The 133465-nt window shown below is 42.3% G+C and overlaps 11 protein-coding genes across 21 annotated transcripts in view; 7 read left to right on the top strand and 4 right to left on the bottom strand.

The window, feature by feature from the left end:
• Positions 1-12384: 12384 nt before the first annotated feature.
• Positions 12385-14066, top strand: gpr25 (G protein-coupled receptor 25). Its single transcript, XM_030092813.1, has one exon. The coding sequence runs from the start codon at positions 12458-12460 to the stop codon at positions 13562-13564; it is 1107 nt and encodes a 368-aa protein (XP_029948673.1). The 5' UTR covers positions 12385-12457; the 3' UTR covers positions 13565-14066.
• A 7130-nt stretch (positions 14067-21196) lies between these two features.
• Positions 21197-39528, top strand: inavab (innate immunity activator b). Of its 3 annotated transcripts, none has more exons than XM_030091371.1 (10): positions 21197-21441; positions 26540-26658; positions 28883-29016; positions 30371-30493; positions 30627-30858; positions 30971-31024; positions 31227-31536; positions 36716-36871; positions 37036-37738; positions 37940-39528. In XM_030091371.1, the coding sequence occupies exons 2-10, from the start codon at positions 26604-26606 to the stop codon at positions 38030-38032; spliced, it is 1860 nt and encodes a 619-aa protein (XP_029947231.1). In that variant the 5' UTR covers positions 21197-21441; positions 26540-26603; the 3' UTR covers positions 38033-39528. The 3 variants fall into 3 exon arrangements, with proteins under 3 accessions (XP_029947231.1, XP_029947232.1, XP_029947230.1); XM_030091372.1 differs by lacking the exon at positions 21197-21441 and adding an exon at positions 24690-24786 and having other exon boundaries at positions 36719-36871; XM_030091370.1 differs by lacking the exon at positions 21197-21441 and adding an exon at positions 24692-24786.
• An 855-nt stretch (positions 39529-40383) lies between these two features.
• On the top strand, positions 40384-47418 carry adipor1a (adiponectin receptor 1a). 3 transcript variants are annotated; one of them, XR_003931468.1, is made up of 9 exons: positions 40384-40465; positions 42856-43071; positions 43279-43392; positions 44593-44764; positions 44938-45124; positions 45283-45470; positions 45603-45796; positions 45895-46077; positions 46112-47418. XR_003931468.1 is itself a non-coding variant. In XM_030091373.1 (8 exons), exons 2-8 carry the CDS (start codon positions 42925-42927, stop codon positions 46021-46023), a joined length of 1131 nt encoding a protein of 376 aa, XP_029947233.1. In that variant the 5' UTR covers positions 40384-40465; positions 42856-42924; the 3' UTR covers positions 46024-47418. The 3 variants fall into 3 exon arrangements, 2 of the variants coding, with proteins under 2 accessions (XP_029947233.1, XP_029947234.1); XM_030091373.1 differs by having other exon boundaries at positions 45895-47418; XM_030091374.1 differs by lacking the exon at positions 40384-40465 and adding an exon at positions 40500-40627 and having other exon boundaries at positions 45895-47418.
• An 841-nt stretch (positions 47419-48259) lies between these two features.
• On the top strand, positions 48260-50308 carry rabif (RAB interacting factor). Of its 5 annotated transcripts, none has more exons than XM_030091983.1 (3): positions 48260-48292; positions 49006-49160; positions 49850-50308. In XM_030091983.1, the coding sequence occupies exons 2-3, from the start codon at positions 49029-49031 to the stop codon at positions 50096-50098; spliced, it is 381 nt and encodes a 126-aa protein (XP_029947843.1). In that variant the 5' UTR covers positions 48260-48292; positions 49006-49028; the 3' UTR covers positions 50099-50308. The 5 variants fall into 5 exon arrangements, with proteins under 5 accessions (XP_029947843.1, XP_029947847.1, XP_029947845.1 ...); XM_030091987.1 differs by having other exon boundaries at positions 48266-48288; positions 49022-49160; XM_030091985.1 differs by lacking the exon at positions 48260-48292 and adding an exon at positions 48440-48571.
• A 2441-nt stretch (positions 50309-52749) lies between these two features.
• Positions 52750-69450, top strand: kdm5ba (lysine demethylase 5Ba). Its single transcript, XM_030091184.1, has 27 exons — positions 52750-52902; positions 56903-56980; positions 57770-57892; positions 58064-58234; positions 58439-58564; positions 58778-58874; positions 58968-59074; positions 59167-59325; positions 59454-59573; positions 61259-61417; positions 61535-61716; positions 61845-62007; positions 62273-62392; positions 63309-63503; positions 63784-63965; positions 64156-64280; positions 64397-64547; positions 64717-64837; positions 64969-65324; positions 65728-65866; positions 65966-66145; positions 66227-66385; positions 66735-67154; positions 67282-67369; positions 67471-67691; positions 67980-68243; positions 68349-69450. Exons 1-27 carry the CDS (start codon positions 52750-52752, stop codon positions 68481-68483), a joined length of 4494 nt encoding a protein of 1497 aa, XP_029947044.1. The 3' UTR covers positions 68484-69450.
• Positions 69451-72063: 2613 nt separating this feature from the next.
• Positions 72064-78083, top strand: nelfcd (negative elongation factor complex member C/D). The gene is made up of 15 exons (XM_030091185.1): positions 72064-72233; positions 74074-74186; positions 74328-74437; positions 74545-74654; positions 74753-74860; positions 75071-75223; positions 75438-75568; positions 75781-75946; positions 76032-76166; positions 76479-76618; positions 76800-76914; positions 76998-77093; positions 77188-77328; positions 77520-77649; positions 77763-78083. Exons 1-15 carry the CDS (start codon positions 72177-72179, stop codon positions 77795-77797), a joined length of 1740 nt encoding a protein of 579 aa, XP_029947045.1. The 5' UTR covers positions 72064-72176; the 3' UTR covers positions 77798-78083.
• Positions 78084-78325: 242 nt separating this feature from the next.
• LOC115388974 (cathepsin Z-like) lies at positions 78326-82622 on the bottom strand. Its single transcript, XM_030092311.1, has 6 exons — positions 82352-82622; positions 80406-80569; positions 80089-80268; positions 79863-80013; positions 79573-79735; positions 78326-78981 (listed from the first exon to the last, which is right to left on the bottom strand). The coding sequence occupies exons 1-6, from the start codon at positions 82477-82479 to the stop codon at positions 78856-78858; spliced, it is 912 nt and encodes a 303-aa protein (XP_029948171.1). The 5' UTR covers positions 82480-82622; the 3' UTR covers positions 78326-78855.
• Positions 82623-91919: 9297 nt separating this feature from the next.
• On the bottom strand, positions 91920-101418 carry LOC115388975 (cathepsin Z-like). Its single transcript, XM_030092312.1, has 6 exons — positions 101242-101418; positions 96081-96244; positions 95757-95936; positions 95531-95681; positions 95234-95396; positions 91920-92235 (listed from the first exon to the last, which is right to left on the bottom strand). Exons 1-6 carry the CDS (start codon positions 101367-101369, stop codon positions 92083-92085), a joined length of 939 nt encoding a protein of 312 aa, XP_029948172.1. The 5' UTR covers positions 101370-101418; the 3' UTR covers positions 91920-92082.
• Positions 101419-109764: 8346 nt separating this feature from the next.
• On the bottom strand, positions 109765-116556 carry npepl1 (aminopeptidase like 1). The gene is made up of 12 exons (XM_030092464.1): positions 116341-116556; positions 115024-115209; positions 114662-114832; positions 114497-114586; positions 114218-114299; positions 113749-113891; positions 113152-113229; positions 112693-112793; positions 112368-112491; positions 112105-112281; positions 111664-111774; positions 109765-110571 (listed from the first exon to the last, which is right to left on the bottom strand). Exons 1-12 carry the CDS (start codon positions 116488-116490, stop codon positions 110413-110415), a joined length of 1572 nt encoding a protein of 523 aa, XP_029948324.1. The 5' UTR covers positions 116491-116556; the 3' UTR covers positions 109765-110412.
• A 1076-nt stretch (positions 116557-117632) lies between these two features.
• Positions 117633-128867, bottom strand: ankrd52b (ankyrin repeat domain 52b). Its single transcript, XM_030090743.1, has 28 exons — positions 128719-128867; positions 127995-128078; positions 127675-127753; positions 126972-127042; positions 126682-126882; positions 126412-126499; positions 125953-126095; positions 125610-125822; positions 125300-125378; positions 125077-125191; positions 124863-124945; positions 124650-124767; positions 124275-124343; positions 124058-124198; positions 123898-123954; positions 123466-123577; positions 123306-123377; positions 123005-123206; positions 122807-122894; positions 122020-122137; positions 121715-121934; positions 121467-121554; positions 121277-121360; positions 121026-121171; positions 120779-120861; positions 120332-120414; positions 120117-120208; positions 117633-120042 (listed from the first exon to the last, which is right to left on the bottom strand). The coding sequence occupies exons 1-28, from the start codon at positions 128743-128745 to the stop codon at positions 119852-119854; spliced, it is 3147 nt and encodes a 1048-aa protein (XP_029946603.1). The 5' UTR covers positions 128746-128867; the 3' UTR covers positions 117633-119851.
• Positions 128868-129713: 846 nt separating this feature from the next.
• Positions 129714-133465, top strand: part of slc11a2 (solute carrier family 11 member 2) — a 14897-nt gene continuing 11145 nt past the window's right edge. For 2 of the 3 annotated variants that reach the window (XM_030090747.1, XM_030090744.1), the window contains exon 1: positions 129724-129871. The gene's annotated coding sequence lies outside the window, so the exon portion shown is untranslated. Of the gene's footprint in view, positions 129872-133465 lie in introns of all 3 variants that reach the window. The other variant, XM_030090745.1, reaches the window with a different exon arrangement.

Below are 133465 nucleotides of genomic sequence, written 5' to 3'. Positions count from 1 at the left end.
GGTGATAATAAAGACCCTGTAGACAAACAAATAAACACATAACGTAACGCAGGTAATAAAACTAAATGAATTCAAAGAATCTGCATGTACATAATTGAAACGGTGGCAAAAAATGTTCTCTTCATTGAATTGTTTCAGATAAAAATGGATTGTGAGTATATAATAAAATCAGGAAGGTTATACGAGGACACAGCTGCAGTCCCTCTCTGATGTGGTAAGGCAGAACACACTGAAATATTCTAGGTCAATGATCAAACCTCCAAAAACACACCCCCTGATCAGTTTGGACTTCACTCTGCTTTTGCACACGATCACTGTTCATGTGCAAGAAGACAGTAGAAGGAAAACAGATGAAATTCATCAAAATCCTTCAACCAGATTTCATGCCAGATCTTGCAAATTTACAAATTTCAGAACTGAAACCCCCAATTACTGATAATATTTAATATATAAAGGTGTCTCAAAAGCTTTTCTGTTTAAATTGAGCCTGGAGTTAATCAGTGTCTTATTTATTTGATGCCATTTGCCTAATTTCACTCTCATTACATATTTTCATTTAAACCATTAATGTGTGTACTGCACAGCAACAAAAAAAAAAGTGTTAATTTTCACTTATGCATGGTGCTGCATTAACAGAGTGGCCTCTCCACAGTGATGGCAGTGGTCAGCAGAGCTTAAAACTATATTTACACCCACATAATGAGGATGACATAAGAATCAGCTAAAGAAAAGAAGGCTCGGCTGTTCGTTTGCAACTCCTGCCAAGTGTAAACCGTGCCCTGTAGATTTAGGGCTTAATGAATCGCGGTGCCATACCAAGAAGCCAAAATATAGGAGTGGGTTTTGAGATGCCATTGGTTACAGTGCTGGCCAATAAAAAAGGGGTTGTGGATTTCTTTTCGGCTTGGGCAGTCAGTGAAAGGCACTGTGGGGTCTCCATAGTTCACATGGCAAACTCTCAAACACCCACGGGTGTGTGTGTGTGTGTGTGTGTGTGTGTGTGTGTGTGTGTGTGTGTGTGTGTGTGTGTGTGTGTGTGTGTGTGTGTGTGTGTGTGTGGGCGTGGGTGCGCACACACACTCGCACACATGCGCCCGTGGTAGGCGGGGGGTGTGCTCCCTCCCTCCCTCCCACCGCTCTCCCTCCCCTGTCATGCCTTAACTGAGGCTAGTGTTGACACAGTGCTGGCCAATCTAATTTTGATTGTCAGGAGCAAGGAATGGTGATCCTCCCCCCGCCCCCTTGAGATCATCAAGTTCATTTCTCTGGTTGCATGGAGATTTTTTTTTTTTTTCCTTCCCTATCCCCCCCCCACCACCACCGCCCCCTCCGCTCCACCCCTGCTCCCCATCTCCCCACCACTAGAACAATATTCAGCCGTTCCTGGGCCTCTCAGAGTGAGCTCACTGGAGTTAATCTCTCAGGCCTCTCTCCTCTCTATTGCTGCCTCGCTCTCCCTTGCACTCTCTCGCTCTCTTTCTATTCAAAAAGCCATTCGAGAACAGCTTGAATTAGTGACAGTTATTATTCAGACTAATGAGTAAAATCTCAAAGGCAACAAAAGTGGGACTGTGACATCAGCTACATCAGCATTCATAAATCATTCATTCTTGGCAACGGGGATTTATTAATAAGCGGGTGACAAATATAATTGTTCTGCACTCTTGTGCGCGGGAGAAAAATATGATTTCTGTGCACGCCGCAGGGGTGACAAGAGCCGCAGATATCTGTCATGACGGTGTGAAACGTTTAGAGGCAAATCTGTGAGATGTCACGAATCCTTCATTGTTTTCCCAGATCTGCAGCATCAGAGAAGACAGATGGCCCTCTGCACATTTGTTTGAGTGTGTGTGTGTGTGTGTGTGTGTGTGTGTGTGTGTGTGTGTGTGTGTGTGTGTGTGTGTGTGTGCGTGTGCGAGCGTGCATGCGTTTTCTCATGTCTCAGGGACTGACAATTGAATTGAAAAAAACAAAACATCAGGTTTTTGCATAATATTACTTTTAAACCGAGTGCTTTAAATATATATATACATATATATATATATATATATATATATATATATATATATATATATATATATATATATATATATATATATATATATATATATATATTCAAAATTATTTAAAAAGGAACACAGGGAAATAAAGTCACAATTTATTTTTCTGCACTGGATGATAAATGACCACATATCAGTAAATTATAACTCATTCATTATTTATGCATTCAATGATACACCAATTTGGTTCCATGCTTTCCATCATTCAGGATTTAGGTATGCATGATGAGTTAATGCAAAAAAGACTTACTTAATGTCTTTTGTGTTTGGGGGGGAGCAGAGGGGGAAGTTGTGCAGTGACAAGCTATGACATTTGGTGGACGCCTCTGAGCTGGTGTAATCAAATTCAGGCAGGTGGAGACATTAAGACAGACGTTCATTTTCTCAATAAATTCTCTGCCAATGAGATGCGGCGACAGTCCTGTGCCATGTGTCTTTGTGTCGTAATTAAAACGGAAATCCAAACGCCATAATGATATTAGGGGAGGGAAATTTGAGTGAGTGGATCAGTCAAGCCGCTTAAATAAAAAAAGCTGAAGGACAATGGGGGCGACTGGTCTCAGCACTGCACAGCACTTCCTTTGAGCTCATCAAAATGCTGACTTTTTTTAAATAAATTCCCCTGTTAAACAACAATGAATGACATGAACAAGCAAGGTAAGCTTTGCTAACCAATATCCACCTTTTCTCTGTGGTTTGACAGTTGTTTCACTAATAGGCAGAGATCAGTTTAGCTGCAGAAACTGCAGATGCACAGCATTCCCATGCAGTTCAATAGCTTGGCCAGATGGGGGCAATACAACTAAGGGTCAAAGTTGAAGTCTTTACATTTCCTTAATCCCACAATCACTCTGCCATCTGTGCCAGTGGTTCATTTTTGACATGGCAGCAGGTGATATTTATGTGCTACATATAGACTAAATAAAAAAAGCTAAAAGTCAAGACTATAGATCGATGTGGTTCCTATTTTATGAGCTTTTATAAGGTACAAAAAAACTGAAGCAAATAGAGGGGAAAATTGCAAAACAGATATAATTAAGTTACAACCAGAAAATAGTTTTATACAACATAAAAACATCCAAGATAATAAAATAGTAGGACATATTTAGAGACTTCCACATTAAAACTATTAAGAGTGAGCAGCTTTGGCTACACAGATTAAAAAAATTATAAATGGAGGGGAAGAGGGGAAGGGGAAGAGCTACTGACGCACACTCTGCTTCTAAACTATGAATTGTTTGTCTGCAAAATTAGCGAAGACCAGTTTGCACTTCAGCTGTGGGAACACAACTGCCGCTTGTCACAAGCCGCCTTCGCGTCACGGAAAAAACAATTTCAGATTGAAAGATCAAAGGTGAAAGGTCAGAATTATTCGGTCAGCGCTGGCGGTCGGTTCACTGAGGGGGAAAACTGACCAAAAACAAAAAACCCCAACCTCAAAAACAAAAGGCAAACTAGACTCACAGACAGCCGAGCTGCTCAGAAATGGCACGTCTTGATTGTGATTTTTCTAAAAAAATGCATGTTTAAAACTCTGGGGGTGAAAATTAAAAAAGGGGGGAAGGGCGGCGCGTCGTAGGTGCGTGATTTGCAAGCTGTCAGATGACGGCCGTGCGGATGAAGAGCAGTACACCCTATTCTCAGTCCGGTGCTAGGTGTTCCCCACCCCCTCGCTCAAGCGCCTCTCCAGACCCCATGGGAGGAGGTCTGTTGCGCTGCGGCCACACTAAATCAACATCGTCCTAATGAGGTGTCACACTTGACCCCCAGCAGCCTCAGCGCCTCACACGGGTGTCAGAGGCACAATGAGCGGCCCTCCATCTCCAGCGCCTGGCTGACACATTTTGATTCATGAGAGAGCCTGGGCCCTGTCAGGTCCAAATTACCCCTATCAAAATGCCACCATCAACACATTCATCAACCCAACCTCTGAATCCACCTTTTGTCTTTCTCTTCAAACAATAATTCTTCTCCAAAATCAACAATACCTCCATGCTCGGACCAGCCCTCCATCTCCACTAAAGCATAAACTTTTCATATACTTCTATCTCCAGACGCTTTCCATGTTCCCACTGATCACCATCCATTAGAAACTGAAGTGATCATGGTCGGGGTCCAGCCTCCTGCTTCATAATGGCTCCCTGAGTGATGAACTCTGTGTCCCCCAGGTGTTGGCGAGCCTGTCCTCTGACCTACTGACCCAAAACACTCCTAATATGAACAGGTCTGCACAACTAATAACAAAACTGAGACTGATGTCTGCATGACCTGGCACACTGACACAAAACAGAGCCGGAGACGCGTCGCTCGAGGTGACAGAAAGTGCCTTCGGTTTAATCAGATCATTATGTGGGAGGAAAAACTGATCATACTGATTGCAAAAAGTACAGAGAAACCTGAAACTCAGGTGATGACTGTCTTTAGAGGAAATCTGTCTGTTCTTCCGCTCAAGACATGCTCCATCATCGTGAACGCAGCTGAGACTTTCTGGGACGAGATCATCTCCCACCTAATCAGCAAGACTCGGCAGCAGATGCTCTCCTTGAGCCAAATGCAAAGGATCAATGTCAACAGCCAATCTTTGCCTGCTCTTTAGAAAAGCGATCAAAAAGCATTGTCACCTCCTTTGTTACAGTTTGGTACAACCTTGTTCCTCACTTTGCAAGGACAAGCTGCAGCGTGTTGGCCCCTCGCTGAGAAGATCATTTACTGTTAGTTGACACTCATCTCAGGCCGCTGATGCAACCATCTGCTCCAAAAACTTTCCCCTGGGAGACGCAGGCGGTCCAGTAAAACCACCACTCCTGTCATACCCGCTGGTGTAGTCTTCAGCAGCTACAAATGTTCCTAATTTCATCCCCGTTACGATTCAAAACGATGAAGAAACCACCACCACCTCGTTCGTCTGTCAGTTACAGTCGTGCGGTTCAGCCTCACAGTTTAGTCTGAAATAGACACAATTAAGGTGAACAGGCTCACACACTATTTCAATGAACCTCAGTCATGACAAATGAGCCAAAAACTGCAGTTCATGAAAAGTATTGAAAATGCAAGTTATAGTTATCATGTAGCAAATTTCACGAAATGTAATTTCAGCTCAAATTTAAATAAGTGATGACAATGACATAGTGCCTAAATCAAGCTTCTAACAAGTATTACATTACTTTTTGGGGTGTCACTGCATGTATCAGTGACTGTCGGTGGTGGGTTTGCGTGGTTGTTTTCAGGTCTGAATCAGTTTCATGTTTTATCTATGCAGCAGGAAAATATACAATAGTAAAGGGTATATTTGTATTTTCATTTGCCTTTTCCAACACTCTGATTTGTTTATTGCTGCCACCTATGAGCTGTTTAACCTGTTGGTTCTTCTTCATCTTCATTGTGTTTGCCACATCAGATCATTTGCCTCCACCTCACTCCATCCTGAACTGATTGTTAGACCAACCATCTCGATTTCATCTTTCACTCCCAATAGTTTCTCAGACATCTTCCTCTCCCTGCCACACAGCTCTGTCTCCAAAATCCTTATAGTCATTATTTCTCTTCAGGACATGTACAAAGCTTTTCGGTTTGGCCTCTTTAGCTCCACACTGCTCAAACTCTGATATCTTCATTTCAAATTCAAATTTTGTCCATCTTGCTCACTCTCAATGAATATGTACATGTAATGTGTTTGAATTCTCTGTCATAGAAAACAAAATTAATGAACAAAATAAAAGCAGTAATGATATTTTCATGTTTTGTGAATTCGTGCCCTAAAAATTCAAGGCAACAGAACTTGATACCTGAAAGAAAAGAGTGCTAAATTGCAATAAAAACACAGAAGTTATGTGATTGCCTAAGGCAGTAGGCCTACTGATGTGGTCCAGAACCAAGCCTGGAGTGACCCAGCCTGTGGCCCAGCCTGAGGGAAAGTCAATTCACAAAATTTCAGTTACCAACCTAAAACACGAGCATATTATTTGTAATGAGTGCATGGCAGTGGAAAAGGATGACTAAAAGATTGCTAAAAGATGTTTGGAACCACTGCATCAAGAAACACAAATATTGAAACAAACTTCCCAGACAGATCTCAGGAGAGAGTTGCAGAGGTGAAGTTTTATTGCGTCTAATAACCACAGTAAGATGTTGCAGACATGCACAGCTCAAGAGAGACACAGCTGCTTTATTCCATGTTTAATGGTTTTGGTGAAGAAGAAAAGAACAAATACTGACTGTGAAACTTTCAAAGGTTGCATGTTGGTCATTGTGAATGAACAGATAAGCCCTGGTCAGACACATCGAACATACACAGGATGAAATTCTACCTGATGTATCTGAAAGGCAGTTCAGTGAACTGAAGAAAACCAGTGAGCCAGACAGAAATCATAGGACACAATTGTGCTTATTTGTCCATTTTTTTTGATGGCAAACACCTCCACGAGGAACTGCTCAACTTCCTGTTATTTGAAGGACCCACAACAGGTGGGGTCATCTCTGAGAAGATTTCAAGAGATTTCAAATACAAAGGTCTGGATATGGGGTGTGTGTGCATGCTTGTGGCAGATGGGACTTGATGACCTTGGAGAAGGCATTCTGGGTAAAAGGACATTTTTGGTGGAACCCAGTCCGAAACATGCTCCAGGTGGCTTGTGAGACAGCAAGGAGGGCTTTCAAGCTCCTGGTTGAGCCTCTCAGTTGTTAAATTGAAAGTGATAACCAAAAAATAAACTGACAAAGGCTCAGAGAAGGGAACAGAGGGCGCTCTAAAAGCCGCCACCTCTGGTTCTGCAATGGTTTCTTCCTTTTAAAATGGCAGTTTTTCCTTTCCATTGTCGCTTATGCTTGCTCATTTTGAACTGTTGGTTTTTCACTGTAAAAGTGTCTAGAAATGACTATGTTGTAATTGGTGCCATATAAATAAACCTGAACTGAACTCTCAAGAAAAGTCAGGTGAACTGAAAACGTCAGACGTCTCATTTTTGGGGAAAACATTAAGTTGGAAAACATGGAGGTTATCCTTGGGAAACTGTGAGCACACCTTCTGAGGTGAATGAAGAATGATAGATCGAGGATAAAAGGAAGAGTGGCAAAAGGCTCAAGCAGTCTGTGCAGGACCAAAGCATCTGGACAAAGAAGAATCCAGCCCTAGCAAGAGGTGATGATGGCTCTTGAAGAGGAATTGAAGTAGTTCTCCATGGCCTTGGTCTCAGGGGCAGAGAGAGGGTAAAGTCTACCCATTGGAAGCATAGTTCCTAGGAGAAGGTCAATGGGACAGTTGAAAGATCTGCGTAGGGGAAAAGAGGAGACCCAGGCTTTGTTAAAAACTTCTTCAACGTTGTAATGGCAGGGGGCAGACTCCAAGGGTCAAAAAAATCAATCAGAGATTGGGCTCGTCAAGCAAAAGCTTGTGTCAGAGAATTCCGGGATCCACCCCACAATACTCGCCTACTCCCAGTCTCCATGTGGGTCACATCAGCCTCGCCACGTCTAGACTGAAATGACAGGCTGGTTGTGAAAAGAGACAAGGTTAAAGACCAAGCTCTCAAGGGTGACTAGCGTACTGGTCTCCTGTGAAAGCTCACTGTCGTGCTTTAAGCAGGTTTGTTCTAGCGAGATGTAGTCGGGTCCGCTCCCCTGAAAGGTCCAAGTGCTGTTTTCAGGACACAGACCCCAGGGGGAGTGGAGGGACCGGCGGATCACCGTGACAAGTCTTTGTTTACCCCCACAGGGATTCTGAAAAACATTTATTAAGGTAAAAAGTTGCATAGTTCTGCTTTAATGGCAGGAAGCCAGGGGATGTGGTAGATGCATAAGTACCTCTTCTCCAGGTTTCAAAGCTGACGGTCCTCAGCCAACAGCTTGTCCTTGGGATCGTCCTTGGCCACACCTACTGCTGCAGGATGGCTCAAAACTGGTGACATCTGATGACCAGTAAAATTGCTCATTCGCTGAGAGTATGGGACAATCATAAACTTTTCTGGTGAGGCAAGACATGGGCCTGGTGACAGAGCAGCAGCTTGGGGAGACAAGGGAAGTAGTGTAGTAGATGTAGGTGATGAAGCAGGCGAGGGTGCCTGAGTTGCAAGGGGCTCATTGAACCGTTTGACTATAGAGGGCACTTGGCCGGTGAGCAACTGCCAGAAGGCATCCTGATACTCAGCGAGGCCATGTGGTCCAGATCAATGTTTCTGAGCTACTCTTCATACTGCGATTGTGGATCTGCATGTTTGCATGAGGCTTATAAGCAGGCTGGGTTGTGTGCTCAAGCTGAGTAAAAATGCTATATAGGTGACGTGAAGTCCATTTACCATTTAAACAAAATATAAAATAACTCACAGAGCTATGGATCAAAGACACTAAGCAATCTAGAGCAGGTGAGAAACATTTTGACTCAAGCTTTCAGTCTACATGATGTCTGGCTTAGTTGTGGTCTTGGTTTAAAAGGCTTAAAGGTGCCACAAGAAGGACATTTACAGTAAAAACAGTTAAAAATGTTCCCATTTGTCACCTGGAAGACTGTCCTCTCCATCTACAATGTCTTGGTCAAGTTTATCTTCTTCCACACTGAGAGGTGCGGAGGGGAGCAGCCTCGGTGAGTGATGGCAGCCCATCAATACTTCCTGATACCTTTCTTCACAACAACCAAAAGAAAATGATCCCTGCTGGTCACGGTTTGTCTGTCTGTTGAAAAAACTGCAGAAGGAAACAGTCATTATGTTCAGATTATCAGTACAGAACAACCTCAAACTATTTTAAGTATTTAACTATTTTAACCTTAGCAACCACTGAGCAACTTTTCCATGCTAACCAATATTTCACATCAGGTGGCACTAACCAAAAAACAGAGTCACTCTTTTCTTCTTCTTATGTTTTTTTTTTTTTTTTAATTATTAATTTTGAAAAGAAAATAAACTCTTAGATCGGGGACTCAAAAAATGGGATTCTTTGAGACTCCTTCTCAAAAAAAAAACAAACAAAAAAAAAAAAGGCTGGGAAAAGGCATTCCCTTGAACCCCAATTTATGTGCTGCTGCTCCCCTCTAAAGCTCTCTGGTGCCCCACAGAGGAGGCCGGTCCCACAATGACTCTCTTGTCCTTATCAGCGCCTGTCATGCACGTTAACTGTGATGAAGGACAGTCAAACAACTGGCAGCTGTTGTTCCTGACAGCCAGAAAGTACGGTTTATCAAAGTTCGGCAGTTATAGGCTTGAATTGGCATCCTTAACTGTGACTATGATCAATTTATCGTCGTTGTTTAACTCCCCACAACCCTGATTATCTGTAACTGTGCAGTATGTGTTACTCTGATTTATTGTCTCATGTGATTTGTATGTAAATGACACTGAAATCAAGCATCTAGCATGAGGAAAACGGGTTGGAACGGTGAAGTATTTTCAACAAAAGGGCACAGATAAAAGCCCCCAACCACTTAAAATGAAAGATAATGGAGAACTTAGGCCGTGCAACCCTTTGTGTCACAGGAACTTTTGATTCAGCTGAGCTGCTAAAACAAGAACCTTTCACACCCAAACAATGCACTCCCTTTTTGAAACTTCACATTTGACAAGTGGGGAGCAAATTGTACGCTTGTGTGTGTGTGTGTGTGTGTGTGTGTGTGTGTGCAGCACCGTGCATGTGTATGAGTGCGCACGTGTGTGCCTGTGACCCCCCCAATGTCCAACAATCACCCTGACGCATACCACCCTTTCTCTCCTCAAATAAAAACAGGGTAAAAGGAAAAGAGAAATCATCCACTGTTGAAGTACTTTTACGAGATCCTCCTCTCAACAGAAAAAGGACTAAGTATCCATGGGAATCTTAGCACGTTAGGGAGGCCTTTCTCCCTTCCTCTCATCCGCTCTCCCCCGCTGCACCCATGGACCAATGCAATTGTTTATTTTCTCCTATTGAGGTTGCTCCATTCACTGGCTCTCACATTTACTCTGCTCAATTGGAGTGAGACAGCACTTATTCGGGGAGAGGAATGTAGCGTTCCACTGACAGAGCAGCAAGAATGCAGGAGAAATAATTAAAACTCCCCCCCCCCCCCCCCCCTCGAGGCAAAGGTACAGCTGAGCGCGAGGGGGAGAACGACGTCAAACGGCACAATGAGCACTGACAGGATTTTCTGCCGTGATGAGTATATCCACACATCACCTTGACACTACAAAGTAGAGGAGTGTTTGAATAAGGCACAATGCTGGAAAGTGGAGCAGGGATCCCATAAGGAGGTCATTCATTCGCCGTGCTTTCTTAACTGAAACTCCCCGCAGAACAATGGCGCGTTCTCCGGCCTCTTGTAAGACGTGCCCCGTTCCACCAACCTCACTTTTCCCCGGCCCCAGCACAATAGCTGCGAGCTGAACCGCAGAGTTCATTTCTCCCGTCTTGAGGAGGTTGTCATAATGACAGCTTCCTCCTCCGCAACAATGTCCGAGGCCGTCAAAGCCCCCTCTGTCCTCGCGGTCCGCTATCGTTGGCTATGTGAGACACTGCTCATAATCTGATAAATACCCCAGCTTAAAAAGTGATGACTCACACTGGCAAAGGTATTTGTAAAAAAAAAAAAAAAAAAGTTGCAGTGTTGCAGATGCCCTGTTTGTTTGACATGTGCTTGTGTGTGTGTGTGTGTGTGTTTTCCCAGCTACTCAAAAAGAGAAACAGATTGTTCCAAGCAGCTCTTTATCACTGAATTTGCTGCCACATTTGAGCCTCAGGGTTCATGTGACATCCGTTGATGTTTTCATGGGGGTATGGTTTAATAGCATGGCTTCACAGCAAACAACTTCTGCATCTTTACAGGTTCAGTTCAGAAAAAAAAAAATCTCAAAAGTATGGGTGAAAAAAAGAGAAGTGTCTGTGGAAACATTACACTCTTTGACCAGAGCAGGCAGGGCTTAAGTTACATTTTGAGGAAACAAAATGGCAAAACACTGAGGGTACCTCTACTTCCTTTAATAGTGATCCACCGCAGATTCAAAGGTGATACTAACCTCAAGGTCAACACCACAAACACCTACATGCAGGTGAAAGAGCCTGTGGAGGAAACAGCATAGAGCCTGTGCTAGGTCAGCTGTTCTGCTGCAGCTTTCACAGGATGTGAACACTTCACAAAATGACATCTGGCCCATATTCTGTGTATTCCAGAGTTCACATGATAAGTTAAAGTAGTTTTTGGTGTTTGATTTGCCTGATTACCTTTTGTAGTTACTGTGCATATGCATTAATCGAAACTATTGACACTGCAAGTAATTGCTCTTTTAAGGATGGACTCCAAAACACTGTTTTTAGATATTGTTCAAAAGTTCTTAAGTTTTTCAAAATGGTGTTCAAAAGGGAGAAGTTGTTTTAAAGATAACAAAAGATCCCACCAAATAACAAATTGAGTTCTAGAGTAATAAACACACTTTTATTGTTGAAAATCACTCTTACTATGCAGATTTTTTTCAAGCTTTTCTAATTTTATCTCTGTGGAGAATATACAGAACACACAGCATGTCTGTCCCCAACTCTAATCTAAAAAAAACTAAAAAGCAAAGTATTATATAGGAAACTCCTTTGAAGTGTGTTCAAGGTGTGTGTGAAGCGGCATTTTACATTTTTCATATAAAGAGAATCAAACAAACAAAAAAATGTTATCCTCTGTTATCATTGTTTTCCATTTTTATTCCTAAATTTGCAACCTGAAAGACGCTGAAGCTCTTTGATCTCATGTGTAACACGGTTTTGATTTTGTTTTTCAGTTGTATGTGTTTATGAATTGTTCCGAACTCCTGGTGAATGTGTGAGAGATGGGGGTTTGGCTCGTGCTGCAGTGGATCCTGATGCTGTTAAGCTGCTTGTCAGCTCTGCAGACAGGAGGCCGCATAGGTAAAAACAACAACATTTAAATCTTACCTGCCCTCTACTGGTCAGAAACTAGTAATACACAGAAAAACATTGTTCTCTGAAAAAACAGCTCAAGGCACGAGTCTGCCTTTTTGATTTTATTGGAATTTTAAAAATTACTGGGAGTAAAGGTATAAACATTTTGCAGTTTAATATAATTGAACACCTTTGTACTGAGGAAGCTATATAAAATCCTTTGTAAATTCATTTTAGTCACTACATGAAAACTGGCTCTAGATTAGTGCAATATTAGTTGATCATATATTTTATCATACCTTTTGAAAAAAAATGAACAGATGACAAATGTTTTTGACTTATCTATATCATACTTTCAAAACAACAGCAGTAAATCTTCTAAGACAAGCAGAGTGCTGTCAGGTGAGAGGAAGAGCGCTAAAAGAAGATCTCTATTTTTCTCTGTGGTTTTCACTTGTAATCTCAACCCAGACACATCTTCACATCATTAGATCGACCACATTACCTCGGCACGGCAGCTGCGCTGAACAGCTCCTCCGCAGCCTGAGAGGATGGACGACTATGACGCCTACACTGATTATGGTTACTACTACACTGAAAACTTCACCATTGGACCGCTGAATTTCAGTCTTGACTGCCAGAGCACGTCCCTTCACGGCGCCCATGTCTTCCTGCCCCTCTTGTATTGCCTCATATTTTTCACTGGATTTTTGGGAAATCTTTTCGTCATCTCGGTCGTGGGCAGCAAAGGCGGTCGGGGTGGCCGCCTGGTGGACACCTTCGTGGTGAACTTGGCCCTGGCCGACCTGGTCTTCGTCCTCACCCTGCCTCTCTGGGCCGTCTCGGCCAGCCAGAACGGGAACTGGAACTTCGGGCCGGTCGGAGACCTGCTCTGCAAGCTGAGCAGCTACGTCATCGCGGTGAACCGCTTCTCCAACATCTTCTTCCTCACCTGCATGAGCGTGGACCGCTACCTGGCCATCGTCCGGCTGATGGACTCCAAGTACCTGAGGAGCAGCAGGTGCGTCCGTGCCACGTGCGCGGCGGTCTGGGCCGTCTCCCTGGTGCTCGGCATCCCGTCTCTGGTGTACCGGAGCGTGGAGCCCTCTGGGGACGAGCAGTCCTGCGTGGAGGACAACGGCTCTGATTTCTTCCTGGGCATGAGCCTGACCATGGCGCTGCTCACCTTCGTCTTCCCGGTGCTGGTCATCGTCCTCTGCTACGGCACCGTCATCAAGCACCTGGAGAAGCACTGCGCCGCGGCCGGGAATCCGCGGGCGGACGCCCGTCGCCGACACTCCCTCAAGATGGTCCTGTGCATCATCGCGGCCTTCGTGGCGTCCTGGCTGCCCTTCAACGTCTTCAAAGCCATCGTCATCGTCTCGCACCTCTCGGGCGCCGACCTGGGGTGCGCGGCGTGGCTGAGAAACGGGCTGGAGCTCTCATGCTGTCTGGCGTTCCTCAACAGCTGCGTGAATCCCTTCATCTACTTTTTCCTGGACCGCCACTTCCGGAGGCGAGCAGCTCTCCTGTACCGTTCCTGCGGTGGGAAGACAAAGCTGCACCAGAGCCACAACTCCTCGGCCTCCTTCACCAACGGCGCCACGTCGGAGAGCTTCGCAGCGAGCGCAGAGCGGTCTTGGCTTCAGTCGATGTAGGGCACAGAGGGAAAACCTGTCAAAGCTGGTACAGTCATTATTTCACAACGCCACACTTTCTGTTTTTGACTTGAGATTAGTTTTCACAGTCAATGTTAGGCAAAAAAAAAACAATCAAGGAAAGAGTTTGTTAATTTCTTTCATGTACATTTTGTATCAGTCAATACATTTATTCTTAATTTCCATAAGGAAAAGTCTGTTTGTATATTTGTAGTGCTTATACAAACAAACTATAATAACTGAAATATACATGAGTATTCACTGAAATTTTGTCTTTATGAAGTTTATGTTTTAAGCATTAGTACTGTAAAAATTTACCGGTTTATTGTTGTGATTTCTTTATTTTAAATGTTGCTCTGTGGTGAGATTTGTTTATTGTTTTTTGTTGAAAAATTCTCCTTGTATAAAAAATACTGACTGACATGTATCTTTTGTTGAAATGAAAAACAGGCTGTTCTTGCATGTCGTTTTGGTGCATTAAACTTTTTCATTATAAGTGTCACTGAAGTAAATTCCTCATCTACTATCGCATTACAATTTTATCATCAATTAGCTGGATCAATCACAGGCAAACTGACGGCCAAAAAAGATGAAAACACATCCATTAATTCATTTATAAGATCATATGAATATTTAAGAATTTTCATACATACAATCAATCATTAATACAGTTCATTTACTGCATTAATTCTTAATTTGATTGCATGCATGTATGAACATTTTAGTACAAATGCAAATCCCCTGAACTGCGTATCTTCTGCAGTAGAAGGTTTGATATTGAGTTTTTGCACAGAGTGAATCCAGACTGGAACATTAAGGTTCACAACTAGAATTAACCTCAAGAAAAATTGTCAAAAAAGGAGGAATAAAATAAAATTCCCATTAGTTAGACTCACTTACAGTAGTCTGTTACTTCGATTCTACCAATTCAATAGATTTTAAATATTGAAGCGTGGATTAAATTTATTTCAAATTGACTTTCAATAATTTATTAAAATAATTCTAAGATTAAAACGACATTTTGCGAAGATATCAGAAATGCAATTTACGTGCCAACAGAACAAATTATTTGCACAGAAAAATAAACACTAACAAAATAAATGTTTTATATATATATATAATGATTATTTATCTACCCAAATCAGGTCATATGATTTATTAGAATTATTCTGATTGTAAATGAAAATTGCGACAGATTTCTAAATATTTCATGAAACATACAGGATGACAATTCTATAAAACATGTGTAAAATAACACTTTAAATAAACTAAGATAAAAATTAAACTGATAAACAATAAACTGTACTCTCCTGAAGAGGAAAATCTGTGAAGACACTGAGAAACGCAGTCACACACACTCACATTCACACCTCGGGGCAATTTCCGACTCGAAATTTAAGATCAAATACAGCTTATGTGTTGTGACAAGAGAGAAGTGTGAGAGTCCACAGACATGGAGAACATGCAAACTCAGCACAGAAAGGCTCTGAGTCCAGACTCGAACAGGGAATCGTTGACGATTATTTGATGATAACTGAGTTCACAAAGAGTGATGTTAGAACAAACAACATCAAAACCGAGAGTAAAAGGTGAAAACCAGAAACAGGAGACAGTAAACTGGCAACCTAATACCACTGTCACAGACCAACGCAACAGGAAACCTTTTTCTGTCATCATGGAGGAGGACAGAAATTCTCGTGTGAAAATTCAATGTGTGAGGCAGTGACGAAAAAGAAAAAAACAAAGCAAATACAGCAGCGTGACAGGAACGTCGACGATAAGCGACAATCTTCCTCCAACAGCAAAAACAAAAGATGTGCGATCTGGAGAGGAAGTGTGTTTGTGCCTACCTCCCGATGTGTCGGGGAGAAGTTGTTTACCGATGGTGGAGTGTGATCAGTGGGGAGACAGACTCCCCTCTGCGCACAATGTAACTTCTCAGAACTCAACGGTTTGCACGGCTCACATGTCGGTCTTGAAAGTTCAGAGGTTCACCCGTGCCCACTTGTTTTTCAGTTGTCTGTGCGTTCTGAATCAGGTCGTCTCAAAACTGAGTATATGTGGTTAGATGCCAGGCTGTGGGCGCAAGGGATCAGGAAACTCCCCTCTTCTCTATCAAAAGGGAACTTATTGTGTCTTACGGCGACAAGAGTCTGGCCTTTAGCGCTTCTTAGGAGGAGAAAACTGTAGATTTAGATCAATGTTCAACTCAATAAAGATCTGCATCACAGCTGTGTTTCTTCACACACAGTCTTCTAAGATTCTATCATCTCAATAACACTAAACACTAAACAGTGTTAATTATTGAGCTTCCATTTAAGCTCATAATGCAAGTTTAATATTGGGTCACACGGTTAAAGTAGAGGTATGTTCACACACTCACAGCGAGAGGTTCGTTCCAGGGTCGGGACTTTTCTGTGTGAAATTTGCATGTTCTGCATGAGCAGGTATAACTCTGACCTGCTCCAGCCTCTTCCTATGTTAGAAAGACATCTGGATTATGAAAACAGCTGGCTGCGGCTGTCATGGTGGGAACCGGGTGGCTCCAGAACTTTGAGCAATGGATGGATGGATGGATCACTGTTGTCATGATTGCACCTTGCAGCCTAAGCTATTAAATTAAGAAAATAAAACTCTCAATCTAAATAATGTTGATTTTAAACATTTGTTGGAAACTAAGAACAGTGAACCTTCTGCAGTGTCTCTCACATCATTGCAAAAAAAAAAAATAAATAAAAATCAGAAACTGATTACCGGTAAATGATTTTCAGAGACGACAGATGCAGTCATTGTTAATTCTAAGTTGTTACCAAAAGATTACAAGCTTTCAATTTTACATTGTGAAATAGTTTCTTTTTTTCCACCGTATATATTAAAAATAAGTTTTTAAATAAATTTTGAGATCAATACAGCCTGGAAAGATTTAGTCTCACACAAACTAAAGGTCAGACGTCGGCACACTGACTTGAGCTTTCCGACAAGTTGCGGTGTTTTCTGTTACAGTTCACAATTAAATTATGAAGCAGAAAAGTTCTCAGAAGACGACTGTGGCACTGTCTCATGTGGCAGCCGGTTTCATATTGCGACATCTGCTGAACTCTGTCTGGCTTTTTGAGATGTGTGAACTGAACTTGCAAAATGAGTGGAGACTGCTGTTTTTAGTAAAGCAGCCAATGTTTCAATGAGAATAAGACGTTCCCGCAACACTGGTGTCTGTCGACGTTTGCCCTGAGGTCAAGTAAAAGGTTTTCTTTCATTATTAATATATTCCTGGTTTACAAATAGAAAAAAAAGAGGGCAGTTACTTGTAGCTTTATTATCTTTTTTTGATTAAGTACAATTAGCAATATGCTGTCAGTAACATTATAAATTAAGAATAGTCACAATTTAAAATAATATCTAAATCTTTTGATCTGCAGTCTTACAGCTAGTAAGTTAAGGAAAGAGAGGTTTAAAAGTTTCACCGAAGTTTAACCATAATGTCATTTTTTTAATATAAATTTTGAGAAATGTGCATCAATGGTAGATAGGATTTAATCATCCTGCAAACAAAGCTAAAACAGTGGTAATGATTGACAATACTTTGCACTTTTATGTGAGAATTTTTTGAAAAAAACAAACATTAATTCTACTTTCTGCATATTATTCAAGTAACATAACAGACGCTGTGCTGAAGTATACATATTCAGTCCTCTCAGCTCTGCTCAGATCAAATGGTTAAAAAAACAGCACAAACCGAATCAATCCAGTCCCACACACCTCAAACCCCACACGATTTAAACATGCAACTTTTATTACAATAAACTCTTAATTTTCAGAAGAAGTAGCCTGTTCTGTTTTTTTGTTCTTGTTTTGAGCCGTGAAACTACAAAGATCAGCAGCATCGCACTCAGATCATGCCAGCATTGCATCTCATAAATGAAATGACATGGCTGAGGTTTCTGTGTTCCTTCGAACTTCTGCTTCGCTCTGCCAACACAACTCTTAATCTACGTAAAGTCAGCAGATTCAGAAGATTTTTTTTTCCATCTGCTTTTTTCTAAGCAGCAATTTGTCTTTTAGTGGAGACACATACAAAAACATCAACAAATAAAACAAGTCAGACTGATAAGATTAGGTATCGTTTTAAAGGACATTTTCAATCATTTTAAAAAATGACATACAGTCATCCTCCTTCAAATAGAGAGTAATTTCTATATTCCAAATGTGAATTATCATCATCATCATCATCATCATTTTGAAAATAGAGAGTTTTAATAAGTCAGCCCACTGCATTTTGTTTTACTAGAGTAGGAAAATGAAAAGGACCTGACTGTTTCTCAGGTACACAAAACTAGCTGAAAAACGTTTGGTTTTCAAATTCTTTTCATATCTTCATGTTTGATCATCAAGTAAATCCTCATCAACCACTGTGAATTTCATAATTCCTCATAAACGCATTAGACAGAAGAAGTAAATCATATATGGTGAAGCAACTGTCCTGATATTTTGAGATCACAATACTTGAATGAAAGACTTTAAACAGACACATCTGGATTCTGTGGTGCCTCCAGGTGTTCACATAAAGCAACCAATACATCCTTATTTACACTGAGGTAAAAAAAAAAAATCAGCTATAACTACAAATACCACTGTTTAGGATCATCACAAGCACAACAAACACAAATAAAAGAATTGTACTTCCTTCACAAAGTGACACCAGGGATAATAGTCAAAGTATCTCCATGCTCATGCTGAAAGAGGAAGTTATCTCACGTGCCAATATGACATTTTACTCTTAACATTACAGTTTCAGTCTTGAAACCCTTCATGGAATTTGGGTGAAAGAATTTCCAAAATACATAAAGCTTTAAATTTGTTAGTAAACCTATATAGTAAACACTGGGTTTAGGTATAGGTTTGAATGTGGGAATGTTTGGACTGCAGACATGTTCAGCGTGAGCCTTCCTCTATCAGCTGGAGTTGGCTCCAGAAGGCAAAGTGCCTTGAAAAAGAGTGGGTTATTATCAAAAATCAAGTTTTAGAGAAAAAGAAAGAAAGAGAAAGAGGTAATCCCCCAGCAATTTGCAGTTCTTGTAAACTTTTGGTGTTTTTGCTATGCATAAAGTATTTGGACCTATTTTTATATTAATAATAAAGTGTGGCTCACACAGTCTTTACAATGCATACAGTAGCATGAACATCTTAGCTGAATCTGATGAGTCATTAAGTGCTGTCAGCTCCACGTGTCACAACAACACAATGACAGGCACTGTTAAGACGTGCTAAATAAAAGACGCATTTAAAGTTGTAAGAGTGAGCGTTTTCTTCGTTTTTGATTGAGATATCGTGGAATTAATTGACGCACTTACCTTTAGTAATGTGTTCAATACCGGCTGAAGCTGGCATGGCGTGTGTGCACGCTAACAGGGAGAGTGAGACTTTACTGACCTCTCGTGGATACAAAGGGGTGGCAAAGAAAATGTTGACCTGTTCTCATGCATGCTGTTTCGCAGATCAGATAATTCAAAAGCTGCGGTACGCACGAAACACGCATCTTCTCATCTCTGTTTTGTTTTCAGAGCCACCCTTAGACGGTGAGAAAACTTGTGGGGCGTTCACTACCACAATACAGTGTCGTAACTTTCATTTTCTTTAGTGGTAACGCTAACGGAGAGCCTATAAATGTTGCAATAATAACAGTAATGGACAAATAAGTGAGCGAAGACCTCTCTTAGGGTTGTTGTTTTTCATGTGTTTTAGCATTCAATAAACCAATAAAGTCGAAATGCAAATTGACGATAGTGCAGAATGCAAAGTGACACACAAAACGAACGAAAGAAAATTAATTTAAGTGTAGTTGTACATAATTGTGCCTGTAAAACGTGTTTCTCATTTGATATTCAAATTGCATTATCAAGTTTAAACTGCATTCGCATTCAGCGTATTAGAAACTTGGTTGCAATAGTAAATCGTCTTTTTTTTTGGCCCCTCTCTTTTTTCCGACAGCCTCTGAAGGCGGCACTGATTTGCTTTACTTTACTAACAGAAGTAAAAGAATTGTATTTCCTTCACAAAGTGACACCAGGGATAATAGTCAATAGTTCATGCTCATGATGAAAGAGAAAGTTATGTCACGTGCCATTTATGACTTTTCACTCTTAACATTACAGTTTCAGTTACTGAAACCCTTCAAGAAATTTGCATGAAAGAATAGCCTTGAATTTGTTAGTAGACATATATAATAAACACAGGTTTAAACTGAACGTAGGTTTGAATTTTGGAATGTGTGACAGACTGTCTCTGTATGATGGACTGGATACATCTTCAAGGTGACCCTTCCTTTATCAGCTGGAGTTGGCTCCAGAAGGCAAAGTGCTTTAAAAGAGTGGGTTATTATCAAAAATAAAGTTTAAAAGAAAGAAAGAAAGAAAGAAAGAAAAAGAAGTAATCACCCAGCAGTTTGCAGTTCTTGTAAGCTTTTGGCATTTATACTATGCAGAAAGTATTTGGATTTATTTTTATATTAATAAAGTGTGGCTCGCACAGTCGTTATGCATACAGTAACATGAACATCTTAAACATGCAGAGTGGCTGTGGACTCATCGTGTTGAGCTGTGGTTTGCAAAGGAAATGTTCCTGCTCCTAATTTGAGGATTATTAATCGACAGTTTTTGCAAATTTGACAGATTAACAGATAATCTCAATTCAAAAGGGTGCCTCAACAAAGTAGCAGGCTGATACTGTTGGAGTGAATGAAACCACAACAGGTTCACTGGATGCATTAATATAGAAATGAATCATCCATTAGTAAATTTACTTTCACAACCAAGATATTTGTGGATTCTTATCATCACTCTCAAGCATACGGCCTCAGGTATCAGTTGTCCTGTACTCATGTGGTTGGTTTTATGGCTCTGCAGACGATGTGGACACAATATCAAGAGACATGAAATGACCTGATGCACTTACCTTTAGTAATGTGTTCAATACCGGCTGAAGCTGGCATGGCGTATGTGCACGTTAACAGAGAGAGTGAGACTTTACTGACCTCTAGTGGACACAAAGGGGTGGCAAAGAAAATGTTGATCTGTTCTCATGCATGCTATGTTTAGCAGATCAGATAAATTCAACAGTTGTGGTACGCACGATAACGCGCATCTTCTCATCTCTATGTTTTTTTTCCGAGCCACCCTTAAACTACCCGTAAGATAAGAAAAGTTATGGGGCGTTCACACGCCGTACCAGTGTCGTAACTTTCATTGTCTTTAGTGGTAACGCTAACGAGGAGCCTCTAAATGTTGCAATAATAACAGTTAAGGACAAATAAGTGAGCGAAGACTTCTTTTAGAGTTGCTGTTATTCATGTTTTTAATTTTTTAACATTAAATAAACTTGAAATGCAAATTAACGACAGTGAATAATGCAAAGTGCCGAACAAAATAAACTAAAGGGAATTAATTTAAGTGTGACTGTGCATAATTGTGACTGTGAAACGTGTTTCAAATATTTGTATTCAAGTTGTATCTTTATCTTTAAACTGCATTCGCATTCAGCATATTATGACTTGGTTGCCATGGTAAATAGTCTTTGTTTTTGGCCCTTCACTTTTTTCCGACAGCCCCTGAAGGCAGCACTGATTTGCTTTACTTTACTAATCTCTCGAAGGCGCTACTCCAGCAAAGATCGCATTTCGGGGATTACAACTTTAGTGGATTGTTTGTGGTCCAGTTTACTGTTACAAGAAAGCCACAGTGGAGGGACTGTGCGACGTGTTGTGCCACTCTGGCGTCAGTGTGAGTGGAAATAAACTTCCAGCTGAAAATCTGGGAGGCTGCGAGCCGATGGATGGTGGATGTCAATGAGACACGATGCTAGCAAGCTAGCAAGTTGCTAAGGTAAGATCTAAAAGCAAGTGGCTCTATAGCTTTACCAGCTTTATGTGTTCTTTGTTCATATTGCGTTCTTGAATTTAATTTTGGATTCCGGTACTTGCAAGTTAAAGGGTGGCTACCATGTGTAGTGAAGGTCTGAAGTGAGCCAGTGAAAGTTAGTAAACTTCGGGGAACTCCTGGAAACTGAGGCCCTGCAGCTTTCTGCAGCTCACTGAGCGGCTGGATGGCACGTTTCTCCACGGTTTTCCTCTCATAAAGTTTAAATTTTACCAGCCACCCTGAACAGCAAGAGAGCTATCATTTTCCACACTGTGTTTAAAGCTGTTTGCTCTGGCATTGCTGCAGGATTTACTTTTTATTTTAGCAGGTGTGTTTTTAGTCGACAGGATCCCCCTATAATCCTATTATAAAGCTAAATCAATAAAACACATATTAGGAAGTGATACAATTAACTTTTGGAAATACTGTTTGCGCGGTGTCTGGTGAGTTTCTATCTTCTATTCAGTTTTCAGAGAATGAACACTGCACGTGTTTTCAAATTTTATTGATGTCAGTTCAGTTTTAATTGAAGGAGAAGTTTGACTTGAAAATAAAAAAACTGTAAATATATACAAACACACAGAGAAGTTGAGAGTGCAACATCCTCATCAGACAGAAATGCACTGCATGCATGTACAGTCACTGCTGTTGTTTGGTTGGGGTTGTGTGCTAGGAGGTAAAATATTACTTTACTGTTCTCCAAATACCTCAATGTCATTTGTGTTTTCCCTTTTCTGGTTTTAAAGGCTATGTTTAAATTATTATTGGGAGCTGGAGGGTTTAGCTCCACTAATCACACCAATTAGACTGGTTAGTTTGTAGTTTCTCTGTGTTGAAATATTTCCACCGTCTACACATTCCTGAATGCTGACCTGAGGGCAAAAGGACAGAAGTGGCTTAACCTCATCCCACCTCGTGCTGACCTGCCAGGGCAGCAATTAATACAAGTCCCTGCTGTGTGTCCTGGTTCTCAGCCACAAGGCCCATCTAAGCTGCAGTGGAGACGTCTCTGTTTTAACAGACACTGATGCTGCTCAGTTTAGCTTTTAGTGTAACATTCAGAAAATACAATGCTGTGTAAATGCTGAAGGCATTTGTGAGGGAAAAAAACCCTTCAGTGTGTGAATTTGATATTACAAAGAAATAAGGCACAGCATTATGTTAGATCATATTTACATGCCAGCTTTTCGGTATATCAAACTATAAAATAAAGACAAAATGTGCAAATAATTAATCACCTTCCACTTTATTACGACCATGGTTCAAACAATGTGAAACTTTATGTTTTCAGAGGATTTACTGCAGATCCAAGAGAATCTCTGTTTACCTTCTGAAATGTGTTTGTAGTGATTAACTGAAACCCCGTGTCACTCCATTACAGCAGAGCCTTTTTGTTTCTGCTGGAGGCTGTCTTGTCAGGAAGCACTGGGGGCAAACGCGTGATCCCCTGCCAGTTGATGGCTCGACGTCGGCAGCGGCAGTCTGGCCGCGCAGACTTATAAAGAGACGCAAGAATATGTGAAGAATTTGTTTAGCCAGCTGCCATGTTGCCTACACAAAGCCTGCTCTCTGTATCCCCGCGGCTCCTGGTTTATATATTCTCACCGTGACATCCACCAACTGGCTGCTGCCACACAGGAGCCATGTCTGCGCTGCAGGGCAGTGGGAAGTGATTCAACTCGTCTTCAAATGAAGTGTGACGGAACTTAAGTAAATACTTCCTGTGTTTTGTTTTATTGACGGAGAGCCACAATACAACTGATGTCCTTCCTGTTCCAAAGTGTCACACTGTACATTTCTGTTTGTATAGTTTCACTTCGCTGTCGTGTTGTTGAGAGAAAAAGCATTGCGATTGGAAAAGGACTCAAAGACGTTCTTAGTTAGATGCTTGTATTGATCAGAAATCACATTGTTATTGCATTAGAACACTGTGGGATAGACATGGTCAGCTGATGTTGCAGCCCTAGTCTCCATGTAGCTCCAACAACAGAGGGTTCAATGTGCGACGCCCCTCATTAGTAACCTCAATAACTTCATTGTGTGGGTGTTGTTGTACCATCCTGCCTGAAACACTTATTAGAACACAGCAGAGACGTCTCTGTGTGTCTTTATGTATGTTTGATGTTCGTAAAGATGGGAAACCAACCAGTAAGACCTTCGTGTCTGTAGCTGGTAAGTGTGAAATGTTTTTCTCAGTCTAAATGTGGAAGCTAAATGAACCAAAACCTTCCAGCTTTTGTCTGTGAAGCTGCTGCTCGCTGGGGGCCTCGTCATTTGAGAGCCCATCCTTGAGCGTCTGGGAATTGCTGGACATTTTTTTTTGCCAGAGCGTCTGAGCACTGACATTCTTGGAAAGCCTAAACGAATATTGAGATTCAGAATGAATGTGAGACATGCGGATACTGAGCAGGTGCTGCCTCCACACCTCTGTAAATCATGGGTACTACCCCGCCACATGTTTCCCTCCTTCTGAAGGGGAGAGGCCACCGAATGCCTTCAGCGCTGGGGACGGTCGGGGGCTGAATGAATCTAGACGAGGAATTTTTAAATTCCACACGAAAATCTGAGCTAATAAACAGATATGTTCATAGTTGCTGATCAATTTTTTTTCTCTTTTTAAACATTCAGGAGGTGGCACTAAGCACTGCAGGCAGAGTGGAAGTCCTACAGTAGTTTACCATTATTTATTATGGCTGCTGTCAGAAAGCAGTAGTCCAAAGAGGCATTAACGGCCATTTATGAAGCCATAAAGTCATTTGAACCTTGGGATGAAAGCAGGATGTTTGGCCTCATTAATCTGAGCTACTCTGGCCCTCAAAGAAGTTACACAGTGAACCGGACTCTTAAACTGCTACACGTTGTTGGTTGAGAGACTTTATTGGGTCCTGTTTAAATCGAATACCAATTCAGTGTAAAATGTGTGGATAGCTTTAACACGAAATTCAAAAATATAGAAATTTTTTTTTTTCACTCGCATTTCTCCCGTTCGGTCCGGTTTCTATCGTCCAGCTCGTACCAGGAGCCGTCGGATAAGGGGATGAAGGGACTCAAAGTGCGGTCATTGTTGTTGACACAGTTTGCGACAGGAGAGCCGAGTTATCCGACACTGCCTCATGAGCCGGGCCCTCTCTGCGGGACGCCACTCCTCCTCTGCAGGCAGCGCTTTTCTCAGTGGGCGAGTCCCTCAGTCCTGTTCAGACGCCTCACAGCTCGGATTCACCGAGTTCTTTTCAAGTCACGGATTCTGAGGCAAACTTTGTCTCCTGGGATTGTTTTTTTTTTTTGTTTTTCCTGTAGGTTTTCTATCAAGTAAGTACCTTTTTCACATTCCTCCCAATTAGCCAAGTGTTATATACTCAATGTAATAGTTTTTGTGAGTTTTTGATTTTCTTTTACTTGTAATTTACTGTTTTCTGATGTAATTTAAATACAAAAACAAAATCACAAAAAAGACAACTCTGATTAAACTTTTCCCCTTCAGATTACAGAAAGTCTCAAACAGCAGAATGTTTGTTTCAACAGCATTGAAACGTAAAGTTTCTATTACACTGAGCAGAACCGATTCAGCACAGATAAAACGCGTCTCACATCAGGCCGTGCAGGTCAACTTGTTTTGATGATAAGATAAAGAATATCTTCAAAGCATCGAACTTCTTGAATAGTTTCCATTCCCTCCCTTCGTCCATGCGTGGAGGAGTGATGGGGGCAGCTTTTTCAGGGAATCTGCGACTTTGACTGATGAGTGGGAAACCCTGAAACTGGATGAAGGAAATGTGAAAGTTGTAGATTTTTTTTTTTTTTCCCACGCCGTGTGTGGCTGAAGAAAATTATTCTCTGATCAATCAATAGTTAATGATTAGTGTAATGCAGTGATACATGCAATTAATAATTTACCGACCAGTGTGTATATAATAACGGAGTGACGAAGTGAAAAATTACTTCTTGATCATCAGTAATTGACATTTATCTCAACAGTAAGTTTATCAAAGTATCTGTTTGATGTTTGCTTTTCATCATTTGACCACCAGTGTGTTTTAAACCGCCGTGTGAAGGTTGATGGTGTGTATATAATGCGATAAGCATGAGGCTGTACAGCTGCGGAGTTTCTCCCGCTGTCGCTGTCAAGCGCGGACGCAGCTCGTGGTTACGTTTAGTTCCCGTAACGCCGTCGGTTTGCGCGCTGAATGATGTTATTGTTGTAGCGTGCTGCGCATCAGCTGGTTGGCCTTAATGCTGCCCGTGAATAGGAGGTGCGAAGATTCTAGCTGAAGTCATATGAGCCTGATGGAGGATGTGTGACATGTTCATGTCGCGTTCGGGACCATGCATTTCACAAATACCTGCCTGGCCTCTGCAGCTGTTGTCGGGCTAAATGCTGCATTCAGTGAAGCTCTGATATGTTTCAGCTAAAGGCTTCATCTCACGCCGTTTGTTCCTCAAACCTGTCACTGCTGGGAACCTTTTTTTTTTTTTTTTTAATTGAGTTAAATTGAAACTCCTCCCGTGTGCGCTGGAATGCAACCACCAACACATTCCTGCGCTCGGTTGGTTAATAATCAAACCACCAAGCCTCCCGGTCTTGGTTTTTCACACCCAGTCGATACACGGCTCACACATCGGGAGCCTCTTATCAGCGGGAATGCGATCGTGTCCCGTGTGTCATCACAGATGTAGCAAACAGGCGGTCACAGGAAGCACCCGAGACTTGGCAACGAGCGTGTGTACTCACACTGAGAGAGACTATGACTACACCTGTCTGTGAGGTCAAGGAGCCAAGTCACACCTGAATCACTGAGGCGACCTGATTATGTATGAGTGTGTTTCTGTTGGCGCTGTCCGCCTGTACATTTAAACCAACAGCATTAACTCATGTTGCTTCCTTGTTTTCCCCTATTATTTCATCAACTTTCATCCAATGTTTGTTAAAACTTTACAGGTTATAACAGGTCATTAAATATTACTGAGAATAATTGTGCAAACATAATATACTCTTTTTTTTTTTAATTTTCCCTGAAATTCAATTTGAAATATGATTGAAATGATGTAAAATCGTGTTTTGCAGGACATGGTGTGACGCAATCATCTGCTTTTACTGAACAACAGCAACAGGAAGTCGACCTGCCGACATGGAAGTCAACGGAGAGATCAGCGACACGGACAGCGGCATCATCCTTCACTCCGGTAACACACTTTTCATCAACCATAGTGAGCGTTTTGGGATGTTTAAGAGGAACTGCAGTTTCTGCACACTTTATTCAAATGACAATACAAATGAAATGACTACCTTTGATAACTCGGGTAATATTTTAAAAGCGTTCCTCCTTCCTTCTTTGTGCCGTTGCAGAAGTTCGTGCAGGATCATGCACGCACTAGACAGGTGCGCTGAAAATGTGACGTTCGGTGTGACTCGCTGCCTGATCTGTGCTGTACACAATGTACAGTCATCATAATAAAAAATAAAGACTCGTCTGATTTAGGATTGCGCAACAACCCACGTTGTCGTTCTTATCATCAACTGTTTGAAACAAGGTCATAATCGGTGCTGAAGAGCAACCTCCACCACGTGTTTTTTTTCTTTTCTTTTCACACTTGATTCTTCGTTGTCAAAACCCGTCACAGCGGTGTGTGGTCTGCAGAAATCTCTTTTAAAACCACACCACCTTTTTTTTTTTTTTTTTTTTTTTTTACTTTTCAGCTTTGACTATGACGGCTGTCTTACACCCACGAACCCAGTTTAATGTTATGAAACTGGTTAAGTCCGGACTTGATCGAGGAAAAACTGTACCTTTTCTTTCAGATTTTTTTTTTAAACAATTGAAAGACAGAAAGAGTTCTCTGGTTTTCTATCCAGCCGTCTTTACAATCAGTTTGTCAACCTACAAATGTCAATTAATCATTTTAAGTGTCAACTTTGTTCTTTCTTGAACTTTTTTTCAGCACGTTGTTTCCAACGTTGCCTCGGCCTGCTCCAGAGGTCATGAAGTGTGTTTGTCCAGGCCTGGTGGTATTTTCCTCCGCTCGCCGGTGTTTGCCGATTTGCTCCGGCCTCGCTGACATTCCTTGCGCCTTAATTGAGCCACGTGACTCGTCTGCGCCATACAATGAGAAAGTGTCGGCCCGCGGAGAATGGGGGGGATTGTGACTGCAGGAAGAGGGATTCCTGCTCCATTGTAGCACTGTCACACTTCTTTGCTGTCGCCTAAGATGTTTGTCAGCACCTGCAGGGACTCTGTTAATAATCTCTGAAGGTATGTGGCGCTCAATGCCTCCTGCCTGAAGCCACGCCCACAGGTCCGAGACTAATCTTAATGTTATTAGTCACCCTGGCGACAGACTGAGCCAGTCAAACACGGAAATTTGTTCACAGAAACCAAGATCCCGATTCTGATTTAGTTGTTTTGGCTTCACTAAAGAAAACAGATTTAAAAACAAAAGGTCTTTTTTTTTTTTTCTTTTCTTGACTTCTAGAGATAATCTTTAAAATTAATATGAACCTGAACCGAGTTTTGTGTGGCGAATATTTGTGATGTCGGGTCAGATAGTTTGCAAAAAGTGATAAAAACCATTTTTAAAGAACATATATAGAAGTAGAATCATTAAAGTTTCAACATCGGTTTTAATCCCACAGATGACGCATCGAAATGTCGACACAACATTCAACTCCTGTTTATCCTCCCATGTGCACGATGGGTTTTGTTGTTGTGTTGGATCCGATTTCAAATGATATAATTACCTGTACACAATCATTATGCATAGCTGCACATAGATTTGTCTCCCGGGTATAATTGAGCGCCATTTAGAGGCACCAAAAATAGCCGAAGAGCCGAAGCAACGCCTCTCGCTCACATCAGCACAAACCGAACACGTCAGGCTTCACAAAGGCCAGGATTTAGCTTTTTGTTTGAACATTTAAGGTGCAGCCAGCAAACCAGTTGATGAGTTATGTTGAAATTCAACTCAAAATGTGGAAATATTTTTGAGGCCCAGTGTTTCAGTTGTGATTTCCCGCCAATTTATTTCCTTATTTTATAAATAATGACATTGAAATTTGGATTTCCATGAGCTGTGCTCTAAAGCCAGTTGTAGACACTTTGTCAGCAATAATACACTCTGTTGTCTAAAATAAAATTGGGAGGATGTGCAGAATTTCAGCATAAACTGCAGCGATTTGCATAAAACCATCACAGAACCTCTTTGGTAAATCTTCTAATCAATGTATCAAACTACTGTTATTGATTTCGATGTTTCCTGTTCTGTCACTGAATGATCTGTTTTCCCGTCAGTTTTGGTTTGACTCATGTTTCCTCATAGACTTTCGTTCTGACTGCTCAACAGTTACATTTGAGTCATACTATCTGAAATTGGTTTGTGTTTTTCTTAATCCTTCCTCTGTGGTCTGCCGTAGGCTCCGACAGCCCGATGACCAACACGAAGGACGTGACCACACACACGCGCGCCATGAAGCTCAAGCACCAGGAGCTCCAGGCCAAGCTGGATCGCTGCTTACTGGAACTGAAGAAACTCTGCATCCGAGAAGCCGTAAGACATGAAAATCTGTTGATAAGATTAACTGGCATCGGGGAAGGTGTGGTTTCAGCTGACAAGCAAGCAAAGCATTAAAAAAAAAAAAAAAAATCTATAGCGCCTGAAAATGCTGTCAAAAATTCACAGACTCAGTTCAGGTTGTTAATTCTGGTCTAGAGTAGAAACGTGGGGTTAATGTTTGTGAATCTTTATCAAAATATAAAGAAGTGATTGTATAGCAAAGAGAAACTACCGTTTATTTACGCGATCCGTTTGTATTCAAGTGAATCCTGTTTGTCGCTTTACGTCTGAAACTTCACAACAAAGAAAACATAAACTGCACATTAAAGTCTGAGCAGACCTTGATGCAGTTAAAGCAGGCAATTGTGGTTGAATTAAGCAAACGGTTACAAACTGTACTCTCCCTATTACAGATGATTCAGCCTCTTATTTTGTGAAGGTTCATTTGCTCTGTGATAAGGCTGGAGCCGCCTGCACAGCACATTTGTTGCGTTTTTAGTTTCGTCTCTGTCTGCAAGGCTTTAACGTCATTCAGAAATCGCCGAAGAGGAAAGAAAGTCGCTCTTAACCCTACCAGCAGTCTTCATTTAACCCCTTTCTACCACCTCCTTTTTTGGTTTATGATGTTCTAGTGTTTCTATAGGTATAGATTCAGCCATTAAGAGTCTTTTCTGACCCTCCTGAGTGACTCAGAGGCTGAAAACCTTCCACCTGGAGTGGTTTCCAAACTGGACACGCTCTCAGATGTGGGTGTGTTGCTGCCGTGCGTCAGCGCTTCAGGGTGAAAATCCCAGGACTGATCATTCTTTCCTGTTGACAATTGGGATGGGCACTCCTGTCGGGACATGCTTAGGTGAACCAGCGCGAGTCATGATACCTTCCCCTTCTCTCTGGGACAAAAGAATCCGTCAGCTCACCGGTTTTACGTCCATGAAGGTGACTGGACCTCAGCGAGTCAAAGGAACAGTCTTACTGGACTTGTCCTCTAATTAAATCGACAGCAGTGTGTTGTTGTGATCGGGATCAGTGTGGTCGTAGATGCATGATACGTCGAGAAAGAGTAGCCCCAAAGAATGTGTGGTGAAAGGAAATCTGTGTGCAAATCTCAACATTATGCAACCATTTCTTTGAACCTGTGTGTCTGAACTTGCAAGCAGAGCAAGAAAACGCTCGTCAGATCAAATCTGAGCGGCTCGGGTAAAGTTTATTTGAAAAAAGCAAACTGAGCACATTCATGAGTGTTGATTCAAGTTCCATTTTCACCAAGCCTGCCTGCCCACAGTAAAATAAATGTTCTTTTCACCTGTTCTGTTAGATTTTAATGGGTTTTCTTGACGCTGTTGTTCAGGAGCTGACGGGCCGTTTGTCAGAAGATTACCCTCTGCTGCCCGGAGAGAAACGTCCACAGATCCGTCAACGTGTTGGAGCTGCGTTTAAACTGGAAGAGCAAAACATACCTCAAGGAGCAGAGGTACGGGCGCCGCCTGCAAGCTGAATAACGGAATCATTTTCTGTCTCGCACAATGCATAAAATGAAAGGCCGTGCATTCTCTCACAAGTCACACCGTTGCCTCTTTCTGCCTCCCCTAACAAAACCTCCACAGGACTCAGAGCTGAGTTTAGTCGACGCTGACCTGGCGCTCCAGATGAAGATCTACGAAGCTGCGAGGAAGCTCTGCGAAGAGCCCCACCTGAGCAAAGCCGTGAGGAAGAGCCGGCAGCGGCAGCGCAAACAAGAGGAGAAGAAACTGAAGCAGCTGCAGGAGATGGCCTTCCAGCTGCGGCTGGAGCACGGCCGATCGTCACCACTACCCGCCTTCAACATGGCTCAGCAAGGTGAGAAGCACCAGGAGTCTTTGCTTTTCTTTTTATAAAGTCAGAGCTCTTTATTGAGCTGTTATTTTGCTTCATCTCACATACCGAACGTCTTTCTGCTTCATTCTTTCAGATCTTGGCACATCTGATGACAGCTCTCTATCTGATTCTGTTGTGCAAGACGAAGGTACGACTGAACTTGTCTCAGTTTGTTCAAGTCAAGGCAGTCTGTCAGTGAGATTTAGCGCCAAGGCCAGCTTTTTCTACCGATAGACCAGTAATGTTCAGCTTTGATATCGAAGGTAGATATAATCTGATGAGCAATGTGTTTTGACTCAGGAATATGTTATCAAACACACACACAGCGTGCTCTCTCTTATATTCCTCAGAAGTCACCAGCCAGTCTTCACAGCCGTCCTCAGGACCTCTTTATCCAGCCGAGAGGGATCCTGTCCAGTCCTCCTGTGCGTCCTCTCACTCCTGCGTGGACGGCTCCTCCTTCTCCTCTCCCCCCGTGACCCCGCAGTCGCTGCCCTTCACCCCGACCCACTCTCCCCACCCGAGCCTGGAGCTGAAGCTGAGCTTAAACTCCAGCCCCGCTCACGACCCGCCGCCCATCCAGCACTCTCCCTGGAGCGAGTCGAGCCTCGACCAGCCGTACCAGAGGAGCAAGAAGACGCGCTCCTCCAGCAAGACCAGGTAAAGCAAAAACCATCCATCACGACTCCTGTTGGTCAACTGTGTGGCGAAAGCGAGCTGGGTGGTGAACTCTTCTAGCATAACATTGTCCACCCTTAAATTACCTTGTGTGACTACAGTCTGGTCCAATAATATTTGGACATTGATGCAAGTACACCATTCTAGTGGAGCTGAAATTAACCTTTATACATGTCCAAACTATGCAGATTTTCTGCTTTAATTTCAGGTAATTTATGTCTAGTTCAGTTGCACGTGTCGTCAAACATTTCAAAAGCCAAAAGTTATTTAGACAAACTTTGAAAAAAGAAAGAAAAAAAAAAACACTCATGTTAATATTAAGTTGCAAATCCTCTGCATTTGTGAGAAATCTGTAGATATAACTGAATGCTAGGTTCCATCCCTGGTGATGCTTTGGCAGTAATTCCTATACAGTGCACCAGATTTTCTTCTAAGTGTCCTGAAATGAAAGCAGAACAGCTGTACTGTTTGGACATCTTTAGTGTTTAATGTAAGAAAATAATGTTTTTGTATAGAGCGCAAAAAAAAAGTTAACTAGACCTATCTCCTAATATTAATGGACTTCATTGTTGTTTTAGGCCAAAATTTCCGTTCAGTTTATCAAATCCATCTCCTTCACCGCTCTCTTCCTCGTCAGAGCCAGTAGGGCCAGGGTTTCCCAGGAGGTGTCGGTGATGTTCAGCGATGAGCAACACCGCCACCTGCCTCCACAGCCGCGCTCCGGCACTCGGCTTCGGAGCCAACTCAGATTTACAGTCTGACATTCCTAATGAGAGGCTGACACAGAGGAGTAATTCAGGATTTACTGCACCGTCGGCTCCTGCTCCCCGGCACGCCCGTGGTCATATATTTTATGTGTCATAGATTCACGTTGTGCATGTTTACACAATTCACCAGTGATGACAGCCACAGTCTGTCAGATTAGATCATCTTTATTTAACAGTGTACATTGTTTGTCATGGTCAGATGTTTATCTGTTTTATTTAGTTTGTCGCGGTGTCTGAAGTTTTTTTTTTTTTAGAACTTTCTCTGGTTATTACGGTGGCCCTGAGGTGCAAAACACAACGGCAAATCAGAAAACACAACACAAAAAGAGAAAACACAACAGCAAAAGAGAAAACAAAACGCAAAAAGAGAAAACACAACGCAAAAAGAGAAAACACAACGCCAAATCAGAAAACACAACGCCAAATCAGAAAACACAACACAAAAAGAGAAAACACAACAGCAAAAGAGAAAACAAAACGCAAAAAGAGAAAACACAACGCCAAATCAGAAAACACAACACAAAAAGAGAAAACACAACGCAAAAAGAGAAAACACAACGCCAAATCAGAAAACACAACGCCAAATCAGAAAACACAACACAAAAAGAGAAAACACAACAGCAAAAGAGAAAACAAAACGCAAAAAGAGAAAACACAACACACAAAGAGAAAACACAACGCCAAAAGAGAAAACACAACGCCAAATCAGAAAACACAACACAAAAAGAGAAAACACAACAGCAAAAGAGAAAACACAACACAAAAAGAGAAAACACAACGGCAAATCAGAAAACGGAAATCGGGTGCATCAGTCTTCTTCTTCTAATGATTTCCGGCAGGCTGGTCGCTTGTTTAGCGCAATGCTGCCCCTTCAGGTTAAGTAGTGGGTGACATCAGTCGTCGCTGATTGGACGAAAGAACTGGTCTGTCCTTTGAACCGGAAAGAGTCACAGTTCGCCACTAATCCAATGCTTCTGATCCTTAAGATGCAGTAAAAAACGCCTGTTTTTTTAATAAAATGCCGTAAAAAACGTGCGTTTTAAACCAGCAAGACGCGCGATTTTTACGGCGTTTTATAAGATGTTAATAAGCTCTGCCCTCTGAAAAACACAGCCAATAAGTTTAATTTTTCTGAAGCCAATCAGCAGAGAGCACAGCGACGCCAAAACAATGGATCCAAGACACTTGCCAGCTCCTCTGCTCGAGGAAATGACTGAAATTCAGAGGATTAGAATATCGATTTGCACGAATTATAATCACCGTGGCTGAAAACGCTGTGCTGAAAACGTGTGGGTAGTATAAAAAAGCAAAAACAAAACAAAACAAACACACCCTTGATCATCCATATCTGTACATGTTTATATATATTATAGCTCCAGTTATATTTTAATAGTATTAGTGTTATATTGTAGATCTGTTGTATATCCAGTTCAATGTTTTCTTTTTGATTTCGATTACTTATTCTTTATTTGCCAATGTCCTCATTTATTTGCACCCGTAGATAAATAGTCTATTCTGTTCTATATGAGGCACAGATCTGCTCATAACTGGGTAAAATTCAGATTTTTTTTTTCTGACAGACAAAACAGTTTGCTGTTGAAGGTTTCGTTTCAGACTGGTCTTAGGAATTGTGCAGAGACTACATGCTTGTCAACATGAGGCCAGCTCAGAAGAGTTGGTTGATGACAGGAGAATTGTTTTATAAGGCTGTATTTAGTGACAGTTGTGTTTAAAACTGCAACAGGGTCAGATTAAATCAGTACTGGCTTCTCCCTACATGTAGATGATACCGGCTCCACCTTACCTTTGGCTCTTCAACTGCAGTCAGACTGAAGTGTGTTTCCATAAAGGACCCTCTTAATGTACTGTGTCACAGTGCAGAATTGTCTGGATTGAAGTTCATGATAATCACCATGTAAAATGTTCAAAATACCACCACGTACAACCTTTACATCTCCATTACCACTACTTAAAAAGGAATGCCAAATGCAAAAACACTGCTGTGCTTGTGTTGAGCAAGAACCAGTGAATTCAGACAAATGGGTGTGAAAACTGTTTTTATTGGAAAGGACATCAACACCACTAGTTGTTGAGTTACTCCTGTGTAGCGCTGGGTTCTCAGGGTCTGGACCAGCAGAGAGACCCGCTGCAGGAACGTCTGAAGCCCTGGCTCTGCTGTGCTGCTGAGAGGCCAATTCAGCCTCATTCAGCCTGCTTCATCTTCAAGGAACTGCAGGTTCAGACGCCGCTCCTCCTGATGGACATGCCGTTCATCACGATGCAGCTCCCAGCTCACCTGAAGCCTGGATTTCTCTCAGGGGCTCCGTCAGGTCTGGTTGGTGCTCCAGCCTCCTCCTGGTTTAAAAGCAAAGGGGGAAAAAGAGCAGTTCAGCAAGGCACTGCCACCCACACCCACACCCTGCATCCACCCATCAGACCCTGTGGTGGCAGCTGGTGGAGACGATTTTGGACAGTAACATTGCTGGAGATAATTCCCAGGGTGTAAATGCAGAGTGTGGCTGATCAGATGATGGCTCTGCACTTCTGTAATGGATTAAATATTATCTATTGTCCTTTGTCCAGCAGTTTTTGCTACTTCACTAGTTTGTGTTCACTGTAACACTGGATGAGAGACAGCTGTTCAGCATAAACATCCACAGTTCACAGAGCAAACTGGAGCTGCAGAAACAGCAGCAGAGATTTATTTCAGTGCTCTGCATCAACAGTACTGCACACTGGGCCCTGGATCCAGCTGGAGCAGCAGTGGTGAACGTATCTATGTGATACTTGACAGAATTCTGCTTGATAGAATACCAGTATAGATGCTGAATTGTTTCCTGAATTATCTACAGTATGAACAAAGCTGCTGCTCACCTCCCAGCTGCTGGAGCTTCATAACACAGGAGAGTCCGGCTGGAGGTGGATGCTCCATCCTGACGACGCTACATCTCTCTCCTCCACCCCTGGGCCCAGAGGAGGACGACTCCTGTCCTCCTGCAGAAACGTTACACAAACCACATGCAACAATGCTACATGGCTGGGTGCAAAGCTATCTAGCCTAGCCGCGTGCTAATGCTAACCAGCTAGCGCGCTGCGTGGATACACTTTTAAGACAAAAACCTCAGATTTCAGTGGTGGATAACGGCATGGTAACACTGGTGGTTGTACAGTTCAGAGTATTAAAACTTACCATCACCTCCATCTCCGCCTCAGTCCACACAGCCTCTCCTCAGTTTCTTGCATTTTGTGCGGTGCTGACCGGGTCTGGAGCCGATAGAGAGCAGTCACTCCGAGACGACGGTGGTTTTGTTTTTCCTTTTTTTCCCATTTGCGGTGATTTTTTCCCCCACTTTTATCCATTTCTAACGGCACCGTTCGGTTCCGTTGAACCTCCTCTGCAGTGATGGAAAGCAGCCGCTGCTCCTCCGGTGAAGACCGGTGTTCAGTAGACTTTTTGGAAAGGTTTGCGTTGCTGTCGCGGTGAGACCGGTGGAACAGATCGTCACAGATGGCTCGCTGCTTCGCAGGCTAGAACGCCGCATATCCGATCCGAACTGACCAGACCTGAACCGTACCGAAACTGTGGAAACGAGGCTTTACTGGCGAATTGTGACTCTTTCCGGTTCAAAGGACAGACCAGTTCTTTCGTCCAATCAGCGACGACTGATGTCACCCAGTACTTAACCTGAAGGGGCAGCATTGCGCTAAACAAGCGTACAGCCTGCCGGAAATCATTAGAAGAAGAAGACTGATGTCACCCGATTTCCGTTTTCTCTTTTGCCGTTGTGTTTTCTCTTTTTGTGTTGTGTTTTCTGATTTGGCGTTGTGTTTTCTCTTTTTGCGTTTTGTTTTCTCTTTTGCTGTTGTGTTTTGTCTTTTTGCGTTGTGTTTTCTCTTTTTGTGTTGTGTTTTCTGATTTGGCGTTGTGTTTTCTCTTTTTGCGTTTTGTTTTCTCTTTTGCTGTTGTGTTTTGTCTTTTTGCGTTGTGTTTTCTCTTTTTGTGTTGTGTTTTCTGATTTGGCGTTGTGTTTTCTCTTTGTGTGTTGTGTTTTCTGATTTGGCGTTGTGTTTTCTCTTTTTGCGTTTTGTTTTCTCTTTTGCTGTTGTGTTTTCTCTTTTTGTGTTGTGTTTTCTGATTTGGCGTTGTGTTTTCTGATTTGGCGTTGTGTTTTCTCTTTTTGCGTTTTGTTTTCTCTTTTGCTGTTGTGTTTTCTCTTTTTGTGTTGTGTTTTCTGATTTGCCGTTGTGTTTTGCACCTCAGGGCCACCGTAGGTTATAGCTGTTTGTTGGGAAAATAGCAAGCTTGCCCCACATACGCATTGTATTGCTGATGTTTATAAAAAAAACAAACACTATGCCCGTATTTGACATGCTTTTTGGTTGTGTGTTTTCAGCAGTCCGGCCAAAACTGAGCTGTTGCCACCGTTGGAGGTTTGCTTGGCACAATCTGCTCTGCCAGTCCAACTGTCTCATCTGAAGCTGAGTCGCTCCCAGTCCAACAGCACGCCCTCCACACCAGAGATGCGTGTCCACAGACAGCTCTCTCTCAGGTAGACACACACACACACACACACACACACACACACAGTATTATGAGAAACTGCTTGTGTGGTGCATAAAGTTATCAGCAAATCGTTTATTAGTTCAACAGTGTTCATTTGCAGTGGAGTCTTGTTCTCATGTTTACCTTCTGTATGTGATGTTGTCTGCACAGGCTGTCCAATCCTGACTCTCCCTTCGAAAGGGACCGAGGTCGCAGCAGAGGTCCCAGGAGGCGGCTCACTGATTTTGCTGTAGCTTACCCAGAGACGCTCTCTCCCACTGTGAACTATGGAAACCCTGCTAATTCTGAGGACAGCAACTCGGAACACTCGTTTTCGTCATACAACAGCTCGCCATGTCAGGAACTGCCCTGTGATTCACCCAGACAGTACCAGCCTGCGGTCCCTGTCGCCAGCCCGGCTGGCAGCGTCGGACCTCAGGCCTTCTCGCCGACTGGCTTTTACCATCATCCTAGGCACCGCTCCAGCCCCAGGATCCAGAACGCCTATTACCATGAGGAAATGGTCTACCCACCTGACATGGACATGGGACGCTGCTATGCACCCCAGCTGGCCCCTTGCTCCGCTAACAGATATGAGTACTGGTATAAAGAGAGCGCTGTCGCCCACCAGAGAGCGCCGAGGCCTTTGCCCCCCGACGTCAGACTCACCCCTCCGGCAAAGTGGGACCATCCACACTACCGCTCCGGCGGTCTCCCGCGGCAAGTCGTGAACGAACAGCTGAAGTCGTGGCACCGGCGCAGTCAGCTCAAAGCGCCCAGGACTCGCTCTCTTGACAGGCAGGGAGCGGTCAGGATGAAAAGCATGGGGGTCCGGGAGTCACCCTGCTACCAGCAGCAGCGGTACCATGACCAGGTAGGCTGAGAAAACCACCTGGAAATCTTCATTCTGTATATAATGGGAAGGAAAACCACAAAACTTGCATTATGCAAACTTATTTACAACATTCTTTCTCCGACTCTTTCTTTTTTTATGTGACAAAGGGAGCAGTTGTGTGCCCTTTCCACTGAATCAGCTGATTTTAACACCGTTTCTTTCTCTCTTGCTGACTTTCAGGTTATTCAAAGAGGGGTTGTCCGCAGAGCTGTAGACGACACTCAGACATGCTGGGTTATAGAAGACGGCTCTCACTTTGCAAGTCAGTTGTAACGACAGAGAAACCCGGACGCTGCGACTTTCCAATCGATCCAAACCGAAGCAGTGAGAACAGTGAGTTTCATTAACCGTTGATGATCATAAGAGTTTTTTTTTTTACTACGATCGTTTTGAGCACACAGAGCAGGGTTGAAAAGAAGAAAAACTGGAATGTCTTACTGTTTAAATCAGTGTAATAAAACTCAAACTGAGGCCTCAATCAGACTCGGCAACGCTGACTGCAGTGCAGTTGAAGGGCGACTGTAAAGTGAACCTGTTGTTCTGTCATCTGTATATAATTGTATACACATCAAGCATTTCACTGGATGCTTGTGGAAAAAGTAGAAAAGTAGTAATTTTAATACATAAATGCTGCCAGCTCAGTAGAAATTAGTCTCATCACAGGGATGTTTATCATAAACTACTTCAGTATTTTCTTGTGATGCACAAATACATTGATAGTTTGCAGAATGTTTAAAGAGCTCCTAGCAGGAAATGTACACTAATTTGTTTGTTGTAGTTAAAAAATGGAAAAAAATGTGAATGTTTTACAGAGTAACTTTTCTTTTGAGACATTGTTAAAATTAGATGAATAAATTGCTTTTTGTCAAAACAAATGTGGTCGCCTGTAGTTGAAAACTCACTGCCAGAAAAAAAAAGAACAAGTTGTTGTGGGGGTGAACCTGAACTTTTTGCATTTTTTTAGGTGTAAAATCAAACATTTCCACTATGAAGGAAATAAATTACTGTATAATGATGTAAATCAGTCAGACAAGGTACCAATGATGTTGGCGTCACTGAACCATTACGTTGATGAACTGCTTGGATTCTTGAGCTAAAGTGTGTCCTCAGTAATGTCTGAACCATTTGGGGGGGGGGTCAACTTTTCTTGTTTTTGTACTTTTAATGTCTGTGGCTTTGCCAGTGAAACTTGAATGACTAACAGACTTATCCAGCAAGTCGAAACCAGACGTGAACATGCTCGCATGGCGAGCAGACTGAGATCAGCGCAGAGTCACCTGGTGCGTGGCAGCTAATTAGCAAAGTGAAATGTAAATGTCCTGAGCTTTACCTACATCTTCGTCTGGGTTGACATCAGACCACAGAGGATGAGAGTCTCGCCTCTCTCAAACAACATAGAATCATGTGGAAGAGAGGGTCAATCACTGCAAATTCAGTTACATGTGCACACTGTCTGGTTGCTCATCGGGATCTATTTATGTGTTTATTTATTGCCTTTTGCGTCATTGGACCCATGAAAAGTCAGACTTTGACTAAAAACTGACTTGGACCAGAGTTTGCAAAGTAAATCCAAAGTTTCTTTTTATATACGAAAGGAACAGACTGCAATCATGTTACCCATTGTGCCTCCTATATTACTGTTCTGTTACTGTATTGATATTTATCATCTACAGTAGTTTACATGGATGTATTTTATTATATTGCTGTTTTCTTTTTTATCTGTGAAAATGTTCTTTCCCTGTGGAAGCAAATAAAGAATATTGTTTGGATGTTGAATTTTATTTACTTGTTTCCTATACTGCACCACTGTGTAAGCTTTATTGATTTCTTCTTTCTGGGCATTATTTTAGTACCACTGCAATCATAAAGAATGCTGCTTTGCTTTCATCGGTTACTGTGGCACATCTTTTAAAGATTCATCCATGTTTCTGATATTCTTGGAGCGTTTGGGATGTCCTTCATGACACAGCCTGAGCAGCTGAGGCTAAGTCACCGCAGTGATTAAACAACAACCTCCTTGTTACAAGCTTGCTTGTGTGCTAACTTCTCAACCACCACTGTCCCCTAGTAACTTGGTCTTTGTAGATTTTAATAAAAGCCTACTTGATGAAAGCAGCTGCTTTATTTTAACTACAGAGAAAACGGGAAACGGCCATGTCCTCATATGCAACAAAGCAATCCGTTATTTAATTCAAGTTATGAGAGACATTGAAAACTAAAGCGAGTGGTGCTGGCTCTGTATTGCCCAACAGTAGTTAACAACATTCTGCTTTATCCAGCTCAGGGTCATAAAGTGATGAAATTAATCCCGGCTGAGTAACAGTGAATTAAAAGAGGTGACCAATTAATCAGAGGACAAACAGATTGAATTTCCAAGTGACAAGTAAACCTCAAATACGTGGTTTGGACCAGAGAAAAGACGTCCTTGGAGAGAACACAAAAGAAACTCCATGCGTGCCCAAACTCCAACCATTACACCATTGTTCTGAATATCGGAGTCATTGTTCACGTTGAGGATTCTTTATGTGAAGGATCCATATGAACAAAGGAGGATTTCGCTTTGTTTTCAAATTTTGAGCTTTTGTTTTGAAAGAAAAAAACAGCTCCACGTTCACTTCCGGTAAAGAGTGCTGGACTTCCGGACAGAGTTGTCTTTCGCACATTGATAAATAATTCACCTTCCTGGTTCGGACGACATCTCGCCAGGTAACTTTTGTCTGTTTCACGGAGCTGTCGTCGCGGGGGTTGTCTGGGCTTCTCATGTTTGCCACGTTGTTGTTGTGAAGACTTTGGCGTCGCTGTCAGCAAGTTAAGAGACTAACTGCCTCCCGGTTCAGCGGCAGCTTTAGCAGCGCTACTAGCTACAAGGTAACGCTAGCAACCTGATTAATGGGAGCCACCCGACAGCGGCTGGTCACTCAGCTCCAGCGCTGATCCAGGTGTTTGGGTTCACGTCTGCTTCCTGGGAAGTGTTCGGAGCCCGGCTGCCGTGCTGGATCGAGCGTTGTATCGGATGCGCTTGTTTACCTTTTGTACTCCGTGTTCCGTCTGACGCGGAGCGGCTAACCCCGCCGTCAACATCCGTCTGACTGCAACTTGTTTTAAAGGATTCATTCTCGCTGTCAGCCTCAGATCTGCATCATAAATCTTTATTCCGCCTCAAAGCTCCTGTTTTACGCAATCGCGAGTGCTGATTGATCATTTTATCCCCGCGATACAGATGTGTGTAAGTTTTTCTTTTGTTCTCTTGCTGTCAGTGTTTGATCCAGGAAACGGAGATTTCAAAGGATTAATCTCCTGCCATTTTATAGCGACAGACAGATAAATGTTCAGCTCCAGTAACAAACAATTACACCATAAATTCCCATTATTAAATTGTACTACCCTGCTTTGCTCATTGCCATCACTGCATGGCCCTCTGTGCATTATAGTCTTTGTCTGTAATAACAGTCTGTGAGGGCAATTTTACAGCATTACTCAATCTTGATAATAATCATTTCTAATTTTTGTGTTTCACTGTAAAGGATTTCTATACAATCTATTTTATAGGAGAAGGGAAAAGCAGCATTTAAAGATTTCAGAATATCCATTAATTAGAAATAAATAACACATGTGACAGCCTCTGCCCATTCATATTTTTTTAGCAATGCATAATGTTGGATTTGTGGATACTTTTCCTGTTTTGTTGGATAATTGTCATCATAGATATTGATTGGATCATAAGTTATTTCAATGCCACTGCAAACATTGTGGTGGAATAAATCTGTTTTTTTTTTATTTGCATAGTGTTTACATGATACATATTAGGTTTCAGACTTGAAATGCACTGATTTACAATGCAAACAGGCCAGTCGAGGCCTTGTTAAACCAGTAAAGCATCCAGCACCTAACTAACATATCTTCACAAATGTTAATTTAATTTTGAAGCTAATTTACATCACATTCTGATGATAGTAGTTCATTTATACATCATATGATGCAAACTGCTGTCTTTTAAGCACTTAAAACACAACATTAAAAGCATTAAATAGGTATATATCACCTTTCCAAGTGAGTTTGCTTAACAGATTATACATTGTCGTTCTTCACTTCTTTCAATGCGGTAGCTGATGTGTTATTGTATTCATCAATGCCTGTGCCTAAAACCCCGTCTGTTTATAGAGCAACCTACTGCCAGCGATGCACCACAGGGTTAGAGTTGCAAATGAGGGCAATCAAAGCATTGATACATGTGTTTCCCCTGGAGAGCCAAGCTATGCTGGAGAGCCTATAAGGTGCTGTGATTACAGAACAGATCTAACAAATATTAAATCCTCACAGAAAACATTTTTAATGCAACTTTTTATTAGTGAACACCTGAAATTTTTTTTATCAAATGATACTGCAAATGTGATAAAGTAAGAATTATTGACACTTAGCAATAGAATATTCACAGCTATGAAACAAGGGTATTCCAGATAATGGTTCACACTATATAGTACATGTGTAAGTTCGTGCACTATACAACACCAGAAACTGTAGGATGAGGATGGGCAACTCTGGACTTTGAGCCAGAAGGCCAGATTGTGAGCGAGCACATCAAGTACAGTGAGGTGTGAGAATTATGACGGCTAATTTGATGGAAAGGACTAACTGTGTCTAATTTTAATTGATATGCATGAATTACATTTTTTTGTTTGCCTTGATGTACACAAAGTATTTTAGTTCTGTTTTCTTTGTTTTGTGTTTTTGCAGTAATTTCATTGATGTCTGATTTAGATGTATTCAAAATGACCATCTCGACGCCATTATCTCTGAAACCACAGATTTGAATTATTTTTGGAAATTCGCTTATGTGTGACAAACAATATGGCCTTCATGTGGCCCGTGGGCCACCCGTTGAGATACCTAGTCCTAAGCCTTTCAATTACTTATGATGGCTCCTGTTTCAGTACCAGGTTTCGGGTGACACCCTGCTCTGCAGCAGCAGTTGTAGTAAACCTCAACCTGGCTGGACACATTCAGCGCCTTTTTAAATATCTCTGCAAATAAGACACTTTTGTGAAAATGCATCAGTATGCTCTGTAGAAAATCTGATTGTTATTCTGTTTCCTCAGGAGAAAGTTGAAGTGTACCATCTGAAGCAGCACACAGAGACAGTGAGTGGGTCATCAGGTAGTCTCCCTATGTCAGGCCGAAACGGGTCTGCCAGTGATGCAGACTGCCGGATCTCTGAGGACTGCCATGTCCCAGATGTTGAGCTGATGGAACTTGGGCCGCTGCTGGAGGAGGGAGGGGCGCGGCAGGCGGCGTCCAAAGGCCTCCATTCAGAGGTAGCGCTGTTTCCCCACACAGACACTACAAGCCCATGGTAGTTTCTGCATTCAGTGCCTGGATTTTGAAGGGTTTCTTTTTTCTTTTTTTTTTACACTGAAGGGAGATCTGACCTCTCTGTTCTGCAGCACAGAGATATATTTTGCTCACAAAAGAAGGTGGTTGTGTCTCAGTAAATTCACTTTCCTCTCATGCTCGATTTAAAGGGAGCCGCGATGCTGGCCGACGAGGAGGAGGAGGACGATGAGGTGGGAGAGGTGTTGACCTTACCTCTTCAGGCTCACCATGCAATGGAGAAGATGGAAGAGTTTGTACACAAGGTAGGTTTTTTCAGTGCAGTAAACAATAATTCTGGATTTTGTGTGTTTTGTTCTTGTATAGATAGTACCATTGATACTTTAAATCACCATAAATCCAGACTCAACTGTCCTGTGTTTATTTTAGTGTTCTGATCTGGAATGATACGTGAGACCAGAGTAAGAAGCCCGTTCTTTAGCATCATGATCAATTTAAGAATGATTTAATCACAAATTCAGTTTGAGAAGAGATAACAGCTGTAAATTATCCTCTAATCATTCTTATAAAACCAAGTATTGTTGTTAAAAAGTTAGTTTATTTAACGTTGACAATGTGAGAAACCAGAAAAGCCTTTCAGTGACAGAGCGCCGGTTTCTCCTAATCATTGTGATTAAATTCAATAAGTCTTTTTGCATCAATTAAAAAGGAACAGTGTTGAACTGATGCACGTCTAGGGTTAATTTTCTGGGACTGAACATCAGATTTAAGTGTAGTTTAAGTCACTCAAATGTCACTGAGCAACAGTGACTGACGTGTAAATTGTTAGCAAGCTCACAATACAAATATTGTTCTAGATTAAAAGACAGCATGTCTCTATACGTTTTTATAATACAAAACAGATGTGGCATATTTGCTATACAGTAAAACCTAAGAGAATATATGGAATTTTGACAGCTCCAAATGTAGTTTCAAACAAGTAAAACAATGTCATTGTGGATGAAACTGTAATCATTTATTATTTTTCCTCCTCAGTACTTAAGTTTGTATTTTTCATATCTTGTCCTTTAGTTATTTTATATTATTTAATTGTCTTGTTAAAGATTTTTATTCCTCCATCTTCCTCTCAGTTTGAATAATTACAGTCTACCTTTTTAATGCCTTGAGTTCCGTTCATATATTTGGTTTCTCTTTTGTCTTGTGACAAATCTTTTGTCAGTCCACCTGTGAAGCACTATAGATTGTACCAACTTGAATTCAAAGTGCTGTTTGAATAAAGTTTGATTGACAGTGGTAAGATATTGTCGGAGATGTGCAAAGCTGTAGAGTTTATGAATATGAAGTGTACATCTGAAATGAAAACAGTTATGAAGTTTAAGAAAATTGATGTTTTATCATTTTTGTTACGTCTTTCCAGCAGTGTTTAGCAGTGATAGAGATGGCCTGATCTCACCCATTTTCAGTTACTGAGCCGAGTTTAAGTGAAAGTTATTCTTGCTCTTCAGGTCTGGGAGGGCCGCTGGAGAGTCATCCCCTTCCACGTCCTGCCAGAGTGGCTCAAGGACAACGATTACCTCCTGCATGGCCACCGGCCCCCGATGCCCTCGTTCCGCGCCTGTTTTGGAAGCATCTTCAGAATTCACACCGAGACAGGAAACATCTGGACCCACCTCTTAGGTGACCATGAAGACTTTCCTAGGCATCACTTGGTTTAATAACCGAGTGGCAAATTGTTTTACAGAGTTATTGCGGAGACTTCTGGTGTCTGTCCTATTTTTTTTTTCCCTGTCGAAACCACAGCTGTGGACTGGGAAAATAAACAGAGTTGTTGTTTTCTTCCCCCCCCTCAGGGTTAATCTTGTTCCTCTGTCTGGGCACGTTAACCATGCTGAGGCCCAACATGTACTTTATGGCCCCGCTGCAAGAGAAAGTTGTGTTCGGGATGTTCTTCCTGGGAGCTGTGCTGTGCCTCAGCTTCTCCTGGCTGTTTCATACCGTCTACTGCCACTCCGAGAAAGTCTCTCGGACGTTCTCCAAGTAAGAGTCTCCTCCTGTCAGGCCGCATTCAGCGCATACTTCCTCTGCGCGTCGTAAAGCAATCACCTGCGGCTTTCACAAATCTTTAAAGTTTACTCACGCACAGAAAAATGTCTTTCTGTATCAACCTAGTGTTTCTGTGCCTCCTCTCTCCTCAGGCTTGACTACTCGGGCATTGCCCTCCTAATCATGGGCTCCTTCGTGCCCTGGCTGTACTACTCCTTCTACTGTTCCCCTCAGCCTCGACTTATCTACCTCACCATAGTTTGTGTCCTCGGCATCGCAGCAATCATAGTGGCTCAGTGGGATCGCTTTTCCACGCCGCGACACCGCCCTACGAGAGCAGGTATGCACCAGCTGAAGACCACTTGTTGGGTTTTTTTGTCACTACTTTTGCTGTGGGGATAATTTCCCTACTGCGTGGCAAACACTGATAGCGTTCCGAGTATAACTCATGTTTGTTTGTGTTTTTTTGTAGGTGTCTTCATGGGTCTTGGACTCAGTGGCATTGTCCCCACCATGCACTTCACCATCGAGGAGGGCTTCGTTAAGGCCACCACGGTGGGACAGATGGGCTGGTTCTACCTGATGGGTGCCATGTACATCACCGGCGCCGGTCTGTACGCAGCCAGAATCCCCGAGCGCTATTTCCCTGGCAAGTGTGACATCTGGGTAAGGACTCCATGAATATTACCAGCCTAAACAGTTTGAGTGGATGTAAGCACACCATTAAAACTGTGATAACTCATACATTATTTTCTTTTCTTTAGTTCCATTCTCATCAGATTTTTCACGTTCTGGTCGTGGCCGCAGCGTTCATCCATTTCTACGGAGTTTCCAACCTCCAGGAGTTTCGATACGGCCTAGAGGGAGGATGCACAGATGACTCTCTACTCTGAGAAGCTTGACTGTGACTTATACTTTTTTACAGCCCATTAAACACACACATGCACACACACACACACACACACACACACACACACATATACACACAAAATGCTGCTGGAACTCAAATTTAGTCACTTCTCGCTACTTCTGTACTTCTGATTTGCTAACTTCTTGTTTGGGTTTTATTGTCTTTCTGCTTTGGCTTTTATTGCTCCAGTAAAGTAGCATCAACTAGCCATAGTGCAGTGGAGGGAACAGACACTACTTCTTACTACGATCATATTACAGCTAAGGAAGAAAGGGGATTCTGACCAAACATTTGCGTTCCTGAAACCATAGTATCCTCTTTTGAGTTCTGTTACAGTTACCGTTTTGCACAAAGAGTGAGAAGAGTATTTGTCGGGCCGTAGCAGAGAGCACACACTGTAAAGCGTTCTCATTCCCACCTCCCAGTTTCCACACAGGTCAGAGGATGAATGTACCGTCTGCCATGAATTTGATAAAGAGAGATCCCAGGGTCATTCAGGTGCTCGACAACTCGTAGTAGACGCACAGATGACGGTGCCCATATTATATAGAAACAAATGTGTTTTGTGGACAGAAGTCACCTCCTTTTTTTTCTCCCCTCCATCAATCTGTGTCGTCAGTCCTCGTTCATCTCTCAGCTAATTTACAGCGGACTGTCATAACACCACAAATACCTACTCAGCAATAAACTATAAGTTGCACTTTGAAGAACAATTCGAATACCGCAATCTAAAGTTACATTTGATGGAGGTGACTTTTTGAGATCTGTTCAGGGATTACAGATGAAGAACAGACTATTGGCTTGTGTATTGATCCGTGCTGTCCCTATTAAATATAACGATAAAATAAATGAATTCATGTTAGTACTCTGTAGGTCACATACAGGTGTGTCTGGAAAACACAATCATTATTTCATTTGTTGGTTTGCTGGGAATTTGTTTGCTTTTTCTTTCTTTCTTTCTTTTTTTTTCCTGAAATCTATAGAAGTTTCTTTACATTTGGCACATTACTTCAGGTCCCAAACAGATTACTGACTGGCACATAAAAACTGTGGGTGCTCACGGAAAAATATGTCGGTTTGATCCAGGTTAGACTGAGATGTTAAAAATGTGGAATAAGAACTACCCAGCCATTATTTATCAATCAGAACATCTAGAATTAGTTTCTGCAGTGATAGTTCTCAACCTCCGCACAATGTACAGATCTGCATTGGAGAAAATTCTTTGAGTTTATTTTTATTTTATTGTATTTTAGTTAGATTTTTTTTTTCCCTTTAGTGCTAGACTTAAGATGAAATGAGAGGTGTAAATATCCGATGCACCTTAGCAAATACTATTAAAGAAATTAAGTACTTTAAATTACTGTCAGAGGTTTAAAAATTGTATGATTCATATAAACTTTTAGTATTCCTGTGCCTTAGGCCAATGGAAATGTTTTTAAATACTATGGCCTATCTTAACAGTCAAGGAAGCGTAAAGATTTTCCAGATGTTGACTTTTCTTGTTTTCCTTGCGGTATATGAAAAAAATAATAAAATTATATATATATATATATATATATATATATATATATACATATATATATATATATATATATATATATATATATATATATATATATATATATATAAATAAATTGAATCTGCAAAGTTCCATTGATAGGTTGTATGATCTGCTGTTTAAGACTCCTTTTTCTAGATGAACTTATTCAAGCTTTATTACGAAAACTAAAATGATGTGTGTATTCTTGACTTTGTGTTATGTCCTGTGCAGAAAGTGATAAATCATACATTTCGCTGAAATGTAAATCTAAATATTTATTAATGGTAATCTTGGAAAATTATTGTAATAAATTTTTTTCCACATGTACAAATGCCTCGTCTATGTTTCGTCCAGCGCAGCGGCACTGACTTAGCACATTCAGCGGCTTTCTCAACAAATGACATTTCAGCAGCCACATCTGCAGCTAGTATCTTTAAAGAAAACCCATATTTTCCTCTGACTGATTGTGAAAAGTAAATCTACATGTATGAAGTACTCTGAAAGTCTGCTGTGAATTTGGTTTTGATAAAACACAATGTACCAACACCAGGAGATGATATATCAGTTCCCAAAACGCTTCACACTGGGCTTCAAGCAGCTTAGATTCTGGATCTTGCGCTTTATTCTGTCACTGGGACCTTGGGGAAAAATGAGTAGCAGGCGCAAACTCGGTAAGGTCCTCAAACCGGGTATAAATCTCACTGTGAGGTAAAACGACGAACCACTACAACTCACGGCCTGTTTATTGTCCCTGTGAGGTGTTTTTAAGGAACAAAATAAAACCACCGGGTACCGCAGTTTCAAGTATTATATTTGAAATTATATGGTTTCCAAAGGCGGAACTATCATCACTGCGGTCTGTTGAAGAACGGAGGCGTTTTAAGGTAACACAATCCAGCTACAGTCAAGCTACAATGCTAGTCTAGCTACACAAAGTGACAGTGTAACGATTTTGCTGCAGTATTTATTGCTCTCTTCATTTCAACTCAAAGGTACGTGTTATTTTTGCTGTGATATTTGTTTGTAAGCGATGCTTCTGGCCATGTCACCCAATTAAGTGTGTTTTTGCAATAAAACGACTTTAGAGTTAGTATTAGCATCACTGGAGGAGGTGGGGCGTAAACTCAGATAAATACATTGTCATCATTCTTTCATCTGTATTAGTATTATTTGACATGACGATTCTTTAATAAAGTCCGAGTGTATTCTATGCAGGGTGTAAAATGTGTACGTTTACTTGTCGCAGACTTCCGCACTACAAAACTCCTGGAGACTTGGTTACACCATTTCCCTTTATGCATGTCTGTTTTCTTCTCGGTTTTTTTGTGTGAACATGGTTTCGGTAATTTAGAACCAGTCGCTGAGGACTGTATCCCCGATCGGCCCAGAGAAACAGCCCCTGTTTGTCATTCGCTGACACACTGCACTGGCTGTTTGTCAGGTTCGTGATGGACGGCAGTCAAGGCGCGGAACGGTCCCACCTAGTTTCAGAGGACGGGAAAAACAGCAAGACGGTCCTGTGTCAACGCTGCGGGTCCAAGGTGCTGTGTCCCGGCATGGCTGTGTTTGCAGAGAAGGAGGTATGAAAACGTCCTTCCATTCATATTCGTAGTAAAACACAGTTTCATAAGAGCAGGATGCACCAAAGAAGGATTCACAAACAAGACAGTCTGGCTGTTGTGTTGTTCAGAGGTAATCACATATTTCTGTTAATGCTGTCCACTGTTGCTATGCTGCAAGTCCAAAGGGAAAACTACTTTTCCAGCTGGACTTGACAAATATAATCATATAAAAGAAAAGGTAAACTTGATCAAACCTAACAAACATGTGAATAAAACAGTCAGTGAAACGAACACTACACTAAACAGGATGCAAACTGTCTCACAAGAGATGACCAAACAAGAGGGGCATCAGTGGAAACAAACTAAAAATTACAGATATCTTTTGAATCAGTGGGAGAAAATGAGTGCTTCAGTGATGAAATGGAAGTAGCTGGCTTCGTTACTCGGTTTTAAAACTTTTAGGCTGATGTTAAATGGTTGTAGATAGCAAAGTGTTCTACACATTTGTGTTATTCTTGAACAAGTCACCACTTATTGTAAGCACCGAGTACAGATGTTAAATAGAAACATGTGAATTTAAGTTTCTTACTCTGGTGAAATAAAAAAAAGATAATGTGTAAACCATTTGTTAATTTGTCAGAGGGTTATAGTGTTATTTGACATCAATTTTGTGTCATGCTAACTTTTTCTGTCTCACCTGTCTCCAGCTGTTCCTGCCATCTATGCGGAAAAAGAACAGCCTCAGCAGCACAGAGGGCTCAGTGGACGGCGACACCCTGACAGCCCACTGGTTAGTGGACGACATGTTCATCTTCGAAAATGTGGGCTTCACCAACGATGTGGGAAGGATCAAGTACCTTATTTGTGCAGATTGTGAGATCGGACCAATCGGTTGGCACTGTTTGGATGACAAGACCAGTTATTACATTGCCTTGGAGAGGGTGACTCATGAATAGTGTGCCCACAAGAACTTTTAAAAACAATGTGTTGGCAGCCTATGCATTGATTTAATCGATTTACTACCAGAGTTGACCTCAATTCCATCCGTCACATACACACACTTTTACATATACTGTTATGTGTACTTTGTTTATTGACAGGATCGTGTTACTTTATTCCTATCAAGAATACAAATATCCTGTTCAAATAAAAAAATGAAAATTGTCTTGATGTCTCCATGCTGTTTCGTATTATTTTGATATTGCTCTCCTTTCATCCAGTAACTACAGATGTTTTACATGCTTTACTCGTGACATAGTTGAGCAATGAAAACAATGACTTTTTTAATGCAATGACTAAGGTAAGGAAAGCTCAAGTCAATAATGGGAAATTAATGGAAATGTGAAGTGCTCTTGGGCAATATAAATGGTCAACTGATTGTACAGGGCAAATAATGAATCTGTTATTTGTGCAAAGATCCACTGACTGTGCTGCACATTTTATCGGCACAAATTAACAAGCAATGGTGGCAATATATTAATCGCGCAGGTTTATACTTAAAGCACTACTCTAATCGGTGATCCTGTAATGCATTTTTGTCTTTGGTTTTAACTATAAATTGTGTTTGTGATGCACATGAAGTAGTAAAAGTACAGTTGAAAAATACAGTATCATCTCTTCACTGGGATTATGTCTCTGTGACTGACTTTAATCAGTCTCACTGTCACTTTTCCATCTTGGCTATTTATATTCTCAGTCAGTGATACATGTGAGTTTGAATGAAAGGATGATGAAATATATTTGATGGTGCAGATATTTCTATCACCACTAGATGTCCGTGTTTCATCTGCTCAGTCGGTGATTTTTTTTATGTGATGTAGGCATTGTTCCTGTTTGTGCAGTGTAACCTGTCTACTGTTGGCTCTGCCCACACCCAGTCCCATGAACGCCACATCACTAGAACTGAGTTTGATACACTTTGTGATTATAGAAAACCAAATGGAGTCTCTTTTTACGTTGAGGTTTTTGTTTTTCTCTGTTGTGAACGTCGATATTTGCTACAGTAAAAAAGAGACAATGCAATATAGTAATATGAAAAAGTACTTATAATAATCATGGGCACTTATTGTATATAATAGGTACTCATTGTACAGCTGCAGATGGCGGCATGTTGGTACGGTGCGACTTCATGCACAACCAACCATTCACTAAAATATAATAATCATGCAACCAGTAAATGAGACATCAGAGCAAAAAATAACACATGTCGGAGACTACCATGTGTATTTCGATGAGTGTAGTAGTAGTAGTAGACAAAGTGAAGTGTTGAAATCAACTGTGAGCATATCCTGAAACAGAAAAAGACACCTGCCATGTTTCCTCATAGTTTACATGCAAGAAACAGGAAGTTCTTTCGAAACCGAGAAAAGCAACATCCAATCGACGTCTCTCACACAGTAACACACATTTTAGAAGCACGAATGAAAGAGATGGATGAAACGGTAATTTAAAAAAAAAAACAGGGAGAATTTTTTTTTTTTTTTTATGAATTACCTTGGTTCAAAATATACGGAAGTCACAAATGTAAGCTTCAACAATGTTTGAAGAATATTAAACACATTGTTTCTCAGAAATAACTAACAACATCAACAGATTGTTGAATAATACTACCAACCACACATCTAAATTTTAACACAATCCACAACTGCAAAAAACGGAAATACAGTTGAATTTAATACATGGTTGACGTCGTACATATTTTCTGTTTAACTGGACAACAAGTATATAAGAATGTTTTATTAAAAAAAAAAGTGTTCATGGATTACGGTGGAAAAAAATGTTTATTGTGACAACATAAACAGCTGAACCACACACGTGACTGCCGTCCGCCAATCAGCAAGCTCCTCTAGACCATTTAAAAACGAAGTGCCGGCCAGCGCGCAAAGATCTGGGGGTGTGTTTGAATAGAAAACGTTGACCACTGTCTGATACGTCTATTCTTTCAGTACGGCCGGGCGGGGCCAGCAGCTGTCATCCCGACTCATCCAACTCGTTTATAAACCGACCGAACCGAGCGCGCCGTCGTGCCAGAGGGTGAAATAATCCAACTCATCCAAAGGGGGAGGCAGGGATATGTGTGAAAACCAGAGAACCAATAAACCATATAATGCCACTCTTCGTGTTCTTAGCTTGTTAACTGTGCAAATAAACTCGACCCCGCAGTTGTTTTAATAGCAGAGTGGGCGACAAATGTGTTAAAACCTTTTCCTCTTCCTGGACACAGTCCTCCAGTCATTTCACCCATTTTCATATATTCACGCCAAAAAAAAAAATAAAAAAATAATTCATTGGTGGGGTAACAATTACCAAACAGTGCTAACAATTAAATTACGATTATAATTTGTGGGTATTTAGGTCAGCAATTGTTGGAACTGCATTTAAATTGAGCGAAGCCTACATAATTTGGGTGTCTACTTTTTGAGGCGGACGCGCATCGTGTGTGGCTGTCATCAGCTCGTCTCCAACTAGATAATTCGTCTTTGAGTTCAATGAGTGGAGAGTGGACATGAACTGAAAGACACAAATCCATTGCGAGCGTTCTCGGCGTGAAGACCCCCGTTTTTTCTTAAAAATATATTTCACTTAGAGTCATTACGAAGATGCAACTATGACTCAGCCGCAGCTGAATGAGTTCATTCCTCCTCCGGAGTGCCCCGTTTTTGAGCCCAGCTGGGAGGAATTTGCCGACCCTTTTGCGTACATCAACAAAATACGACCGATTGCAGAGAAAACTGGCATCTGCAAGATTCGACCTCCTCCGGTGGGTACCCTCCTTTTGTTTCGGGCGGAAATCGCCAAAGCTACCCGCATGTTTTTGTGTGTTCCGTCCCCGGCCGCTGTGGATAATTTAGCAGTCAAAGTTGTGTTTTTAGACAGGTTTCAACATGGCGGATTGCGGCTCCGACCAGAGCAGCGAGCAGGACTGTGTTCAGTTTGCTACAGCGATGGGAACCTCTCAGGGGCAATTTCAGGGGAAATCTGCCTGGTTTGAACGAGTTTTACCCCTACAGAGTCAGATATGCAATTTCCCCGAGAGTCATTAATAATTGTGTCATTTTTTTGGCGAATAATTGAAATGCTAAAGTTTGTGTGCGCAGTGTTAAATGTTTACGTTAGCGGCTGGCGAAGTGCTTCCTGGAGTCTGCTCTCAGAGACCAGATCACCGAGATTTCAACTTGTTTTATTCGCCTCGGCTCTTTGTTAGTTGGTGAAATATGAAGCACAACTATCTCTTCGGGATTTGACGGGCTTTATCCAGAGCGAGGTAACCTCGCCGGGGTTAATCAGGCCCGTGTAAAGCTGCAGTTGTGTGACTATCGCTCGCTAACCTACGTGCCCGGTGACCAACAGTTTATGGAGAGAAGGGTCGCTCAGACACGGCGCTTCATGGACACAATATTGCTCCTTTTCATTTTTTTACTATTTTTATTTCGTTTTCTCTCACAATCTACAGTTACTAGCGACTCTCAGCTTCGTTTGATTTTTAATCAACTATTAAACAGGGATTGTATTGTTAACATGATCTGAGCGGATGATTTTTTGTTGTATTTACTGGATGAATAATATTCAGACATAAGTAACACCCACCCAAACATCTCGGAGATCCAACAAAGAAAAAAATATATAAGGCTTTGATGGAGTGAAATTAAAAGATAAACTTGCCTGTTGTGCGTTGTTTTACATAAATGACATAATCTGAATGAATTTTACATGACCTTCTTTGGTGGGGGTAGAGAGATGTCTTGTTGTAGGGTGTGCCCACTAATTAAGTAACGCAAATTGCTTAAAAGGCGAATTTTAGCTTCTCTGAAACGTATTATTACTATGATTGGCATTTGCGTTGTCGGTTTTTAATCATCAGTGATTGAAATGTCTTTGTTGGGCCTGTGTCTCCATATAAAATATTGCTCTTGCCTTTTTTTTTTCTTTTTTTTCCAGTTCTTAGGAGAGGGCTAGAAACCTGGCATTTGGCACGGTTTGACCCAAAGGGTAGGGGTACAAGGGAGTGGATTGTTATCAAAATCGGTGGGTGGGGTGAGTGCTTTTAGTGTTTGCTGGGCCAAGAGCTGCAAATGCACAGCTCATGTAAACAAAAGAAGGCAATGGGAAGAGGTCTGAGAGAAGATTAGCTGCTGATAGGCTCCTTTTTACCTTAAAATGTGGTAATATAATCAGGGACAGGGGACCAATCCATTTTATAATCAACCTTTGATATTGTTATTTATTTTTTCTTTTTTTTTTTGCTGTGCTTAAAGGTTTTGTTGTGTACCTCACAGGTCATCATTGCTTGCTCACTGAATGTCTACTGATGCATATAAATGTATCATTTACAAGTTTGAATCCATCATTTGCTTTCCACACTGTGTGCACAATTATCTGCACCAGCAGTTTTATCTGAACAACACTGGGACCACATTTTGGCTGCAGGGTTGCATGCAGACCAAATAAACTAATAAATAACCATAAATCCTTCAGCAGATGGAATTCGAGCTTTAGTGAGGGGCTTTCTAGAAAGGGATTTTTTTTGTTACTGACTGTCTGATTCCTGCATTTGTTTGGTTTGTTTGTGCAAAGAGCGATATCCTGTATGCCTGCCTGACAAAGGTGCATACCATTTGCACACAAGATCTCGTGTTTGCAGATAGGAAGGGCCTGATTTCTCCTGCTCTTCTGTGCTTCTTATCTCTTTTTTTTAACAATATCACACCAAAAGATGAAATTATTGCACAACAGTGCCTTTTTCACCAGTGAATTCTGTGCATAGTCTGCAGAATTTCCTCCCTGGTTTTATACTGGTGAATGTGACTATAGGTACTTTGGCAGATGTTTGCATGTGATCCAGCTGTGATTACTTTGCCACTCCCGTTTTTCTGTTTTAACCCTGAATGAGGGTGATAGCAACTCACCAAAATCACACACACCATCTTGACAGAGACCAATAAAACCTACTTCAGTTTCAAGTGTGCCAAAATGATTGTTTTTCTTTTGAACAAGTATTTGTTGGTATCATCCAACTTCACATGCAGATAAAAAAAAAAAAAGTGTTGTTAATGCAGCTGTTGTTATCCCACCACTGATCAGCAATGAGAACACAAAACTAAGAAGCCAGAAAAATCTTGTCCAGACTCAGTGATACCGAAATTGACTGCTCTCAAAGTTGAACTACGAATTTCTGTACACATGATGAATTAAGTGTGAATGAAATTAAGCGCTGTGGGCTGAGCTGAGTCGGGTCACATAATTAGTTTACATATCTTGAACGGTAATGTAGCTTGTTCCCCTTTTTCCTATTAGCGCTGGGTTGCTGGGAGTCTGACCCAGTTCAGCATCAACTGGGACTATTGAAGCTATGTTATCTCACTAATGGAGGACTTGGGTTTGTTGTAAATCAAACATTTGAATGAAAAAAAAAAAAAACTACAATCAATTCAATATCCCTGTGAAATCTGTTGCTTCTTTCACTGTTTAATGCTGCACTTTTCAACATCCACCTTTTCAAATACTCGCTCCACAGTATGCCTTCTTAAAATTTGTTTTAATTTGTTGTCCACCATTGTGAGTACTGATCTAGCCCGTCTTCACTGCTGCGATACAACATGCAGCGTCGCCGCCTGTCGTTTGGTTTTGCATTTCAGTGCTGTGTTCTGCTCCTCCACCCAGAGGGCTAATTCTAAACTGAGGTTACTGAAATGGTACTGAAGCGTTGAGTTAGTAAGGGGTTAATATTTACCTCTTTCAAAGGTCGTCCTGTGGCCTGGATTAAACCCTCCAGTGGTTTTCTGTGACCCACAGGCCTTATGTTTGAGACCACTGGTGTAAATGCATCATTGCAGCCACCCAGAAGTGATTAGATTTGTTCTCAAATCATTCAATAAAAATTTAAGTTTAAAAAAAAAAAAAAAAAAAAAAAAGCTCTGTCTTATGTTACGTTGAGGGAAATATCTTGAGTTTTGACTTTAGAGAAGACAAAACAATGAGACGAGACAAAGACTTGACCTTGTATAGTGAGAGAGCTGTGTGGCTCCTTGACTTCTTCATAGACTGAATAACTAAGGAAATAACTGGCAGATTAATCAATGTAAATAAATGATCTGTGTGGAAGAAACTGTCTAATGTATAAACAAATATTCACACATTCACTAATGTTTACACATGGCTTTTTATGCATTTTAAACACTGAAGTTAATGCAGTTGGAGTTTGTCCCACAATGGTTATGGGATTCTGAGTGAAGGACAAATATTTCTCTTCAACGTGAGTCTTTCAGAAACTTTTTGATTGTTTTAACTCCACATACCAGATCTTTGAAAAACAAATAAACAGAAGCCTATCTACAACAGTGTTTACATTATCAGTCTTGTGTGGGTGAGAAGAATTGTAGCACTAAGCATGATATAAATGTGCTTGTCAAGTTTTGGCTAATTTGTTTAAATTTTCAGTCATTTAAAGAGGTGGTATCATGGGTCAGAAGCCTTCACTCAAACCCTGCTCTCCAGTTTTGCTGGAGCACATGTACGTTTGCTTTGAAATAGTCTGCAAGGTCATTTTTGCGCTTATTAGTGGCACAAGAGGTGTTTTATTAAGATTATTACAGTTTTGGAATTATTCAGATCACTGATGACCCCCTCAGAGCCTCGCTGCAGCCGTCACGACCTTTTATAAGTTCGGGTAAAATCCGCAAACAAAGCATCATTTTTCAGTGCGTCCGTGAGAGATTTGAAACATATTGCTTAAACTGTTTTTGTTGTTTCTTTCCTCCCAGGAGTGGCAGCCACCGTTCGCCTGCGATGTCGACAGACTGAAATTCACCCCCCGAATACAACGGCTGAATGAGCTGGAGGTACATTCATTTAAACAAGGCCGGGGTTCTCAAAATATACTTGCAGCCCCTCCCCCCAGGGGGCGCTAGAGAGACAGCACAAAAAAAGTGTTTTGTTTTTTTTTTGTTTTTTTTAAGTGAGGCGTTGATCTGTTGTTTTTTTTTAATCAAGTCATACTTTTTTTTGTTACTGAATATATTCTCAGGCTTACAGAGACAATTTGAAATGATAGCTTTCAAAGCTTTGCATTTGGGTTGAAGCAGGTTCTACCTGGACTTAGCAGATATTTAAAATCAAAGCATCGGAGTGGAGCAGTGATTGAGGTTTTTTTTTTTTTTTAATGCCTTAATTTTATTGGATTCATGCTAGTGGGGGGGTTTGGCGTTATGGATCGACCTCTGTGAAACGGACTCATCCTTTTGCACTTTGGAAAATCCACTGAAATCCCATCGAGGACCCCTTTTTTTTCTTCTTTTTTTTTCTCTCATACAGCTCCCTGGGTTGTTGTAGTAGTTGCTGTTTAAACTCTCTTTCACTTCATATTTAGTTTCAGACTGTCTGATCAATATTTTGTCACTCTGTCACATTCATTAAAACAAACAACAAAAAAAAACCTACAATAGTCACTGGAAATAATGTTGGACTAAAAAAGGGTTTCTTTTAATCTTTGGCACAATTGATGTTATTTATACAAGTGTAATTTTTACTCAGAATAATGTGATTTCACATTTTCACTCTAGCTCTCATCTTTTTAGGAAATTATCCTTTTATTTGTTCACCGACTGAACTTTGTTTCCTTCTGTTTTCAGGCTCAGACCAGAGTGAAACTCAATTTCTTGGATCAGATAGCAAAATTCTGGGAGCTACAGGGATGCACTCTGAAAATCCCTCACGTGGAACGCAAGATCTTGGACCTGTACCAACTCAACAAGGTAAAAAATAAATAAATAAAGAGAAAAAAGTATAACCTTCTGAGAGGGATATTGAGTAATTTAAGATTGAATTATATTTCAAAACTCCATTTGCATAGCAATGAATAACGTTTTCATGCAGATGTGAAAACTCGGCCTTTTGCATCAAGCGCTTCTTTGTTCGTTTCTCAGTTGGTAAACGAAGAGGGAGGCTTCGACGCGGTCTGCAGAGAGCGGCGCTGGACAAAGATATCGGTGAAGATGGGCTTTGCTCCAGGCAAAGCCATTGGCTCTCATCTGCGAGCGCATTACGAGCGGATCCTCTTCCCTTACAACCTTTTCCAGACTGGAGCCAATCTGCCCGTACGTCATTACAGTTCCTCCTCAAACTGTCCTTATGAAGGGAAGAGTCATGAAAAGACCGCTTCAAGTATTCAGAGATGGTTACACCAAATATTTTTTATTCCCCTTGTTTTTGTTTTTTTGTGACGTGTGTGCCATTTCATTTCAAACCTGAATTATTCACTATTTGTCCTCTTCATTTTATTTATGTGCTTCTCTCTGCAGAAGGCCACCTTGACCAATGACACTAAAGATAAGGAGTACACCCCTCATGACCTTCCACAGCGCCAGTCAGTCCAGCCCCAGGAGACCTGCAGCATCGCTCGCCGTGCTAAACGAATGAGATCTGAGGTCAGTCTGTGGTCTTTATACTGTTTAAATAATACTTATTCGTTCTTTATGAATGCAGGTAAAATGTGAGCATCTTTTTATTTGGTCAACTCATTTGTGTGTGCATCAGACGGTAGCAGCTGAGTGTTCATAAATGTAGACAGTGTCCTTTCTAGTTTTGTACCCTTTTGAAAGTGCATCTCATTGTCTTTCCGCTCTTCCTTCTGACTCCAGAGAGGTTGTTTTAAAGTTGAACCTGGAGAAGACGATTGTGAAAATCGTCCCAACCTGAGAAGGAGAATGGGAACGTACGGTGCCAAACGTCATCCAAGTAAGAGACAAAATGGACGACTAGTAGAGCAGGAATGTTTCTGCATAGAAATATGTTGTCCAAGCCTCCAGTAACTCTCTCCTTGTCTTCCAGTGAGAATGTCGGTCACAGAGGTGAAGAAGGAACCCATTGAGTATAAAGATCCAGCAGTTTATGAAGAAACTGTTTTGAATGAGTTAAACAAACCTCCAACTAACAAGGTAAATCTTTGTCCTCTTCAGAAGGTTTTTTTTTTTATTTTTAAGTAAATAGTCTGTAAATTTGAATATTTTGAACGCCTCTCTCCATTCAGGTGGACCACTATATGTGCCTGGTATGCGGCAATGGAACTGCTGAGGACCGCCTGCTGTTGTGTGACGGCTGTGACGACAGCTACCACATCTTCTGTCTGATCCCGCCCCTCCACGACGTCCCCAAAGGCGACTGGCGATGTCCCAGATGTCTGGCTCAGGTCAGCTGCTGCACCTCTGCTTTCAAAGGAGCTGGAGTCAGCTTAAATCTTCTTATCTGATAAATTCAATCTTGACAAAATCCCAAGTGGTTGTTTTTAACTTGTTTCATTTTTTTTGCCTCTTGCAGGAATGTGGCAAACCTCCTGTAGCGTTTGGTTTTGAGCAGGCCAGCAGGAGCTACACTCTGCAAGCCTTTGGAGACATGGCCGACTCTTTTAAGTCGGATTATTTCAACATGCCTGTTCATGTGAGTTTGCATAATTTGTTTACTGAGTTGCTTCTGTTTTGTTAAACTGAGTGGGTTTTTTTTTTTCCCCCTCTTTGCACGGAGCAGTGTCTGTAGGCGGGACACATTTGGCTGATGCATTTAGCGTGAAGCAGTTGACGGACAAGAAGAGAACAAGGATTAGAGTTCACTCCCAAATTGATGCTCAAACTAGTCATCATTTTGTTTTTCTAAAGTGCAGACTTTCTCCCCAGAGCGAAGCATCCATCTCTCACATTTTCACTGTTGGCATTTTCCATCAGTTTGCTTTCGACTAATTGATCAGCCCGTGTTGGCTGTGTCATAGAAGTGCTTAACCTCGAAATACAGCAAATCATTCAGTCGACACTAAACTATAGTATCAAGAGCACATGAAACATTTATGATATCCAATTCCTTAAATCAAGCAAAGGATTAGGTTAAAAAAAAAACACATTCGGTACACATGACAATGTGACAAATTTGCCTTGTGCGTAGTGGACCAGGGCAGCTATAGTGTTCATACAATGGGCAAGACGAAATCGATTTTAATTAAACAGTAATTAGATACATGCATTTCCATTACCTCATGATAGGTGTCATTTGTATAGTTGAAATGTTGCCAACATCAGTTATAATTGTTGTTGACTCTGTAACAATGTGAGAGCAGCCACAACAAAATATTTCCCCGTTCTCCTCACAGGCAGGTTTCCTGGACTTGGGGCATTTTCTTGCAGACCCTTTAGGAAAACAGTCCTGGTCTTTCTGCCCCTCCGTTTTATGGCTTTGGTCTGGAACAAAGGAATGCTTTGATAACACATGCAGAAAGAGTCACTTGCTCCCTTTACACTGCGTGCACTGTTTTGTCGTTATCCGCCTCGCTGCTCAGTTTAAAGCTCGGTTAGGATGACTGGTCTCTGTCGATCACCAGCGGAGGTCACAGACGATTTTTTTTTTGTTAAATGATTAGCTAGCAGTGGGGTCAGAGTGCTGGAGTAGGCCTGTTCTCATGGCTCTGGGTGAGTCTACAAACCAGCCCTGCTTTTTCAGTCGTCTAAACTCTACAATCCAGCACACCACAGCAATATTAAGCTCACTTGTATTACGTAAAGGTAAAAACTATAGATTTTTTTTTTGGGACATGATGGTTCACACTCGAATGCCCTGTGTGATTTCCTCAACACGTGGAAAGACAAGTGAAGCTTGGTAGTCAGCGGGGTGTGGTTAATGGCAGGATCTACCCCCCCTCAGTCTGCTCTATGCGTCCTCTCCTTCTGCTTAATTATTTACTGTTTTAAACACTAAAAGCTACTTCACTGCCATTCTGGCCAAAGTAGTCATGCTGGCTACACACCAAGTAATATTATTTTGGTTCAATTCTGGATCTTGTTTTCTTTTTGTCCTGCAGTTCATATTGTCAACATTGCATTTTTTTTTCTTCCAAGTGTTTTGTTAAACCATTAACTTGGTTTGCATGTTGTTACTTGATGGGATTTCCATTTATTTTGAATCCCCATTCGTTAATCAAAACCACTTCCCGAGCTTTGATCTTACATCAGAAATCACAGTGAAAAGGTTTGGTCTGGCAGGATGTACACAACCTCAGATTTAAGACGGCACCTCTCGTCTCACTCACGGTCTGTTTCTGCGTCAGTCTTGTGTCACATGCTGTGTCCGTTGTGTTGTAGATGGTTCCTACTGAGCTGGTGGAGAAGGAGTTCTGGCGTCTTGTCAGCACAATCGAGGAGGACGTCACCGTGGAGTACGGAGCAGACATTGCCTCCAAGGAGTTCGGGAGTGGTTTCCCCGTGAAGAATGGCCATTTTGAAATTACTCCAGAAGATGAGGTAAACGTTCGCTGACAAATACATTTTGCTATATTCATCAGAAACGGTTCTCTTTTCAGTGATTCTCTCATCAGTGAGAGGTTAAGTGAAGTGCTGTGACCTCTCTCCGACCTGCAGCATTACCTGAGCAGCGGCTGGAACCTGAACAACATGCCGGTGCTCGACGGCTCAGTGCTGACTCACATTACAGCCGACATCTGTGGGATGAAGTTGCCCTGGCTCTACGTGGGCATGTGCTTCTCCTCCTTCTGCTGGCATATCGAGGACCACTGGAGCTACTCCATCAACTATCTGCACTGGTACGTTGAGCTATATTCAGCATCATAATGATAATTTGTTAAACTTTGTGGTTTTGCGGATGTTATCAATCTGATTCAGATTGCAAAATGTACTGATACAAAAATAACGGAGGTTTGACCACCTGCAGGGGGGAGCCGAAGACTTGGTACGGGGCTCCTGGTTACGCTGCGGAGCACCTCGAGTCAGTCATGAAGAAATTGGCTCCCGAGCTGTTCGAGTCGCAGCCGGACCTCCTGCACCAGCTGGTGACCATCATGAATCCCAACACGCTGATGAACAACGGCATCCCGGTAGCCTCACTGTTTACACTTATTTAACAAGTATAGTGACAAATGTCTACACGTGACAGCTTCACAATAACATAGCACCGACATTATAGTGGAAAAAATATTCTTTTGTGTTAAATGTACACAATTGTACTTCAATCCTGATCGAGTATCAAATATTCAACAGTTTATTATAAGAGGAGTTTTGCAGAAGTTACCCTCAGGAAATGGAGACACCCCTGCACTCAAACCCCCAGTGACTTTTATCTCTTTTGTTCTCCGACTGCAGATTTTTCGCACCAACCAATGTGCCGGCGAGTTTGTCATTACTTTCCCCAGAGCTTACCACAGCGGATTCAACCAGGGATTCAACTTTGCTGAAGCAGTGAACTTCTGCACCATGGACTGGGTATGAAAAGACCACGTTCTCACATTCGATGCAGCTTGGATTATCTTTATAACCAATCCAGTAAAATCGGGTTCATGTAGTTTCAGTCAAAGCTTTGAATTCCGCTCCTGTAACTCTCTAGGTGTTTAAATTTTAATTAGAATTTATTTTTATTTCACCAACAGCAACATAGTTTGACATCAGACAGCAAGCTAATCCTCTCATGAGGGCCAGAGGCTCAGATCACAAACCTTCAGTTCCACTGTCCAGAGAGAACTGAAGAGGAAAGACAGAGTAATGGTGACATTTGGATGTGTGGAGAGTGAGAAAAGAAAGATGTTACACTCGGTAACCCTAACCCAGCCAAACATATAGAAACTTGAGTAGAAAATGGTTCAGGCTGGCTTTAGCCAGTCTTAACTGCAGGCTTTATCAGAGCTGGTTCCACATGAAAGGAGCCTCCTAATCTACTTTTAGAAAACCTCGGACCCTCGAGTGAACAACCAACACTCTGAGAATGAGTGTTCTGCTAACAGCTCTTTCAGATAAGAAGGGGCCTTGTTGTTAAGAGCTTTATAAGTTAAAGGATACATTTTAAATTCTTTTCTAGATTTTCCAGGAAGACAGTGAAGAGAAGCTAATATTGGAGTGATGTGATTTTTCTTCTTGGTTCCTATTAATCTGACTGCAGCATTTTGAATCAATTGAAGAGTTTTTTCAGCAGTTGTTTAGACACCCTGATTATAGGGAATTAAGAAGTAAGTAATCTTGGATTAATTTTTCAGTGTCTGAGTTTGAATATGGATCAAACCTACACACTAACGGTTCACATTAGACACCTTCTCAAAGAATAATTATAATGGAGAAAATTCAGGTTGGGTGGAAAAAAGCCTGTTTTCAGTTGTTGATACATATTCATCTGGGCCTTTCTTGGCAGATGCCCATTGGCCGAAGCTGCGTGGATCATTACCGGGAGCTGAGCAGATACTGCGTCTTCTCCCACGATGAGATGGTTTGTAACATGGCGTGTAAAGCCGAGCTGATAGATGTGGACCTGGCGTCCGTGGTGCAGAAAGAAATGACCGTCATGGTCCAAGAAGAAAAGAAACTTCGAGACAAGATTAGCAAAATGGTGAGTAACTCTGTATTCGGAGTATATTTTATCACGTGAAACAATCCTGCATGTTCAAATAATTGCAAAAACCCTTAGTTTTTAATGCATGTATGATAAACATTGTGTACCAGTATAAGAGTTTGGTATTTGAGCTCTGCTTGATTTGTTTTTTGAAGATGTTTATCACAACAAATAAATTGGGTGATCTGGGAGACATTTTTTCTTTGTCTGCACAGATGCCACCCACCCCCCTCTGTCTCCCCCCGACCCCTCTAATGAGAGCCTTTCTGTCCCCCAGGGTGTGCTGCAGTCTCGGCAAGTTGATTACGAGGTGCTCCCAGACGAGGAGCGGCAGTGCTGCAAGTGTCGGACCACCTGTTACCTGTCTGGCATCACCTGTGTCTGCAGTCCTGGCAAGATGGTTTGCTTGCACCACCCCCAGGACCTGTGCTCCTGTCCTCATGGCAACCTGACACTCCAGTGAGTCTCTGATCCCCTCAACACACTCCGAGCTCAGCTTGGATTTATTTGTCTCTGCCAAAAAGGGATATGTATCAAGAAATATTTCAGTTTTTGTGTACGTGTGTTTTGTTTTCAATTCGTTCCTAATCTGTCCATCTTTGACTTCCTATTTTTAATTCAAGTTTCCATTTGCCTTGTTTTCCTGCAGCTACAAGTTTACACTGGATGAGTTGTACCCTATGATGGCAGCAGTGATTCTGCGTGCCGAGTCGTACAAGAACTGGCTCTCTAACGTCGAGGACATTGTGGAGAACAAAGGAAACAAGAAAAGAGGTGTGATCCATGCTTTACAGTTTTAACTTGTATTTTACCGTTTGAGTGGCAGACAGCGTATCCAAAGATTTTAATCTGAAGTTTCAGTCTAACAGACGGTTCTGGTTTTTGAGCAGGATTGGAGGAGCTTCACAGCCTGGTGGAACAAGCAGAAACCAAGGCGTTTCCTCAGGCCAGCCTCCTCGATCAGCTGCGCAAAATCACCTCTGAGGCCGATAAGGTGGCCGTGATGGCACAGCAGCTTCTCAACGGGAAGAGGCAGACGAGGTACTGCAGCAGGTTGAGCTGGTTTCATGTTGCGTGGGTTATTCTAATAGACACGGTTGATACAATGAAAACTTCAGACATAAAAAAAAATACTCTGACTGAAATGTAGCATCAGTTACATTTCATTAGATACAGAACAGCTTTGAGCCTGCAGCCTGTTGTGTTTCAGGTATCGATCTGGAGGAGGAAAGTCTCAGAGCCAGAACGAACTGACCGTGGAGGAGCTGCGATCTTTTGTTCAGCAGTTAGACAAGCTGCCGTGTAACATCCGACAGGCTCCTTTACTGAAGGTTTGTAACATTCATTTTGTGATTATTCACTTTTTTTTTAAATTAATTTTCAAAATCGGATTAAGGACTTTCACATGTGGAGAACCATGAAGTACGTTTGCATAACTGAAATATGTGCCGGTGATCTGCAGGACCTGTTGAACCGGGTGGATGACTTCCAGCAGCACAGCGAGCGTCTCCTCTCCGACGAGTCTCCCAGCCCGCTGGAGCTGCAGGACCTGCTGGACGTGAGTCTGGGCCTGGACGTGGAGCTGCCGCAGCTGCCCCTGCTAAGGGAGCGGCTGGAGCAGGCCCGCTGGCTGGAGGCGGTGCAGCAGGCCAGCGGCCGGCCCGAGACTCTGTGCCTGGACACCATGAGGAGGCTGATCGACCAGGGCGTCGGCCTGGCTCCGCATAGCTCTGTGGAGAGGGCCATGGCTCGGCTGCAGGAGCTGCTGACGGTGTCGGAGCAGTGGGAGGAGCGCGTGCTCGCCCTCATCGAGGCCAGGTGGGGACAGCGAGATTCCCTGAACTGCACCCTCTCGCTGTGCAGACATACGTATGATATTCATCACATGAGTAGCGACACCTGGTGCTGGTACACCTTCCATTAGAGGAGAATAACACCCCAGTACATGTAACTGATCAGAACAAGTAATTTTTGTTCACAGTGAAAATGTGAAATCGGCTTACAGTTCAGACAGCTGGCAGTGAAAGTGCTACGTCTGCAGAGCTGGATTGTGTTGGATAAAGAGGATCATGGTGTTGTGACAGCGTTTAACCCACTAATGGCTCGTCTGAGATCACACTACGCTCAGTCTCATATCTGTTTCTTCCTCGTGGTTCTCAAAGAGCTTCATTTTCTATGCAGTTGATGAATTGTGTGTTTACGAAGCCTTGTTTGTTCACAGGCCTTATCACAGCATAGAAACGCTTGACAACGCTCTTCAGGAAGTAGGAACCATCCCTGCTTATCTGCCCAACTGTCTGCAGCTAAAGGATGTGGTCACTAAGGCCAAGAAATGGCTCCACGAGGCCGAAGCACTGCAGGTGAAATACATTTCATCAGAAGCCATCATGCGTATATTCAGCACAGTTGTTGGAGCTTGTTGAGTTTAAATTCTGAATGTTGATTTTTCTTTTTTTTAGCTTGGGGGGAGGATCCCTGTGCTGGACAGCCTATCGGAGCTGGTTCTCAGAGCAGAGGGTCTCCCAGTGTGGCTGGAGCCGCTGAGTCGACTGGAGGCCCTCGTCTCTGACGTTCAGAGCTGGAAGGAGAGCGCAGCAAAAACATTCCTACTGAAGAACTCATCCTTCTCTCTCTTGGAGGTAAAACAGGTGTTGTGGTGTGTCAGGTGTTCATGTTGTTTTTCATATGTGAAAGCTATAAATAAGTGGTGGTGTTTTCAGGTCCTCTGCCCTCGATGTGATGTTGGGTCGGGGCATCAAAAGGCAAAGTCTAAGAAAGTGAAAGAACCTGCTCAAATTAGCAAAAAGACTTCAACAAAACTGGACTCTGTGTGTGACGTGGAGAGAGCTCTCTCTGAGAGCAAGGATTCTGCCTCAGCTGTGCGTACGACTTCTCTTTATTCCCATATTTACATTTCCCTATATGTAGGACTGAAATTAACCATTGCTTCCAACTGTATGATGAAGCTATTTAACTACTTCTGTAATCCAGGACTCCTTTTGTCGCTAACAGGATACCGCCATACTATTGAAATGAAACATTGTTGTAGACAATAAGCCCTCCTAACATTCTGACGACTGGGATTAATCAGATAATTGTAGAGTTGTGATCCGACATGTTTACACTTATTTCTGAAATGAAGTTTTGTCACCAAAGCTGTGTGATGAATTAACATCAAGTGAAGACGCTGAGTGATTTGAAATTGTCCCTCATGTTCGGTCTTCACAGATGACCGCCCTCGCTGAGGTGCGCCAGAGGGAGATGGAGACATTACTGGCTCTGCGGGCTTCAAATGAGTCTAAGCTTCTTTCTGCTGAAAGCTGTAGTGCACTTAGTGTCTGTGTATGCCAAAAGGCCCCGTCGGGTGCCATGGTGCAGTGCGAGCTCTGCCGAGAAGTTTTCCACAGCAGCTGCGTCACCACGGCCGCAGACCTCGAGTACGGCCAAGCCTGGCTCTGCCCCCTCTGCCAGCGGTCCAGGAAGCCCCCTCTCGACAAGGTGCTGCCGCTGCTCGCCTCGCTGCAGAGGATTCGGGTTCGCCTGCCAGAGGGAGATGCCCTGCGCTTCCTCATCGAGCGGACGGTCCAGTGGCAGCACAGAGTTCAGCAGGCCTGCACGGACGGCGTGCTGGAGAAAGTTACAGACAAGGTAAATACTGTCAAGATGAGCGTCTCGTGATTTACTGTCCGAGGGGCCAGTTAAGTCACGGATCATTAAAATGCCAGATGACACGTTGTAGACATCGTCCTAAAGATTGTGCTTTGGCTTGTTTCAGGGAAGGATCGGACAAAGACCATCGTTTCTGACTCAGGATAAAAACGGTTCATCTTCTCATCTAGAGCACCAGTCTATTCCACCCCAAGGTCAGTTTCTTCAACAAAATAAAGATTAAAGCTTTTGTCTCAGTCATGTTTTCCCCTGTCTGTTTCTCTCTGAACTCATGTGCTTTATTTTTTTACCACAGGACTCCGTCCTGAGGTGGAAGAAATGATGGTGGAGGGCTTCCTGCTGCAGGTGACCCTGCCTGAGACCGAGCAGCTGTACAGATACCTGCTGTACAAACTGGCCCCTCCACCCGCACACAGCACTCCCAGTGAGACCAGCACAGAGCAGGACCAACACAGAAAGAGCTCGCACCACCACCACCACCACAGCCACCATCACAGCCACCATCACCACCACAAGGTAGTTACAGTGGAGTAAGGAGCACGCAGCTCTGTATGAGGCTCAGGAGAGATGCTGGGTGTGTTAGACCATGTTTTTTGGAGGCGGAGTTGCCAAAAAAGAGGAAAACAGAGAGAAGATTCAAGGATGTAATGGAGGAGGACAATGAGTTTTTCTGCTGTGGCCCAGGAGCCCCCCGCCCCTCCGACCACACACTTTGAAACATGTTTCATGCCGTCCAGCCCGAGTATATTACCCCTGCTTATTTTCCCTCATTGGTAAAGTCCAGTGTTTTATGTTTGTCTGTAGAATGGAGCGTCCAGCCTGAAAAAGGAGGGAGTGAATGGCCAGAGCAAGAAGAACAAGCGACGCAAGGAAAGTTCAGACTCTGAGCACAGCAAGAAGGCCAAGAAGAGCCACAAGAAGAAGTCCAAGAAAAGCAAAGAGAGGAGCGAAGAATCGAAGAGGGCTAGTTCTCCCTCACACACGTCGTCTGACCCCGCCGCCTCCGATTCAGAAGAGGACTTCTCACTGTGTGCTGCGCCGTGGTGCCGAGAGCCAGAGGGTGACGAGGTTGGTTTCATCATTCTGCTTCAACACGTCAGCCTAACTGATACTTAGGCGAGAGGATGTTCATGGAACGCAATTGGTTTTCATGTCTTTCGTCGCTCATTTCAGGTAAACTGGGTCCAGTGTGATGGCAGCTGCAACCAGTGGTTCCACCAGGTCTGTGTCGGACTGTCGGCCGAGCGAGCGGAGATTGAGGACTATATTTGCATAAGCTGCACACAGCCGGACTACGACAGAGACTGAAGACCAAAAAGTTACATTGAAGGATCAGCTGTTTTTTGTTGTTTTTTCGTTTTGTTTTTTTTTTTTCCCCCCCTCTGTAAGCCACAGTGTTAAAGTGCACACCTGAACTCTGTGTGGCCCTGTGGCTTCTCCTTTTCACCTTCTGGCTTCACCCTCAGTGAACACGGTGCTATCCTTGTTCCCCCCCTCCCCTCCCCTCCTGAAATGATTAAACTGTCACTGTTTTGTTTTTGTCACATGGCTGGACTTTTTTCCAGCCTATCAAGTAATTCTTTCGGAAACTTTCCAAGAGTTGATGCAGATGTGTTAACACGAACCAACAGCGCAGGGATTTTTCAACCAAAAAAATGTCAGTTTGACATTTTGAGAACTTTTTTTTCTTTTACATGCATCTGAACAATGTGAACTTTAACTTTCTCTTGTAGAGTAAATATTATTTATCTAAGCAATAGCTGAACAGATTAATTTAGGTTCAGTTAACCTAAACTATATTTGTGCGTAGAAACCCTTTGATAACTTGCCTTCCTAAAGCAAAAACCCAGAATAATTTACTTTTACTGTCAAAACAACACTTAAGTACAAATTTGTGTCCACATTGAAAGAGAAGTGGATCGTCGATCCGAAATGTGCATCTGATGATTTACCCCATATCCGAGGAAAAAGTCACCGCCTGTGATGCCAAGTTGGTTTCTCGGAAAGGAAAGTCCTGGATCCCTTGTGTTTCGGCAGTGGGTCTCTTTTATTTTCATCAAGAATGAACTGTCCGACATTGAAGGAATGTACATTTTCTTTTAGGGTTGGATTTTCCCTTTACGGTTTAGGTTGGAAAATAGTGTGTTGACTGAAAATCGACACAGACTGTGTGATTTATTTGCCACGGGTATATGACGTTTTTCCTGCTCCTTTGGGTAAATAATATAATTCATAATGTTGCAGTTTGCATTATAAAATAAAATGTTTGTTCTGACTCCTCAAGACTCATCAATCCTCATAGATGTACAGCTGTATTCAGTTTGTCCAGTGGTGGATGTGGTGAAGGCCTCCTGTGCTGCACGGTTAGCTTTGACTGTTCTGGGTCAGTCCAGCTTGGTGAGTGATGGCAAGGGGCTCAGATTTTATCCACAACTTCACATTGTTTGATACAGGTGCACCATTATGTTTTGCACCAATTTACTGCAACAATAGGAGGGAAAAAAAGTAAGTTTAAGTTTTTTTAGTGTGACCAAAGTGGGATTTGTACATCTGTAATTCAAAATTTGTGACTGTTATTCGTGGAGACAAAAATGCACAAGTACACAAATACACTAAACCTACAATTTACTGATACACATAGAAATGACTGTATGCAACTTCAAATTCCACATTTACAGGGGGTCAAAACATTTTTACCAATAATGGCTTTCTGATAAATTCCTGACACTGGTGGCAGATTTGTTGGGGGCTTTCAACCTACAGGTTCATTTTCACATGCAGTGAAAATTGAATCAAAAGCCGAAGAAGTAAACTTTCTAACAATGAAGTACCTAAAATTTGGGTGAAAACTGAGGAACCTCAGTAAATAAGATTTTGCAGTTCATTGAATACTGTTTGATGTGAATTAAATGAATTACTGATTCAAAAATGGAGTACTAACACTAATATTCCTTAACAATTCATGACAAAAATATGGTTTTACCACTTAAAGTAGATAAAATATAAGAATAAATTTACAAAAATGAAGGAAACTTTAGAAATATACATGCACGTTATGTATAAATGTGCATGTGTGTAACTTGTTGCAGCTGGTTCACTCTTGATTCTGCCTGTGTTCCAACAATAGGTTATACATTGTCAGATGAGACCAGCCCTCTTGCCCCCCCTCAGTATATCAGTGTCCTTTGAATAAGCACTATAAGTCAGGCTTTACTCTCAGCTCACTTCTCTCAGGAGCAGACTCCTACAGCTCCTTGCCCCGGGTGTCGGTGCAGTGAAGTGAGAAGCAATCAGTAAAATGTCAGCCAGAGCTGTGTGATTATTACTCAGCTGTGGCTCCTACATCCTCCACACTGTGATTGAACCCTGTCCTCTACCGGTCTCTCCCAGAACCAGTTTTCCAAACCACTAAACTACAGAGGGCCGCACGGTGGCACGGTGGTTAGCGCTCTTGCCTCACAGCAAGAAGGTCCTGGGTTCAAATACCGGCCGGGGCTCGGGGCCTTTCTGTGTGGAGTTTGCATGTTCTCCCCGTGTGTGCGTGGGTTCCCTCCGGGTACTCCGGCTTCCTCCCACGGTCCAAAAACATGCATGGTAGGTTAATTGATCACCCTAAATTGCCCCTAGGTATGAATGTGTGAGTGAATGGTTGTTTGTCTATATATGTCAGCCCTGCGACAGACTGGCGAACTGTCCAGGGTGTACCCCGCCTTCGCCCACAGCAGCTGGGATCGGCTCCAGCCACCCGCGACCCCGAAAGGGATAAAGCGGCGGAAAATGAATGAATGAATGAATAAACTACAGAGCCGCCGTCAAGTTCGAGGGATATTTTGATCTGTGAAGAGTTTCACACTTCTTGAAATTAACCAGAGAGGAGATTTGACATCCAATGGTGCAAGATGGCCTCCACCAGCCTATTATCAGAGTTGGTCATCTCGACCTCATCATCTCGATTACAGAGGAAAACTCAACCCAAGTGAATACTGAGTCAGTTCAGGTTTTAGTATTTGTGGAAATGATCCACAGGTCAACTTACCAGAACAGAAAACCCACATGGATAGATAATGAATTACTGCCACCAATATTGATCAGTGCTTTGAAACTGTTCTTGTAGATACTCAGCTGCGAGGACCAGAATGAGTTTTGAACCAACAGAGTGAGGACATTGTTGCCGGCCCTCACTTTCCAACAGACCTTTTAAAGGGTTGAGACTTGATTTTTGGGTTAGGGTTAGAATTAGCTTTAGGGTATGAGTTTGGGTTTGGCATTGGCTTTTTTTTTTTTTTAATGGTTAAGGTTAAAAATGGCCTAGGAAATCCATTATGTCAATGAATGTCCTCACAACTATAGAAGTACAAACGTGTGTGCGTAAGATACCGGTACTATGATTAAAATATGAGCAATTTGATTAGGGTTTTTTCTATATAATCATTTGCTTTGGATATTTATCACAGGGTACATTTTAAATTAGCAAATATAACTATTTAGAATAAGATAAAAATAAGTTTCCACACTAAATTGAGCAGTGGCCTCGACCTTGTGTATGTTTTTCTGTATGTAGCTGACCTAAACAAAGTTTGGACAGCCCTGATCTTCTGTGTACTCAGATAAAATAAAGCTGGAGTTTAAGGCGGCACTGAACCCCATTGTCGGCCTGCAGAACCAGCATCCCAATTAGAATGTTAAGTTAAAGAGTTCCAGGGTTGTTTCACGGTTGTGGTTCTAACAGGGCTGATTTTTAAACGTGGGTTAGTATTTAAAAAGAAAAGTTTAACCAGCAGCCTCAGCGCCAGGTCGGTCTGGAGGCGGGGCGTGGGGGCCGGAACGGGGCGTGGCCTCTACGTCATCACGGCGCCATTTTCCTCCCGTTGTTGTTAGCCTGCTAGCTTAACAGGCTAGCGGCTTCGCGCATCATCGGTCCTGAACCCATTTAACGCCGACATTTACCGCTTGAAACTGGGTCGCAGTCGCTAGATCCGCCTCGCCAGTGTCCCCGCCGCCATGGAGGAGGAGTACTACAGCGGAGGAGGAGACTGGGAGGGAGTGGAGGGACACATGGTGAGAGGGAGACTTGTTGCTGTCTGTTCACGTCGTCAGTCAGTTAGCCTGCATGTTGGGTTAGCTCCGCTGCAGCTGCAGCTGCACCTGCTGGTTTCAGCTCTGCATCCTCCTCCAGACCCCCGAGCTTCTCCCCAGGTTTCTCTGACACGATGTGAACTCAGGGTGGAACAGCCGCTCGGCCAGCCAGCTGCAGGCTGACGGTGCACACGGCTGCTGCTGGGCGTGCAGGGAAAGTTGACAGCCTCAGCCTTCTCACAGTAGTTTTATTATTATTCCAGTGTGCACAGATTCATATTTTATTAGGACGTGGTGTCAAAAATCAGGAAAGCACCTTTCAGAGGACACAGCTGAACCGTATTCTCCACGAGATTGTTTACAAAAGTTTTTAATTTCATATTTGGGATCTGCTACTTTTGTTTATAAGCTTTACTTGTAATTTCATATCTAGATAGTTAAATCGGCACAGTTATAATACAGACAGATTCACTCAAATGTGTGAAGAAGGTCGAGAAATTCCAAATTAATACATTAGAAAGCCGAGAATCACAAAACACATCAACACAAAGGATTTTTAAACTTGACCAGAACAAACTGGTCTTTGTTTTAATTTTCTGTTACAGTGGGGTATTTAATTGCTTTGTCAGTACTTCATTCATTTTCCTTTCTCAGACAAACATTATATTACATTACATAATGGTCAGCCGATGTTGGTATAAAGAAATTATAAAGATAATAAAGTGTTATCAGTTCAAATTGTGACTGTGCTCATTCAGATTACTTTTTCAAAAGTCTTGAAGTAAATTGCATCTAAGTTGCACTGAAGTGTAATGTGAGTAAAATTACATATTTGAAGAATATTCGTGCAAGTATTGATAAAAAGAATCAAATTCTGCCCTTCTATAAAACAAGTATACTGCAAAATCAGTGCCAAAAACTCAAATTTCACACAAAGCAGAAGAAAAAAGGCTCATACCAAGTTTCTGAAATACGTTTTCCAAAACTAAGATACTTTCCAGCTTTTCTGAAAGGATTGTCAAAGTCACGTTCAACATGTTTCCGAGTTCACAGCTCCAGATTAATTTTACAGAAACATTATCTTCTTTTTGTCCCGTTTATCTGTAGTCACTGTATGGTAAGTATCACACAGAATATACGAAACTGTCTTCATCTCCTGCAGCTGCAAGAGTAACATCCTGATGCTGAATATACTGAATGCATATACATGATAATCTAAATACAAAAAAAAAAAAAAACTGTCATTCATTTTTTTCATCAATAGCAGCATCTTCTGGTGATCTCTGAGATATACAGCCTGACCTCAGGTTATGACTCAAATTTAGCTTAAAATAGTTTAAAATATTGAACACAGTGTATTACAGTGATAAACAGAAGGATTCGCCTCACACAAACGTATAACAAGTCTAAGTTTCAGTCCTTTGATAAAGATTTTCTCGGTGCTTGATTCAGAGGTTTGTGGCTGTTAAAGTAGACTGAGCTCCTGACCTGTGATTCTCAATCTGTGGTCTGTGCACCATCAGCATTACACTCACTCCCTCTAGTGGTACCTGGGGGCAAGTCATAGATATGTATATCCTTAATTAAATGAATGAAAATTCTAAAATAATCAAAACAGGAAAGAAAATAGTATATAAAATTATTTTTTTTTAAATAACTAGATATTTAATAGGGTTCCCTCCGCTGTTCCAGCCACATGAAACACATCAGTCAGACTGGAGATGCTTCCGGGTTCCTGCTGCTCCTCCTCTCACTGCTCACGTTTCTTCCTGCTCCAGCAGAAGAACTGAGGTGTGAACATCAGCATCTCTGTGTCTTTCAGGAGGATGGCTATGTTGAAGGTGAAAATGATGGAAAAACTCAGGAAGACTGTCTGCAGAAGTTCTCCAGCAGGGATTACATCATGGAGCCCGCCATCTTCAACACTCTGAAAACGTAAGCGTGTGTGTCTTCGTTTGATCGTAGGAAATGTTTTGGAGTTAAATCCCACGAAGTTTCTGAATGACAGCAATTTATCTGAGTAACAGACTGCTCCAGTGGCGGCGCAGACGATTGATGATCTTGTTGTTGATGCAGGTATTTTCAGGCAGGAGGCTCTCCGGAGCACGTGATCCAGCTTCTGTCTGAAAACTACTCTGCCGTGGCTCAGACCGTCAACCTGCTGGCGGAGTGGCTCATCCAGATGGGTCAGTGGCAGCTGAACCGTTACTTCATTATATCAGAAACACTTCAACCTGTCTGCATGATATGAGATTTACCATATTAACCTCAAACCTGTTTCTTATGACTGCAGGGGTAGAGCCGGCTCAGGTCCAAGAACGAGTAGAAAATCATCTCAAGAGTCTCCTGATAAAACACTTTGACCCTCAGAAGGCTGATTCCATCTTCACAGTGGAGGGAGAGGTGAGGTTTCTCCACAGCAGAGTTATTTTAAGAATGCAAAACACACATTCAGTCTGAATGTATTTGAGGTTCTCATGAACGGATCCCTGTGTTTGTAGACTCCGGCATGGCTCGAGCAAATGATTGCTCACACGACGTGGAGAGATCTTTTCTACAAGCTGGCAGAAGCTCATCCAGACTGCCTAATGCTCAACTTTACTGTAAAGGTACCTTGACTTTACTTAACTTGTACAATCTCATGAACCAGTGCAACAGCTTAAAAAGAAAGCTTTATTTTCACACAAATAACTAATTATTTACATCTTAAAATTTAATAGAATATAAATTAAATATTGTAATTTATCTCTATCTGTTAATCTAATTGATGACCGTTGGCGCCACACTGGTTGTTTTCAGTTGAGTGTTTGTGTGTTCAGCTCATTTCAGATGCAGGTTACCAGGGAGAGATCACCAGCGTGTCCACGGCCTGCCAGCAGCTGGAGGTCTTCTCTCGGGTGTTACGGACGTCTTTGGCCACGCTGCTCGACGGAGGGGAAGAGAACTTGGAGAAGAACTTGCCAGAATTTGCCGTGAGGCTTACCTCTCTGTTTTACAAACCAAGCTAGAGTACATGAAAAACACTTGATTCAGTTCAAGTCAAGTGCTTCACAGCTGATTGAAACCAAACATTTAAAGGAAAATTATATGAAGATAAATACACAGAAGTGTATTTATGCACTTGTCTGAGTGTGTTTTCATTGCGTAGACTCGTGGTTTTGCTGAGTCTGTCCGTCTCTCCTGCAGAAGATGGTCTGTCACGGCGAGCACACGTACCTCTTCGCTCAGGCCATGATGTCCATCCTCGCTCAGGAGGAGCAGGGAGGCTCAGCTGTTCGCAGGATCGGACAGGAGGTGCAGAAGTCTGCACATGCAAGGTAGCACTTAAATGGTTCCATGTGTGTAATTACTCCAGTGTGTGTGTGTGTTGTCACAGAGGTAATATTTCATTGTCGGGATACTTTTTGAAACACTGTTGAGAACAGCAGAGATCATTGTGGTTTGATGGCCAGGGCGGACACACAGAAAGGTGTAAATACAGTGAGAATGAGCTTCGTTGCTGACGCTGATGTGGCACTTTGTGTCCCAGAGGTCACGATGCCAGTCAGATCACCCTCGCGCTCGGTACGGCCGCTGCCTACCCTCGAGCCTGCCAGGCGCTCGGAGCAATGCTGTCCAAAGGAGCTCTGAATCCTGCCGACATCACAGTTCTGTTCAAGATGTTCAGCAGCATGGACCCTCCTCCCGTGGAGCTGGTGAGGACACGCGGCCCTTAACATCGCAGATGATCCCAAGCTTTTCCTCTTTATTATACCGGAAACCCGTTTCTCTCGTCCGCAGATCAGAGTGCCTGCCTTTCTGGACCTCTTCATGCAGTCACTTTTCAAACCTGGTTCAAAGATCAACCAAGACCACAAACATAAATACATCCACATCCTGGCCTATGCTGCCAGCGTGGTCGAGACGTGGAAAAAGGTAACATCAACTCAGTCATGCTGGTTCTGAAGGTTTTCAGTGGTGTGAATCAGTCATGTGGTTGTTTCGTGGACAGTACACCCTCTCCATGCTGCTTTTTGATAAAACTTGCTGCTCTTTGCTCCAACTGAAACACCAATGTCCAACTTTACACACACAGTTTAGTATTTACTTGGTTTTATTTTTTTCTTAAATTGTATTTATGTCTACCACTGTTCCAACTAATGCCCATCCTGAGGTTTTCTGCTTCAACCTCAACCTAAAAAAAAACCCACCAAAGCCATCTTTTCTTCTTTTTTAACTCGATCCCAGAACAAACGGGTCAACATCAATAAAGACGAGCTGAAGTCGACTTCTAAGGCCATCGAGACGGTGCACAACCTCTGCTGCAATGAAAATAAAGGAGCGACGGAGCTGGTGGCCGAGCTTGGTACTTTGTACCAATGCATCCGGTGAGCGAAATGAAATCTATGCAGTTTTGTTTGTTTCCTACATTATATGATTCATAACTGAGAATAAAGTGGATTATTAGATAATAGTTAAGATTTGGAGGCAGTGAACTAACATTTGGTGACATTTGTGCCTTATTGTCAGTAAAAGTTTGAGTTCCTTCCTGACCCCTCTGGTGTTCAGCTTTCCAGTGGTTGCGATGGGCGTTCTGAAGTGGGTGGACTGGACGGTGTCCGAGCCGCGGTACTTCCAGCTCCAGACCGACCACACGCCGGTCCATTTAGCTCTGCTGGATGAGGTACGACTCCGCCGCCACATCAAAGTTTATGTGACGCTTTCAGACAGCGGCAAAGTTTAAACATGACGTTTCCCTGTGGGCAGATCTGCACATGCCACCAGCTGCTGCACCCGCAGGTCCTCCAGCTGCTCATCAAACTCTTCGAGACAGAGCACTCTCAGCTGGACGTCATGGAGCAGGTGTGTGTGTGTGTGTGTGTGTATGTGTGTGTGAGACTCCAATATGTCTGATTGAACTGGTGTGTGCTGGAATGATGCAGCTCTCCCTCTGCAGTTGGAGTTGAAGAAGACTCTACTGGACCGAATGGTTCACCTGCTGAGCCGTGGCTACGTCCTGCCGGTGGTCGGCTACATTAGAAAATGTCTGGAAAAGCTCAACACGGACATCTCCCTCATACGATACTTTGTGACCGAGGTAACGTCTGCTTCTTATCTCAGTCGAGGGCAGCTTGAGTGATCTGTTTCACCCTGATAATATTGCAGCCTCTAAACATTTCCCTGCCTCTTAAGGAAGCAAACTTCAAGCAACAGAAGAGCTCTACAGCAGTTTTGTGTCTGATCTTGATTGCTTTTGATTGACTTTGTTCAAAACCGATCCTCTTGAAGGTGCTGGATGTGATCGCACCGCCCTACACGTCGGACTTTGTCCAGCTCTTCTTGCCCATCCTGGAGAACGACAGCATCGCGGGGACAATCCGGACAGAGGGAGAGCACGACCCCGTGGCTGAGTTTATCGGTGAGTCACTCGAAAACAAGAAAGTCTTCATCTCGCATGAAATCTGTATCAGTCATTGTTGAACATGCTCCGTTGGTGCTTCTGCTGCACTGACGTGCGATTTGTTTTTGCAGCTCACTGTAAGTCAAACTTCATCATGATCAACTGACACGGACTTGACACTGAAAGGGTTTGAACCTGAAGCTGAAGCTGAAGCGCCATCTCAGTGGCGGCCAAAGGCTCCGCTTGGCCCCGATGTGCAAACCTTGGAGATGGACTGTTTAGAGCAGAGGTGAATGTCTGAGGCAACAAACATGACCGAGAGGTCAGGCTTCATAGAGGAACCTCAGAAGATGCAGCTACATTCTTGTTTTCCCACCTGTATATTTGATTTTCTATATTTTATGTTGGTTCGAGACATTTTAAAATAAAAGCTGACAATGTTTGTTCTGATGCATTTTTTTTTTTTTGTTTATACTATCAACATCATAAGAATTGTGACGTGACTGTCAGTGTCACACATTTTACTTCCACTGAGTAAGGCAGCCTTATGCTGTGTTTTATATGTGCAGCCTGAGATTTCTGTGAAACTACAAATACTTGATACAAATGAAATCACATTTTATATGCATATTAGTTACTTTCGCCGCCCCATATAATAAAAAATGTCCACACAGATCAGAGGCAGAAGACATCAGATGCGTAAGGAATTACTTCCAGGTGTTGTTTATTGTCGTAGTTTGAATCAGCAAATATTTCAGTTAACAGCTGCTATATTTCTGAGGTGGAGATAATCATCCTAAAAAAAAAACAAAAAACAGCACTGTCATTGTTTTTAAGGCACACACATTCTTTTCCTGTTTAGTGGAAGTGAAACCACTCCCATACAGTGTGATACTGTGACTGGCCTCACAGCACCACTGCATTCTTTGGCTGAGTGTGTTCAATGGCTTCTCCGTCAATCCTTCCTCTGACACACTGGTGTCTGTTTCTCATTCGTATGGTAACATTCCAAAGCATCCTGCTGTTCAACAGCAGGTGTAATAACAGTGGTACTAGTCTGATGTCCAGCTTGATGCCCGTGGCACGAATTGCATTGATTTAAGAACATCTATGAAAAATAAAAAGAACCCTGAATATATTCCCTTTTCGGCATGAGCCGATCAGAAACAGGCATAGCAAGGCGGCACAGTGTGCAGTGATGACCTGGCACAGTGCTGAGCTCCTCTACACGTAGGATTTAGGAACGATGGGGTCTCCGAACATGCAGTCCTCCTCTACGGCCAGGTTGTAGGTGCTGCCACTTCCTCCCTTGTATTTGCTGGTCACGATCCTGAGCCAGCCCTTCTCACCCTGAGACGACGACACGAAATCATGTTGACCAGTTACTTTATTACGTTGCTGTGTGGAACATTACTACTTGTAACATATAGATACAGTCTTACTGTCAAGTATAAGTAATAATTAGTATACAAACCTGCAAAAATCAAAATGTTTCATAGACTTGCTGTTATGCACTCATGTCATTCAAAGATGTACTGTAGCTGTCAAATGACTGTAGTTGCAGCATCTCAGGTTATTTTAACATACCACACTGACTTCATAGTCTATAACTGAGGAGTTCTTATGTGATGGTAATTATCTTTAGAGACACCCCAGTCTGAGCTCTTGTTTAATTTGCCAGTATCAATGAAATCTGACTTTAAATTCAAAAACATTGCACTATTCAATTTACTTCAAAATCTTTTTCACACCCCAGAAACAAACAAAATCTGAGATAAATTGACACTTGTTTTGGAGGGGTGTTTTCTTTTTTGGAGAGTAACTCATGTAATATAACAAAATGTATAAACTTTACACACCTGTAAAGTTTACACATTTACACATATGTTTGGATTTTTTTTAATATGATCACACTAAGTCCTGTGGCAGAAGAAGACTCACCCATGGCTCTCCCCAGGAGTTGCGCACAACCCAGTATTCAACGCCGTTCTCCACGCCCCATCCAGCCACTGACACGATGTGGTTGATGCCAGGATACTCCTGGTACTCAGAGTAGAGACCTCCAGTGTACGCGTCCAGCTTCTCTGTGGCCATAATCCCACAGCTCCACAAAACAAACAAGAGAAAAGGTTTTTTTTGTCTTTGTGGAAAAATCAAATCTTTTCAAAATGAAATATGCCACGACTGCAGAGAGTCAACTCGGACTGTGATGAAATGATGACGTTTCCAACCTGATCGGCCCGTTAGCGTAAATCTCTGCCATCATCTTCTCCCTTCCGCTGACGTCTCCATAATCGCCCACTTTCCACAGAGTGTAATTCTTCACAATGTTACACACTCCGAATGTGGTGCAGGTGCCACATGCATTGAAGGGCTTACAATCTTTAGAGAAGTGCACAGAACATGAGACTCAAACTGGAACCGAAGCCACAGCTCTGTCCACTGAGATAGACTTACCCTGGTCTTTAGCTTGGTAGTTATTGCAGGTCTCATCTGGGATCCCATTGGTGTTGGCATACTCCCAGACCCCAGAGTGATCGCCACCATGACAACTGCCGGCCTCTGCGCAGTCGATCACGTGCTGGACAGACAGGTAAGCAGAGGGCCACGCTCCTTTACGCTTAATGTTGATGCGGTCTGAAAACACCAGAAAAATATATGAATAAGAAAGATTAGCTTCTTTTCACTGAAGTGCATGCAAAAGAGGATATGGAAGTGAAGTAATGATTTCTTGAGCCACACCGATTAACAAATTCAGTTATGCTGAGTCCTACCTGCCATGGCGCTGGTGCTGCCGTGAGCCCAGCAGGACCCACAGTACTGGGGAATGTGCTGGTTGCGGGTCGTGCTGGCGTAGTTGATACCACCGACGTTCCTCCAGTCCCACGCCTCGGGCAAATCGGAGATGTTCAGGTACTCATGAGGACGAGGTGTAGTGCTGTGGAAGGATCCATTATTAGATTTGTGCTGTGCAGCTGTGAGACACTCAGAAATGTTTCAGTTCCACACTGACATGGTCCCATCCCCCAATCTGACTGAATTCCATTTCTGATTGATCAGGAGCTTCTCTGTAAACAAGACCACTGCATCAAGTGATCAGACTGACATTGCCTTCAGATTAAACATAACTGTAACAACAGTGGTACTTTCTGACAGTTCTGTTTCATTTCCTCATATCTGTTTTCAGTGTTCGAGCAAAGTGTGAAGAAGTGTCGTATCTGGTTTACGCAGGTGGACTTTGATACTCTGCAAACAAAATTGTTACGAGAAAAGTTTTCATATTATGAAGAAAAAACATGCTTCTTATTTCATTTTTTGAGGTTTTTTTCAATATAATTCAGATTTCATTGCATCAAACAAGTGGCACAAAGAGCTGTGCAACAATACAGACATCCAGAATAATAATATAGTATTAAAGTACAATCCAATTTATCAGACTTTAAAAAGAACAAATAGGAACAGAAAAAAAGGAACTACAAGCTTTGTCATGTGTTTTAAGTTTCGAGAATTACTGGAGAAGGAATTGAATAAATCTTCAACAAACCATGTTGATCTGCAAGATGTTGTAATTCTGTATGTTGTGTGTTTTTTGTATTTGTGTTGTAATTTTTCTTTAAAGACATGGAACGCACGTCTGATGTGACAACACTTTTGGGCACAGACTGACAGAAGTGAGACACTAAGAGTTTCAGAAATTAACTGCCGTCAAAAGCTTTGAACGTCTTTGACTTTCACATTCTTGCTCGTGTCAGGACTTGTGTTGTGTCTGGTATTGCAAAAAACGATGAATGACGATTATTTGTTGTTTATAAAAAAAATTTTGTAGTTAACTTGAAGTTTGAATTGTGACAATTTTGGAACAAAGTGTTTCCTTATTTTTCAGAGATTAAAAAGAACCTTTGAGGTTATTCAGCACAAACAATCGGACTGGCAGAGGTTAGTGCTGCAGTTTCACACTGAAGTACCCTTGATTCAAGTCTGGGTGGAAGTCTTTCTGTGAATCAATGTGTGGGTTTCCTATTAGTTCACCACTTTCCTCAATCATTTAAGACTAATGTCTGACTCTGGCTGGAAGACATAAATGTGAGTGTTTCTGTTTCTTTGAATTTACCCTGTGAAGTACTGGAAACCTGTCTACCACGTGTCCTGGCTGCGGCCTGGGTTGGATCAGGCTCCCTGCTACCACGAGCTGGATTAAGCAGAACAGAAGATGGATGTTGATGTCTGGCGCTTTTGGATGATGGACACGATCTACGGATTGTGCTGCACAAATAATGGATCCTGACAAGAATTCTATAGTTTGGGGACATTCCAGCTTTGTAAAATTAACTCAGTGGGAAAGATTTGATAGACTGCACAAGTGTAAACTCAAGTGAATCATGAATTCATGGCTGCTTTGCAGTGTTACAGTCAGGCTGCAAAGAACAATTTCAATAGAATAGAATAGAACAGAACAGAATAGTACTGAGCAGCAGGGAAATCAGAGCTCTCCTCTGTTGTGGCTTCCTCAGCCTGAGAGGAACAAAGACATGATTTCATCATCGGTTTATAGATTTTGGGGCAGAAACATGTCAGTGACTCCACAACAGTTTTTTGTACTTGGCGTCAGACTTATTCTGAATTATTGTATTTAAAAGTGTTACTTTTCTACTTTGTAACGTCTTGTTAGTTTTCCCCCGTAACTTTAAATGAAAGGTTCTTGGTTTGTTGTGGACTTTACCTCACTCCAAAGCCGTCCTTCCTCGGTTTGCGGACGTAGCAGGGCTGCGATGCCTGGAAAAACACCCCGGCCGACACGGTGCACAGCCCGGCCGCGAGGAGCAGCAAGGTCCCGGCGGAGAGAGCCATGAGAGACACGGAGGAGCGGGGCTTCGGTTCGAGAAGAGCCGGAGAGGACTCACAAGGCCAAACGGGAGCGGAAAACTACAGAAACACACTGACGGTAAACTGACTGCCGTCCGCAATGACAGTTGAATATACTGTAAACTGTCATGTGACCACGAGGGGAGTCACATGTTTCACCAGGAAGTCCGAACCCGCTTCGTGAAGTTTACTGGAAAATGTGACTGAAACGAAACGGAAACAAACAAAAAAAAAAAAAAAAAAAAGCGCTGGCAAGGCGCTGAAACCATCCATTAGAAGCAGTGGAGTATTGTATTGGTCTATTGACGATTATTAAGAGACCACAACTTCTTCACAAAAGTGTAACACTGTGGATAAACATTAATAAAACCACTAAAGACGGCTATAAATAGAGACATAAGCTATCTGTTTAATACGAGTCACAGGGGCTGTTTGAATTTTCAAATCTACTGAAAATATCTGAATAAGTTCAGGGGAAGAAAATAAAGACTACTACCGGCTAGTATATTTCTGACTAAAAGTTATACATTTATCATTTATTTCAATTTACTATGTTGTATTTCTCCTTTTCAACATTACACTGAATAGATTTTTTTCTGGCTATTCTTGTATTCATACCCTTTACTATGTTGTACTAACAAAAATTTCCTTGTTGCTGATTGATATCACTATGATTCTGCTCCAAAAAGTCAGAAAAAAAAAAAAAACACCAAATGATTCAAAACTCTGTAGCATGGCTATTTACAGGTACACCTACAACACCCCACGTTATCCCCGTTCTATATCCAGTCTTCACCGGCTCCCTGTTTGAATTTAAAATCTTAGTTCTGACTTTCGGAGCATTGGATGGTGAGCCCCCCAGTATATCACAGACTTGTTGTGCCTCTATTCTTTTCAGTGAACCCTTCGGTCTTCAGGCCAGAAGTCCTGAAGGTCCAAAAGACATGATTTAAAACTTAGGGACACTCATCCTTTCAGGCTGTTGCCCTCAGTGTCTGGAACCACTTGCCCCTGTCGCTCCATATTGCCGAGTCTGTGAACTCTTTCAAAAAGGACCTGTTCAGGAAGGCTTTTAGCTGAATTTTTTCGCTGGATAAAATCCATATATGTGTAACTGTATATATGTCTTTTACCTTGCTTTGTGTGGCACTTTGTGATTTGTCTGTGAAAAGCACTATATAAATGAACTTTACTTACTTACTCATGTTGGATCATGACGTTGCCAAGACCATACCCCCATATGGTGAGTGAGTTGAAGGTATGGCCTTTTTTTTTCATCAGCCATCAGATGAAGACAAGTTGGACAGTAAACATCACTCATTTCAGAGAATAAAATCAGGACTGCAAATATTCTTACAAAAAAAAAAAAAAATTGCAGAGGAGCTGTCAGAGAAACACAAGAGAAAGTCTTCTGCCAAGAAGAAAAGCAGGAGAACTGATTTAGGCTGGATGAACTACGATGAGGACGAGAGTGAATTTAAGCAGGTTTGCTCTGCAAATAAAGGAGGGACAAATTCCATAGAAAGACATGTAGAAGTAGGGGAGATCAAAACTATTGCAGAGAGCTTGTTTTTCTAAGAAGCAAAATCAAAGTATTTAGAACTCAAAAGTCTTTGTTCCGACATGAGGGACATCTCTCACAGGCTGATTGAGGTAAAGTGTACCACTGAAGAGTTTTATTAAGAAACTAAGGTGAAACGGCTGAGATTATACTTTTTCACCAGGAAACTGACATTATCATCTTGTCACCATGAGGACGGAAAACCTCCTCCGGATGACACTCAACAGTCCAGTAAAGAGCTTGTACCAACTTGTTTAAGATGAGACATACTTTTCATACAAAAATGTTGTGCAAGAACAAGACCCGGTGAAGCAAACACCACAAGAACGAGTAGAAACTAATTTCAAGAGTTTCCTGTGAAAATACTTTGACCCTCAGAAGGCATTTTATATTGTCACAGTTGAGAAAGAGGTGAGGTTTCTCACTAAATCAGGATTGCACAACACACATTCATTCTGAATGCTTTCCAAATTTTATGTAACTGAAATTTTTACAAACTGATTTCTGTGTCTGTAGACTCCTTTATGGCCCGAGCAATTCTTATACAATGTGGAGAGATCTTTTTACAGGCTGGCAGAAGCTCATCTAGACTGCTTCGTGTTCAACTTTACTGTAAAGGTGCCTTAACTTTATCAGCCATTTCATTTCTTTAACTTGCACAATGTAATGGACCAGTACAACAGTTTAAGGAAGAAACCTATCAAGAACCTATCAAACACGGTCAAGTTTAATCTACGAAATTTTAGGCAGATTCGTCAATATATAACGCTTGGAGCCGCAAAAATGTTCTTACATTCAATGATTTTGTCACACATCGAATGTTGTATCACATGCTGGTCGTTGACGAGTGTGGGTACTTCAAAATCTATAGAATCTCTTTATAAAAATTCATTAAAAGTTTTTGACAAAAAACCGAGATCCCACCATATCTGTGATTTTTTACAAAAGCACAACTTCCTGAGTTTAGAGAATTTTAAGCATTTCAAATCAGCATGTTTTGTGTATGAAGTGTTTCATGGACTGGCACCCCCTCCACTGTTGGACTATTTTAAAATAAAGACTGGTGCAAGGACGCGTTCCACCTCTAGGGGCGACTGCGAGGTGCCATTCAGAAGAACTGCTTTTGGACAAAATGCTCTGTCTGTGAAGGCCAGTAAGATCTGGAACGGTCTCCCCCTCACTGTCAGAGAATGCTCCACTTTTCCTCTTTTCAGAGCTCAGCTCAAAGTGTGGCTTAAAGCAAACCAGTCTTGTAATCACTGATTCTATTTTTAACATGTTCTCTTTTGTACTAATTGTGTTCCTTTTTTCTCATATCTGCCTAGGGACCACGGATGTAAATTAGCCTTGTGGCTATAATCCGGCATATTTACGCCTGTTTTGTTTTGGCAATGCAGATGTTTATTAATGTGCACTGTCCCTATCAAATAAATAAATAAATAAAATAAACCTTTCTTTTCACTCAAATAAATAATATAAGTCCTTTAAAAAGTCAGAACACCAAAACCCTGGACGAAGAGGCTGTCTCTTAGGCAGTGGCGGCACCAGAGTATTTTTTCTGTTGGGGCTAAGGTGGGACTGACCCCTCTCCCATATTGTGGCAGGGCTCCAAAAAATGCCAGAACTTCAATGTGAATGTATTTTTAAATAAAACAACACCCCGGCTCGATCTAGATGCAGTGAGAAAACGGTCGATCCCTGGGTCAAGCCAACTTTTCTCGTTTGCCGCACTTTTGTCCATGTGAGGCTTCCGTAGCGCACGACACGAACTGTTATTCCGAGCACGCACATCAAGCATGGCGGAGAGCCTGTCTTCCTTCTGAAAGTCAGCGATTTGTATGGCCTGCAGAAAAATCATGTACAACAGAACAACCGTTCTGGCTGCGTTCCGTCTCCGGTCCGGAATCACCGCAGCACACCTGGAGGAGGTTGCCAGATCTGTCGCTCTCCCGGTAACATTATGAAACCCGTTTAACTAAATAGAAAGCAGCCCAAACTGCCATCTCGGTTGAAAATGCACCTTAAAACCGTATTTGTATAATGAAAAAAACACGTCACAAACACATAATCATTTCATCAACCCGTCCGACGTGTTCAATAAAGAACCTTGATTTGGCAGAAACCCGCCCAATCTGGCAACACAGAGCCGCTCTGGTCATACGCCTGTATTCCACAGAACAGCCAAGAATCTAAACACAACTCCAAAAAATTAAGAATGCAGGCAGCAAGAGCGCATCGAGTAGGCAAACCACACGCAGCAGTCAGGAAAATAATATACAATATTAAACTCACCAGGCTGATTTTCACAGAAGTACAGTCCTCCGGTTTTTCTGACTGGAGGCAAAAACCACAGGTGCACTGGTCCGCTGCTCTGTCCCGAATCTCACTCCATGACTTCTGCACGTTTGTCTGATATGACTGACTCTGATAAGTGTATTGTGGATGAAAGCTCAAGAGCCGGAGATTGGAGCTGGTCAGACATGAATTTTGTGACCCGGAAAAACTCCTTGAAAACCGTGAGAAGCAGGACAAACTGTTCATCAACAAGATGGACTGTCCGGCGACGTTTAAAAACAAATGTGTCCATGTTTTGACCAGCTTACTGCCGTTAACTTAATCACGGGTGACTATGAGCCACCAATACAAATTACAGCCATGTTAGCAAGGCACACTCACATGAGTGGCGTACTACTTAGCAGGACCCCATTTATCCCATGACCCCGATGAGTGACAGCTCAGCTGTCATCGCAGATGCCTGTCTGAATGCCGTTACATGTGCCGCAGTGGCGCTGTTGGATTTAGAACTTGTATTTTTTCTTGGTTGGCTTATGGTAGGGCTAATATAATTCTTGGTTGGGCTTTAGCCCAACCAAGCCCCACCCTGACGCCGCCTATGTTCTTAGGTGGACTAGTGTCGTGATTGAGGGATCGCAGACAGAACATCAATCGTGGCTGATCCATTGAGACAGCCTGGATTCACTGGGTGCAATCAATTCTAATTGGGCATCAAACAAAACAGCTGCTCCACTGATTAATTGAGGTAACCCGGACTTAACCCCGGGCTCCTATGTAGAACCGGCTCCAAGTTCTGCTCCTTTCTCTCGTTTCAATGTAATTTCAATGTATTACTACATGTCATTGATGATTGTTCCTCTTGTAGCCTATGTACCCCTCATATCATTGTGAAGCAGAATTCACCAAGTGTTGGATTGTTCACCCACTAATAGGGAACGTGAGCTGGGATTAGACCGTCGTGAGACAGGTTAGTTTTACCCTACTGATGATGTGTTGTTGCAATAGTGATTATATATTAATTGTATGTAGATACAAGAAACTGTCTGTCCTATCTCCTTCGCTTTCTGTCCCCTCACACCAACCGGAATAGCAGAAAGCCGCCACCTCTGAGCCTGGTTCTGCAAAGGTTTCTTCCTGTTAAAAGGGAGTTTTTCCTTTCCACAGTCGCTTATGCTTGCTCATGTGGATCTGTTGGGTTTTCTCTGTAAAAGTGTCTAGAAATGACCATGTTGTAATTGGCGCTTTATAAATAAAGCTGAATTGAATTGAATTGAATTGAATTGATTTTAATTGAATTGAATTGAATTGAATTGAATTAAAATGGCCATGTAAATACATAATTCTGAATGAATTGCCTTGCCAGAGCTTTTAACAAGTGGATTTTTCTGCTCAGATGGAAATTTATACCTGACACTGGGACTTATTTGCCATCAGTGTGTCGTGGCTGGCTCACTGCAGTCAGGTTTCTTCTTTTTTTTTGCCTACACTTTGTTTTCTTGGCTATATAGCCTTAACAACTAAGTAGCGCTGTATTTTTCTTAGTTCGAGCAAACAAAAGAGAGTGGCATTTTTGGTGGAAGGGAAGACAGATTCGTGAAGGTGCACATTATCTCTGTAAAACATTACATGCAAATTTTGATACACACTCAAATCTATTCACAAATTATCAAGGAATAAAGTTGCTTCCTTTCAACCTACAAGGGGGTACCCAAAAGAAACCGGAATTAGGTCATAAAATACTAATAATAAGGAGTTTCGACTTCTGGCCGCCAGATGTGCTACAGGTAAGCCTCGTGCATATCTGTGAAAAAGCTGAGCTCCCAGAGTGACACTGATGCCTGTCAGCGCTATTTATAGTAACAGAGTGCAGCGGCGGTCTGTGAATTTTTCCAAAATGGTGCCAGAGCAGTGCACAAACATTAAATTCTGCTTTTTGCTGGGAGAAAACAGCAGCAGAAACACTCACCTTGTTGCAGCAAGCTTACAAGGATGATGCTCTGGGGAAGAATCAGGTCCATGAGTGGTTCGGGCGGTTTGAGAAGGGCCAGATGTCGGCGCGTCAGGTCCGCTCAACCGTGAAAACAATGCTGAGCTGCTTTTTCGCTGTCCAGGATATCGTCCACAGCGAGTTTGTCCCTCCAGGTCAGACTGTAAATCAGGACCACTACATGGAAGTCCTCAGACGGCTCCGTGAGGATGTGAGGAGGAAGCGGCCCGCGTAGTGGCGGAGTGGAGCCCGGTTGATCCACCACGAGAGTGCGCCAGCGGACATGGCGCTGCGCGTCACGCAGTTTCTGGCGAAGAATGAGATGAATCTCCTCTCCCATCCGCCTCATTCACCAGATGTAGCCTCGAGTGACTTTTTTTTGTTCCCCAGGTTGAAGAAGGAGCTGAAGGGACAGCGGTTTGCAGATGTGGAGGAGGTGACAGAAAAATCGCAGCTGGCCCAGAATGGCACAATTACGCACGGGTGTCACGACACATTTGTGAAGTGGGAGACACGGCTGGAGCGCTGCATTAATGCGGATGGAGATTATTTTGAAGGCGACGGTGATGTTTTATTTTGAAATGTCAGAAATAAAAAGTTAGTCAAATTCCGGGAACTTTTGGGTACGCCCTCGTACAAATCTGAAATTTTAGCATGTTGTTCTGTCTGCCCTCGGGATCACATCTGTAGTGGTTTGACTCAATTAAGCATCATCATTTGGTCAAATTTGCTCCAAATAAGATGAGATTTGTGGGATGTGTTCACATCTCTGCCAGAAAGTAATAGAATTTGGAAGCCCCACCACCTTCTTGAAGCTACTTCCTGTTTGGGGTGAGCTTATTAAATAATTCCACCAGATTCTGATTTTATAGTTCCCAGATTCCGCATAGTTCAAGTTTCAGGTCTGCATCTACTGTAGAGGTCAAATAAGAGCAAAAGAGCAACAGAGATCAGAGGTCATAGCAGGTTTCATATTTCAGCTAAAGGCCAGTACACACTACAGGATTTTTTCAATCTTCCCTGATTCAGAGACCACACACTAGAAGACATCAAAAGACAGATTGCACCAGATTTTCCTCTCTTGATCTTCAAGTGTGTGGTGTCACTCTGGAGCAGACCACACACTAGCAGTTTCTTCATCAGAGAATCAGCTCCTCACTCTTCCAAATCTCGCTTAGTCAAACGTGACTTTGTGTGGTTTCCCTTCATTCCTGTGTTTACATTCATCTCCACTTTTAATAATAAGCGGAGAGTTCATTCCCTTTGTACATTCATTCATATCGGCATCGCTCTTTCATGATTGTGGAGCTAGGGTGGGCCACCCCAAAATGTGAATGTGGAGTGGGCGGGGCTGGTTCAGTAGCTTTATTCAGCTGTGTGTTTCAAAGACAGCAGTCTGCAGGGTGGGAAGGACCCAAGCGCAGGCTGCAAAGGTAGAACAAAACTCCTTTATTTCCCAAGAAAACATGAAGATCACAAGAACGAGCAGAGCTGGCGCAGGCAGGGTACATGGACGTGACACGCGGACAGACTCACAAGGAACGGACAAGACAAGACAAGACAAACAAGGGGAGCAGAGAGACAGAGGAGTCACACATTAGGGTGGTAACGAGGCAGGTTACTAGGCAGGAGAACACGAGGAGCAGACAGAAACAGGTGAAAGGGCAAGCACGAAGGACAAAACGGCCACTAGCGCGCCCGTATGGCTGCAGGGGCACAGGACGTAACAAAACCTGGACTAGATTATCAGGGTTGTGGCCATTTTCCAATCTCCATATGAAAAAGTGGAATGGATTTAAGAAGGAGCTCTCTAGCTGATGCTTTGAAGTGAGGGGAAACTGACAGATTATTGATCACATTTAATTAAATAATGAACGCTTGTATGATTATTAATTTAAAATCATATTCCACCACTTTATGGAAAAGATTAATTAGTAAAAAAAAAAAACAACATTTTTTTTTCTTAAAGAGCACCAAATTATTTAGGGCAGTGTTTCAAGTCCAAGTCCCACCTCAGAAAAAAATTAGGCTTGCCAAGTACCACCGTTATGACCAAAGTAAAAAAAAAACAAAAACAAAAACTCTTTTCAAATGAAGACAACACACACAGGAAGCAGGTATATTTCTAATTGTCTTGGACTCTATGTTTTTGTTTAATTCTGTCAGCCACAGTTAGCAAAGGCATAACATTAGAACTGTCACACACAAAAGGGCAACTCTCCCTCTCACTTACATCCTCACACTCACTCCCTCTCTCTCTCACACACGCACGCGCACGCACTCATGCAGCGTCGTTTGTTGCTAACGCGAGCAGATGCTGGTGACGCTTTGGCTACGGTGCTTAAATAGCCACCCCACCTGATAGCCCTCATGTTCACTTCACTGTCGTCCACTTCAGTTTCAGCAGGGCTGCGAGTTGTATTCTCCTCTTGTTCCGCACTTCTTTCTAATAGCTCCTGTTTGGAGCCACATTATTAGAGTTTTCGGACCTTTCATTACACCTCTGCACGCTCATGACGGTGAAGCTAAGCTAGTTTAATCACCGATGACGTATGTGCGCGCTACTACCATAGATCGTAAATATAATGGATAGAGCTTCCGTGACGTCAACCATAGAGTTCCATAATGCCGTTCTGAAGACTTCAGCAAGTCCAGCAGGACATCTCCATATCGAGCATTTGAAACCGGATGTAAATGTGATTGGTCCAGCAGCCTGTCATGTGACCGCATCATGTGGACAGAGGAGGTAATTTTGCATTAATATTTCACAGCGTAGTGAATGTGTGGATTATAACGTGTCCACCAAAGTGTTTTGGCGTTGTTGGATTGTGTATTTGATGAGTTTGGTGAGGGGAACCAAAAATACCATTCACTTCCATTGTGTCCGTCCCGAAAACCTTCCTCTACTCACCTCTGAATAAACAACAGCTCGCCCTCACAAAAAAGTAAGTATGCTGTTCGAAATGACGAAGGAATTGCGCTAAATGGGCCAATTTGCCAAAATGTTGAAGTATCCCTTTAAGAATTTTTCAGGGGGGCTTCAGTCCCCTAAGATAGGCCTAATGACACCACTGCCTGTAACTTTGGGCAACTGGCTCTGCTAAAGAAAAAAAAAAAAGCCTCTGTCAGTCCGGTGTCCTTTTACATGGTCACAAGGGGGCACTTGATTTTAAACGTACCCATGGTTTCATTGTGAGGCATGAACCACTGTGGTCGTTTTCTAGGGGAGGACAGTCTTCAGATCAGAAGCAGATGACACTCATATGTGTGAGGAAACACAGAGGCAGAAGACATCAGATGTGTGAGGAAACACTTTCAGGTGTTGTTTATTGTCATAGTTTGAATCAACAAATAATTCAGTTAACAGCTGCTATATTTCTGAGGTTGAGATAATCAGCCGGAGAATAAGAGCACTTTCATTGTTTTTAAAACACATACATTCTTTTCAAGAAGGTGAAACCACTCCCATACAGTGTGATACTGGGACTGGCCACACAGCACTTAATGAAAATGATTCATTTTGTCCAACAGTGTGGGACAATCTTATCACTGCATTCTTTTAGCATTCTTTTGGTAAAAGTCAGATATCTAGCTTGATACCCGTGGCACTAATTGCATAGTTTTAAGAACAATTAATAAAAGGAAAAACTCGAAATATATTCCCAAGTTAGCATAAGCTGATCAAAAGCTGGTAGAGCAAAGCGGAATAGTGTGCAGTGATGACCTGGCACAGTGCTGAGCTCCTCTACAAGTAAGATTCAGGAACAATGGGATCTCCGTACATGCAGTGGTCCTCTATCGCCAGGTTGTAGTTGCTTTCATTTCCTTGATTTTCTCCATTTTCTCCATTTTCTCCATTGTATTTGCTGGTCACGAGCCTGAGCCAGCCCTTCTCACCCTGAGATGACGACACAAAATAATCACATTGGTCAGTTATTGACCAGTGTCAAGCCTGTAATGACAATCTGTGAAGGAACTTATTTTGTCATTCTAGTTATTGCATAAGTGGCAAGAAAAAGTTTGAACCCTGTAAGTGTACTGGGATAAGGGAATGATCAATTAACACAACAAATGAAATACAATAACTATGTGGCATTAGGTTAAATAATGATATTTATAACATGTAGATATTGTCCTTTTTGTCAAGACCAGTTATTACACAAAACTGCAAAAATCACAGATGCACTGTGGCAAGGCATTTGCTTTGGACGGGTACTGGACGGGTACTTTTTTAACAAATGAAATAGAGAGTATCTCATTTAAAATAAAAGCAACAGAAAATATATGGAAACCTTACATGCCCTGTATAATCTGATTGTAAGACAAAGCAGATTGTAAATGTTTCATATCAACGCCTGCGTGGACCCACTTCACTCGGAGCGGATTGTATTTCGGATCCAATTGTACGAGGTAGTCTAGGCTAAACAATAATTCGCTCTGTGTCTCATGTAAATGCTGCCCGACAGCCAAACGGATTAAACAGGGGATTATTCAATCCGCGCATGCGTTCCCTCGTAAGCAGTGACGTGATGACTTGCACAGTAAACAGGAAGCAGGACAGTCAAAAACAAGCAGAAGAACTCCATGGTGGTTGAGAAACACTTTTTTAATAAAAACCCTGTGAGAACAAACACTGGAGAGGCGAGATGGCCGCAAGTCACGCAACAGCGAGTTGTTCAAAGAGCTCCGAGGCAGACTATTAGCGGACCGAATGGCCGGTGTTATAGATTAACTGGTTCCCATGTTAACGAGTGATGGCGAAACATGCTGGTAACAGCAGATGTTAAAATAAGACTCACAAAAGACTCTAAACTTATATTCAGTGTAACTGTAGATAACCAACGTTTGCTAGAATGACTACAAGTTTCACAATCTGTTGGTAAAAAGTTAACACAGACACCAGTTAATTCAAAACATCGGCAGAGCCCTGGTGGACTACACTGGGATGTGCCGCTCTGCAGGGAGTTACTCCAGCCGAGGGAGCGCCTGCTCTCTAAGCAGCCTATCATAGAGATGTTGGAACATTATTTGAGCAGATATCCAGCAGATAAAAACACATTGCTAGGTGCTGAGGACTGCTGGCTGTAAGGCTTAAAGCTAGGGTTGGCGATCTTGGAAAACTAGCGTTAGCATGTAGCATCTCCCCAAGGCTCCGCCTAGCTAGCTCCGCCCAGCTCCCACCCCATTGGAGGAGCTCCCGTTGGGAGCGGAGACGCGGAGACGTTCGCGGCGCGTGCGGTGCACGCGGCACTTCCGCGTCCAGTGCGTTCCTGGCGTAACCTGTCCTCAGCGCTTCGTTTCTTCGTTTTTCTTTATTTGCATTACGCCAAGGTATGGCGCACTGAACGGTGAGTGATATCGTCTCCGCCGTTCTGCAACGACGCTCCGTCCTTCTACGCGCGCACTGAACCAGGGTCAGTGCACGCGTACATGTACGCGCAGGGGGCAGGTCGAACGGCGAAGGGATTTGATTGGTTTAAAAAAAGGTGTTCCCTCAAGACTATTGGTTGCTGTTTGTCCTGTTTTACTCCTGCTGTAGATAGCGGATATTTTCCAAACTACTTTAAAAACACGCTATGAATTGCTTCCCATCGGGTCATAAAGATCATTTTAACCAGTATTTAAAAAAATGTATCTCATTCAAATCGCCAACCCTAGCTTTAAGACCTGAAAATTCCGTGAGAGACTTTGCGCACTGCGACTCCTCGGATGTCGCATGATCCGCTTCACCCAGGGCCCTTTTAAACCAAGATTGATCATGGATCGCTTTGTATGCTGTCCATGTGTACAAGTGCGTTTAACAAGATTGTTTTTAATCAGATTGAAAAATCACCCATGTCAACCGGGCCAGTGTGGTGAAGTTACCCTGTACCCATTGCAGAAAAATAGCACTAAAACATAAAGTTTCCACCTCCATTCTGGACTGTGGGTATGGTGTTCTTTGGATCATGCTCACATTTTTTCATCCTCAGGTGGAGTTAATGCCACATAGGTCAATAGTTTGGTCTGACCACAACACTTTCTCCTGAACCTTCTCTGAGTCATTTAAGCCTGTTTACACTTATGCATGAGGCCACTCCGGCTGTAGAGGTCCTTCTTTCTCCAGCAGTTCCTCAGCGGTACTGCTCAGCCTAAAGTTAAGTCGTGCACCTCTATTCTCTGTGATACAGCTGGGAAAACCTTCTCATCCTGAACAGCAGAATCCAAACTGCTTCTCTCCATTTCTGGAGAGGAGCATCTGCACATCATCAGAAGACCAGCGCGGCATGGCGTGCCAACAAAACCAGTGTGCGTAAAGTGGCACATACTGACAACAACCTAGCTTTTATACAGTGATGGACTGTTTAAACACTGCAGGTTTTTCAAGAGTGATGGTCTACCAATCAGCAAACAGCAATGTTGTATCTCGTCTTTGTGAAACCTCTACCGATGTGTCTGGCACCTCAATGGAGGAGGACCAAGAAGAGGTCTGTGTTTAGTACGAGTCTTTCGCTACTATCCACAACTTTAGTCAGTGGAAACACATGAACACCTGACCCATACGGCTCAGTACCATCACAAAAGGCACTGTGGAAACGAGGCATTAGATATTCACTGGCAAATGTAAGGCGGACCTGTTCATATGGCCTCATGTGGTGAAGCAGGGGGGAGTGAAGAGGTGTGATGCACTGAGGGGTTGAGGATATGTGGGCAGAAGTGTGAAGACATTGGGGGTGTTTCTTGAAAGGACAGCTGTCAGCCTGTGAACAAGGAATTAAGCATCACAGGCTCCACTCACTCGTCTGTCACCTTCTTCACGACTTCCTCAAAGCAACCATAAAAAATAAAATAAATTCAGCAGGGGATCATATAGTTATATATGATCACATTCAATCCTGTGTCAGAAGAAGACTCACCCATGGCTCTCCCCAGGAGTTGCGTACAACCCAGTATTCAACGCCGTTCTCCACGCCCCATCCAGCCACTGACACGATGTGGTTCGTATCTGTATTATTTCGGTACTCAGAGTAGATACCTCCAGTGTAATTGTCCAGCTTCGGTGTGGCCATTATCGTACAGCTCCAGAAAACAAATAAGAAAAGATGTTTACCTTCTATTCTTCTGGAGTACCTTTCCTTTCAGAACAAGATCTGTCACAACTGTCAAACTTAAAGAGTGAACTCATTCAGACTGTGATTAAAAATGTTTCCTACCTGATCGGACCCCGAGCGTAAATCTCTGCCATCATCTCTTCTCTTCCACTGAGTTCTCCAAAATCGCCCACTTTCCACAGAGTGTAATTCTTCACAATGTTACACCCTCCTAACATGGTGCAGGTGCCACATGCATTGAAGGGCTGGCACTCTTTAGAGAAGTACACTGAACATCAGAATCAAACTGGAACCGAAGCCACAGCTCTGTCCACTGAGATCGACTCACCCTGGTCTTTGGCTTGGTAGTTATTGCAGGTCTCATCTGGGATCCCATGCTTGTGTGCATACTCGTAGACCCCAGCGTGATCACCACCTTCACAAGTGCCGGACTCTGCGCAGTTGATCACATGCTGGACAGACAGGTAAGCAGAGGGCCATGCTGCTTTACGTTTAATATTGATGCGGTCTGAAAACAGAAGAAAAATATCATATGAATAAGAAAGATTAGTTTATTTTTTCTCTCTAAAGTCCATGCAAAAGAGGACATGGAAGTCCTGTAATGATTTTCTGAGCCACACCGATTAACATATTCAGTTATGCTGAATCCTACCTGCCATGGCGCTGGTGCTGCCATGAGCCCAGCAGGACCCACAGAACTGGGGAATGTGCTGGTTGCGGGTCGTGCTGGCGTAGTTGGTGCCATTGACGTTCCTCCAGTCCCACGCCTCGGGCAAATCGGAGATGTTCAGTTTCTCATGAGTATGACGTGTTCTTCTGTGGACGGATCCATTATTAGATTTGTGCTGTGCAGCTGTGAGACACTCAGAAATGTTTCAGTTCCACACTGACATGGTCCCATTCCCCAATGTGACTGAATTCCATTTCTGATTGATCAGGAGCTTCACTGTAAACAAGATCACTGTATCAAGTGGATCAGACTGACATCTTCTTCAGATTAAACATAACTGTAACAACAGTAGTACTTCCTTGCAGTGCTGTTCCATGTCCTTTAACCCTCTTCACACTTTGCCCGAACACTGAAAGAAATGTCATATTTGGTTTCTGTTACTTTCTTAAAGTGGACCTATTATGCTATTTTTCAGTCATGTCATATAGGTCACAGACACCTAAAAACATAGTATATAAGTTTGTTTGCCACAAATTCGTCCTATTTTTGGAGTTTCAGCGTTCTAAAAAGTGGCTCAGAGGAGCCTTCTTCAGAACAGCCTGTTTTTGACAGCCTATTTTCCGTGATGAACTTGAACGCATCTGGCCACGCCCACCTCAGAAATTCACTGTCGTTAAGAAAGCACCTTACAGGAAGTCACACCGGAAGTTTAGAAATAAAACACAATACACAACCTCACGGACGTAAATTTTTTCCTATATGTTGTTATTACGCTGCCTTGGGAGGCACGAGAATCAGCTCAACAGGGTCCCAGACAGTAGCAAACGCGGAAATTACCGTTTTTGTATAAAATAAACCATACAAAAGTAACTAATGGATAAAGAAAAGCACTCATTTGAGATCGAAACATAACCATGTACTCATCCTTGCTGGAAATCTATAAATTACAGATCAATGTGGCTGGACGAGCAGAGCGGCCTTGCAGAAGCGAAATGAGGTGTGTTTTTTTATTTTATTTTCTGTTTATATCATGTGTTGTTCGTGTGATATCGAGATCAGAGAGCCTCTCAGAGGAGCAGCCCTCTTCATGCGGACGGCGCTGCCAGTGTGTGTTGACTTTGCGCCCCGCGTGCGGGGCGCCTCTGCTGGGCTCCAGAGCTTTGCAGCGTCCCCGCGAGGAGAGGAGCGGCCCAGTGGCCGCGCGCGAGCCGTGCTTCTCCGCCGGCTTCGGGACCAGCTTCCGTGGAGCAGCTCCGGGCCGTTTACCCAATCGGCCCCAACTCGGCCCCTGGAAGTCAGACGCCCGGGCGCCGTCACAGCCGCGGCCGACTCAAAGTGCCTCTCTGCTGGGGAGAGGAGCTCCACTACGTTCCCATCCAAGCTAATTGTGGCTAAGTTAGCGAAAACTGTCAGCTCGTCAGCTGACCCACCTGAAGACGGTGGATGAGCTGACTTTATGAAAACACTGGCGATGGATGAGAAAATACAGCCGAAATGAGCGACCTATCCGGGGCCAGCCAAAGGCTGGATTCTCTTCCGGGGGGGAGTGGTGTTCCTCTTCATGACGTCAAGAAGAGGAAGATTTCAGAACCGCGTGTTTGAGTGTATATTTTCTGAAAAGTGGAGTGCACAATTGAGGGAGTTGACTGAATTTTTCACTTCTGGGGGATCATACAGAGGCTCTGGGAGGCAATATGACTGTAAAGACACCTTTTTAAAGTGAATTTTGCATACTATGACTCCTTTACATCGCATCGTTCACTTTAAATCCCGCCTCTCCTCCTTTGGACTTTGACTGACAGCGTACTTCAACCAATCGGAGCTACGTTAGCTTCTCTAAGGGTTAGCTTTAGCTCTTTAGCTTTAGCTTCTCTACACGCAAAGACACGCAAAAACTTCTTTTCCTGTTAGAAACTCACCAAGCGGGTGGGGTGGGGTGGGGGTGGGGGGTTCTCCTGAGTGGAAAATGCGAATCAGCTGCGTGCTGGTCAGAGGAGAGTAGGCGTGTTGTATGCACGGCGGTGGGGTGGAAGAAGAGTGGTGGGGAGGAGTTCAACTTTTGTGATGTACTTAGGTTTGAAGAGTTTCAAACGAGCTGTTTTCTACCCAAAGGGAGGGGCTGCTGTAGAGAGCAGCAGACTGAAAAAGATTACTCAGACATGCATGGATGAAGGCAAATAACATTTTGGGGGTGGTTTTAAGGGGAAATCAACTTTGTGGCATTATTAAAACCTTAAAAAAGTGGATTTTGCATGATATAGGTCCTTTAATGTTTTCTATTTGCATGAAAACTACACATTGCTGTCACTTTCTGACATGTCGGTATCAGTTTGAATAAATTGCAGTATTAACACTGAACTGTTGTCAACCTGGGTGTTTTCGATGATGTGCGAAGGGTCTAATAGGAGGAATATTGCTGGAAAGCCCGTGTATCTTTTTCATCACAGTAAAAAAACATCATGTCATATAAGTCATTTATTAACTGCAGCATGACAACCTTGGAAACTTTTTAGTAAAAAGTTTCCAATAATGTGGCCACCAAGTCAGTGCTCCCAGCTGTTCTTGAAAGGCCTTTATTTATTTAGGATTTACTGTTTTAAGTGGAAAACAATTTGGACCCAGCCGGAGAACAAGAAGACATATGCCTCCAGGGACCTGAAGTTCTTCATTGCCTCTTGGGAATACACATTTGGTCACAAGCACATAGTTTGATAGCAGGTTAAACATGGTTGGGTAAACTTGGTTTACAGATTATTATTAACATAATCTGATTATCTAATAATCAGTCAAGCCAGAGGTGTCGTTTCAATTTATATAACACTAAATAACACACAATTCATAACAGACAGGGTTCATTTGTCATGTAGAGGTGAGGTCAGTGTAGCTGAAGTCTAGCCACTAGGGGTGCAACGAAATAAAAAAAACGAAAATAATGAAAAAGAAAAAAAAGATGAAATAAAATTCAAAGACGCACGAAATAATTGCACGAAATAAAAAGCGCGAAAGGGCGCCACACACCGCTGAGACTGATGATTTTTGAGCCTTCTCGCCTTCCGTAGCAAAACACTCCAAAATGGAGGAAGACGAAGTTGAATTAGCTGACGCTCCTTCGTCAAATAAATCGGTTGTGTGGACCTATTTTGACTTCCCATGTAAACGACGAGAGGACAGTGAGAAGATTGCGGATAAAACACGAACCGTATGCCAAATTTGCTGCTACAGTTCGCTGTATACTGCGGGGAGTACAACTACCATGATAAACACTGGAAGGATAAACACTACAATTTTTCCTTTTTCAAAAAGCATTTTGTTTTGAACTGAAGACAGGCAGCAAGAATGTAGTTATGCTGTAGTTATCCTGTTTGTTACAGCAATAAAGTACTTTTTATTGAGATTTTATGCTTGTGTTTGCATTGATTTTGTATTTTTTCAAAGAGAATTTATGTTGTATTGATGTAGCATTATTTTTTGTATGTCTGCATGAAGAATAAAATAAGGAAAATGAGATTTTTGCTTAACTTGTTACTGTTGGGGATTGTCTTTAATCTTTATTTCGTATCATGTGATTTCTTATCGTGAGTCCTGTTTCATATTTCATATCGTTTCGTGAGTTAGCCATTTCGTTACACCTCTACTGGCCACTGTTTCGGGTCAGAGTCCTGCACCCGACAGGTAGCCGCAAAAACTGCTGATTTGCGGGTGGTTTTTAAAAGCTTTTTTTTTTTCTCGGGTTCAGATCTGGGTGGGAAAAATAGCTTGCGGGTCTGTTCGCGGGTTGTAGATTGACTCATGAGAATCAATATAAAATAATAATAATAAAATAAAAACGTTGTGACGTGATCTGTCTGCTGCGACTGTCTGCAGCTGCACCGCGTCTCTTCTGCATCCATTTCCAGGCTTTTCAGTTAATTGAGCAAACTACAGAAAACTATCTTGGTCATTATTTACCCTCTGAGGGTCGCTTCCGCTATTTTGTGACAGTCATTGGCTCGGCTGTTTAATCGCGTTTCGCCATCTAATAACACAATTTGTGATTGGACGAGAGCATCAAACGGTCTGCCGCCGTCTAACAAGCGCCACTTCCAAAACAATTATTTACTATTATAACTATTTAGATATTGGAGAAATAAATGGATAAAACGTACAACTATCACTTTGTAATGTTCCTGAAGTGTTCAAACATTACACAGTGTTTCCCTGATGGATTACTTTTCTCCTCGATGGATTCTAAATATGTCACGGCTCGTAACTGCTGAATGCTGCTCAAGTCTGGACAGAAAGTAAGTCTATTACACAAGTGAAGTTACCTTTAAGAGATTAAAAGTTTAAAAGCATTGAACGTAACAAACGAGTGTTTTTACAGTTGTATGGGAGAAGAACACGCAGGGCTGATGATTCATGACTGAAGTCAGGCTTTTATTGGAAGAGCTGCTTCATTCAGGTGCGTTATTTAGTCACTTGCACCTTAACTGTGGCGATATGCTGTATGCATGCAGACATTGTGACCCAAAATGATGACTTTAAATACGGGTTACGGGTCAGGCTGCGGGTCGTGTTTCAACGGGTCGGATCGGGTCGCGGTACTCATCGGGCTGATGCGCGGGTTTGCGGTTCGGTTGCGGGTTTCTACGTCCCCGGGTCGTGCCGGGGCGGGTCTTGAAAATTGGACCCGTGCAGGACTCTGTTTCGGGTTGTTTGTCCAGGTGTCAGCCAGAGGTTTGTAAGGACATATTAACAGCCCGGATGCATATAATTTGTACTTATGTGGGTCCTTGGCCTCCTCTGGGAGTTCTTCTTGGTAACAAGACGCCATTTCAACTTGCCAGATCAATCAAAGAAATCTGCTCTGTTGTGGCTTCCTCAGCCTGTGACGCAGAAAAACATTGTGATTTCATCATTATCAGTTTATTTTGGCACAGACACATGTTTGTCTACATTACAACAGTTTGTCCTTGGCATCGGGTTTACTGTTTGTCTGAACTGTTGGTTTAAAAGTGTTTGCGGTGACTTGCATCTTTGAATGAAGGTAATGGCTAAAACAAGCAGTTTCCTACTGAATAAAAGTTACTTTTCTACTTTTTAACGTCTTGATAGTTTTTCCTCAACTTTAAATCAAAGGCTCTTGGTTTTTTGTGGATATTACCTCACTGCAAAGCCATCCTTCCTCGGTTTGCGGATGTAACAGGGTCGCGATTCCTGGAGAAACACGCTGGCCAACACGGTGCACAGCCCGGCCGAGAGGAGCAGCACAGTCCCAGCAGAGAGAGCCATGAAAGACACAGAGAAACAGGGTTTTAGTTAGAGAAGAGCAGGAGAAGACACAGGGCCAAACGGGAGCTGAAAACTACACTGACACACCGAAAGGTAACTGAACCACTGTCTGTGATGATGCTTAAGTATACTCTCAAGTGTCATGTGACCACGAGGACAGTCACATGTTCCACCAGGACTTCCAAACCCACTTCATGAAGTTAACTGGAAAACGTGACTGAAACGATTAAAAAAAGAAATTAACTTGTTTTGCTTAACTGCTATAGAGTCACAACTTTTATGGCTCTTTTCAACTGCATTCTGGAAGACCTCAAACAGGTACATTCATGTTATGCTGCACTATTTTGTAAAAAAATAATTTTTTTTTTTTTTAAATTAATAATAATAATAATGATAAAGAATATGTTGCTGTTGTGCAATATGAATAAAATATTCATAAATTTTAATCTATAATCCAAAGGCATACTGTATTACCTGCACCATTTTATTTATTTTAAATAGCTTTATCTGAAGGGTGTGTTTTGATTAGCTTGTAGATGCATACAAGGAAATGTCAAAATAATTAAGGTATAATGTGCTTAGAGGAGGTAGGACCAAGTCACTGACTTGCAAGTCACAAGTAAGTCTCCAGTCATGTATCAAGTCCCAAGTTAAAACAGGCAAGTCCCAAGTCAAGTCAGAAGTCCTACACTTTGAGTTTCGAGTTCTTTCAAGTCATTTTAACAAAGTGGAGAGAAATTGAATTTACACAGTTTATGTATGCTTTTGAAATCTATATTTAGTCAAACAAATTTCATAAACAATTTTATTGAACAGAGGTTTCTAACCTTGTATTTACCTCAGCTCAGTGTGTGTGTGTGTGTGTGTGTGTGTGTGTGTGTGTGTGTGTGTGTTAGATCAAATGTATCAGACTTAAAAAATGTGTTATTGTTGCTGTAAACTATATCAGGTTGAGAAAATAAAGTGACATTAAACTTAATAATATTTACCTTTACCTTGCTGTGCCACCTCTGCCTTGATGTCAGGATTGACAAGCACATGGTGCTCCACCCACAACAGAGAAAACACTGGGTCCAGGGTAGCTGCCTTGAGGTAGACTGGATCTGAAAAGGGAGCAGAGAACCCACCTTGTGTCTTGGCCATTGATGAAGATTCCAAGGAATCTTTTGTTTAGGGATGCCTGGAGACTTTTGAGCATGCTGCTCAGGAAATGAACTTGAGGTTTCAGCTTTTCCAGGTGATGATTGAGGGACAAGATGGATGGGACTACACTGATGGTGACTACCTTCTCTCCCTGTGTCAAATCAGTTGCTTCACAAAACGGCTTTAAGATGTCCACCAATTCCTTCAACAGATTCCATTCCCGTGTTGTGAAGGACAGCTCTTTGTGCCCAGACCTTTCCAGGACAGCACAGAGCTTTGAATGATCACACAAGAGAACTGCCTTGACTTGCCTCAGTGTTGAGTTCCATGTTGTGATGACAGATGGATTTCTGCTCATCAAATTCAGCATCAAAAACTTCCTTGAATGTTGTGCTTGTGTGCAGCAGTGAGCTGAGTTTTGAACACTTGGAAAGAGAAGGCAATGCTACTTTTGACTCTCTCGTGCCATCTCCCACCACCAGCTGAAGAGAGGGGAGGTCGGCATAAATGGTATAAACTGTATGCGATATAAATTTGGCCCACGATAGGGATTTTGGTCATACTGCCCAACCGCGATAGCACATTACGTCCTCTAGGTGGCAGTATACAACTTTTTAGATGCCCAGTTCTCCGAAGAAGTAGTACACAACAACAGCAATGGCGGCGAGCAGTGAACAGACAGAGGAAGAGCTTGTGAAAAAGACTGGTGTAACAGCTATAACACCGATCTGTAACTGGCGGTCCACCGGCCGAACAATAATATCTGGCCCACCAGATTCTCGATATCGGCATGACGTCACGCACCACATGATCTTCCTTAGTTACCAGGCCGGAGTGGCAAACAACGTGGAAGGGACCGTAGCGACCGTAAGGGCTTGCACAGTTATTAAAACTTTTAGCGTTCTGTTGTGTAGCAGCACAAGTTTGTTATTGGTCACTGGTGCCAGGTATGGCTCACCAGTATCAGGATGGGTTGAAGCCTGAAGCTTTTAGCAAGATATAAGACAAAGCTTAACATCGTCAGGCTGGATTTGTGCCCATACAAGCACACAGCTGATTCCTGGCTAAATAATCCAAAACAATGGCCTAGTCTGGGGAACCCAGATGTGTACCACTACCTCATCAAAGCTCCTGGTAAGTACAAATATTGCTATAAAAAGTGCCTATTTTAAAAAAATTATTTGACGAACGTAGTTTGATTAAAATGAGGACACTAACAAGCTAGCGTTAGCTCGCCTGCTAGCGCTTGTTTGTTACCACGCTTAAAGAAAGGGAACAGGCTCATATCCTGGCACGCCAGACTGTCTCTCCATGAGCAGAGACACATGGGGAAACACGCATCTCTTTATGTCTTTATATGTGTGTTATACATATAGTCAGTCTGGCATGCCAGGCTAACAGACTAACAGGCTCAGCTCACATCCACCCATATAGTCTAGAAACGGAAATGGCAGCTCTAAACTTTCCTTTCTTACCTGTTACAAAGTGTGCAGAACAAACATATGTCTAGTTCGATTTCGGTAGCCACAGTTTTCCCGGTGTTTTGCTGTCGGCGGTTCTGTTTATAACAGCCACTTTCTCCTCCTCTCTGGTTCAGTAGCCTCTATATCGCTCAATCTATAACAAATACTGAGCAAGAGCAAACTCCACAAAAACACTCCACTTGCAGCACTGTCCGTGATTGTTTGCCCCCTCGCACTGGTTGCTAAGGACCGCGCATACCCGAACGTGCTTAGTTCCCTGGATGTCCGTGGTCGAGAATGATTTTGAGAATCTGAGGCAGCTGCTTCACGGAGGCAGTAACACCGTCCATTACCTGTAAGTATCCAGCTCTTCCTAAACCGCCTTCATTACCTGTGAAACACCTTGAAACCCTCTGCGTCAGTGAACAACCGGAGCTGTGCAGCTCCTGCTGCCTTCAGGGACACTTCATAAAAGTAGCTGCTGATAGACCTACTGGTGCCTCAGTCAGCTGTTAGCTTAGCTGTTAGCTACCGACGAACGGGATCAGTCAAAAACAAAATTGGCCCGTTGCCGACCCCTGATCTGTAATCTGGACATGGTTTGGATTCAAAGTAACTTATGTTATTTACAGTTTTTCACGATTGTTAACACACAAAAATCTAAACTTTGGCACAATTTGCACAACCTTAACTTCACGTACCATTTGCTCGACTCGAATTGTCACTACTTCACACTCCCTTATGTGAAGTAGACTCTAGACTCTGACTTTCCTTCTTTAAACTCTGACTCCAATTGCACATCACCTTGTGGTCTAAACACTACACACAATGTTCACTTGTTGCACTCATCTCTCATGTAAAAGATCAAAGCTTCAACCGACAATACATTCTGTGGTCAATTGCACATTAACTTGTTGTCAAAACACCTCAAACAATGTTCTGTGGTTACACACACTTCTCATGTTACATCTCAGTGGCATCAACCAACAACACACAACTGTTTTTACTGTTCAGCACTTTGCATTGTTTTTATAAATATGAAAAAGTGCTCTACAAATAAAGTTTGATTTGATTTGATTTGACAAGTGTTCAAAACTCAACAAATTCAGGTCATTAAACTGTATACCAGGGGTTGGCAACTGGCGGCCCGTGGGCCAAATCCGGCGCGCGACTGGATTCCAACACACTCACGCACAACCCCCACCCTGGGGGCCTGTGAGTGGATGCACGCCCCCGCCCCCCGGGGCCACGGATGTATGCCTGTCCGGTTCAAAAGAAACACAGACCAGCACCAGTTTGTGCTTGTAAGTCCCATACATTACAGTACAGCACTGACATACAGGTATTGTAGCCTACCTCTGATGTACAGTAACACATTTTTTTTTCCTCTTCTACAGTGTCTTTTGACCTCTCTGTCCATACAGTAACTTGCATTCTCTCTGTTGTTTCAGCGACTCGAGGAGCTTGATATGGTGAATGAACTATATGAATATATTATTTTGGTAACACTTTACTTGAAGCACCCGGTATAATACATTATAAGTAGTTATAAAAACTCATAAATGATCACAATGCTTTATAACCAACTATACAGCATAGGATTATGGTAATTATGACGTGATAAAGCATGTTGATCATTTCTGAGTATTTATAACTATAGTTATGAAGTGCTATAATGTACTTAAAATGTGTTATACAGGGGTGCTTCAAGTAAAGTGTTACCATTACTTTCATAGATGAGGTTGGGTTTACTGTAATCTGGTCAAGAGGAGGTGCAGGGGAAGAAATATCATAGGCCAGCGGGCCATTGTTGGGGTTTCCGGCCAGCGTGGTGGGAGCATAACCGTGTGTGTAGCAATAAATCACCATGGTGTCCTGCACCACCATGGACATCTTGGTGCCTGTAACACAGACTTGTTGCTGGCCTTCCTTGATGACCTCCACAAACAACTTGTTCCACCAGATCACACTGATGATCCTCAAAGAATTACTTATGTTGTCATCTGGGACAGTGCGCGTTTCCACCAGGCTCTGCTTGTACGTCAGTGGTTCCAGGACCAGCCACACTTTACGGTGTTATTCCTCCCACATTACTCTCCATTCCTCAACCCCATAAAGAAGTTCTTCTCTGCTTGGAGGTGGAAGGTGTATGAGCTAAACCCCCAGACCCAGGTCCTACTGGTCCAGGCCATGGAAGGAGCCTGTGGTGACGTCAGCCTCGAATCCATTCAGGGATTCATGCGCCAGTCAAGGCAGTTCTTCCAGAGATGTCTCAATAGGGAGAACATGGCCTGTCATGTGGACGAGGCCCTCTGGCCTGAGAAACCAAAGGCATGATGATGCTTGATCATGATGATTCCTCAACTATGTCCAAAAATAAAAAAAATGTTGGCTACATATTTGTGTGCTGTTATAAGTTTTAATTTTTCTATGAAAAAATAGGCTACATTGAGTGATTGTTACGACAGTAGAAATATCTTATTTTCCAGAGTCACTGTCATTCATATGGTGTGTTCCATTTTACAGTAGTGTTTTCAATTTTTCACTACAATGTGCTGTAAATGCTTGGTAGTGTGCAGCAAAAGCTTACTTGTGTGTGCTCAATGAATGTTATGTGTACGACTGTGTGTAGCAAATGAAAACATGAGTTCCATTTTGTGAACACAATGTAGAGATTCGATGGCAAGAGTGTTCTTGCAAAGGGAGTGTCAGGTTTAGCATTTTGTGTGTGCAGTTTTCAGTTTTGTATGTGCATTATTGCGAAAGCCGTTATTGTATTGAGAAACGTGTGTTAACAATCGTGAAAAACTGTAATAGTTTAAAAACTACTTCCTGCTTCCATGCTTTCACCATGTGCTATGGTAACCATTAAAAGTTATGCTGAAATGTATATATCAAATTATACCGTGATATATACCTTCTACTGTGTAAGTTTCAAATTATACCGTGAAATAATTTTAGGCCATATCGCCCACCCCTTAAGAGAGTGTGCAAAACATTGCAGGCACTGTTTTTTTGCTGGTCTTCTGGGATTAAATCATGGCAAAGCTCTGGGTCATCAAGATGATCCCCATCATCATCATCATCATCATCATCATCATCATCGTCCTCCTCTTCTTCAGTCGGAAAGCACACGGTGAATGCTTTGCGCATGCTAGCAGCATTGTCACAAATAATGTAATCTAGTTTCTCTTTAATGTTGTATTCCTCACATATAACCTCAAACTTGTCGCAGATTCTTTCGGCTGTATGTGAGCCTTTGAAGCGGTTGAAGGCCAAGAGATTGGACTTCAGCTGTATCCTCTCTGCCTCTATTTCAATCCAATGCACAGTGACACCAAGGAACCCCCTCATCTTTCGGTCAGACCAAATGTCTACAGTGACTGAAACATGGTCAGTGCTGCTCAGTTCAGTTTTTAATGTTGACTGTATCTCTGTGGCAAGGTTCTCAGTTTTTGATATCAATGTTCTGCAACACACTGGACTGTACTTACTGTCAGGTACTGTCAGAAAATGCCGAAAGCTCTTGTTTTCCACAATAGACAGAGGCAAGTTGCAACCAATAATCAATTCAGAAAGTATTGCATTGGTGATGGCCATCTTTTGAGGATGGCTCAAACTGTATTGTCCAACATGGGTGTCCAGGAACTGGGCGATAGAAGGTTGTTGTGGTTCATTGTTAATGCTTTTAAGTATCTGGTATTCTTCATGTCTGTAAGAAACAAGCATATTAAACATATGCTGGAAAATTCTTGATAGTCAAATGAAATTCCATCCTAAACTACTCCTTATTTCTCACATTATTAATCCTGATGTCAGCAGAAATACTGATATCAGCCACTTTTAAACCTCGCTTGGTACTGTAGATTCTGGCATGTGTCAGTGGATAGGTCTTTATAGATTAAACATAGTTTTAAATGTTCTACATCCCTTCCTTCAGGTACACTGTGTTGTTTCAACCCACTGCCTGTGGGGACATTATTCTACCACCACAGTAACGACCACAGCAAAATACTGAAGCTAATAAGAAACACAGTAAAGTCCACTAAAAATACAGTTAAACTGAAAATAAATATGTGAAAGACAATTAGAAACAAAGAGAAAGCCCTCTAGAAACAGCAACATATTTTTATTGATAGTGACTGGCATCACATTTCAGAAGCCAGCAGATACAGTGTATTTATAGACTGATGCATAAAGTCTGATGGTGCTATCCTTTTTCTTGGTTTATTTAGGACAGTTTTGAAACATTGTGTGTTTATGACAAGTTCTTTATCCAACAATAATTTATTTATATTTTTTTATTTCAAGTTTCTTTAGATGTCGGTCTGACGTCACATGCCGTGATCACGTGGTTCATGGAAACTTCCGGTAAAAACTGGATTTCTGTGTGAAAACCCATGTGATGGGCATCTTCAATTTTCTTTTAGAAGACTTTCAGTCAGTTGGGTGCAGCAGTGAAAACTTAGACTTAGGGTTACTCTTTGTAGAACTTAATTGCTGCAAAAATCTACTTTTGTCAGAAAACTGTACGTTTGTCTTGTCTTTGAGCACTCTAGACACTTTGGCATGCATTCCTTTGATGATGAGTCTAACTGACTTGTACTTGAATGTCCAATGTACTTTTGAATCACGGTGTAATGGCTTGAGCACACTTTCTAATACTTTGAATTTTAATACGTTTTGGTCTTGGGACCTGCCACATTAGCCTCAATGAATGAACAAAATTCATGAAGTTCATGACACAATATCAACGTCGTTATTCCTTCATTGCGGGGAAAACAGGAGTCTTCTGATATTTTATCAAAGGGAGATTGAGGAGACCATCATCTTCCGAATTGCTAAGGACAATGTGAGTTTGGACAAATACGAATTGATGCAGACACAAGAACTAACAGCATGAAAACATCTGTATAACTTCAGAGGAAGAAAATAAAGATTATTACCAGCCAGTATATTTCTGACTAAAAGTAATTAATTCATCATTTATTTCTATTTACTGTCATGTATTTCTTTTTCAACATTGTACTAAAGAGATTTTTTTTTCTAGAAGCAAAGTTTTTCATTATGAAAATAGTTGCGATTTGATGCATATCATGCAAAAACAAGACCTGATGGACGAAACACTACATTTTACAAGTGATCACTACAAATGTAGTGATCAAACAGGAAATGTGGTTTACAGAGCTGCTGGGTCAGACAGTGGCTTCAATGTGAGTGACAACCAGACTGAAGACAGTTTTTAATTAGGCTATCACAGGACCAGCCTTTACATTAGTTTAATTTCTGCCAGGGGGATGAGAGTATCAGTTCCTCTGGTTGCTTCATCTTCCACACCAACATGATCTTGATAATACTTTTATAAAAGGTTAGTGCAAATGCTGAAGATGCTGGAGCTTTGTCAAAACTTTGATAAATCTGATTTAAGCTCCAGAAGACATTTGACACCCTTTTCAAGGACAAGTCAATTCTTACATGTTTGGTTGTTGTCTTTTGACATAACACCAATTTTCTTTAATTTAAGCCGTTTTCCAATTCTTTGATCACTTTGATTAGACGAGTTCACCAAGTTGTTTTAACAAGTGTTCAGTCACGAGTAGACTAGAATGGCCCTGAGGAGAAAGCAGTGTCAGAGAACAGAGCAAGAGAATGTGTGAGATATTGGGAAAAAAGGTAAGTGATTGGTCTTCTTTCTTTGAAACTAAGCTATTTTGTAGAAAAGGAGGCTATAAATGGCAAGTCTAAAAGTGTAGCAGAAGAAGCAGAAATGTTTTGACATGCACACAGTGGACTGATGGCACTGCCTTTATTGAATGATGACATGATTGTCACAAGGGTGGTAAAACAGCTCATCTGTGCAAGCATATGATCCATGGTTCTACATTGAAAGTGTGTTTTCTGCTGACAAAGCAAGTCTGAAGTCTGATCATGTGTCCTACTCCACACAGGGTGAATACAGAGTGGTTACCGGAGCTTCACTGACCCAAGGCCAACACTTCACAAATGACACAAGCATGGCAAAAGCTTTGATTTGCATAATGTACCCACTTCAAAACAGTTCCTGCTGATAATATTTGAAAGCAAAGTTTGAGGTAATATCTGAAAACTACAATTAATTGTAAAAATCAGTTGAATATGAACACACAGAAAATAGAGATACTGCTGCAACCCTGAATGAACTGTGGAAGAACCACCTGCTGTGTCTGAAGAGTGAAAAAGCTACAGAGGTGATCAGTGTAGAATGTGCTGAGCTATGAGGAAAAGTAAGAGCTTCAGTATGATCGGAATCATTTATACCACATCTGATTCACAGGTATTTATCCGTTTTATTGAATTTCATCAAAAAGATTTTACTGATTTAAATGCTTTTGACTAACACTCGGTTCACCAGTTGAGGTGTGAGTGGTGACAGTCAGGCTCAGGGGCTGAACCGCCGTCTACACCAGTCGCCGTCTTTTGCAGTCGCGCTCCATCTGGTCTTCAGATGTGCTGCTGGGTGCTCCCAAAGGAGACACTTGGTTCAGCATGGAGTCATCGGATGCCTGACCGAACAGAGCCATGAGCAGGGCGACGCCAAAGCCTGTAGCGCGCTCCCCCTGGGAAGGCACAACATGGAAAAGCACATCGTTACCCTGCAAATTCGTTTTTACAATAAACGGAGCTGTTAAATTCAGGCAGCGAGAAGGACTTTGAGCTCTCTTCATGAGCAGAATCACAAGATGAAGTAAAATACCTGCAGGAGCACTATGAACAACAGGGAGCAAATAAATCTTTATAAAAGGAGGAGCAAGGAGTAATTAGAGCCACAGTGATCTTCTGCTCTGCCTTTGAAGGAAACACTGAGTTTCATAATGAATGCGGAACAACGAAAAAGAAACTGGTTACTCAGGATAGAAAGTCAGTTAAAATCACATGATTTATGGATGATTAAACCAGAGAGGATCTATTTGGGTGTGACCAAAACATCTTGAGCGCACAAACACGAAATAAAATCGCAACTAGAAAGCACTTCTACAGCAGTCACAGTGAGGCCAAAACATTTTCAGATCGGATCGGTTCCAGCAGCTCAGCATGCAGCGGCTAAACGCAGCCTCTGCTTCCAACACAAGAATCTCAATTAACACGTGCGAGCAGCCCCAGTGCACACTCCATTGCTATTTGTGTACCGTTTCTTAAAATTATGCCCCAAAATGCAATCAATTTGAAGGTCCATGTCAAAATTTGTGTTGAATTTTCTTTGTCAGGAGCAAGAAGATATTTGCTCGACAGGTTCAGTTCAATCCACCACAAAAGATTTGCAATGAAGCTGTGATGTGACTTCTCAGCTATTTTGGGCATCAGAAACATCTCGTCAAACTCGTTGCATGAGGCAAAAACAAAATGGTCAACTTAAAGTATTTGGGTCCATGAACCACATTTATTTATTCATTGAAAACTTCCCCTTGAGGTTTGAATTTACAGACAAAATGTTGATCAACAACAGGTTAAAATCACTGAATTTTTTTTCCAGTAGATCAGATTAGAACAAGCATGAATCTGCTCAAATACATTTTGCTGTGAAGCTGTGTTGAAACACCCTCTTCCAAACCTTTGATTATTTCCTGGTGTGCTCTAAGATAAAAAAAAAAAACAAACAAACAAGCAGAAAGAGGATAAACTGGTTGCACATCAAAGCTTCAGGTACTCACAGCATGAACTGGAGAAGCGATGTCGACATGGACCCAGACACCAGGCCAGTCGAAGCCCAGGTGGGAACCAATGAAGAGGCCAGCGCAGGAGCTCTGGGCGTTCTCCCGGTCCTGCCGAGGCAAGAAGAAAGTTAACACATATCAAGACTCACACCAGAGAAGAAGACGCTACAGCGTCACTAGAGGGACCACATTCTTCTTGATCTCCAGCTAAAGCTTCAAAAACACAGCAGCTGTTTTTATTTAGTGTGATTTGTGTGATCTGATTAAAACAACACTGCTGCTTGTGTGATTTATCTGTGTTTTTGTGGGTAACAGAATTTCTTCATCTAACTTTTTACAAATAACTTGAACCTCCAGGTGAACGTGGTTCAAATCAAAGAGCTGCGAGTTTTAGGATGCAGCAGCTACTTGTGGGGATCCAGGAAGCGGTTCACTCACTGCCACGGAGTTCTTCATGTCGGCCATAGCAGAGGTGAACTCGCTGAAGTGCAGCTCGGGGCAGTACACCAGAGGGTGAGCCAGGTCTCCGCTGCTGCGGCCCGCACGCACGCACGCATACTCCCACTGCTCGCTGTTGGTCATCACCGCCGCGTGGTACTTCCCTGTGGAGATTCCCTGGACGACACGGAGGGGAACATGTCGGCTGAGATCGCTGTGCGGCGGCGCCGGGTCTGCTGGCTCGTTCGGCAACGGCCACCAACCTGCGCCCCCGTCAGTGTGGCCATGTCCAGGATGATGTCAGCCGAGAGGTCCTTGCTTGCGTACACGACTCCGTCCGCCAGCACCAGCCTGCCCTCTGCGTCGGTGTTGTTGATTTCCACCGTCCTTGACAATAAATCGGAGAAATCAAACACACTACACCGCGGCTCAAGTTCACTGCTGGTGAAATGATCTGACGCGATTTACGAGCAGGAGCACCATCACAGCACGGACGGCAAAGAAAAACTGCTGATGTGAAATTTGACACTTGCTGCTTCAAATAAATCACATTTAAATTGACACATTATCTTTAAAAAGATGTCTCACTTTCCAGAATACATGGTGTGGATATCATCTGGCCGCGTGGCGGACGGCCCGACTGAGTTCTCCGCCAGGCAAAACACTGCGTGGAGGTTATCCTTAAAGCCCTGAAACGAGCAGACGAGAGTCTGGTGAACACGGCGTATGAGGAACAGAGAAGCTTGTAAGGTTTGCTTCGGCTGTACTTTCTTTTTCGAACCAGGTTATTCTCATGATGACTGCAGGGAGAATCTCATTACAGCTCGATATCACTAAGCTGCTTTTCAGCTTTACAGGACATCAAACATCAGAAAAGAGCTCTCAGATCGTTTTCCTGCCTGTAAACTCAGTGCAGCTTCAAGGACCCGGCGTTCAGTTACTGCTCAGGGCGACGAGAGCTTTGAACACTGTTTGACCGATTCACTGACGCATACAAAATCAATAAATACGACAGTTCATGGATCACAAATGAAATGGTGACGGCACCTGTTTGATCGTGGCTTTGAAAGCTCCCAGAATGGCAGCAGCTCCACCACAGTCTCTCTTCATGCCAGGCATTGTTGTCTACAGCAAAAAAATGCAACAGTTATTCACAGATTGACACTTTAATTTGATTTCGAACGCATGATCTCCTTTTTAGAGTAAAGCAAGCAAGTAAATGGAATTTTCACAGGATTTTGTTTGTCTTCCTCCGTGGCTGAGATTCAAACTGATCCCTCACAGTCCAGTTTTAGGCTGATTCCCAGGCGTGTTTCCACATTCTCAAAAGCTAATTAGATCAAGCAGGCGACAGCAACTTGAACGGATTATTGAGAAAAGACTTAAAGCCTTAAACAGATCAGAAGTGTCAGACGGTGCATGGTCAGAGATCACCAACACTGAGCAGCTCTTCTTCAGGCAGCAGAGTGCAAGGAGGGCAGTACCTCAAGAAAGACCAATTTTTTTTTTCTTAAAAAAAAAAAAATATATATATATATAGCTCAAAATTCAACTGAATAACCTATTCAAAAAATTACATTTCACAAATGAAATTGTATTCCTTAATGTATGAATAGCTGTTGACAATAGTAAAATATGGCTTACCTTTCCCTTGATGCTGAGTCCACCAGTGTCGTAGACGATGCCCTTCCCCACCCACGCGATGGTCTGAGTCGCACCATCAGGAGTGTGGCTCAGGACTGCTAAAGCTGGAGGATGCTCTGCTGCCTTCCCAACACCATAAATACCTGCGAGAGCAGAGCCGAAGAGAACAGATGAAGTGATAAGAATGATCAATAAAAACTTGGAGGATCTGAAGCCCGCAAAGATCTGAAGCAAACTTTGCAAGCTGGTATTATAATTTAATTACTCAGATAATCTTTGCAATTGTGAATAAATGGAACAGAAACAGAAACATGTAAACAGCCAAAAAAAAACAAACAAACTAGTAGAATAAGGAAAAAAAGTAGCTCTTTTTTTAATTTAACAAACAGGCCAGATATTTCACAAAAAGAAGTTACTGTCATATTATTGGCTTATTACAGAAGTAAAAGGATGACTCCAGAGACGGTACCTCCAAACCCTCTCTGCTTCAGTTCCTCGCCACGAATGATGACTGGAGTGATTCCAACTTCATTCCCAACAGCCTTGATTTCCTGGAAGCCAAACAATAAAAGGCTGCAATAAAGTAATTGCAACAAGTAAAACAGGAAACAATTGATTCTAATTTCCTGCAGTTAAAATGGAAAAGTCACATAAACTCTTATCAAACTATTTTAAACATTATGTTCCTACAAATAATCTTAACAGTTCAGCAGCTAAAAAGAAACATCAGTCGGATTGCCCCTCCGACCTCCAGGAAGTGGTCTGTGTTCATCTCATTGCAGGGTGTGTCCACGATGCGCGCAGCCAGCCGCACTCCATCAGCAACGTTGGACAGACACTAAACAGGAGAGCAAGCAGTTAAAGCAGCAGACCGCAGGTGGAATGCTCGATCAAAAAGACAACGGAGCTTCACCTCAAGTTCAGCAGCATCGAGAGGGCTGCTGTCTTGTCCAACAATTAAAAACTCCACGGTCACTTGCTTTTTTTCTGCCCTGCGTGACGAGGCGGAGCGGCGAGAGAAGATGGGGAAGGCTCTGGCAATGGCGCAGGAGGACGCAAACACGTCCGAACGCTCACACACCATCTGCAGAGGAAAGCAACACCTGATTTACTCCAGCACTTTATGACCCAAATGTGATTGCCTGGACTTAGAGAGATGAAAAACAGCTTCCCCATTGCACATCTGCTCAGTAACATAAACTGTTATCAAACAACCCAGAGATTAAATAAAGGGCAAAAGAAAAGGAGAAACAAGCAGCACTGATGAAAACTGACCACAATGCAGCGATTATTCCCTCCCGGCAGGCAGGAGCGGACCAGGCGGGACACAAAGTGTGCAGAAGAGGGGCTGTTGTGCCTGCTGACACGCGAGGGGAGGGCAGCCACCGCGGCATAGTTGAGGTACAGCGGGCAGCTGTCCGTGGGGTTTGGGTTCAAAGCACCAAGAGCCGCCTGCCAGATCTGAGAAAACAGGAAACTCCGCTGACATTTATGGTTTACTGCAAATACATCATACTAAATCCATCTCATCATATAACATTCATTGTGACAGTACTGACATTTGAAGCACAAAAACATCCACCCAATCATCCTCCAGCAAGGGTGTGTTTGCGGTTGTCAAGATTTGGGGAAATTAAAACTGACCCTGTGAGCAACTGCTGCAATTGTAAGGCCCACTTGTGGAAACACGAGCCAAATAAACATGCTGAAACTGTTTCTGCAAAGCAACTCTTCATGATTCATTTTCATTTCATCGAGGAAATTCCCCTCAAAGGAAAGACCGTCCAACAAAACCACTCCTGCTCAAATCTCAACACATCTACATCGGTGCTGACGAGAGCAAGCAGATTATCTCCTGCCATTTTGACTCAGTTTCAGTTTTCAATGCTCGTAGTGGTTCTCAGAGTTTGTAAAAATACCAGAAGAAGAAGTGGAGCTGGTGGTGTATTAATAAGTCTGAGTTCAACCTCTGACCCTCAGCATGAGCATATGATTCAGCTGAATCAGCAGAAGCAGCACCATGGCAAAAACAATCCTGCAAGTAGAGGAAGTGAGAACTCTCAAAGTCCGGAAATGGCTGCTGTTTATAGCCTTGCAGATGGGAATAAACTGTTAAAGTTTTTAAAACTAGGATATGGGTAAAGATGCATTAAAATCATTTTAAAAGACATCAATATTTTAAGCTAAGCACTTTGCATTTGTTCAATTGCATTTTAACACTACATCCATCAAATAGCATGTTTATCTGACTTCATCGATGTTTGAATGAAAAAAGGTAGTCAAACCTGAATTTATTCACGATCTGCTTCCAGCTCAATTGCCATCTTGCAGTCGTCAAAAATGTATTATGCACACTATTATATATTTTGTATTATGGTCATTATAGGAACTTCAAGGCGCTTATGGTGACTTACTTATATCAAGTAATGAATCAAAGGAAGGGAGTAAGAGAGACTGTTAAAGTCTGTTTGAAGCTGTCACGGCGTCTTAAAATCAGGCAGATCAAATGCTGTGATCTGATTGTCTGAGCTGTGTTAGCTCGTGCTAACCGCGGCTAGCATGGAGCTAGCATTAGCCCCGGCTGAAAGTTACCTCTTTGCTGACGACCGGCTGCAGCTTTCCTTTCACCTGGTTCCAGCTGACCTGCTGCAGGTGGCTCTGCTGCCCCAGGATCAGGACTGGGCGGCTCTGCGGCTCAGAGTCGCCAGCTGAAGCCTTCCACTCCAGCACCACGTTCGCCATGTTTTTTTCCTTGGAGTGGCTCTGCAGCGGCACGCTGACCGCGGAGTGGACGGACTTCTCGTTCAGCGGACCAGTGACGGCAGCCGGGAGGTGTCAAACCTCACGTGCACCCACAGCGGCATCTACCGGGGAATAGCAAGGAGCGCAGGAAAGCCAACAATAGACAGATGTCAAATATGACGATAGCTTTATTTTCTGACGGGACCAAAGCAGAACCAAATGACTGACAGCAGGGCACATACGTAATGCTATGACAGTTTCAACACGGTGACCAACATTGCTGATTTCTGAAAACACAATCACAATCATCGAACAGCAATATTTTACTTACGTTGTATGTTCGAAATAAAATTCATTCATTCATTAAACTCTTAATCACAATCAGAGAAATATTCTCTTCGTTTCCAGGGGACATTAATTTCGGACGGACTTTTGTTCCGTCAGAAATGTAGTCCCATGGAAACAAAGCCAGTTTTCCAAAAGCTATGCACTTTTACTGTTTTTGTTGTTGTTGTGTTGTGGCTTTTGCTGTCATGTTGAAACTTTTGTTATTGTGTTGTAGCACTTGCCGTTGTGGTGTGCCACCGTAGTATAGATTACTGCAATATAATATAAATTGTGCACAATTACAAATACATTTTTTTTCCTCCAAATTGTTCTCGTGACAAACTGGGAAGTGGGAAAGGTTCCATGTTTCTGAGGCATCGTCTAACTAATATGACATTACTCAAAAATGACAAATAGTGGATCCACATGAGACGTGAGATTGTCTTCACTGTTTTAAACAAACCCTTTAACAGACTTCATTAGCCAAGCATGTCGTTTGCTAGTTATCGACAAATAGTATTTCCATACCACCGATGTCTGTTACAAGAATCTATCAAAAGTACATAGTATTCTTCTCAAAAATCTGATTATTTGGTTACATTTTCACTCTAATTCAGTATTTTTTTTGGAAAAAATATTTTAGAAAATTCCACCATGATAATAACACTGATCAAAATGTATGTATGATCACTGATCAAAATGTCCATGTATGCAGTTACTTTTACTACTCATCTTTTCTTCAGACAACTGAATTTCAACTAATTGATTCAATTTAATACAAATGTCATTTCAATTAAAAAATTCAATCCAGTAAATCCATTGATGGCAGTAATTTATTTTGAGTTGTATGTCAGCCACAACTAAATCACACAGAGCGTTAAAGGTGTTACACACTGAAATCTCAGTATTATGCATGGAAGACATATTGATACATAAACTTCTGCACCAGATTAATCCCTGATGGAAAATCTAATTTTGCAATATTCCATTACAGTTTTTGATCTGAATTTCAAATATATTTGCATGACACCAAGAAGAATGGTTTACTGTAAAATGTAAACTTTAATGTCACAGTGCAAATATTCTAAAGCCATTTAGGATAATACACCTGGTTTTACACTGGAAAAAGGCAGTCAGAGAAAGAGCAGAAGCTGTAGCTTTAAAATGAGAATAAAAAAAAAAACATACATAATTCACAACAGCAGTTTTAAAACTTAAAAAAGAGAGGCAGTGGCATGGTTTATACTTGCACTTCAATATTTTACTCATTTATTAAGTTAAAAACAATGATTCATATTACCTTTTTGACCTTGGCAATTTTTTTTTCTACTTCAGTCATGATATCTATATATCAGTCATTCAACAATTATACTTCAACCATACATTGAATGCTGGACAGTGAAACCAACAGTTTGAAGCCACATTTTTTTCCTAATGGACCACTTAAACTTAACTTCAGAGAGCCAATGAAATCATCAATAAACCCGCAACCTGGGACTTTTATCTGCACGATCGTAAGTCATTCCAAAAAAATTGCATAATGTTGAATACATCTATTCCTTACCCAGGACATATCTTTATTTCACAATGCCACCAAATGTGGTGTTTTGGTTTTGGAACGTTAACCCATTTGAGGTTCAATGCTACTCTAATATGAACAGTGACAGAATTCAATCGTGCAGTTCTGCTGTATTTCCCAAATACTCTCTGGTCAAGTAGCTAATTGTCCCGATAACAGAACAAATCACTCTGTGTGGACTGAAAGGAAAAACAAAACTGTTTAACAGCTAAAACACAGCTCTTCATAATCAAAACAATGCCAACACTGGTTCTCTTCACTGCATTGGCAAACTGGGAAGACAAAAAACACTTTTTCTTTTTAGATTTGTGAGCTTCCGCTTTTCAAACATGACAAATGCAGCTTTTCTTGGTTTTACATCAGAGTCTATTATCTGTCTTTGGGTCTTCAACTTCTGATCATTTAAAACAAGATGGCATGAAATCTTAAACTTGCTGTGCAAAAATATCAATAATTACACTAAAATCTACGTAACATTTAGTTCCAAATATAGTGAAATGTCTCATGACATTTACAATAAAAGCTTAAAAGATTTATTTCCTGTGCTCTTAAAAAGTTAAAGCACTGTTTCATTCTGGCGTATCTGACTGAAATACTTTTTTTTTGTGCTCTACACTTGGTGTGTAACATCCAGCTCAAGGTGTGCTTGTCATTGCACCTACAGTACAGTACACACTGACCTGAGGTTAATTCTCGATAATTTTGGGTTTCAAGATAAAGCAGGAAGGAGTTTAACTTCATTTCAAGAATTATATACATACTAAACATAGCAAACTACATTATTAAAACTATAGACATGCTTTTGACAGTTGCATTTAGTCACAATAATATTAGAATAGTACGTTATTTTATATATTTTGTAGTGTATGCTACACCATCGGATGGATATGAAAATAGAGTCTTATTAATTGCATAAAAGCTTTACAGCCCTAGTTAGGTTTTTGTAAAACATGTAAATTAAGAAGCAGTTACAAATATGCAAAAAAAAAAAAAAAAAAAGCACTTATAGTGACAAACACTCATAACACGTACACACTCCAGTCACACAAACATACGGCCAAGCACTCCTTCACTTTGTATCATCTGAGGACAAACAATGAGGTTTCAGGTTTTGGTGGGTACGAAGCTCAAAAATCAACAGACTAATTTCAGGTGGGGGTTGGGGGGGGGTTCATGTGCTCATGTTAAAACTATTCATTTCAAATGCTTAGTACTTCATTAACATAACCTATCACACAGAAGATCATCTAAGAGGGACACTAATGTTAGCAATGTAAGACTAGGTTTAAGAGAAGCAACCGCTGCTACTGGTGCATAAATGCTACATGACACGTGTATAAATGTCATGACACGAGAGAGGAAGCCTTACATGGCCACGCGTATGTTGAGGTGTGCGTGTGTGTGTGTGTGCGTGCGTGTGTGTGCGAGGCTGTCGGAGCCACTGCGGCCTGGAGCTCAGGCGTGACACAGGTTTCCACTGGAGCCGCAGCCCGCGGCGATGCCACAGTTCTTCAGGATGGAGCCAAAGTGTGAGGCTGTGCCATTGCTGGCTTCTCTGGGAGGGAAAGGCTTCATGGTGGAGAGGATCAGGGCCAGACAGTCTGCTACGTTTTTGTTGGGGGCACAGGCCAAGGCTGGTGTGTGACCTACAAAGAATGGATGAAGACGATATGGTATCCTTTTGGAAACATGAAATGTTCGAGTGTTCCGTCAAGCATACCTTCCTCATCGACAGCCATGACGGCTGCTCCTCTACTCAGTAAAACCTGCACAACTGTGGCCAGGCCTTTTCGCGCCGCAATGTGAAGGGGCCTGAAAGAAAGAGAGAAACATGTCCTCCATCACAAAAACACAGAAACTATCGCGACTTGTTTCAGTTCCATCATTGACTGTTTAAATCATGAATAACGTTTTATGTGACAGCATGCAACTCACATCTGGAGAGCGTTGTTTCTGGCATTTATGAGGGAGGAGTCGGCGATCTCTCCCAGGATCAACAGAGCACACATCTCATGGCCCTGCGGAGCGAAGCACATCCTGCTATACGTGACTGAGCACTCAAATGTGCACTGTGGAAATATCAAGGTTATAAACATTTGGAAACAATAAAGTTGTGATGGCTGGAAATACATCCATCCTTTGATTTAACTTCACCTGCAGTGTCACAATTCCACACATATTAAGTATGAAAGTTAAATTCTTACATAAAAAAAAAAAAAAAGAGTCTCACAGATTGAAGATGATTTACAAGAAATGCTTCATTTTGTTTACAGACAAGAACAACTATCACTTTCCTCGTCAAGGTTTTAATTAAGTCACGCAAATTGTGTAAAAAAAGGTGATAGCATGCATGCAGCACTTCTGTTTGTGTGTATCTGTGACCTTGCTGCAGGCTAAGTGAAGGGCTGTGTTATTATTGACATCCACCAGGGTCAGGTCTGGCTTCGCCTTGTGCAGCAAGAACTCTGAAATGAGTAACAATAATCACAGTGAGAGACACTTTCAGTGCACCAAGCGAGCAAACGGGTGTTTTAAACTGAGTTCATTAGTGAGGACCGGGAGGTGAAAATGGTCTGAATGCTCGTCAACAGATATAGAAACGTAAAACGCCGGTTTTCTGATCACGTACCAACAGCGCTGGTCTGTCCGCAGCTCGCAGCAACCATCAGAGCAGATGATCCACGTTTGTCCACAGCATTGACCTCTGCACCCTGATCCAGGACCAGCTGGAGCCCGGCAACATTTCCAGAATGAGCTGCTGCGTGAAGGGGAGTCCTGCAGCCAGGAAGCATCAAAATGAGCAAATTAATTCAAAACGCCAAACCAAAGCATTGTGGGTGTGATTTTAAAATAAAGACCTGTCTGACAGACTGAACCCACCTTCCTTTGGCATCAACAGCGCTGGCAGCTTGAGGGCCGACAGTTTTCACCAGAAGATTAGCAGCAACATCATGGCCATTAACTCTGTGAGGAAAGAAAAAAAAATCTATCAATAAACTGAAGAAGCACTCCATTTCTTTATCAACTAATATCTAATGTGCACACACACGTACGTAGGTGTGTTACTCACAAAGCACAGTGTAGTGGGGTGAATGAATTTCCTTCCCTGGTGCTATAAAGTTTATATTCAAGTAAAATGCATAAACATCCTTCATGCCCTAAAAATAGAGAGAATACAGAGAAGATTATGTTTTTGTTGTGAAGCAGTATAAAAACCAGAGATGAGAGTGCTGCTGCTCCTTCATATATATCAGCATTTATATCCATGTTTGTTTATTTCAACATAGTATCAAACCGTTTCTTGCTCCTATGTCTCACCATGGTAGGCGGCCCAGTGAGTGGGCGTGTAGCCTCTGTAGTCCAACATGGAGTCCAGAGGGTCGGCTGTCCGGGCAGCCATGAGCAACGTGCGGAGCAGCTCCGTGTGACCGCGAGACGCTGCCAGGTGCAGCGGCGTCCGTCCCTGAGAGTCTCGGCACAGAGCGGAGGCCCCGTGCTCCAACAGAGCAGATACACACTCCTCACTGCCCAGCATCGCCTGCAGGACGGGAGCCGGGGACGTGTGAGAGGCGAAGAGGCGACCTGATTTTTCTCAAAGGAGGAAGTGAGATGTGAACACTCACAGCTCTGTGCAACGCAGTGAATCCCTGTTTGTCTCCAGCGTCGGCCTGTGCCTTCTTCTCCAAAAGGATGTGGACACAGTCGGTGTGAAGTCCCAGAGCGGCCAACATGAGAGCCGTCCTGGAAACAAACATGCATTTAAAACAAATCTGAATCTATCCATTACAATAAACAAAAAAGCTGGTAGGTTTAATATAAATTGAGTTTGAGAAGCTCCCAGAAGCAGGTCTGAGAAAGTCTCCCACATTGCCAGTGGGAAGTGTGTAGTTTGGCCATGTTGGGAGGCATTGTTCTCCCTTCTCTGTTTGCTATGAATGCACCGATACACACAACATGACACAGCTTCAACGTCGACAAACGTTGTACTGTTTAGCTGAAGAACACAACCCACAGAATGTCAAGACCTCAGCAGGGTTTCAGTGGTGAACTTCTGGTTTCCAGGCCTAAGTGTTGTCCACTAAACTCCAGGAATTTCTGACACTAATAACTTTTTTTTCCATTATTCAGCAATATTTGGCTGTCATTTCTTTTGATCATTAAAAAAATTAATCGACACTGAACAAACACATATTTTACTTCACAATTTTATCCAACTGGCTCTATATTTTGTCTGATTACATCATTTTCATTGAAGCCAAAGTGTAGATATGACAGTAAAAATGGAAAGTGCTGTGAATGACTTGGTAAGTAATCAAATTAACAAATGAAAAACTGTCATGTTAAAACGAGAAGAAATAAACATAACTTTATTTTACTTGATTTAAATAGATAAAACATAAAGAGACTCACTGTCCTTGTGTGTCTTGACTGTCAATAATATCAGCACTTTGCTCCATGTTGACCAACAAGAGCAAACACTCCATTTGGCCTTCAGCAGCTGGACAAAAAAAAACACACTGTTAGAAGTGATCGAGATATGCTAAATTGAATGACCACAACACCGACCGACATGCTGCATGTATCCGATTCTGTCGTGTCCTCACACACCTGCAGCGTGGAGAGCTGTCCACTTGCGCCTGTGCTCCTTCAGCGTGTACGAGGCTTGATGTTTCAACAGGACTTCCACACACGAGGCGAAGCCTCTGTGGGCGGCCAGGTGCAGCGCAGTCTGGCCTTCGACGTCCCGCACGTCCAGACTCACTAACGTCTCGCAAAGCAAGTGCAGCGCGTCACAGTGGCCGTAATACGCCTGCAGGAACGAAACGCAAGGAATCCCAACGTATTAACGGGAGGCGTTTCATTCAAACGTCGCACCTTTTCAAAGCATTTTCATTGTAGTTATACTTACAGCCAAGTGCAAGGGACTGACGGGAATATTACTTTCAGCTTCTTCCAGGCAGTTGAAAGAAATCTCCAAGAGCTGGAAAAGAAGTGAGTGTGAAGGACTCTGATCTGCAGGGGATTAGTCGCAAAATAAAGACCGGTCGAAGCTTGGAAATATTACCGACCAGCTCAAGATGCTGCTTGTTCCCATAAGCTGCGGCGTAGTGGACGGCGCTGTAGCCCTTTGTGTTCTTCAAGGTTGGGTTTGCCCCGTTGTCGAGTAAATAATCTAAACATCTGAAGAGATGAAAAGCTGGTCAAAGCGGTCATTCAACGGCTTTAACGAAGGTTTTCAGTTGTGATTTTCTTCTCTCAAAGAAAGGATTTTTGTTTTTCCTATCGATGTTAAATTTGAAAGAAATTATTTGCTCTGTAACATCTTAATGGAAGTATTGTGCTTTAAAGAACCCCAGTGTGATCATGTGAGGTCTTTATTTCCCGTTTGTTAATAAGACTGTTGTGAACTGTGCACAGTAGTGTTGAAAACACCCAATTTTATGGAAAAAAGAAAACACCCAAACATTCATGTGCTTCATAACTGAAAAAAAGTGACTTACAAAGAAGCTTCTTGTTCCTTTTCTAAACTGATGCTGGACTCAGAGTTCGGGCCTCCGCTGCGAAAAGAAAGCGAGCGCCTTCAGTTAGAGACCAGGATGACGCCCACAGCATGCTGCTCTCGTCACGTCTCTGTCAAAGTGTCCAACACGAGGTTCTGACCCGCAGAAGGTGTGCGAGGCGGCGGCGTAGTGCAGAGGGCTGCAGTTGGTCAGATCCAGCTCGTTGACCTCGGCGCCGGCCCTCACCAGGGACACGGTGCACTGGCTGTTCCCGTTGGCTGCGGCGTAGTGAAGAGGGGATCTGTGGGACGAAACCAGAGGACAGCAGTGACACGGGGGCTACAATCACGTCAGAGTCGCTGGTCTGAAATGCCTACCTTCCCAAATCGTCTTTGATATCAAGCTCAGCTCCAAAATTTATAAGCAAGTTGAGACACTCCACATTTCTGCAAGACAAACGAAAAGGGACGAGGTGAAAAATAATGTAAAGATGAAGCTTATGTTTTCTTTTTAGGGGACGATGTGATATCAACTCACAGAGAAAAGTATCTCTTACGCAGCTGATTAAAAACGTACACATTTACTGCAGGTTAGATATTCAGGCTTTTATAATTGATGCTCATTTCAGCGCTCGCCGCTATTGCTCTGAGTTGCACTATACTTAATCCGCCACGGAGTTGTCTGGTTCAGGCATCTATCGCTAATGGCACGGGCCGAAAATAGTTTGAGGGATTCATGTGTTCATCGCTCACCCTCCAGAGGCAGCGGCATGCAGGCAGGTCCTGCCGTGGTCATCCAACATGTTGATATCAAACCCCACTGCCGGTGTTTGACCGCTTGTCAGAGGCGCCACGATGTTGTAAAATTGTCCTGAGTGAATCGCAACACACACAAAACATTTTTTTTTTTACTTAGATAAGGGAAGCATAAAAAAAACATGCTGTTGACATAAATTGGATTCTCACCATTAGACAATAATTTCCGACAACAGTCAGGAAATCCATAGAGTGCAGCCAGATGGAGAGGAATCATCCCATGAATCCCTTGTCTACGGAGATCACAGCATTAATTAGTGTGCACATGAAAAAGCAGTTCACTTTTCTTCAGTTTTTTTTTTTTTCTTCCATCTGACATTGTGAGCACTACAACTAATGTTCAAAACAACAGAAACGGACGGACCTGCTTCTGTCGGCACCGTTTGTCAGCAGAGTGCTGATCAGCAACTCCTGCCCGTGTCTGGCTGCAACGTGAAGAGGAGTGTTCCCATTTACGTCGACGCAGTCAACCTCTCCACCTGCCAACAGACGGAAATCACACCTACTCAAGACACAGTTCAAATCAGGTTTGTGCTTCTTTATATTTGTTTTATCTTTTCATTAGTGTTTTTTGCACTGCATTTTACCGTTTTGGATGAGAATCTGGGATCCTGTGAAGCGACCGTACATCGCAGCCATGTGTAAAGCACTCTTCCCTTCTTTATTCTGGAATAAACAACGTGGTGAAAGAAACATGTTAAATGAGAAAAATGATTTCATTCTCAAACCACTGGCTACATTTCAGGAATGTTTAAAAAAAATTTTTAACTTGTCAAATCCACTTAAGTACATGTGACTAATTGAAGACACGAAAAAACAAGAAGGTGTATAGATTAGTGATATATTTCACCTGAGTCACACCAAAGTGCTAATTTGTGCATTAGACAGAGATTTCACCTGCATGTTGACGTCGGCTCCGTTGTTGACCAGCAGCTCCAGACACAACACGCCGCTGGAGGAGGTGGCGGCGAGATGCAGCGGCGTGTTTCCGTGGTAGTTGGGCTGGTTGATGTTGGCGCCGCAGTTCACCAGCTCAGTGGCCACGGCGTCTTGTCCCGTGTGACACGCCATGTGGAGCGCCGTGTTCCCAAAAATGTTGGCTTCGTCAGTCTGAGTGTCGGAGAAAGAAAAGAAGAGAATTATGTTGAGGAGAGGGGGAAAAAAACTGTCGGCTTATTACAAAGGAACGAGAGTCGTGTCTCTGAGAAGTATTATAGCTTCTGTCAGAGTGACCCTTTACCTCCACCCCCAGGCTCAACAGATATTGAACCACATCTGATTGTCCGCTGGCAGCTGCAGCGTGGAGCGGAGTGTAGCCACACTTGTCTTTGCACATCACGTCTGCTCCGTGCGACACCAGCAGCTTCACAACCTCCACGTGTCCTGGGAGAAGACCGTAACATTCACTACAGGCGCATTACAATGCAACGCATTGACTTCCCCGGCCTGAAGCTCAGTGTGCGAAGAGGTCAGTCTGACATGAGATCACACAGAGGAACAGTCAGTGTGTCACTGTGCAGCGATGAGGGTGCACTCACTGTTTTGTCGCCATGGTTTCGTTCAAATAAGTTTGGCAACACTGAAAATAAAAGCTACCTGTAGTTTCTACAACATGTTGCAGCTACTGGCACCTCTGTTCTTTGCAACCTTTCGAGAAATAACTTTCACGCGTGTCTCCAAGGAGCGTTAGGTCATTTACCGAGGTATGCAGCCAAGTGGATTGGCTGCCTTTCCTTCTTATCCTTGGCACAAGTTTTGGCACCTTTACGCAGGAACAAGTTCACCATCTGCAGAAACGGAGCAGCTGCATCAATTCCAGTGTCAACCTGCGCTCATCCCCACCGAACCAGAAAAAAAAAAAAAAAAAAATCTACATTCTATCAATCACGAAAAATAAATCGACATCCAGAGATAAATGGAGTAAAGCTGAAAGGTAAATTTACAAAGAAACCCCTGGATTATGGTTTACCTCATCATGGCCGCTGTATGCTGCGTGATGAAGCGGCGTCCGACCCGATCTGTCCGCTACATCTAAGCTGCTAACATGCGGCAGCAGTGCTTCGGCGCAGCCTGTGGCCCAGTTTGCAGCCGCCATGTGTAACGGGGTGTGCCCGAATTTGTCTCTTGCGTTGACCTCTGCTTTTTCTTTCAGGAGCAGCTCCACAGCTCTCTGGGAGAGAAAAGGGAAGAATGAAAGTGAAACATAGCCACCTGGTTGTCTTCATCTTGGTTTTTCTGAGGATTAAAAGCAGAAATTACTTCATTTCGTGAGGCGGCTGCTCGATGTAAAGGGGTCAATGAGCCCTGGTCCTTAGCGTTGACGTTTGCGCCTGAAAAGGAGAATGAATGCAAAGATGAGCCTTTTTTTTTAATTTGAAATATTTGGTGTAATTTATGTCTTTGGAATATGACCAATTTATGATCGTCAACTGAAAAAACTTCAACCTGAATAGAACACACAGTAGTGCACACAAGTCTTTGGTCAAATTGAAACTTCTTGCAAAATGAGAACATGGTGTGATGGTAAGTGGTAGCTGATTTACATTGTTCTTTATTTCTTTTGCATGTTATGTTGTTTAGTTAAAGGACCCCATGCACGCTGAACATGATCTATTCTCCTTCACTTCATGTCACTCTTCAGAAGAAGAGGCAAAAAACAAAACAAGAACACACACCTTTTACTCCAGCTTAATGTGCAATAACTCCCTCTTCCATTAGAATGTAATGCACTATTTATTTATTCATAATGTTTTGGATTTGTTTGCCCTCAGACTTAATGTGCCTGAGCTTGTCCGTCTGTTATTTCTGTGATGAGCGGTCACAGCAGAATCCTCATGATTTTAAAACGTTGCTCCTTTTAATCATTTAATTTGATCACTTTTTTAAAAACATTTTATAACCTTCATAAACTTTAGACATGTCTTGACGATTTGCACAATACAATAAGACACATTTTGTTTACCTGAACTGATAAGTAGGTCCATAACATGGACATCGCCCATATATGCAGCAGCATGAAGTGGTGTGCTGTGGTCTTGGTCCTGAAACAAAACAAAACAAAACAAAAAATGCAGATTTCATCTGATTAGTCTATTGAATGTTTGAGCTTTTTCTAAACATTTAAAAAAAAATCTGCCATGACATTAATGCATGTAGTTGTTCAACACTGTCAAACATGCTTTAAAGTTTGGCACCCGTTTTTTTGTTGTTTACATACAATTTATAATAACAATAAAACATTTTATTGACTATGACTGTGAAGTTAAATCTGGACTGCATTACCAGTAAATTCACATCTTCTTCGTGGCTCAACAGAAATGTCACATCCTCTGCGTTCCTACTGAATATGGCCTGGACCAGAGGAGACTGGGGAGACAAAATAGACATGCAGAATAAACACAAGGGAAGGGATGCAAATAAACCTGTTACCATTTTTAAAACATGGCGATTGAACCGGGTAAATTCTCTTGGAATTATCATGAATAAAAACAATGCTGTGTGTTTCGGTCCAGTTCAGGACAAAGCGTCCAACTCTGACCATTTAAACTGTCTGTGACATTTTTACTTACGAATAAAAACAAAACAAAACAAAAAAACGACAATCCTATTTTTGATTCAACTAATTAAAAATCTTGTTTGCTCATGACTGTAAAGCAAAAACCCTTCAAACTGAACCTCGACGCTTTTCAGGAATTTATTTTTGGTTTGTTTGCAAGATTTATGACTCTCAGCAGGAACCCCCATGATCCCGAACTGAGCGATTGGAATGCACTGCAAAGATCCTCCTTAACTCAACAAATCCCGACATCAACTGACCACGCTAGCTTTTCCCATCAAGCACAGATCGGCTTATGCTTGCAGGACGGAGGGTTGAGACAGGAACCAGCCTCGGATAAAACTTTCCTCGTCATGTTGCTAACAGGACTAGCCAGCTGTTTGCAGAAGTGAGACGAACAGCTTGTTATCTAACGTGTGACCACACAGCAGGAAGCTCCTGGAGGCCTACCTGCTCCGTTATTTTCCTTAACTCCATGTCCGATCACTGCGGGAGCTCCTTCATTGACACTTTGTGGAAACTTGACTTCATGTCACTCTTCAGCAGCTAGTTAGCCTAGCTTTAGCTTTAGCTTAGCAACTGGAATAAGTGAAGTGTACAGCTACCGAACTATCGCGAGACACGCTCCAGAAATGTGATTTGTAGTGGATTTTTTTTTCCAATAAAGAATTAAAAACTTTAACTGGCACATATCTGTTGGGTAATTTACGAACACTTCTCGATTTAAGTTTTGATCTGTGTTATATGAATAAAAGATGCACATTGAGATGAGAACGCAAACATGTATTCGATTTACATTTTGCTTCTGTTTGTCACTTGGTGCATCAATGAAACCTATTAAAATTGTTGTTTTAAGCACCCCTGCTGACCTGCTGAGGCTAAGGTTTTTTTCACATTGTAAAATTACTTGAAAGCTGTTTCATAACATGAAATAAATAATAATTACGTTTTTATGGTCAAAATATTTTCCATTCTCTTTTGGGAAATCACAACATTGTAGAACCAGTCTTGACATATTTTCTGATAACAAACGCTACACTTTTGACTCCTATTCAAATTTAGTTTCATGGGCTTTTCATATCAACACTGATCTTCATCCCGAATCAATAAGTATTTATTGATTATTTGTTGTCTATACTGAGCAATCCATGCATGTCTACCCATACCATATTAATTTGATCACATAGTGTAAGTATGACAACAACTAAATAGTAAGCAATCATGTATTTGAATAGTAAAGATTTTACACATAATAGTTTATATAACTTGTTAAACATGTCAAACATGTTAAACATGTCTGCCTAAACTTGTTTGTCATTTTCAATAAGCTTTCATTTTAGACGGTCAAACTTGCCGGTACACAGCCTGTCAGGCTGAATTCAGGGTAAATCATATTTCCCTTTAACAGCCAATCAGAAGAGCGGATGTAGGGCGCGCATGCGTAGAGCGCTCTGGACCTACAGCTGGAAAGATACGACTTTGTCAGGTATTTTGCTTGAAACGTGTTTCTCTCTTCACGTGAGATCAGATGATACCCTTTCGAAGTCACGCTTGATCCGCGGAATAAGGCATTTAATTTCAACGTCCTATACGTTATAAACAGGTAAGAGCGTTTTTCATACTTTGTGAAGGCTAAAGCTAGCTGATCCGACCGAGGAAGCTAATGGAAAAGTCGCACGTTCAGAAGGTGTGCGCTGACCTGGCTTATGTCGGCGCACCAATCTTTTCCCGAAGCCATTTGTGAAAGCGCCATCGATCGCTGATTTAGTTGCATACCTGGATTATCAAATGCGTTAGCTTTCAGCTCTTTGTCCTTTCGCATATTCTAGCCAGTCCCCTGTACAGGAGGTCAGAGGTTATTTGTGGTTTCAGCTTTGTTGACTCCTTCTCACCCGAGTGTACAGAGCTGAGCCAAGGAGTGCTGACATGTTCATAGGATTTCTTATCCTAAACATTCCACTTCAGTATATGCGTTTGACACACTTTTTAAACCCAACAATCCATCAAGAATTACTCTGCATCCTTCTGGTTAGTGAGAGCAGACGTCATTCAAGTTGCAGATGTGTACATTTGGGTTTAGTCTGAATGGGCCCAAGAGAATAATATAGTATCATCATGTTGTCTTCTGGTGGCAGTCATAGAGTATTATTCTTGCATTTTTAATGTCCTTGGGCTGTAATGTAATGTCGGTGCTGTCTTTCTCTCTGCCCCTCAAAAGCCGTCTGACATTTACCTGATTCTTCTGGTTGTTCTGGTCAGCCTGGATAACTGGGGATAACTGAAGACCTGTTCCCTCCCACAATCAATCATTACAGTAACCATACATGATTTTGAAAACCAAGCAACATAACCAGTGTAGTTATTATTGCCACAGTACAAAGGATTTGTTTTTTTGTTTGTTTGAAGATATCCCATTCTGTTAAATAATGTTAAAGCACCAGCATGAATACCTGTAGTATTGTTAATATATTTATAGGGAGATATATGTTTTTGGCTCAGTCTATATTATACGCAGATATCCGATTGATATGTTGTGCAAATGAGGTTTCTTATACAAAGGTTAACTCTGTAAAACTAATTTAACTGCTTGTGTCCTTCAGTTTTTCACTTAGTAACAAGGTTGTGCATTAGATTTTTGGGTGTACATCCGTCTGCCTAGAAGTTCTCAGAAAAGGGCCAAAACACCAGCTTGTCAGTTAGTCGTGCTCACTGCTGAGAGTGATGTGCTTGTTCCTTTTTAAAAGCTAGGTTATTAATTGTCAGGTTATGTGGCCAAGTAGCATCAGATATTAGTCACTTGTTAGTTTTCATGGTGTGTTATTGTCTTATCGTGCTGAACACAGCAGTGTTTTGTTGATAAGAAAGTTCTCCTGCTGATAAAGACCAGGATGATTTTGCCTGTTTGATATTTCAGTCTTGTTTTTTGCCATAGCGTCAACATCGAGCTTTACCTGTGAGTTTTGACCTCACATTGTCTAGAGTTCTGTCTGCGTGGCCCCAGTCTACAGTTGAAGGGGTGTGACATTTGCTTGGGAGTTGTCACAGATGTAGTGATAATCCAAGCTGTCTGCTGTAGATTAGGACTTATTAAAGTCTGTTGCAGTGTTTTGGGGAAGTTCAACGAATAAGAAACTACTTTGTAAATCAATAACCTGGGTAAATCCATCATTACAACATTTGACAATGTCCAAATAAATCACACATTGGATGACTAAGTTGTTCTTTGCTCAAAATCTGCGTAGTCACACTATTATGAAATTATGTTTAGAAATATCAGTCTTATTTCTGTATTTGCCCAAAGTCTAAGTCAAACGGGTTTCCATGGAGTTTCACAAGATTAGTACTGACACTTTGTAAGAGTTACACAATCAATGACTCTAATCCAGGTCACAAGAGGAAGAGTCCAACACTTACCGGCCAGCCAGAGGCACTGAAGGCGAGAGTAATTGCAGCTTCTGTCGAAGGTGCTACTCGAGAGACTAAAGAGAACATGTTGAGGTGTAGCGGTCCAGTATAACATTTCATTTACAGCGTAAATTTGAGAGGCTTTAAACCACTGGTAATTCAAAAAAAAAGTCAAAGTGCAATAAAACTGCAAACAACAACACACAACTGGATAGATCAGCAGCAGAACAGATTTGTGTACAATTATTAAACAATGTCTGTTATTGTGTTGATCTGGAAACTAATTCTAAACTTTATTCTGAACAGTATGGAGTGGAATTTTGATATGATGAGGGGACAGTTTTAGACAACGTATTAAGTTTATGGTTGTGCAGGAATGAGTTGGGTGGTGATTTTGAAGGGCTGTCAGGATATGACTGAAGCTGGCGTAGTTATATAGACTGCTACAACCAAGCCGTGCCCTCCCTGTCTGCCTAACACCAGTGGTTTTAAATATATGTGGTGATTTCTGATAGTTTCAGATCACTTAAGGTAGATAATGCATTTTTATAATGTTTAATCATTGAGGAGGTTAACAGAAGTCTCTTAAAAGTGTGTTTTGTGTCTCCCTGGTGAAGCCATGATCTCTTCCTGCTGACTGTGGCCACATGAGAACACATGACACACTCGGAGGTGTAAAAGTAATGTGCACAATAGTCAGAGCCCCCCACACACACACACACACACACACACACACTCACAAGGCCACATGCCAAAAAGCTAAATTGTGAACCTCATTATTCTTTCTTTTCCCCCTTTTCATTTTACTTCATACACTCTGATGGGATTCTGACTCACGAATGAAGTGGAGCTGATTTGTTATATCAGTTTTCTCTTTTTCAGTAAGTTTGCTGTATGTTTATTTTAACCTGTTCTTCTTCAAATTTTCTTTCTTTATTTTTTATACTCACCTTTGATCCCTCATCATTGTGTGGAAACCGACTTTTCCTCTGTGAAAACGGCTCAGAGCCTCGGTGGGAATAGGTAGAGGAGGAAGTGAAACTCAAGATGTTCACTTTCAGAGATATATCAACATACTTTTGTTTTAACAGTGTGCTTCCCCACCAATGGCCGTGTTTTGACAGTCTTATTCAAAATAGCCAGTGACCGCCACCGCCCAGAAAAGTGCCTGACATTTTGGGAAAAGGCTTCGTGTTTTCTGAAATATTTTAAAAGTATGTTATTATCAGTTTAACTGTGTTGTTTGATTGATTTCCTAAAGACATTACCTGACATCATATGTCGTTCGGGAGGAAGTTTCAGTCTGGTGGAAACCTTGAGTATCGGAGAAGTGTCTCCATAAGCCGCCTCGGCCCGTCTCTCCTCTCATATGATCCCTCTCTGTCACGTGCCCCCGGAGACCTGCGCTCGGAGAACACAGTGTACTCGGCTGAAATTAAGAGTTCTGTCCTATTAGTCGAAAGTGGAGTTGCAGCGGTTGATTGTGTCTGTGTGTGCGTGCGTGCACCTGCCCGTGCACGACGTTTGGTGACAGGAAGGATGCAGGCAGTGGAAGTGAAACTGGAGCGTTAGTGCTCATGATATCCTGTGAGGCCCTCTCATCAATACGCCGTGACCTTTGCCTAACTTAGTGCTGCTGAGTCACAAGTATGACTTTTCACTTTTTTTTCCCATCAGTGGCAGAAAATACAGCATTTTCTTGAAGCCATGCTTCACGTCTTTCAATGTTTAAGAACTTGTTTGACACAATGTATTTCTAAGCGCAATGATAATTCATTGTAGAGACCAAAAC

This window comes from Salarias fasciatus, chromosome 5 (genome assembly GCF_902148845.1).
Source record: "Salarias fasciatus chromosome 5, fSalaFa1.1, whole genome shotgun sequence".
Lineage (NCBI taxonomy): Eukaryota > Metazoa > Chordata > Actinopteri > Blenniiformes > Blenniidae > Salarias > Salarias fasciatus.
This window is presented reverse-complemented; position numbering and strand designations above follow the sequence as displayed.

Excerpts from the sequence above, each read along its gene's own strand:
- adipor1a (XM_030091373.1), top strand. The coding sequence starts at position 42,925 with ATGTCAGGCCGAAACGGGTCTGCCAGTGATGCAGACTGCCGGATCTCT. Across the intron at positions 45,471-45,602 it reads ACACCGCCCTACGAGAGCAG|GTGTCTTCATGGGTCTTGGA; the intron begins GTATGCACCAGC and ends GTTTTTTTGTAG. Across the intron at positions 45,797-45,894 it reads CTGGCAAGTGTGACATCTGG|TTCCATTCTCATCAGATTTT; the intron begins GTAAGGACTCCA and ends TCTTTTCTTTAG.
- rabif (XM_030091983.1), top strand. The coding sequence starts at position 49,029 with ATGGACGGCAGTCAAGGCGCGGAACGGTCCCACCTAGTTTCAGAGGAC. Across the intron at positions 49,161-49,849 it reads CTGTGTTTGCAGAGAAGGAG|CTGTTCCTGCCATCTATGCG; the intron begins GTATGAAAACGT and ends ACCTGTCTCCAG.
- kdm5ba (XM_030091184.1), top strand. The coding sequence starts at position 52,750 with ATGACTCAGCCGCAGCTGAATGAGTTCATTCCTCCTCCGGAGTGCCCC. Across the intron at positions 58,875-58,967 it reads CGGTGCCAAACGTCATCCAA|TGAGAATGTCGGTCACAGAG; the intron begins GTAAGAGACAAA and ends CTTGTCTTCCAG. Across the intron at positions 66,146-66,226 it reads CATCCTTCTCTCTCTTGGAG|GTCCTCTGCCCTCGATGTGA; the intron begins GTAAAACAGGTG and ends TGGTGTTTTCAG.
- gpr25 (XM_030092813.1), top strand. The coding sequence starts at position 12,458 with ATGGACGACTATGACGCCTACACTGATTATGGTTACTACTACACTGAA.
- nelfcd (XM_030091185.1), top strand. The coding sequence starts at position 72,177 with ATGGAGGAGGAGTACTACAGCGGAGGAGGAGACTGGGAGGGAGTGGAG. Across the intron at positions 77,094-77,187 it reads AGCTGGACGTCATGGAGCAG|TTGGAGTTGAAGAAGACTCT; the intron begins GTGTGTGTGTGT and ends CTCCCTCTGCAG. Across the intron at positions 77,329-77,519 it reads TACGATACTTTGTGACCGAG|GTGCTGGATGTGATCGCACC; the intron begins GTAACGTCTGCT and ends ATCCTCTTGAAG.
- ankrd52b (XM_030090743.1), bottom strand. The coding sequence starts at position 128,745 with ATGGAGTTAAGGAAAATAACGGAGCAG. Across the intron at positions 125,379-125,609 it reads GAGCCGACGTCAACATGCAG|AATAAAGAAGGGAAGAGTGC; the intron begins GTGAAATCTCTG and ends TGTTTATTCCAG. Across the intron at positions 121,935-122,019 it reads TCACTGCGTTGCACAGAGCT|GCGATGCTGGGCAGTGAGGA; the intron begins GTGAGTGTTCAC and ends CCCGTCCTGCAG.
- LOC115388974 (XM_030092311.1), bottom strand. The coding sequence starts at position 82,479 with ATGGCTCTCTCCGCCGGGACCTTGCTGCTCCTCGCGGCCGGGCTGTGC. Across the intron at positions 80,269-80,405 it reads CAGCACCAGCGCCATGGCAG|ACCGCATCAACATTAAGCGT; the intron begins GTAGGACTCAGC and ends TGGTGTTTTCAG. Across the intron at positions 79,736-79,862 it reads TACGCTAACGGGCCGATCAG|CTGTGGGATTATGGCCACAG; the intron begins GTTGGAAACGTC and ends TGTTTTGTGGAG.
- npepl1 (XM_030092464.1), bottom strand. The coding sequence starts at position 116,490 with ATGGCGAACGTGGTGCTGGAGTGGAAGGCTTCAGCTGGCGACTCTGAG. Across the intron at positions 115,210-116,340 it reads AGCCGGTCGTCAGCAAAGAG|ATCTGGCAGGCGGCTCTTGG; the intron begins GTAACTTTCAGC and ends CTGTTTTCTCAG. Across the intron at positions 114,833-115,023 it reads GGAATAATCGCTGCATTGTG|ATGGTGTGTGAGCGTTCGGA; the intron begins GTCAGTTTTCAT and ends TTTCCTCTGCAG.
- LOC115388975 (XM_030092312.1), bottom strand. The coding sequence starts at position 101,369 with ATGGCTCTCTCTGCTGGGACTGTGCTGCTCCTCTCGGCCGGGCTGTGC. Across the intron at positions 95,937-96,080 it reads CAGCACCAGCGCCATGGCAG|ACCGCATCAATATTAAACGT; the intron begins GTAGGATTCAGC and ends TTCTGTTTTCAG. Across the intron at positions 95,682-95,756 it reads CTACCAAGCCAAAGACCAGG|AGTGCCAGCCCTTCAATGCA; the intron begins GTGAGTCGATCT and ends ACTTCTCTAAAG.
- inavab (XM_030091371.1), top strand. The coding sequence starts at position 26,604 with ATGGAAGTCAACGGAGAGATCAGCGACACGGACAGCGGCATCATCCTT. Across the intron at positions 31,025-31,226 it reads TTCTGTTGTGCAAGACGAAG|AAGTCACCAGCCAGTCTTCA; the intron begins GTACGACTGAAC and ends TATATTCCTCAG. Across the intron at positions 37,739-37,939 it reads AGCAGCGGTACCATGACCAG|GTTATTCAAAGAGGGGTTGT; the intron begins GTAGGCTGAGAA and ends GCTGACTTTCAG.